The 144179-nt window shown below is 41.4% G+C and overlaps 2 protein-coding genes, 1 non-coding gene and 1 pseudogene across 3 annotated transcripts in view; 1 reads left to right on the forward strand and 3 right to left on the reverse strand.

Annotated features, from left to right (window-relative positions):
- Positions 1-4591: 4591 nt before the first annotated feature.
- On the forward strand, positions 4592-69854 carry Skp2 (S-phase kinase-associated protein 2). The gene is made up of 9 exons (XM_080270149.1): positions 4592-4675; positions 22436-22634; positions 25061-25181; positions 29061-29284; positions 35479-35587; positions 54545-54725; positions 60558-60685; positions 67702-67864; positions 69549-69854. The coding sequence occupies exons 1-9, from the start codon at positions 4653-4655 to the stop codon at positions 69733-69735; spliced, it is 1335 nt and encodes a 444-aa protein (XP_080126275.1). The 5' UTR covers positions 4592-4652; the 3' UTR covers positions 69736-69854.
- Positions 14601-14720, reverse strand: LOC145396922 (5S ribosomal RNA; annotated as a pseudogene).
- A 19678-nt stretch (positions 69855-89532) lies between the features above and the next one.
- The window catches only part of NELF-B (negative elongation factor B), a 162362-nt gene continuing 107715 nt past the window's right edge, over positions 89533-144179 (reverse strand). Inside the window, exons 10-12 of the mRNA XM_080270148.1 lie at positions 111854-112035; positions 91316-91516; positions 89533-90248 (exon numbers count right to left, since the gene is read on the reverse strand). Of these exons, the coding sequence (XP_080126274.1) occupies positions 90111-90248; positions 91316-91516; positions 111854-112035 (521 nt within the window). The 3' untranslated portion in view covers positions 89533-90110. The remainder of the gene's footprint in view (positions 90249-91315; positions 91517-111853; positions 112036-144179) is intronic.
- On the reverse strand, positions 135877-135995 carry LOC145396930 (5S ribosomal RNA). The gene has a single exon (XR_013896879.1). It is a non-coding gene; the product is annotated as a 5S ribosomal RNA (ribosomal RNA).

The following is a 144179-nucleotide window of genomic DNA, read 5'->3' on the forward strand; positions in this document are numbered from 1 at the left end:
CGCTATCAAAAGCCTTTTCAAAATCAACAAAACAAAGACTTAACGGTAGCCTACTCTCATTTCATTAACTTGCTGCATCAAATGCCTAACTATAAAGATCTGATCATTGCAACCACGTCCCTTTCTAAAACCAGCCTGTTCATCCCTCAGAATACCCTCAACCACCGGCTCCAACCTATTTAACAACACTCTACTGAAAACTTTCAAACTATCGGTGACAAAGAGATTCCCCTCCAATTACCACATTCACTCAGGTCTCCCTTCTTCGGAACTTTAACAATTACACCATTCTTCCAAACTGATGGTAGTAACCCCGTCACCCATATCTTATTGAATAGCTTGGTCAAGATCATTATTAATCTATCCCCCTCCACTTTAAACATTTCCGGAAATAAACCATCCTCCCCTGGTGCCTTATTATTCTTTAACTGTTTTACTGCTTTCTCCACTTGTGCAAGCCTCAACTCTCCTGTTTCTATATTTAAATCTTCCTGAGCAGACGGTATATCCTCTTCTGGTGGTATTGGTCTATTAAGAACTGTCTCAAAATGCTCTTTCCATCTATTTTCAATGTCTCCATCTTTGGTCAATAAATTTCCTTCCCTGTCTCTAACTGGTATTTCCTTGCGTTTACCTGCATTACCACTCAGTTCTCTAATCGATTCATATGCTATTCTTTGACTCTGTCCATCATTTTTGTTTATTAAGATTTCAGTCTCTGCAACCTTTTCATCCACACATCTTCTTTTATCTCTCCTAGCTAACCTTCTTACTTCTGAATTCAAACTCCAGTACGCAGCTCTTGCTAATTCAATCTCTCGTTCATCAACGCATTGCATCTCACTCCTCAATTTAGCCTCACCTCTTTTTTATCATATCCCACGTTTCCTCTGATATCCATTTCTTTCTCTCCTGAATCTATGTCTCCTTCCAATCGTACATTCAGCAGTCTCATGCAAAACTTTGTTCACATCCTCCCACATCTAATCTACACTTCTCCCCCCCTCTTCCAACGTTTCCAACATCAAAAACCTATTTCTGCATTCTAATCTGGGTTGCTGGGTTTGTTCGCCTTCCCTTCTAAGCTTAACAATATCGTATCTACCGACACCAGATTTTTCCTTCTTCTGATTTTTAAGTTTAAACCTTATTTTTGCAATGCTGAGTTGATGGTCACTACCAATATCCACCTCGTTTAACATGAACATCTAGCAGAGAACTTCTATGCCTCCCTACTGATAGCGATGTGATCAATCTGATTTTTATATTTTCCACACGGCGACACCCAAGTTGTCTTGTGTATATTGCAATGCTGAAAGAGTGTGCTCCCGATGACTAAGTCATTTGCTAGACAGAAGCTTCCAAACCTCACTTCGTTTTCACTCATCCTACTACCAACTCCCATCTTACCCATACATGCCTCAAATCCCTCATTTGAACAGCCCATTACTGCATTAAAGTCTCCAACGCAGATCAAAATATCATGTCTAGGTACCCTTCCTACTCCTTCTTGCAACTTTTCATAAAATGTGTCTTTCCTTTCATCGAGTGCATCATTAGTAGGTGCATAACACACAAACAGACTGATGTTGCCATGATTTGATTTAAACCGTGCGTATAACAATCGCTCATCTATAGGATCCCACTCACATAAAAGCCTTATTTGCCTTACAACCCAGCAACAATCCTACTCCCTGATAATGCATTCCGTCCTGTCGGCCAGATATCAATAAACGTATACCATCCTCCAAATCCAACTTATCGACTCCAGTTAATCTAGTTTCTGTCAGAGTACAAATATCAAGTCCGTAATTTTGAAAAACCTTCACTAACTCATCGATTTTACCGTCATGATTTAGCGTTCTCACATTCCAGTTACCAATTTTAATTGTATTTTTTGCATTAACAAAGGAATTAGATTGTAATTGAGGCAACCGTGAGATTCTTAGCACCCCTGCCCATTTAAGGGCTGCACGGGACTGGGGGCCATTATTGTTCTTTCAGAGTCCATCAAGGTTTCTTTGGCTAACTTCCTGAACACCTCGCCATTGTGTTGCGGTCGCAGTAGGCAGCTAACTTGCCTGATTGCCCACACCCGAAAGACCCAGCTATGCTGTAGCCAGTCACGTGCCGGCATGCTTCCCAGCCATTTCACTCTCAAGGAGTTCCTCTGCCTGAGAAAGCAACCACCCCCCTGCTCCCGAGGGCTTTTGATCTGTGTAGGTAGAGGGCGATCACTCCCTCACTAGCCATATACAGTGTATATACAGTGTATAGGCTACACTCACCACACTTCTTTTTCCCCTTTCTTTATGCACAAGGGAATAATTGTATATACCTGACTTCCAATCCTCCGGGACGTATACCTCCCTCCCAGGCCAATCTGCACATCTTCCACATCCATTCTAGACTACTATCTCCCCCCAATCTTCAGCATTTCACCACACACTCCATCAATTCCTGGGGCTTTCCCCATTTGGACTTTCTTCATTGCTTCCACGGCTTCCATCCTACTAACTTCTTTCTGTTTTCTCACCTCCCTCCTTCTCCCAGCCATTCCCCAGCCACTTATACTCGCATGACTTTCATTCTCTATGTACAACAATTCCTTAAAGTGTTCTCTCCACCTGCTCACCTTTTCTCCCTTCTCCACTAGTAATCTACCATTTTTATCTTTCACTCCCCTGCTAACTTCATTACCACCCTGTCTGACTCTCTGTACCTCTTTCCAGAACATTTTCTAACATTCCTTCACTTGACACTCAAATTCCTTCCATATTTCTCATCCTGTCATACAGGAAATAATTTGGCTTGTTACTCAGTGTAGAGTCACCCTGCAGTAGCCCTGAGTGAGTGCACGGATGATGGGCGTCCCCATCCACCACTAGAGTGTTTGTGAGAGGTCGTGGGGGGAAGAGGGAGGGGGAGACCAGAGAATAAGATGGAGGGATGGAGTAGGGAGAAATATGAGAGAGGAAGGTGTAAACTGCGGGAGGACAATAAATGGCCGGGGACTGGGAGACATGGAGACGATTGTTTATGGTCACCCCTTACGCCCGTCTTACAGGATTAAAGCGTCTGGCTACAGAAAGGCTGTGCAAGGCTCAGTAAGGAAGATAACCATTATAGCCTACTTCTTATGTGAGCTGAGGAGGGAGGTCTTGTCATCACCATCCCTTCCTGAATTAATTTAGTTAAATGGATATTTACTTGCCGATTGCACAAATGAATCATCAATAGAAACTATTACTATTGAGTTCACGATTTGACAACGGGCCGGAGGACGAATGACGACTGCATGAACATTATGCCCAAATAAACTCTCCCTTCTCCACTAGTAATCTACCATTTTTATCTTTCACTCCCCTGCTAACTTCATTACCACCCTGTCTGACTCTCTGTACCTCTTTCCATTTGTTGTTTCTCTGCACCTCTTTTCATTTGTTGTTTCCCTGACCATCCCACTGGTAGCCTATTCACGTGTTTTGAATGCACGTTGCACATAAAAAGTAAACATGTATTTTATTATCATTAGTGCAGATTGTGAGAGACTATGAGAAAAAGTTGTGTGTGAAAAAGCTTTGTGATATGCTAATATGCGGAACATACAGGTTGTGGTTGGAAGGTTGGTGCGTGGGAACGGAAAAAGCTCATATTCAGTGTATTTTTTATGACCATATCGTCCTTTCATCTACTCTCTCACTCTGCTTCACAAACATTACAGTCCACTTCTGAAAAAAAAAAAAAAAAATCCTCAGCAGCTGTCATTCTCGAAATGCCAGATTCATTCCAGTCCAATACTTCACAGTTTTCCCTTAATGCGGGTAGTATACTAACATACCCTTTGTCCTACAGTTACCTAAAGTGCAATGCCTTACATTCTCGCCTTCATCCTAACTTGGTGTTCATTTCTCCTGTCTGATCAGCCCGAGGATGAGAGTACTTGCATCAACCTTCCATCCTGCTCGCCATTCCAGTCACCTTTCTTCAAGTTCCCGCCCAGTTTAGTCCATACCTTTCTGTCCTAACCTCAAGGACTATTATACATGGACATACCAGTTATGTCAAAGAAATAAACAAACTTTTTAGACGAAGAGGAGAATGCAATCATGCAAGAAGAATGGACAGGAAAGTGACAGATGTGAGGGCAGCTAGTTTTTCCTGCTTCCATTTGTGTGTGTGTGTGTGTGGGTGGGTGGGTGTGTGGGTGTGTGGGTGTGTTGATACAGTTCTCACATTATTCTTGAATTTTTGTTTCAGATTCAGTGAAGTAAAATCTGTGATTCCTGTAAGTAATCATGCTACAATATGGCGCATGCGTGGGTGAGAGCTTTGAATTCGGCGGTGGTCAGAGTACGGACGTGTGATTGGGAGATGAGTGTTGGTCACCTGGAAGATGAAAAGGACGTCTAAAATGGGTGCAGAAATGAAACCCAAAGACGCATCTTCTCATAGATCAAGGTAAGGATTAACGTTTCGCAGTGGATAAAGTTTTATGTTAGAACAAATTGACAGAGCTGAAATATTTCTCTAATGAACACAGCGCCGCCACCCAGCTGATCATGTCAACAAACTTGGCGCCCAAATTATTCTTGAGGGAAGGCGACGCGAGAGGAGAGTTTTCATTTTTTTCCTAGATTTATGCGTTTGTTATGGACTTGGTAACGCAGACAGGGTATGTATGTGAAAGCTTTAGTTATAGTGGCTTAGAGCTGTGGACTTACCTAACAGTAGACGACTCTAAGAGAATTAAAAGCTCTTTAGAACTTGTGACCATCTCAAAACCGTATACCAGTCAGATTGGGATGATTCAAATGTTTGTCTTGTTAATACATTAATTCGGTAGTTTATGGGTTCGGACGTGTATTGGGTTGCATAAGAGGAGCAGACTGATTGATTTATGAGGTGGTGGCTTTATTTTTACTTGTGGTTTTTGTGCGGTAGTTGCTGGACAAAGAGTACGTGGCAGCACAGAAAACCCTTGACAATAGTATACTTTGTTGACGCATTTTGTTAAGTTCTGAGTAATTTATAGAAAGGTATGCATATTAAAGTTCCATTGCTGCAAATGAATTTGATTTTCAAGTTTCTTCCAGTTTGCAGTATCAGTTGATTGGAATAATTTAAATTTGGCACATGATGTGATTGATGATACCAGTATCTGATTATCTATTTATCTGTCTCTCTATAGCCTGACGCCATATTACCGCAAAGGGTGGCCGCAGACAAAATGCCTCCAAGTCACCCACCATTTGACTGCTCTGTAACCCACCATTTGACTGCCCTCCCTCCAACTCACTCCCCCCTCCCTCTTATACCTCCCAACTCCATCCCTTCACCTCATCCTCAGTCTCTCCTTCCCTCCACTTCACCTATACTGTATACACCTTCTCAATTACACCCACATCCACCCCACAATGTTTTTTCACTTCTTCATTCATCAACCTGTCCCTCCATGTCTCTCAACAAGCTTCTCTCAGGTAACCCATTGCCACTGCTCTCACTCTTGACTTGTTCTCCTTGCTTCCATACGTCAGGGTAGGGATCACAATACTGTACTATCATGCAGTGACTTCTTAACTTCCATACTCACCTCCCTGTTTCTCATCACTGCTGTCACTGAACCAACAACCTTCCTTCTCTGCTGTACGGTACTCTTTCAAGCACTTCATCCCCCAAACTTCCATCCTTACTCATCACACTACCCAAGTACTTGAATGCACTCACACTCTCCATATCCTCACCATCCAACCTCACTGTGCATTCTGTGGCTTCATTCCTCTCAAACACCATAACTTTATGCTTGTTTACATTAACTTTCAGATTCCTCTTCTTACACACTGTCCCAAATTCATTCACCAAACCTTGCAACTCCCATCCATCTTCACCCAACAATACAGTATGATCAGCGAACAGCAACACCAGAATCTTTCACACCTCACCCTCATTCATTAGAGCCAACCCCACATCCTGCACCTCTTTTACAACCCCATCCATGTACTATATTAAACAGCCATGGAGACATGACACATCCCTGTTTCAGTCCCACATGTAGATCAAAGAACTCACTCAGCTCGCCATCCACTCCCATTGTAGCCCTAGCTCTCTTGTACATACTCTTCACAGCACTCAACAATTTCCCATCCACTCCATATATTCTTAGTACCTTCCACATACCTTGCTTATCTACTCTGTCATATGCTTTCTCCAAGTCCATGCAGGCAGGATTCACTTTCTTTCCTTTCTCTAGATACTTCTCCACTAAACATCTTAGAACAAATATCTGATCCACACACCTTTTTCCCTTCCTAAATCCCCTTTGTTCTTCTCCAGCTAGCTTCTCTGTTATATGCCTAACCCAGTCAGTTAGTATTCTACCATATATTTTTCCAATCACACTAAGAAGGCAAATACAGGTACCCCAATGGTTACCACATACTTCTCTCCCCCCTTTTCCTTTGTATAACGGAACAGTTATACCTGATTTCCAGTCCTCTAGAACCCTTCCTTCTTCCCAAGCCAATCTACACAACTTCCATACCCACTCCACAACAATCTCACCCCCATACTTCAGCATTTCACCACACATCCCATCAATTCCTGGGGCCTTTCCCATCTTGATCATCTTTATTGCTTCTGCTACTTCTGCCCTACTGATCTATTCCTCCCTCTTCTCATCTCTTCTCTCATCCATTCTCCAGCCACTTATACTCGCACTGCTCTCACACACTACATTCAACAAATCCTTAAAGTGCTCCTTCTGTCTCCTCATTTTCTCTCTCTTCTCCACCAGCAATCTGTTCCCATCTTTCACTCCGCAACTATTTCCCCTGTCATACTGTCCTACTTTCTTAATCTCCATCCAAAACAATTTCTTACTTTTCCTCCATTTCACACTCAGATCCCAAACTCTTCATCCACTCTCTTCTTACTCTCCTTCACGAATCTCTTCATCTTCTCCCCTACTTATACTCGCTAGCCAGTTGCTATATGCCTTCTTCTTTTGTTCCACAGTTTGTTTCACCTCATCATTCCACCATGTTGTCCACTGCACACCCCTGCATCTCCTCCTCACACCACAAACCACCTCGCACTCTGCACCTATCTCTTCTGTGAATATCTTGCATATTTCTTCCACCCTTTCCATCTGCTCTAACTCATACCTTCCCAATCTTTCTTCCACTATGCTCTTATACTCTGCCATTTTCTCACTGTCTTGCAACTTCACTGTTTTCACAGGAGCTATTTCCTCCTGTTTTCCCCTGGTCTGTTCACCCAATTTGTTTTGCAGCCTTACCTTGGCTATCACTAAGTGATGGTCCAAGATTCCATTCCCCCACCCTCGCCACACTCTTGCATCCAACACTTGTCTTCTCATTCACTTATCCACACTCATGTAATCTGTCATTGCCTTTCACTCAACAAGTTCACTGTCCATCCTCCTTATGACTCTCCATGTATACCTGTGGATTGTCATATGCCAGATGAAGGTGTTGGCTGTTGCCAACCCCTTAGTAGCACAGATGTCCACCAAAGCACTACCATTCCCATCTACTTCAGCTGTCACACCCCACTGACTAACCACTCCATCCACTCGTATATTCCTAACTTTGCCATTCATGTCTCCAGTCAAAAACACTCGTTCCTCTCAAACTTGTCCATATGTGCATCTACACTCGCTCAAAACTCATCTTTCATTCTTGTCACTCGGTCCTCTGTTGGGGCATACACACATACTGTCGCCCAAGCTTGTATACCCTGTACCTACTTTCATCCTCACCCATACAATCCTTGCACCCACTGTTCCATACTCTCTTATATTCTCCTTCCACTTCTTGCTTATCATCATACATACTCCTTATCTTGCCCTTTCATTCTCATGAACTCCCACACATATTCCTAAACCATACTACCACCCTTTCACCTTGCCATTTAGTCTAAGTCAGTCCACATACATCCACTGTTGCATCCTCAAGCACCTGAACAATCTCTCTCTCTTTCACTTCATCATTCATTCCTCTCACATTCCACGTGCCCATCTTTAGAATGTCCTTTGTCCGTTCCTTGGTCGTCAACATATGGTTTGTCCTGGTCCGAGGCGGTGATTATGGAAAGTGAAATTCATTCTACTGTGGATTTGGATCTTAATATAATCATGTTAGGCAGTTTAAAAAAAAAAAAGGGAAAAGTACCATGTAACTTATAAGATTTTCATGTAAAGAAGGTGTACAGTACTGTAATATGGTTTGGAAGTAGGGTTTGGTAGTACAGTAGTGTCACTTCATGGCTATGGTGTTTCAGATAAATTATATTTGCTTTTTCATCAGTCTGTAAGACATCTTAAGCAGGAGTGAACCTTCTTATCATAGGGAGAGAAACTCTCAGATTTCATCCATCCCCTTGTGAAGCAGTAGTATTAGTAGTACTGTACTAGTATTAATAATAATAGTTGGAACCCCAGGCTTATCAGAAATTTGAACCCAGTGGACTGTAATGTTAGGTTTAAACTGCCTTTGTCCAACAGTACGGTACTTCATTGTCCTTTGGGGGGATAGAGAAATACTGTAGTTTAGGGGCATTTGTATAACTGCATAATTTAGTTGAACCAATTGGTCATATTGGTGCCACCACATGAAGGTGTCTCCCTCTAGCAGTACACTATCCTCCATTTGGGGGACAGGTAAGTAGTTGAGGGGTATTTGTATTGGTAGTTGAGCCATAAGGTCATATCGATGCCATCACATGAAGGTGTCTCTCCAGTACCCCCGTGGTACAGAATTATAAATAGGTGTGAAGTGAGAACAATGCATGTGAAAGTAGCCATTGTATTTTAGTCACTTTGTGTGTGTGATGGGAAACACTGGCTGAGAACTTAATTATAGTAGCTGTACTGCTTTTACTTTAGCATAGCCTAAAACTGCTATCTCCATCTTGAGTGCTTAGTTGTAAAAAATAGACTGGGAATTCTAAATTAGTGGTAGGTGGTGGCAACCATCATCCATTCACTTGATGAAGTGCTACATACATTACTTCTTCCTTCTCCCTCATCATTCCTTTCCTGTGTCTGCCTTCCACGCTTCCTATTTCTCCCATCCTTCCTGTCACTTTTTATTATTAATCTTTCCTTTTCAGGTGGTTTAACATTGAGTGACAAGCCTAATGGTTTCCTGGAAACCAGGAAGCCATTGACAAGGCTGGGTGGTAACTATACAGTAATCCCTCTGTTATCTGACGTAATAGAGCCAAAGGCGTGTCCGGAAAGTGGGCCCCTGGCTCCTGGACTGGTACTTAAGGACCCTAACCCAGCCTCACTTTGAAAGCCACCTAAATAACTCCCTACCGGACATGCATAGTACCTATTTAAACCTGTTTAAGACCGTATTCACACCAATAATGGACATAAAGCATGAAATAAATGAAAAGGAACCAAAGAATGAGGAATTAGAAGTGACTGTACCTCATCCAGGGTACTTACAGCACGTCTGTGGCTGGCTTTGGGAGTGGTGAAAATGCTCTTGAAGCATGTACAGTAATCCAGTGTTGTGCTGCACTTACAGTAATTCTTTGCTCTGTGAGTTATAATTGTTTAACACTGCACATTTTTAATTGCACCACGCCAGTTACAACTGCCAGTTTGCACTCCACAGTTAATCATTTGCACTCTAAATTCCAATTTCTTAACACTGCACACCACTGTAAATTCCAATGTGGTCTAGTGGTGTGGTATTGCAGTTTATTCACTGTTTATTCACAAAAACGAGCAAGTGGGGCATCCATTGCAATAAGCATCTACTTGTGATCGCAGTTATGTAGTAACTGGTGGTGAAGGCGAAGCAGGGTTACCAGATCACAGCTCAGCCACATTACCAAACTCCTCAATTTTCATTACCAAATTTAACTTTTCATTACCAAATTCGTAAAGCTAGCATTTATTCTTCACTATTTATATATATAAGTGGAAATACATGTAATCGCTCTCCTTATAATTAACAGCATGTTGATTATTTACACACTATGTAGGCTAGCAAAGAGAGTAGACAATCCACCATCTCCATCCTATGTATCCTCATACTGTACATGTGAAAAATCCGTTTGGTAATGCATTATTCTGATTCATTACCAAATGAATTTTTCATTACCAAATTGGCCCACATTTGGTTAAGAAAAATACCAAATGACAACCCTGACAGGGGAGGGGGGAATGGAGAGGAAGGAAGGGGTGAAGGGGCTTTGGTATAAACAGCTGTTCGGCGCTGCGTGGCAATTCCAAATTATGGGTAGGGAAAAAATTGGATTTTTTTTTTTTTTCTATTTTTGGGGCCATTTTTGGGTTCCGAAGGTCCAGGCCTACAATATTCGGAAAGTGGACGTCCGGATAGTATGGGGATTACTGTATAATCAACCCATACATGTTCCCTATGTGTCAGCAAGTGGGAATGTGGAGGGTTAGTGTCCTTCCCCGTAAAACAACAAACACAGATACAGATGGCCACCCTTTATGGGATTGTGGCACTTGGCTATAGATAGATAGAATGCTGAAATATTATGTTAGTCACAAGTGCTGTGGAAAGATGTGGAGTCATAGTATAGATTGAGCTATGGGACAAAACTCTGGGCCAGTTTAAGGTAAAAGAGTCTACCAGAAGCTTATGTGAGGATCTACATACCATTATAACTTGGGTTTTGAGTCCAGATTCTGGGTTGCATGCAAATTGAGAGATCACTGAACCACTGTGATACAGATTTTAAAATGCAGTACCATATAATTAGAGAGGGTGTGTGTGAGCCGGGAGCAGGGCAGTGAAATGGTGGGGGATAGGGCGACATGGAGGCGATCTGTTTGTGGCCACCCCTTATGGGATTAAGGTCTAGCAGTAGATAGATGGAGATCATATAAAATTAATGTATAGAGGTAGAAGTGACAATCTTATACAGATTAATCCAGTAGTAGTGGTGGGGGGGGCACCAATCATCCACCCACTTAGTGTAGCGGTTCTCTGATTTTAGGGTACCTCTACATTGAGTGGCAAGCCAAAGGATTTCCTGTGAACCAGGAAATCATTGACAATGCCGGGTGGTAACCTTATAACTAACTAACGTGTTCCCTACGTGACAACAAGTGGGTTGGCGGAGGGTTAGTGGCCTTCTCCGGAAAACAGCTAACTACAAATAGGCTGTGAACAAGACCTCGAACCAGAACTGACCAACAGATGACGACTAAAGACCAAACAAAGGACATGGTACGGATTGCGACATGGAATATAAGGGGTGCAAATGATGAGGTGAAAGACAGAGATTGTCCAGGTGCTTGAGGGTACAAAAGTGGATGTATGTGGATTAACTGAAACTAAATGGAGAGATGAGAGTGTGAGAGAGTGAGAGTATGGATGGGGTATATGCTCAGGAGTGGGTGAGCATGAGAGGGCAAAAGGAGGATTGTATATCGAGTGCAAGAAATGGAAGGAGAATATAAGAGGGCACGGATCAGTTGGCTCGAGGATTTTGGAGGTAATATTGAAAGTTGGACTTCAAATGTGGGCGATTGTGTGTGTGTATGCGCCAGTGCAAGAGCTTGGAAGCAGAGTGAAAGAAAAGTTTTGGACAAATGTGGAAATGTGCATGGAAAAGTTTGAAAGGAATGAGAGAGTGTTTTTGACTGGAGATATGAATGGAAAAGTAGGGACTGTGAAGGTGGATGGAGTAGTTGGTGAATGGGGTGTGCCGGCAGAAATGGATGAGAATGGTTCTGCTCTAGTGGACATTTGTGCCAGGAGGGGGTAGGTGATAGCCAATACCCTCTTCAGACACAAAATGATCCACAGGTACGTGGCGAGTGATGAGAAGGGTGGGTGGTGGACTGAATTAATGGAAGGCAATGATTGATTGTGTGTGTGTGTGGATGATTGAATGAGAAGGTGTGTATTGGATGCAAGAGCCTATAGAGGTTGGGGTAGTGGACTTTCTGACTGCCACTTGGTGGTGGTGAGAGTCAGTGTTCAAATGAAATGGAGGAATAGAAGAAGAGAAGGACAGGAGGAAGTAGTTCTTATAAGGAGAGTGGAAAGGTTACAAGAGGATGGAAAAAAAAAAGGCAGAATATAAAAGAGAAGTGGACGAGCAATTGGGTAGATATGATTTGAAGCAGATAGGAGACATGGAAGGTGTGTGCAAGATATTCTCAGAAGTGCAAGATGTGAGGTAGGTGTGTGGGTTGAAGAGAAGACAAAAGGGGTGCAAAGAACAGCATGGTGGAATGAAGAGGTGAGACAGGCTGTGGCACAAAAGAAGAAAGCATATAGTGAGTGGATGAGAAACGGGGGTGTGGAGCAAGTTGAGAGATGGAAGAGAGAGTTATATGCAGAGAGGAAGAGAGAGGTGAAAAGATTGGGAAGAGAGTGGATGAGGAATTTGAGTGTAAAGGGGAGGGAATGTGATAAAATGTTCTGGGAAGAGGTAAAGAGAGTTAGACAGGGTGTTAAAGAAGTTAGTCAAGGAGTGAAAGATACAAATGGCAGATTATTAGTGGAGAAGGAAGAAAAAGTGAGCAGATGGAGAGAACATTTTAAGGAATTATTGACATGGAGAATGAAAGTAATTCAAGTATAAGTGGTTGGGGAATGGCTGGGAGAAGGAGGGAGGTGAGAAAACAGGAAGAAATTAGTAGGATGGAAATTGTGGAAGCAATGAAGAAAGTCAAAATGGGGAAGGCCCCAGGAATTCATGGAGTGTGTGATGAAATGCTGAAGCATGGGGGAGAGATAGTAGTAGAATGGATGTGGAAGATGTGCAGATTGGCCTGGGAGGAAGGTAGAGTCCCAGAGGATTGGAAGTCAGGTGTAATTATTCCCCTGTATGAAGGAAAGGGGAAAAAGAAGTGTGTGTGGCAATCATTGGGGCATTTGTCTTCTTAGTGTAATAGGAAAAGTATATGGCAGGATACTTACTGACAGAGTTAGGGAGATAACACAGGAATTAGTTGGAGAAGAACAGGGAGGTTTTAGGAAGGGAAGAGGTTGTGTAGATCAGATATTCTTAGGTCTTTAGTGGAAAAGTTTCAAGAGAAGGGAAAGAAGTTGATTGCGGCCTTCATGGATTTGGAGAAAGCATATGACAGGGTAGATAGACGAGAATTGTGGAAAATATTAAGAATATATGGAGTAAATGGGAAGTTGTTGAATGCTGTGAAGAGTATGTATGAGGGTGCAAAGGCTGCAGTGCATGTTGATAGTGCAACTGAGTGAATTTTTTTATTTAAAGGTTGGATTGACAGAGGGATGTGTCATGTCTCCATAGTTGTTCAATCTGTATATTGATGGGGGTAATAAAAGAGTTACAAGGTAGGGCAGTGGATGTTGGAGCAACCCTAGTAAGAGAGGGCAGTGTGTGGAAACTCCCTGTACTGTTGTTTGCAGATGATACTGTGTTGTTAAGTGAAGGGGAGCTGCAAGGCTTGGTGAATGAGTTTGGGAGTGTGTAAGAAATGGAATCTAAATGTGAATGTAGGGAAGAGTAAATTTATGGTCTTCAAGAGAAATGAAGTCTCTGAATGTACAGTGAAGTTGACGAGGAGGAAATGGAAAATGTGAGTGCATTTATGTACTTGGGTAGTATGATGAGTAAGGATGGAAGTTTAGAGGGTGAAGTGCTTGAAAGGGTACAACAAGGAAGAAAGGTTGCTGGTTCTTCAAAAGCAGTGATAAGAAACAGGGAAATGAGCATGGAAGTGAAAAGGTTACTGCATGACAGTGTTGTGATACCAACTCTAACATATGGATGTGAAGCTTGGACCTTGTTGGAGGGACAGAAGTCAAGAGTGAGAGCAGTGGAAATGAGTTATTTGAGATGAGCATGTTGAGTCGCATGGAGAGACAGGCTGACAAATGAGGAAGTGATGGAGCGTTGTGGTGTGGACGTGGATGTGATAGGAAGCTTTAGGAGAAACACACTGTGTTGGCTTGGCTACGTTGAGAGGATGGAGAGCGAGAGACTGACGAGGAGAATGTATGTGAGTGAGGTGGAGGGGGGAGAGGGAATAGGAGGCCAATGATGAGGTGGAGGGATGGAGTGGAGAGGTATGTGAGAGAGGGGGATGTGAGCTGGGAGCAGGACAGTGAAACAGCATGAGACAGGGTGACATGGAGGTGATTTGTTTGTGGCCACCACTTATGGGATTAAGGTGCCTGGCAATAGATAGATAGATTGGTAGCAGCAACCCCAGGCTCATCTGAATGTGAACATGGCAGGTTACAGGTTGAAGTTGTTTCCCCTTGCAGTCCACCATCCTTCTTTTAACACTTTCTGAGCTGCAGACCTCATATGAGACACAGTGAAGGTCTGCATGGGCTTAGCTGCAAGCCTCATTTGAGACACAGTTTATATTTCTTATAAAACAATGACTCAGGGAGGTAAACTACCTTACAAAGAATCAACCCAGCAGGGGTTAAGGGATAGAGAGGGATTTGAGAGACATTATTAGACTTCCATCCATCCATCCATTGCCAGACGCCATGTATCCCAAATGGGGTGGCCAACGGCTTAGAGTTAATTGTTTTACAGGGAGGGGCACTAATCCTCCACCAACCCCACTTGACACGTAGGGATGCCAACAGCATCTGGTGTTCCCAGGCGGTCACCCATCCAAGTACTAACCAGACCCAACGTTGCTTAACTTCGCTGATCGGACGGGAAGCGGTGTACTCAACGTGGTATGCCTTATTATTAGACTTGACTAGTTATATTGATGTTGCTGTGAGAAGGTGTCCCATATTGTATCACAGTAGTAGTGGCAGTTGATCATAAGTATGGTCATTAAGAACCGGAATCCCTTCAGCCAGAGGTATGGTTTATTCTTTGTACCTCCGGACAGCTTTATGTAAGATAGGAAAGATCATTTATACTGAAGAAGTTAGTGAAGGTTGTATGAATCCCCTCCTGGTCAAAAAGTCTCCCCCTAAGTTAAATGAAGGTTGTATGAATCCCCTCCCGCTAAAAAAGTCCCCTCTAAGATAAACGAAGGTTGTATGAATCCCCTCCTGCTCAGAAAGTCTCCTCCAAGTTAAATGTAAATGTCTGAGGGTAGCAGGTAGTAATTGTTGTAGCCTCAGGTTTGTCTGAAATGTGAACCAGGTGAACTGCAGAATGAAGTTGCCCTTCTTGTGCAGCCAACCACCCTCCTTTGGGGGATATGGTGTGAATCAAAGGATATTTGTATAACCAGGCAGCTCCACTGCCCGGTCATAATTATCAGAGCAGTGTACGGGTGTTCCTCACCAGCACCTGAGGGTAACAAGACTGATATAAACACATCAGAGTGAAGAGGTTATTTAAAAACTATATCAGAGTATTGAGGTTATACAAAAACTACATCAGAATGAAGTGTAGGTTAAATGAAAACTACCTGGACATCAGAATGAAGAGGTTACATAAAAACCACATCAGAATGAAGAGGTTAAATAAAAACTACATCAGAAGAAAGAGGTTAAATGAAAACATCATAAGAATGAAATGGTTAAATGAAAGCTACATCAGAATGAAGAGGTTAAATAAAAACATTATCAGAATGAATAGGTTAAATGAAAACATCATCAGAATGAAGAGGTTAAATGAAAACATCATCAGAATGTAGAGGTTAAATAAAAACATCATCAAAATGAAGAGGTTAAATAAAAACTACATCAGAAGAAAGAGGTTAAATGAAAACTACATCAGAATGAAGGGATTAAACAAACACATCAGATTGAAGATGTTAAACAAACACATCTGAGTGAAGAGGTTAAACACATCATAATGAAGAGACTAAATGCATCAGAATGAAGAGGTTAAATAAACACTACATCAGAGTGAAAAGGTTAAACAAACACATCCGAGTGAAGAGGTTAAATAAACACTACATCAGAGTGAAGAGGTTAAAGAGTGAAGAGGTTAAGTAAACCCAACACCAGAGTGATTATAATAAATAACCACTATGTCAGAGTGCCGAGGTTAGAAGTACAGTACACAGATTAACTTTTTCTTTCACTACTGTCTCCTGGCCATGCAGCCAGTTTACCCAGACTTGATGGCATTGTGTTTAGGCACTGGGAATCGGTATCAGCCTGTCACAGGTGGCTTGGTTGTATGTAAGGAAAATTTTCTTTAACTATTGTGGTAGGTGGTGGCATCCATCATCCTCGCACTTGATGTAGTGCTGCCTCCATCTTCCTTCACATTCATCATTCTTTTTCTCTCCCCCCCCCCTTCCTATTTCTCCCATTTTTCCTATCACATTTTATTACTGTTCTTTCCTTTTCATGTGGCTTTACTTTGAGTGACAAGCCTAATGGTTTCCTGTAAGCCAGGAAACCATTTAGATGCTGAGTCGTAACCTTATAACCCACTCACACGTGCTCCCTACGTGTCAGCAAGTGAGTTGATGGAGGGTTAGTGCCCCTTCCTGTAAAACCACGATCTCAAAGACAAATGGCCACCCCTTATGGGATTGTGGGGTCTGGCAATAGATAGATAGCTATAGCAAGACTGATCGAGATCAAGTGGTGTGGAGAGCCGCCAATAGGTGACGAAGGCCAATGCACGAAAACATGTTGGAAACTTTGTTAATGAAATGAAGTGCATCTAGAATGGGCAGTTTGTAGAAAAAAACAACAACAACAGGCGAAACAGTCATCAGGGTATTCAGTGAAATGGGCATTACATTCATTAGCTATATACTGTAGTAGTACAGTAATCCTTTATAGTATAATTTTTCAATTGCAGATACTGGGTGATGAGTCAGTGTGTAAAAGGAGGGTGCAGGTATCATAGTTCACCCACCTTAACATGACAGAGATTTTTATAATTTTGGAGCTTGCCTCTTGGAGATCAGTGCCAGAATGAGACAATAATGTGGCTGTAAGTGGTAGGTGGTGGCGACCATCATCCACTCACTTGATGTAATGCTGCCTCCTACTTCCTTAGCCTTATCATTCTTTTTCTGTGCCTGCCCTCCTCTCTTCCTATTTCTCCCATCATTCCTGTCACATCTTATTACTTTTATTTCCTTTACAGGTGGCTTTACATTGTGTGACAAGCCAAATGGTTTCCTGTAAGCCAAGAAACCATTCACAACGCTGGGTGGTAACCATATAACCAAACCATACGTGCTCCCTACGTGTCAACAAGTGGGTTGGTGAAGGGTTAGTGCCCCTCCCTGTAAAACAAATAACTCAAAGTCAAATGACCACCCCTTACGGGATTATGTCATATGGCAATAGATAGATAGAGAGATATTGAGGAGGATATGGAAAATGTGAGTGCATTTAAGTACTTTGGTATGGTGATGAGTAAGGATGGAAATTTAGAAGGTGAAGTGCTTGAAAGGGTACAACAAGGAAGAAAGGTTGCTGGTTCTTTGAAAGCACTGATAAGAAACAGGGAAGTGAGCATGGAAGTGAAAAAGTTACTGCATGACAGTATTGTGATACCAACTCAAACGTGTGGCAATGAAGCTTGGACCTTGTTGGAGGGACACAAGTCAATAGTGAGAGCAGTGGAAATGAGTTATTTGAGAGGAGCATGTGGAGTCAAATGGAGAGACAGACTGACAAATAAGGAAGTGAAGGAGCGTTGTGGTGTGGATGTGGATGTGCTAGGAAGTGTTAGGAGAAACACACTGAGGTAGTTTGGCCATGTGGAGAGGATGGAGAGCGAGAGACTGATGCGGAGAGTGTATGTGAGTGAGATGGAGGGGGGGAGAGGGAAGGGGAGGCCAATGATGAGGTGGAGGGATGGAGTGGAGAGGTATATGAGAGAAGGGGATGTGAGATGGGAGCAGGGCAGTGAAATGGCGGGGGACAGGGTGACATTGAGGCGATTTGTTTGTGGCCACCCCTTACAGGATGAAGGTGTCTGACAGTAGATAGATAAACATTGCTTCCATAGCTCTTCTTCATGATTAGCATCATATTTCAGTATTGGTCTCATGTTGCAGTGCAATGTTCATGATGGAAAGATGGAAGTTTTGGCCACGTTACAAAAGTACACTCACTGCAGAAAGTTTTGCATCATTTATCCCTCTGAGATAGGGCCAAAGTTTTGAATATATATATATATATATATATATATATATACATACACACACTGTATATATATATATATATATATATATATATATATATATATATATATATATATATATATATATATACATACACACACTGTATATATATATATATATATATATATATATATGTGTGTGTATACAGTATACCGGTACATAGTTTGTCTTATCTTTGAAATTCTCCAGTGGTAGGTAGGGGCATTCACCATCCACTCACTCGATGTAGTGCTGCTCTTGGGTGACTGCCCTTTCGTCTCTTCCTTCCTTCTTTCCTTCCTTCCTCTTCTGTCTTTTTTTTCCTTCATTCTTTCCCTTTCCTTCTGTCTACAGATAATTACATTGAGTGACAAGCCAAATGGTTTCCTGTACACCGGGAAACCATTTACTATGCTGGGTGGTAACCATATCACCAGAATGGTGCCTGCTGGTTTAGTGGGTAATTAAGGCACTACAACCGAATTTAGCCTGTACAGGTTTATATCCAGGGGATGGTTGGGGTTTCTTGCTCACGTCATGCCACTCAGGGATGAGTGAGGCTGGTCACTCCCATCTTAAATGTCAGGGCCAATTTGCCTAGCCCTGGGCTCCTACGCTTCTCATGGGGCAACACAGGATTATATGATGAATGAATGAATACATGAAATTCTCCAGTTGATGTTTGATTGTACAGTACATGATGACTCCTATTTCCACATTCTACCTGCCACAAGCCTTTAGTGTTATGGAACTCCAATCACAGGAGGATGCATGTGCATTGTTTCCAGCTCTGTCCACTTGGTTTTTAAAGTGTTTTTTGTGGACCCTCTCCCTCCTCTAGATTTTGCCAGTCCTTGCTCAAGATACCTGGGAAGAGCATGTCATGTGAGGAAAAGGTCAGAATCATCACTGCAGACTGAAGGGTTCATTAAATGGCCTGCCAACTGTTCAGTTCTTGCCATTAAATCCATAGTCTAATAGACCACACAAGATGGATACTATTCTGAAGCGAGAAGTACAGTACAGTAATTTCCTAATTATCCGTTGTTGCAATTTCTGGCACTGCTCGCTTGGCTGTATTAAAGCAATATCTGATGCCAAAATGGAACGTAACCGGAGGTTCTATGCAATATCCGGTACTGTATTGACATGTCAACCGGCTTTTAAACGAGTCAACTGGCACTACTGCTGTATCATTATTTTATTGTATTTTATGCTTAATTTTCATCTTTTACTCATGGGAAACTTTTTAAGACTGAGGTTTGAGAGGGATAGTAACATAATATCAACGATGAATACTGTATTGAGCCGATGGGGGGGTATGCAGTATCTGACATTTTGCTTTAACCGGCGTAGGGCATGGCTGAATTGCATTGGGTAATTGAGAGTTTATTGCACACAAGACCCATAGCATGACAGCATCATAGTTACAAAGAAACCACTCTGATATTCTGGGAATGTACAACTTTACATCATTCATTATCATCTCCAAAAAGAGATGAACTGGCCTGTTGCCCTGATGAGAAAAAAATGCGCAGCCTTATCTTAAATTTGCCCACGAATATCGCCCTTGGACACCAGAGCACATCATGTGGTGTGATGAGCTCATTCTAGTGTGTTAGTAAGTGGTGCTAGAGGAAGACATGCACAGGGTTGGTAGGTATGACCATCAGTACACCAGGAAAACTGAAACACCCTAACCATTTCATGATCTAGGGTACTATTAATGGTATTATAAGGAGAAGTCGCTTGCATTTCCTCCCTCAGAATGTTACAATTAATGGTGACTGGTGTTAGAGCAGCATTTACTTGCAATTTATGGCATTCATGGTTGTAGCATCTTTATGCAGGATGGTGCACAGTGTCATTGGTCCAAAAAACTGGTTTAGTGTTCAAATGATAACAATTTTCACAATATGTAATGACAAAAGAACAGCCAAGACCAGATTCCAGTTGAAAATACTGTATTTGGACATACATGTAACAGAACCTTAATTCTCAGGATTCTTTATCTGTGCCCCACCTAACAAAAGCCATCAAGAAGATGTGGATGCAAGACTACAGTGTGGAATACTTTCAGAGTCTGATTCCCTGCCAAATGGATCATGTTTAATAAAGTCTGGACCATCAGATATTACTGAGTGGTTAGCAATACCTCCTCCTTTTTTTTTTTATTGTTATTTTTTTCCATAAAATAATTGTGTCAAAATAATAGGTAGAAATGCAAATCCTTTTGAAGTGAGTATATATTAGGGTAAGATGGAAGTACTGTATATGGTATATGTGAAAGGGAGGTGATGATGGCATGAGTGATGAGAGAAGTGGTGATGGTATAAGTGATGAGATAGGTGGTGATGAGTGATGAGATGTGGGGATGGTATGAGTGATGAAAGAGTTGGTGATAGTATGAGAGAAGTGGTGGTGATAAGTGCTAAGAGAAGTGGTGGTGATGGTGTGAGAGTAATCGTAGTGATGAGGGATGAGAAGTGGTGATGCTATGAGAGAACTGGTGGTGATAATGGGTGAGAAGTGGTGATGGTATGAGAGAAGTGGCTGTGGAGCCAGAGAGCTGGTGGTGATAAGTAATAAGTGGTGGTATTAGTGATGAGGGAAGTGTTGGTATGAGTATGAGAGAAATGATTATGGCATAGTTTTGGGAAAAAAAAAAAAAAACTCATTAAGATGTGACTGGTAATAAGTTTTGACGGAAGCTGTTATTTATAAAACTCTTGTGTGTTATGTAATAAACACTATGACAGTATATGGTGTAAGGAATGGGGTATACAGTAGTTTTGCATTATATCATTTGCCTGTAGACAGTTTATCTGGTCTGTGTTTGTATGAGTGTAGGGACGGGTGGTGTCTGCAGTGGAATCTTGTTTGATTCAGTCTGCTTGGCCATAATGATTGGATTACTTTAGATGTTTGTAGATGGGGATGTTACTCTGAGTAGGGAGTTAGGGCATAGGTTAAGATGTATGGCCAGTAATTTTCTATGATACCTTCAATTTGTATCTGTGTGGTTGTGCATGTAATGGCATGGGTATTGGGTATTACACTGTGTGTGTGTGTGGTAATAGACAATGTTCTATCTTCAGGTAAGCCCCAAATAAGCAGTGAGATACCAGTATATCACCTCATAAATTAATACAGTACAGTGTATAAAAGTAGATGATTGAAAGAGTAAGTGAAATGAATACTGGTATGCCATTTCATGTATTGTACAGTACAGGTATTGAATATGTGGTCAGTTTTACATCAGTACTATACCAGCACCAGATGCAATTCGCAGACAATCCACTGTTACTTCATGGGAGTGCAGCCCCACACACCACAAAACACCCACCTCAGGCGCCACAGTTTTACAGAACAGATAATCCTTCAACTTAGCCTCAACAAAAGATATTTGGGGTCTCTCCTGCAGTCCATCAGGTTAATGTAATGTTATAATAAATGTACATGAGTGTAAGGTGATGTTTGTTCAGAGAAGGTGATTCCCAGTGTGATATTATGGTGAATGGAGAGAGACTGGTGTTGATGGGAGAGTTTAAGTACCTAGGTGCAGTGATAGAAAAGAGAAGTAATTGTGCAAAAGAAGTAGAAACTACAGTGGCACAGGCAGGGAAAGTGGCTGGTGCTATGAAGGCCTTGGTAAGAAACATAGCTCTAAGTGTGGCAGCTGCGAGAGGCTTGCATGAAGGAGCTTTAGTGCCTACTCAAACATTCTGGTTTGACTATGGTGTGGCATGAAAATGAAAAGTCAGGAGTAAGAGCAGTGGAATTGGGGCTGTAGAGGAATATGGATGGAGTGCAGAGAGTGGATAGGATAAGGAACAATTTGATTCGAGATTGATGTGGATTAAAGAAGTTTGTGGACACCAGAGTTGAAGAGAGAGTGCTAGGTGGTATGGGTACAGGGAGAGAATGGCAATGAATGGTTGTGAAAAGGGTATATCTGAGTGAATTTGAAAGTGGGAGAACACATGGTAGGCCTAGAAGAAGTTGGATAGATATGGTAAATGAGTGAGAGGTATAGGGGCAAACGAGGCTAGGGAACTGATGAGTTCGAGCTGGCTGGATTAAAATTGTATGGAAGAATGTACGACCAAGATTTGGCACCCCATTTAACTTGATTGTCAGGTTGGCAAGCTATGTGTGAAATGTTTTTTGACCTATCAGTTGGAGCCAGGATTCCATGGGCTTGAATGATGAGTGAATGGAAGTCTGACTTATTTCATTGGGCAGACCTAGGTTAGTACAGTAATGTATCTCATTTTATTTTTTAATGACTCCCAGGACCCTTTCTCACCCCACTTTGGGATGGGAAAGGAAATCTGAATGATGATGATAGATTGCTGTTGGCAGAAAACGAAGCTATGACAAGGAGAACAGCAAGAACATGAAGTGCAGTCGGTGGAGCTTGGGTGGAGACGTGGGTACTAACCCTCCGTTGCTGGCAGACATGGGGCTTTCCATACTTCAAGACGAGGAGGCTGTAGCAGGGCCCTCACCGACACCACCCACATCACAGACTCACACCACTGACACTTCACATCTGCCTAAGGTACTTTTCGTATTGTACAGTCTTACCTGATATTTTTTTGTTTTTATATATACAGTATATATTTTTTTCCCTGCAATACCTGACCCACCTGAGACTTGCATGACCACAACCCAACATCTCTTAAGGTACACTGGCAAATTGTCAATTCTTTACTAGACTTTATTTTTTATTTTATATAATTGTACAGTCTTTATGTGCTTTATTATCTGTTTTACTTAACCCACCTTACAGTCTTACCACCACCACCGCCTGAGGCACTCAAGTCTCAGTCTTGACCATTTATTCCCAGTTAAAGTCAGCATTGTAATGTTTGTATGACTGACATCCAAGAGAATGTGCCATATGCGACAAATAAAGCAACTTGTAAGGAAGAGACACGAGAATTGATACAAAGCTGACAGAATACAGTATTGGCCTAATTGTATTGCTAGGTTTAATTGTTACTCAACCCATCTGACAGTTGCACTATCACCAGCACTTAATGCTTTCATGCACCATCAAGCTATTTAGTCTATCAGATTTTTCAAACCTAATTTTAGTTCTTGGACTTTTGTGTTTATGGAGCTTAGAAGAATTTACTTATGTATATATATACATAAGTAAATTGGAAGTCAGGTATAATTATTCCCTTGTACAAAGGAAAAGGGGAAAAAGAAGTGTGTGGTAATCATAGGGGCATTTGTCTTCTTAGTATAATAGGAAAAGTGTATGGTAGGATAATTATTGACAGAGTTAGAGAAAGAACAGAGAAATTAGTTGGAGAAGAACAGGGAGGCTTTAGGAAGGGGAGATGTTGTGTAGATCAGATATTCATTCTTAGATCTTTAGTGGAAAAGTTTCTAGAGAAGGGAGAGAATTTGTATGCGGCTTTCATGGATTTGGAGAAAGCATATGACAGGGTGGATAGACAAGGATTGTGGAAAGTGTTAAGAATATATGGAGTAGATAGGAAGTTGTTGAATGCTGTGAAGAGTATGTACGATGGTGCGAAGGCTGCAGTGCGTGTGGATGGTGAACTAAGTGAATTTTTCTCTTTGAAAGTTGGGTTGAAACAGGGGTGTGTCATGTCTCCATGGTTGTTCAATCTGTACATGGATGGGGTAATAAAAGAGGTACAAGGTAGGGTAGTGGATGTTGGAGCGGCCCTGGTGAGAGAGGATAGTGTTTGGAAACTCTCTGTACTGTTGTTTGCAGATGATAATGTGTTGTTGAGTGAAGACGAAGGGAAACCGCAAGGCTTGGTGGATGAGTTTGGGAGAGTGTGTAAGAAACGGAATCTAAAGGTGAATGTAGGGAAGAGTAAAGTGATGGTTTTTGAGAGAGGTGAAGTCAGTGAATGTACAGCGAGGTTGGATGGTGAGGAATTGGAAAATGTGAGTACTTTTAAGTACTTGGGTAGTGTGATGAGTAAGGATGGAGGTTTGGAGGGTGAAGTGCTTGAAAGGGTACAGCAGGGAAGAAAGGTCGCTGGTTCTTTGAAAGCAGTGATAAAAAACGGGGAAGTGAGCATGAAAGTGAAAAAGTTACTACATGACAGTATTGTGATACCAACTCTAACATATGGAAGTGAAGCTTGGACGTTGTTGGAAGGACACAAGTCAAGAGTGAGAGCAGTGGAAATGAGTTATTTAAGAGGAGCCTGTGGAGTCACATGGAGAGAGAGGCTGATGAATGAGGATATAAAGGGGCGTTGTGGTGTGGATGTGGATGTGATAGGAAGCGTTTTGAGGAACACACTGAGGTGGTTTGGCCATGTGGAGAGGATGGAGGGTGAAAGACTGACGAAGAGAGTGTATGTGAGTGAGGTGGAGGGGGGAAGAGGGAGGGGGAGGCCGAGGATGAGATGGAGAGATGGGGTGGAGAGGTATATGAGAGAGGGGGGTGTGAGTTGGGAGCATGGCAGTGAAATGGCGGGGGACAGGGCGACTTGGAGGCGATTTGTTTGTGGCCACCCCAAATGGGATTGAGGTGTCTGGCAATAGATAGATAGATATATATACATAGAGAGAGAGAGAAAGATAGATATAGATAGATAGATAATAGACCACTACCAGACAACTTTATTCAACTTCAGAAGGACCTCAAATAGTGATGAGGTCGGTGAAGGCTGTATCTAAACACTATTTCAGAAGGTCTGTCTGCCCTCAGGTGAATTGTGTCATCTGGTTACAGGAAGAATTTAGGCAAAATGTCCTAGAAATGAAGAAGTGAGTACTAGTAGTAGTTATAGCCCCAGGCTCATCTGGAATGTGAACCCATTGAACTGTAGGCTAAATTTCTGTTTCCCACAGACCACCAAGGCTAAATTTCTGTTTCCCACAGCTCACCATTCTCCTTTTGGGGGATAGGGAGGGAGTTTTGAGGGATGTTTGTATAACCAGGCAGTGAAGTTAGAATGAAGGAGATAATACATATTGTTGTTTCAGGTTCTGCAACACATAAATCAGAACATTGCAAGGAATGCAACTGTGGTCCCTGATGACCCGACAGATGAAGAAGAATTTTTTGTATATAAACGAAGAAGAATAGATTCAATTGCAGGAGATGGTATGTATATACTGTTTGCGTGGATTAGTGGGTGGATGGTTGGGTGGGTAGATGGATGAAGCTGTTAATTTGTGGATGGTTGAGTGGCAAGGTGAATGGGTAGTAGGTAGATTGGTGGATGGGTGAATGGAAGGGTGGGTAAAGTGGGCTGATTAAAGAGTCAAAGATGTGGTTGTTAAATAGTTATGGGACTGATGTGCTGTCTGAGCTGACTCAAGTTAAATTTGTCTGAAGATTAAAATATTGCTAAAGCAAATATAGTAATCCTCCTCAGGATTCACTGGCATGTAATATAATCACTCCTAATATGTACCAGCACGCCAGTCCATAATAACATACTGTTAGCATGTACAGTATTGAGTATGGATGGTGGATGGTAGCACTGAAATGGTGATATGTGAATGTGTATGGTATGTAGGAGGACTGCTAGGCCTCAGGGAATGGATTAGCATCAGTTCCATTTGTACTTTCCCTGTCTGTATAATGTGTCCTTATGAGCTTCATTGTACTACAGTACAGGTACCTCTCAATGTACATGTCCAGAAGACATGTAATCTGAACTTTGCATAAACATAATTTCCCATAAGAATACGCGTTAAGTGAAGGAGTTTGGTTCTGTGAACTTTCTAGACTATTGTATGGTAAATAAAATACAGTTATACTATAATTCCATACTTTAATTACACATGAATTATGTATACACACTGTACAGGTAGAGAGGAGAGGCACACACAGCTCACATCACAATAACTCGTCTTAATCTGTCCTCTGCTTTGATTCTCGTCTGGCAGCAGGCTCTGGCTTCTTCGTCATAAAGAAGTTTAGCATGGTGGTCTTTTTTCCCCCAACATCTCGTTGTAGCATCAAAGCTCTGCCAGCACCTTACGGGAAACTGTAGAACTCTGCACACTGGGGTCATTCTTCTCCAGCAGAGGAAGTCCTGATCTTATATTTTCAAACGCATCAGCAAGTATTTTTGCAGTCAACAAATACTGAAATTCTGGTTTCTGGGCTGATTTTGCTGCCACTTGCAGCAGTGTAAAACACTGGCAAAACAGCACAGTGATGTTGACTTGAAAGTGGTACGACAGTGAATGCATATTTGGTGATGTTTTTCATCCTCTAGCAAGGAAAGACTGAGACCTCTGGAGGTCACAGAATGAAATGCCCCATGGCGTGAATTTTGTTTTATCTTAACCCGTGGATTACGAACCACAGCTCAGGCTGGGTAGTGTCGCATTGCGAGCCACAGCTCAGGCTGTGCTGGCCGTGCATCACCGTGAACAACTCGACCCCTATGCAAACTTACGCATGGCGCTATACGAAGACACAGAGAGAGAGAGAGAGAGATTTTTTTTTCTTTTCACCAGATGATGGCCTGGATATTTATCTTCAAGTTTATAATAAACAAAAACAAAAACTAATTTGATTTTTTGTTTTCTTCACTACTCCCGTACGTAAACTTACGCATAGCCCTACGCAAAGATGGAGAGGGAGAGATTTTTTTTCTTATCACCAGATGATGTCCTGGATGTGTATCTTCAAGTTTATTTAAAAAAAAAAAAATTTCCTTTGTTTTTTGCACACCAAGGGGGGGGGAATAAGAAAAAGGTAATTGCACAATCCATGGGTTAAATCATGTTATCTTAAGAAAACGTGTAATCAGAAGGCAGATTTGTTACCTTGTGTTATTTTTAAAAATGTGTTATGTAAACTTGTGTAAATCAAGAGGTGCCTGTATTTTATATCCTCATCCCGTCCTTAGTTAGGCCGGGAAACAGATCAGAATGATCGTGAAAAATAATGGCTTCGTCACAGAACTCTTTATCAAGTAGATCAGTTTCACATGATGATGGTGATGAGGATGTATAATTTTACGAGATAGATATTGAAAATTCTCTTAATTACTGGTCATGTGGAAGCCAAATTTCTTGAAGTTAATGGAAGGTGGGGGCGCTAACCATCCACCTAGTCGATGTAGTGCTGCTCTCGGGTGTCTGCCCTTTCCTCTCCTCCATCTTTCTTTCCTTCCATCCTCTTTTGTCATTCCTTCATTCTTTACTTGTCCTTCTGCCTACGGGTGACTTTACACTCCCTCTTCTGTCTTTCTTTCCTTCATTCTTTCCTCTCCCTTCTGCCTATGGGTGACCCTACACTGAGTGAAAAGCCAAATGGTTTCCTGTACACCAGGAAAACATTTACTAATCAGGGTGGTAACTATATAACAAAATTTTGGTGCCTGGTTTTTTAGTGGGTAATTACGGCGCTTCAAGCAGATTGAGCTTGTGAAGGTTTATATCCAGGGGGTGGTTGGGGTTTATTGCTCACGTAATGCCACTCAGAGATGAGTGAGGCTGGTCACTCTCATCTTAAATGTCAGGACCAACTTGCCTAGCCTCGGGCTCCTACACTCCTCATGGGGCAGTGGAGGATTGGATGATGGATGTATTAAATATTGTTCAAGAGAATGGTGGCATCCCATACTTTCCTGACAAGAAAAACAGCATATTCGGTCTTGCACAAAATATGTTTCAAGTTCAGTTCCTATTATGGTAATCCTGTTGTGAGTAGGACAACTTTAGTATTTTGTTCCAGCTAATGCCAGATTTTTCGGCAGAGTGATTCATAGGGGCCTGGGAGTGCTAGCAACAGGTTTAGTCTTACAGTGCATATGTTGAATACTCATTTATTTTGTATTATCTGTGCTGTTTTGCCTATGTTTCTCCTGGGTGTCTGCCCTTTCCTGTCCTCCATCCTTCTTTCCTTCCATCCTCTTCTGTCTTTCTTTCCTTCATTCTTTCCTCATCCTTCTGCCTACAGGTGGCTTTACACTCCCTCTTCTGTCTTTCTTTCCTTCATTCTTTCCCCTTCCTTCTGCCTGTGGGTGACTCTATACTGAGTGACAAGCCAAATGGTTTTCTGTACACCAGGAAACCATTTACTATGCTGGGTGGTAACCATATAACCAGATTTTGGCGCCTGGTGGTTTAGTGGGTAATTACGGTGCTTCAGTTGGATTGAGCCGGTGAAGGTTTATATCCAAGGGATGGTTGGGGTTTATTGCTTACATAATGTCACTCGGGGATGAGTGAGGCTAGTCACTCATCTCAAATGTCAGGACCAAGTTGCCCAGCCCTGGGCTCCTATGCTCCTCATGGGGCAACGTAGGATTGGTTGATGGATGGATGAATACTCTTTATTTACTCATTTATGCATTCACTCATCATCTAATCCAGTGTTGTCCCATGAGAAGGTTAGAAGCCTGGAGCTAGGCAAGTTGGTCCTGACATTTAGGATGAGAGTGACCAGCCTCACTCATTCCTGAGTGGCATTACATGAGCAGTAAGCCCCAACCTCCCCTTGGATATAAACCTGCACTGGCTTAATCCCATTGGAGCACCTCAATTACCCACTAAACCACCAGGCACCATAGTTTGGTTATATGGTTACCACCCAGCATAGTAAATGGTTTCCTGGTGTACAGGAAACCATTTGGCTTATCACTCAGTGTAGAGTCACCCATAGACAGAAGGAAGAGGAAAGAATGAAGGAAAGACAGAGAAAGAAGAAAGGAAAGGACAGGCATCGGAGAGCAGCATTATATCGAGTGAGTGGATGGTGAACGCCCCACCTATCACGATTATTTGAAAAATAAATTTGTCCAGTAAAGGTGGAAGTCCATTGGGTGGTGTAGGATGTTTGCCCACATAATGCCACTCAGGGATGAGTGACAGGTCAATTCTGTCTTAAATATCTGGATTGACTCGTATTTTCATGCTTTTATGCTACTGATGGGACAATAAAGGATTGGATAGACAAGAGTACAGTATCAATATTTGTCAACAGTTGTTGCGTCTAATATGTTAACGTGACCCACAGACCGATTTAACCGCCTGTCGGATGAGTTGATATTAGCGGTGTTCCGGTGGCTGCCTAAGTTTATGCTGGCTCGGTGCGCTCAAGTCAGCCGGCGGTGGAAGCGACTGGCATTTGACGAGACCCTGTGGCGGCGTCTGGACCTGGGCAGCAAGACACTCAAGCCAGGGGTGGTTGGCCGTGTTATACTCAGGGGATGCTCTGTCCTCAGGCTGGCAAAGGCAGAGGTGAGATTAAACAAACACTAATGGCAATATTCTCTTTGGCTTTGGAGGCTTGATACCCCCATTCATAGTTATTTATTTTGTATATTACACATTAACATTCTCTAGCCTTTTTATTTATACTATTTGTGGAGGTCTGTCAGGTCATATGATTGTGGTATGCAGGATCAAGCTGAGAGAAGTGAGGTGGACCAGGAGAGGGACGAGCAGTCAGGGAGAAAGAAGGAAAGTCAAGAAGCTGAGGATCAAAGAAATGACAAATGAATACAGGACCAAAATAGGGGAGGAGTTAGAATCAGTGAATTGGAATGAAATAGATCTGGGCAGCCTGTGGAATGCATATAGTGATTGCTTGGTTTAGGAATGGTAAACCAGTGTGTGGTGTGGCAAGAGTAACAACAAAGAAAGCAGCATAGTGAGATGAAGAGGTTAATAGAGCAGTGGAGGAAAAGAGGAAGAAGTTGCTAGAGTGGTTACAGGACAGGAGTTCAACTGAAATAAGAACTGAATATATTGAGAGCAAGAAGCATGTAAAGAGACTAGTAAAGAGGAAAAAGAATGAGGGAAATGATGATCTAGGAAGAAAAATGAATGCAAACTACTCTGAAAAAAAGGAAGTTATTCTGGAAAAAGGTATGGAGATGTAAAAGTGACAGAGGAAAGAAATGTGAAAGTGTGAAGGATTTAGGTGGTAGATTATTAACTCATGGGGATGAATGAAGAGAGAAACCTGTACTGTACACAGGAAAAATCATCTAAGATATTACCAATATGCCGGGAATCGAATCCTGGACTCTCAGGTGAGAGCCAGGCAGCATACCACTACACCACCTGGTCGTGGTATAGTGGTATGCTGCCTGGCTCTCACCTGAGAGTCCCAGGTTAGATTCCCAGCATATTGGTAATATCTTGGAAGGATGGATGGATGGATCATGGAGATGAAATAAGGACCAGATGGAAAGAATATTTTGAAAGCCTGATGAATGAGAATAGAGAGAGCAGAGCCACTGTAAACATGATTGGTTTGGGGGTGTGCAGAGAAGGAATGCAGTGATAGGAAACTTGACACTTGCACAGGTGAAGAATGCTGAACGACTGAAAAATGGGAAAGCAGCTGGAGTTGATGAGGTGTATGCAAAGATGATTAAGTGTAGTGGGGTGAGCGGAATGAAAGGCTCGTTGGAGATATGTAACAAGGCATGGATGAGTGAAACTGTGCCAGCGGGGTGGAAAAATGCTGTGATTGTACCCCTGTACAAAAATAAAGGTGAGCAAAGTGAGTGCAAGAATTATCGTGGCATAAGTTTATTGAGTGTGGTAGGAAGATGTGTGAAGGAATTATTATAGAGAAAGTAACACAGATATCAGAAGTCCTTGTGAGTGATGAACATGGTGGATTTTTTAGGTGTGGGAGAGGATGTGAGGATCAAATATTTGCAGTGAGACAGATAGTGGAGAAGGCTTGTGAGAAGGACTATAAGATGTTTATGGCATTTGTGGATCTGGAAAAAGCATACAATAAAGTAGATAGAGAAAGATTGTGGAAGGTTTTGCGCACGTTTGATGTATATGGTAAGCTGATAGGTGCCATCAAGAGTTTTTGTGATAGCAAAGCATGTGTAAGGGTAAATTGATATCTAAGTAAATGGTTCATGATTATTGTGGGTGTGCGACAAGGTTGTGTGATGTCCCCATGATTGTTCAGTATATATGTATATGTATGAATGGGGTGATGAGAGAAGTAGAAACACAAGTACTGGAGAGAGGGATGGCTGTGGTAATGATTAGTGATGGATGGCATTGGTAATGAATGGTGGTGGATGGAATATCTTAGATTTGTTGTATGCTGATCATGTAGTACTACTTGCAAATACCAGACAAGAACTTGGTAGACTAGTGCCGAGTTTTGCTGATGTCTGTGAGTGTCGTGCCTTGAGAGTAAATATAGAAAATAGTAAAGTGATGGTTATTGAGAGAGAAGGTGACTCCCAGTATGATGTTACAGTGAATGGAGAGAGACTGGAATTGGTGAGAGGATTCAAGTACCTGGGAACAGTGATAAAAAATAGAGGAAAATGTGCAAAAGAAGTGGAAGGTAGAGTGACACAAGGAAGGAAAGTAGCGGGTGCAATGAAGGCCTTGATAAGAAACAGAAGCTTGAGTGTTACAGCTGCATGAGACTTACATGAAGGAGTGTCTGTGCCAACTTTAACGTATGGATGTGAGACTATGGTGTGGCATGAAAATGAAAAGTCAGGATTGAGAGCAGTGGAGATGGGACTGCTGGGGAATGTAAGTGGAGTACAGAGAGTGGATAGGATACGAAATAATGTGATTCGTGAAAGATGTGGAGTGAGGAAGTCTGTGGACACTGGAATTGAAGAGAGTGTACTGAGATGGTATGGTCATGTGGAGAGAATGGATTACAATAGAGTGGTGAAAAAAGTATATCTGAGTGAATTTGAAGGAGGGAGGAGGTGAGGTAGGCCAAGGAGAAGATGGAGGGATTTGGTGGATGAATGTTTGAGGAAGAGAGGTTTGGAAGTCATTGAGGCTCGGAGACTGACGAGATCAAGCTGGCTAGATGAATATTGTGAGAAGCGCATGATCTGGGATTTGGCACCCCATTTTAAGATGACAGCGTCTTGATTGACTCTGTCAGTTATGTTTATGTGAAGCTACAGTACTTGGTGAATGTTTTGGCATATCAGATAGAGCCATTTCAAGGATTGTGTGGGTAAATGTGAAAGGTGGACTACAAATGTGGGCGATTGTGTGTGCGTATGTGCCAATGCAAGATCGTGCAAGCAGGGTGAGAGAAGAGTTCTGGACAAATGTGGAAGTGTGCTTGGAAAAATTCGAAAGGAATGAGAGTGTTTTTGATTGGAGATATGAATGGAAAAGTAGGGAATGTGAAGGTGGATGGAATAGTTAGTGAATGGGGTGTGCCTGCAGAGATGGATGAGAATGGCAGTGCTTTGGTGGACATTTGTGCCGGGAGGGGGTTGGTGATAGCTAATACCCTCTTCAGGCACAAAATGATCCATAGGTATACATGGCGAGTGATGGGAAGGATGGATGGTGAACTGAATGAACGGAAGGCAATGATTGATTATGTGTTTGTGGATGAAAGGATGAAAAGGTGTGTAATGGATGCAAGAGTATATACAGGCTATGGGAGTGGACTTTCTGACCACCACTTGGTGGTGGCCAGAATCAAAGTCCAAATAAAATGGAGAAATAGAAGAAGGGAAGGACAGGAGGAAGTAGTTCTTACAAGGAGGAGAGAAAAGTTACAAGAGGATGGAAAAAAGGCAGAATATAAGAGGGAAGTGGAGGAGCGATTGGGTAAATATAGATTGGAGCAGATGGGGGATGTGGAAGGTATGTGCAAGATATTCACAGAAGAAATCTCTGCAGCATCTGAGGTGGTGTGTGTGGGGTGAAGAGAAGACAAAAGAGGATGCAAGGAACAGCGTGGTGGACTGAAGTGGTGAGACAGGCTGTGGCACAAAAGAAGAAAGCATATAGTGAGTAGATGAGAAACAGGGGTGTCGAAGAAGTTGAGAGACAGAAGAGAGAGTTATATGTAAAGAGGAAGAGAGAGATGAAAAGATTAGTAAGAGAGAGTAAGAAGAGAGTGGATGAGGAATTTGGGAGGAATTTGAGTGTAAAGTGGAGGGAATGTAAGAAAATGTTCTGGAAAGAGGTAAAGAGAGTTAGACAGAGTGCCAAAGAAGTTAACTGGGGAGTGAAAGATAAAAATGGTTAATTAATAATGGAGAAGGAAGAAAAGTGAGCAGATGGAGAGAACACTTTAATGAATTGTTGAACATAGAGATTGAAAGTAATGCAAGTATAAGTGGCTGGGGAATGGCTGGGAGAAGGAGAGAGGTGAGAAGAGAGAAAGAAATCAGTAGGATGGACAATGTGCAGATTGGCCTGGGAGGAAGGTAGAGTCCCGGAGGATTGGAAGTCAGGTATAATTATTCCCCTGTACAAAGGAAAAGGGGAAAAGGAAGTGTGTGGTAATCATAGGGGCATTTGCCTTCTTAGTGTAATAGGAAAAGTATATGGTAAGATACTCATTGACAGAGTTAGAGAAAGAACAGAGGAATTAGTTGGAGAAGAACAGGGAGGTTTTAGGAAGGGAAGAGGTTGTGTAGATCAGATATTCATTTTTAGATCATTTGTGGAAAAGTTTCTAGAGAAGGGAAAGAAGTTGTATGCAGCCTTTATGGATCTGGAGAAAGTATATGACAGGGTGGATAGACAAGGATTGTGGAAAGTATTAAGAATATACGGAGTAGATGGGAAGTTGAAGGCCACGAAGAGTGTGTATGAGGGTGCTAAGGCTGCAGTTGGATAGTGAACTGAGTGAATTTTTGTATTTGAAGGTTGGATTGAAACAAGGATGTGTCATGTCTCCATGGTTGTTCAATCTGTATATGGATGGGGTAATAAAAGAGATACAAGGTAGGGTAGTGGATGTTGGAGCAGTCCTAGTGAGAGAGGGCAGTGTTTGGAAACTCCCTGTAGTTTGCAGATGATACTGTGTTGTTAAGTGAAGATGAAGGGAAGCTGCAAGGCTTGGTGGATGAGTTTTGGGGAGTGTGTAAGAAACGGAATCTAAAGGTGAATGTAGGGAAGAGTAATGTTATGGTCTTCAAGAGAGGTACAGTCAGTGAATGTACAGTGAGATTGGATAGGGAGGAAATGGAGAATGTGAATGCGTTTAAGCACTTGGGTAGCATGATGAGTAAGGATGGAAGTTTAGAGGGTGAAGTGCTTGAAAGGGTGCAGCAGGGAAGAAAGGTTGCTGATTCCTTGAAAGCAGTGGTAATAAACAGGGAAGTGAGCACGGAAGTGAAAAAACTACTACATGACAGTATTGTGATACCATCTGTATTGTATGGAAGTGAAGCTTGGACCTTGTTGGAGGGACAGAAGTCAAGAGTGAGAGCAGTGGAAATGAGTTATTTGAGAGGAGCATGTGAAGTCACATGGAGAGACAGACTGACAAATAAGGATGTGAAGGAGTGTTGTGATGTGGATGTGATAGGAAGAATTAGGAGAAACATGTTGAGGTGGTTTGGCCATGTGGAGAGGATGGAGAGTGACGAGGAGAGTATATGTGAGTGAGGTGGAGGGGGGGAGATTGAGGGGGAGGCCAAGGATGAGATGGATGGATGGAGTGGAGAAGTATATGAGAGAGGGGGTGTGAGCTGGGAGCAGGGCAGTGAAATGATGGGGGACAGAGCAACATGGAGGTGATTTGTTTGTGGCCACCCCTTATGGGATGAAGGCATCTGGCAATAGATAGAGAGTTAGAGCCAGGATTCCGGGGCCTTGAATGGTGAGTGAATGGAAGCGTGGCCCATTGGATTGGGTAAATTTGGGCTGACTGGAAGTTGCTTCTCCTAACCCTGCCCTAGGGTGGGAAAGGAGGTCCAGATGATGATGATGATGTTTTATATATTATTATCTGAGAGAGAGACAGACAGCCAGAGCATATGTGCAGCATCAGAATAAATATGTAAGTATTTTATGCAGGGCTGTGGAGTCGGAGTAGGAAACAGTTATGTTGATGCTGGAGTCGGAGTCTGTAAAGAAAAAGTCTCGACTCCGACTTGACTCCAACCGCCAGTAAAGAAATTTTGAAACACGATTTAGATGTAATGTGAAGCTACTCCCTTTTGAACGACGGCGTCTTCGGTTTTATTTCTGCCGCTGGTGCCATTCTTTTTTTCTCTTCTCATATTTTCCAACTTTTATTTAGGAGTTGTTTGTTCTCCTGTTCTTCATTTATGCTGAATGTACATAAGGTAGGTGCTGCCATCTGTTGACAGAAGGACAAGAACATAATGTAAACAGACACCACGATCAGCAGAGTTAAGAAACTATCATTTTGTCATAATATAACTACATCCACTAAAGTTAAACCCTTAAGGACATGGGTTTTAAAACCAGCCTGACAATTCACATGGTTATGATGGAATGACATCTTGTGTAAGTCATCATGGCAAATTTATTGTAGAGAAACTCTAAGGGGTCGAAGTCGGACACACAAGAAATCAAGGAGTTGGAATCGAGTGTTTTGGGTAGCGACTCCACAGCCCTGATTTTATGTGCACCTTCTGAATAATGTGTCAGTATTTGAATAATGGTGTAATTTGTTTGTTTCTGTGTGTGTGCAGGTGGGATGTCCAATCTTCTCACCACAGCTGCAGCACTTACCCAGTTTGTCCCCAGTCAGGAGTAGACTACAGTATCTGGACCTCAGCATGGCAGCACTACAACCCCAAGGTCAGTCACCACCTTGCATTATAGCCAGTGGTAGGTTATTCACCTGAACTTAACCTTTTTTTTTTTAGCTCAGTGTAAGAAAAAGACTATGGTACAGACTAACTACACCATTTCCATGTCACTTTCTTGTGACTAACACCGCACTTGGGCAATAATCTTTTGTTACAACACAGATTCACACAAGAGTTGGGTCAAGTTTAGGTGGACAGATTCTGAGATCAACTGGATGGGGTGATAGAACGGATGTCCAAGAATTATATTTATGGTGGATGGAATGAACGGGTATTGACTTTGGTCCTGATAATGATGTAATCTGTATGGATCATCAGAGGTGAACAGTGATGGAAGGCAACTAAAGGATGTGTGTAAGGAAAGGAGGTTATTTATGAGTAATTCCAGTTCATATGTCTAGCACAAAGATGCACACAAATACACATGTGAAAGAGGGAAGAAATAGCAAGATTGTGCCAGTAAAATTCATCATTTGATTATAAATGAATGGATTTTGAACTTAGCTTTCTCTCCTTTGTTTTTTTCATGTAAAGAACAGCATTGGCAGGCTCCAGACTTTAGTTCTTCCTTCTTTGATTAAAGAGAAAAAAAGCTAAATATTGGCACTCAAAGAGAAAATGAAACCTGTGTGCGTGAATGTGTGTGTGTGTGTGTGTGTGTGTGTTTTCTTAGTTGTATTTACCTAGTTGTGATACACAGGAAGTGAGCTATGTTCGTGGGGACCCATCTCTGTTTGTCGGAAAGTCAGATTTTGCTTTGAACTTGTTTAAGTTTTTAGACTGGACGATCTCTTTGACCAGGCCATTCCACAGGCCTGTGCATCTATATGGAAAACTATATTTCTTGATATCCTTGAAGCAAATTGGTTTTTACAGTTTCATTCCGTGTCGTCTTGTTAATCTCTCATCCCATACAAGCAGATCTTTTCTGTCAATTTTATTTGCTCTCATTGTGACCCTGAACACTGGTATCATGTCGCCCCTCTCTCTAAGGAAGGCAGATCCAGCTTTTCCAGACTCTCTCTTTATGACAGATCTGCCAGGCTAGGACCCATCTTGGTTGCTGTTTGTATTCTCTCGATCTTTCTTTTTGTGTAGGGACCACACTACTGCTGCATATTCCAACCTGGGGCGGATCATGGCCACTATCAATTTTTTCATCATCTCATCCATGTAATGAAATGCTACTCTTATGTTAGTCAAGAGATTATACATCTCTCTAACTGTCTTGTTAATGTGTTTTTAACCCCTAAAGCGCGGCCATCGACAGCCGATCCCCCCCCTGTGGCGGGGTTGTATCGCGGTCTGAGTACCTGTAGGAAAATATTTGCCAAAAATCAGAGATTAACCCTAGAACATTATAATTTTTATGGCAGATAGTACTTACATTCAGCTTTCTCCTGAGACAGGTGTTGAGCCTTCATGGACTACCCAAGGACTTGTGGAGACTTGCAAAGTTGGGTAACAAAATCTTCACTTTCACACCTCCAGCAACCCGGTTTCCCCTCTACCACAGCCTCAATCTGTCACAGTACACTTTATACTACAGCGTACAGGTAGTTTGGAATCCGTATTTGTACAATAAGCACTGAAAATAAGGCTACAATCAACGGAGCGTATGGTTGACATGCAGCACGGCGGCGGTCTTCCTGTCACTCAACAAACATTTCCCTTTTCACAGCTAAAAACACGTATACTACATTATTTTCCTTCATAGTACTACCCAAAGGCTTGCATGTCACTATTACGGCCATAAAAATCAGTCACTGCCAGTATTGTGAAGCGGGAATGAGAAAGACCACTGCGGCGCGATTTTATTCTGCCTTACGCCAGTCACTTTATTCTCGCTCCTGTCAGCTGCTCGCACTTCATTTCTATCGCTCACTTTCACTCTCGCTGTCAGTTTAGTGCCTTATTCATCAGTGTCACTGTCATTACTTATAAAAATAATATTTTCTACACACCAAACTGTCACTGTCATAACATAGAATAGAAAAATATGCTTTCAACTTCTTACACTGGAGTGACTGTCACTCTCAATACTTATATTATTACTATGTACAATATTTTACACTGAAATCACTGTCACTGTCAGTGCTTTTACAACTACCTACACTAATTTACACTCAACTGACTGTCACTGTCAGTACGTACAAGAAAACTAAACACTAGTATCACTATCACTCTCAGTATTATTTACATATTTTCACCCTTATTTTCAATATCTACTCAGGCTGTGGTAGTCAGAGAAACACGGGTAAGCGCACAGGGGAATCTGACACTCTTTGCATTGCAAGGAGGTGCGTCTAAAAGTTCGTTCTTGCCGGTTTGTGTGGCTGCAAACATAGCACCTCCTCAGCGCTTTCCCCCTCTTGTCAGTGCTAGGCAGTGGCTCCAGGCGGTGTCGCTGAAGGTAGTCCTGGCACTGTAGGCGGTCTGGAGGTGTCTGTGAGTGGCGCCTGGCACCTGATGGCAGTACCTGCCCAAAACGCTGAAACAGCTGGTAGACACAAGTCTTAGAAAACCGCCTGAGAGAGTAGTTAGTTGGCTTCCTGTTTTTGATCTTATACAGGATGAAGGTGTTCAGCATGCACATATCCAGCAAGTGCAAGAACACCTTCCTGTACCAGCGACGGTTCCTCCCCAGGCAGTCAATCTCTCCGATCATCATATCGGACTTGTCCACCAGCCGCATATTGACGTTGTAGTCAATTACAGCATCAGGCTTCATCACAGGATCACCAGTCCTTCTGTCAACCTTCCCTGTGGCTTGCATTTCCCCCTTGTGGACTGTGGTGAGCATATTGTCGATCCTCTTGTCGTGCCAACGTATCGCCAGCAACTTGTCGGATTTCTTCAGGTGCACGTCTCCCCGCTTTGATCTTTCAGCCTCGGGGAAGGCAGGGTAGTGTGCCCTATTGCTCCTGACAGTGCCACAGGATCCGACGCCGTGCTGTGAAAGGTACTTGGCGAGTTTGGGTGCTGTATAATAATTTTCCGTATACAGGACGTGATTCCCGCCAAAGTACTTTTCCAGAAGCACTTTCACCACAGAGCCAGAGAATCCAAGGGGGTCAGTCTTGTCCAAGTTCACATTGCTGGCGGTGTAGATAACGAAGTCTAGGATGAACCCCGTCTTGCAGTCGCACAGCACGAAAAACTTTATTCCAAAGCAGTGGCGTTTGCGTGGAATATACTGCACGAACCGAAGACAGCCCCTGAACAACACCAAGGACTCGTCGATCACTATTTTCTTGAAGGGCCGAAGGAACGTCATAAACTTGTCCTTGATCATATTTAGGATTTCCCTCACTTTCCATAGGGGGTCAGTCTGGGAAGGCTCATTGTTGTTGGCAAAGTGAAGGTACGTCATGAGTTGCCTGAAACGATCCCGAGTCATGTACTTGTTGAAGATGGGTGTGGGGCAAAGATCGTCAGCACTCCAGTACTCCTCGAGCTTGTGCTTCCAGTTATTTGGCATCAGAAGCATCTAGCCGATGAATACAAATAGTTCCCGGATCGTCACAGGAACCCATGCTGCCATCCGTGACGTGGATGGCGTTGCACCTTCACCTTGACAAACTGCAGCACATTGTCCTTCGTACCTGTTTGTCTCAGTACAAATCTGCTCCATGACTTCGTTATCCAGGAAGGCCAACAGGTAGTCCAAGCATTCACCACCCTCGGGGACAGGGAAGTCAGCCTGGATCCCACACCCAGTGGAATCAAAGGGCAGATCCTCTGGCACAAAATCAGAGCCCTCAGACCACACGAAGGCGTCCAGAGTGCCCTGCCTAGGCTGGGAGTGGGTGGGTGCGGCAGGCCGTGTGGCAGTGGGTGAGGCAGGCGTATAATAGGTGCGGGTTGCATACAAAATTTGTCATTCTTGTAGTCACACTCCTGTGAGAGTTGCCTAGCATGGGCCTCCTTGGGCTATTGTAGGCAGGGTTAATTAGTCACACTCTTGTGGGAGCTGTCTAGCATGGGCCTATTGGCCTGCTGCAGTTATCCTCTCTTTTTAATCTTCAAGTTAGGTCCTAAGTCAAGTTAGGTTAGGTTAGGGTGGTTGGATTAGCTTGGTTTTGAATTAAAAAAAAGTAATTTCTGACAAATGAACATCAGATTCAAATTAGTAACACAATAAAACATTAAAAAATGAAAATTTTAAGCTTCAAGGTGAGTTGGGTGTAGTTCTGGAAATTACAAAAAAATTTCTCTCTTTCTTTCCTTCATTCTCTCATATCTTTCTGCCTGTAGGTGACTCTACGCTGAGTGACAAGCTGAATGGTTTCCTGTACACCAGGAAACCGTTTACTCTACTGGGTGGTAACCATATAACCAAATTATGGTGCTTGGTGGTTTGGTGGGTAATTGCAGTGCTCCAGTCGGATTGAGCTGGTGAGGGTTTATATCCAAGGGGTGATTGGGGTTATTGCTCATGTAATGCCATTCAGGGATGAGTGAGGCTGGTCACTCTCATCTTCAATTTCAGAGCCAACTTGCCCAACCCCAGGGTTCTATGCTTCTCATGGGGCAACGTAGGATTGGAAAATGGATTGATGGACCAAAAAATTTACTTACTTTGGAAATTTCAGTAATTATAGGCCTAGATACATACACACAGCCTATATACTGTATGTTTAAAGTAGTTTTACATAAAATGCATAATTGATAGTACAGTAAGACCTCACTATCACGGACTAATTGGGGTCCAAACCATTCCGAAAAATGCAAAATTCCGATAAAAGCGACATCTGGACTTCCTCCTGCTAACTCGGACATTTTCCGATATATCAGACAATAGTCCAGATAGCATGAACGGTTTTTAAACTGGTTTGGGTACCTTTGGGATACTGTACTATGTTATAACTTCACTACATTAATAAAATGTTATAATATATATAATAATACTGTACTGTACACTGATAAACATGTCTTTTATTTACCTTATTATGGTGAACATAGCTGAAGTGGTCAGGCAGTCCGAACTGCTTCTGGCTTTATCGGACTTTTTCCGATATATAGAAATTTAGTCCAGTAGCTCCTCGAGTCCGATAAAAATGAATTCCGGTCTGTTGACATCCGTTATATCGAGATTTTACTGTACAGGTAAGCCCTCAATTCATGCGAACTTTTTTCACGCGAATTCGGTTATCCACGAATTTTTCGTACAATAATTAAAACATAAAATTATAGTATTCAAATAAATAATTTTAATATACAAGAGAAATAAATAAAATATAAAAATGCCTACCTGCTGGCTGTGTGCATACATTTATGTATGTGTGTGTGTGTGTGTGTGTGTGTGGAAGGTCGGTCCACACAGTCAGTTTGAATCCGACGGTTGAACCATGCATGACTCACGAATCGTTATTTGTGACTTATTTTTCTGCCCTCCAGTGATTGCTTGCCTTGTCTGCCAACCTGGGGCCTAAGCCTAGTGCTAGTGATGCATGTGGTAACACACCAAAACTGACTTGTAAAGTGATGTTGCTGACAGAGAAAGTTAAAGTGTTGGACAAACTTAAGGGAGGAATGTCGGCGACAATTCCTCGTCAGGATGATTCCCCGTCATTTATTTACATACCAGTTTATTTAGCAAGTACAGTACACTAGTTTTTACTTATATGAGATATAAAATCTACCTGAAAATTAGTTATTAAAGTATTAATTAATCAATAATAAGTATAATTATAGAATGACGGAATTGTCCATGTTTTGATGGTGAATTGACTTCATGGTGAATTGTCTCTGAACTGTGTGTTTGGGGTGAGTCAACTGTTCTTACAATAAAGAAGACAGAACGTAGCATACGGGAGTCAGTGAGGGCTAGTGCACCAGACTGTGCTAAAGTGTCTTCACCTACGCCTGTGAACTGGCTTGGAACCGTATGTTTGGGGTGAATGAGTCAACTGTTTGGACAATAAAGAAGGCAGAATGTAGCATATGGGAGGCAGTGAGGGTTTGTGCACCAGACTGCTGAAGTGTCTCCACCTACGCTTGTGCTTGTCAGGTTTCAGTGTTAAATTTCTTACATTTTTGTTGTTTTTCATACTTTATGCTAGTTTATAAGGTGTATGTAATGCATAAACAGTATTATTCAGATGTAACATACTTAGTAGACATGCGTAATTATGTGCACACAAGGGCAGAATGTGTACATGAATTTACCACATACGCGAAGGGTCTGGGAACGTAACCCTCACGTGAATTAAGGGCTTACCTGTATATGCCAAAACTGTCAAAATTACCTTTGTTTGACTCTACTTCTTCATTTCTGCAACATTCGCAGCCATTCCTCTAACTTTCTGTTGAACATCACCTCTCCTCCTCTAAACCTCACCTTCTCTTCCTTACTGAGACTCAGCTGTCTGAGACAACTGACAGCAAACCCTTTTTTGTATCCTCCTACTTTCTCTATACTCATTTCAAAGCCAAAGGTGGCTGTTGTGTATATGTACCCAACGACTTAGCGTGCTCTCTTGTTCCTGAGCTTGATTCTTCTGAATTCTCTACTCTCTGGCTTCTGCACTCCTGTCATTCTCTGACTAAATATATCTGAGTTGTTTACTCATCCCCTAATTCTACTATCAAAAATTCTTTGACTATATTACTTCTATGATGGAACAAATTCTATCCAATTCTCTTTTCTCTGAAATCCCCATTCTAGGAGATTTCAATGTTCACCACCACCTTTGGCTCTCCTCTCCTTTGACTGATCCACCTGGTGAACATGCCTACATCTTTTCCATCCTTAATGACCTAGAGCAGCTTGTACAGCACCCTACCCATATCCCTGACCACCTTGGAGAGAGCTCCAACATACTTGACCTCTTCCTTATAGCTAATTCTTCTGCTTACACTGTTAATCTTTCTTCTCCGTTGGGCTCCTCTGATCACAACCTTATTATCTAAACCTGTCCTATCGGTTCGGTACAGCCTGCAGACCCTCCAAAGAAACATCGATTGTGGCATTTCGGAGCTGCGGATTGGGAGGCCCTCAGGCAGTACTTCTTCGATTTTCCCTGGAATGATTATTGCTTCTGTGGCTGGGAGCCATCTGAGTGTGCCTTGCGCATTGTGGAGGTTATTCTTTCGGGCATGGAAGCATACATTCCTTTCTCATATCCTTTGACTAATGCAAGAAATCCTTGGTTTAATCACGCTTGTTCTAATGTGGTCCGCAACAAGGAGAGGGCCTATAAAAGGTACCAGAGCCAACCCACCCCTGAATCATATCTTTTTTATGTTTCTGCCCGGAATCGTGCTAAGTCTGTTTTTCGCTCTACTAAAAATAATTTCATCTGTACTAAATGCTCTCAACTCTCCAACTCGAATTCTTCCCACTTCTTCTGGCACCTTGCCAAAAACCTTCCTGACAACTTTACCTCATTGTCCTTCCCTCCTCTTTTCTACTCTGATGACTCTGTAGCTATTTCTTCTACTGATAAAAGATCTCTTCGTTCAGACTTTCTCCTCCAGTTCCATCTTAGACGATTCCTGTGCTGTTCCTCCATCACTTCCCCCCTCTGACTTCCTTATAGCTGACATTCAAATTTCTTTAGCTGATCTATTTTCTGCCATCACTGGCCTCAATATTAACAAGGCATATGGGCTTGATGGGGTCCATCCTGTTGTTCTCAAGAACTGTGCTTCTGTTCTTACACCCTGCCTAGGTAAACTCTTTTGCCTTTGGCTTTCAACTTGTACCTTTCCTTCTTGCTGGAAGTTTGCTCTCATTCAGCCAGTCCTAAAGAAGGGTGGCCATTCCCAACCCTCTAACTATCATCTAATTGCTTTAACATCCTGTGTCTCAAAAGTTTTCAGGTCTATTCTTAACAGAAAAATTTTAAAGCATCTTTCCTATCACAACCATCTTCCTGATTGTCAGTAGGGGTTCCGTCAGGAACGCTCCACTGGTGATCTTCTCGCCTACTGTTCAGACTCCTGTTCATCTTCCTTTTGGGACTTTGGCGAAAGCTTTGCCATCACACTTGACATCTCAAGGCTCTCGATCGAGTCTGGCATAAATCTTTAATTTCCAAACTGCCCTCTTACGGTTTCTATCCTTCTATCTGTGCCTTCATCTACAGGTTTCCTTCTGGTTGTTCTATAGCCGCTGTTGTAGATGGCCATCGTTTTTCTCCAGGATCTATCAACAGTGTTGTCCCTCAGCACTCTGTCCTTTTATTCATCAATGATCTTCTAAGCTGTACATCTAACCCTGTCCACTTATATGCTGATGGTTCCACCCTTCACCTTTCCATTCGGTTCCCGCAACGTCCATCCTAGCAGTTACTTCAACAAACAAGGGATGAGGAATAATAAACAGCTCAAGCGTGCATCATCCTTGGACATGCTTGTTGTTTCATTCACTCGGGAGTTATCTTGAAAAGATCATATTACATCTCTTGTAAAATCAGCTTCCAAGAGATTACGTGTGCTAAGCCGACTCCGTACCTTCTTTACCTCTGCACAGTTGTTGACTCTATACAGGGGTTTTATCCTCCTCTGTGTGGAGTACAACTCTCGTGTGGGGAGGCTCCCCACATACAGCTCTTCTCAATAGGGTGGAGTCAAAGGCTTTTTGTCTCATTAACTCTCCTCCTCTTACTGGCTCCCTTCAATCTCTGTCTCTTTGCTGCACTGTTGCATCTTTATCTCTTTTCTGTCACTACCTCCATGGTCACTGCTCCTCTGAACTGTCTGCTTGCATCCCCCCACCTCTCCAATGGGCGCGTAGAACCCATCTAGCAACAAACTCTCTGCCCTTTTCTGTCCAGCTCTCTAATGCAAGGGTTAACCTTTACTTCCAGTCCTTCATATATGCAACAGGTCAACTCTGGAACTGTCTCCCTCTGTCTGTATATCCTACTTTCTATGATCTCCAGTCTTTCAAACACAGTGTGTCCATGCATCTCGAAATGAACGGATCTTGAATTTGGCTCACTTTTGTATTATTTTTGTTTTTTTCTTGGAAGGAATTGTTTATGGGCTCCTAGCCTTTGGTTCCTTCATACTCGCATTAAAAAAATAAAAAATACAACTGAAAGCATAACATTGGCACAGTTTCACTTAAGGTCATTTATTTCATGCTGATGGGTACCACAGCATAAAGCTAAGAGACTTCAACAATACAATTTTAATGATTAATGTGGTAGGAGGGGGTGCCCACCATCCGCTCACTCGATATAGTGCTGCTCTTGGGTGTCTCCCTTTCCTCTCCTTCCTCCTTTCCTTCCTTCCTCCTTTCTTTCCTTCCTCTTCTGCCTTTCTTTACTTCATTCTTTCCTCGCCCGTCTGCCTATGGGTGACTTTACAGTCCCTCTTTTGTCTCTTTCATTCTTTCCAGTTCCTTCTTCCAGTTGGTGACTCGACATTGAGTGACAAGCTAAATGGTTTGCTGTACACCAGGAAACCATTTACCATGCTGGGTGGTAACCATATGACCAAATCATTGCACCTGGTGGTATAGTGGGTAATTGCAGTGCTCCAATTGGATTGAGCCGGTGAGGGTGTATATCCAAGGGGTGGTTGGGGTTATTGCTCATGTAATGCCACTCAGGGATGAGTGAGGCTGGTCACTCTCATCTGAGGGGTCAGGACCAACTTGCCTAGTCCTGGGCCTCTATGCTCCTCATTGGGCAACATAGGATTGGATGATGGATGGATGGATGGATGGACATTTTATATTAACCAAAAAATCTTAATAGCCACATACCTGGTAAAAGATAAATATAGGGGACTCGATATAAATACGTTATTCATCCTCTTACTGTTATTAAAGCATTTTTGTACTAAGTGAAAAATGTATATTTAATTGGAGCATGTATTGACAGTTTTGCTTTCTGTGGAGCAACATTCATTTCTGAATAAAATAGGAAATTATAAATAGTAGTACTTCAGTTATAACAAACGTGGTTTAGCACACAGGCTCACAGTGGTATGTAACAGTTTTATACTGAAGTGTTGAACAATCTTCTGTACTGCACTATTATTAAAATCATCCACCATGACACAAATGTCAGTTTCAAATGAATCACACTGAAAAACACTGATAAAATAAAAATATAAGCTTAACCTCACCTAACCTAACCTAACTTTAAGTATGACCTAACCTGTAAATTAATTGGTTTTACTTACGCATCTAACATTCTTGATCATCACCGCTGTGTCTGATTTGGTTTGGGTGAAACTCTGGAATAATAACAAAACAAGGCCTGTGACATGGACCCTTCCTCTCATGGCTGTGTGGGTCTTGTGCTCTGTGACATTAACATAATTAGGATATCCCATGACACCTGCAACTGCTAAGAATGGTAAATATGTCCCGTATCTACTCACACTGAAGTGGTTTGGCCATGTGGAGAGGATGGAGGGTGAAAGACTGACGAAGAGAGTGTATGTGAGTGAGATGGAGGGGGGGGAGAGGGAGGGGGAGGCCGAGAATGAGATGGAGGGATGGGGTGGAGAGCTATATGAGAGAAGGGGGTGTGAGTTGGGAGCGGGGCAGTGAAATGGTGGGGGACAGGGTGACATGGAGGTGATTTGTTTGTGGCCACCCCGAACGAGATTGAGGCGTCTGGCAATAGATAGATAGATAGATCTACTCACAAATCATCGGCTCAGCTGATATGAAATGCTTGCTACAGAGGCAGGAGTGTGCTGTCGGCTACCAATTCTCCCTCTTCACGGCAGCTATCCACTAATGTTGCCTTTCCTCATTGGCTGGAAAAGAGTAGCAGTGTACCCCACTTACAGTTTTCTGCCTTGTCTTACAGCCAAAGGCACAGCAGTGGAATACCAATGTGGATTCTTCAATTCTCTCTCTCTCTCTAGACATTTGACAATTTGCCGTCCAGTGTGACACCTTTTCATAAACGAAGATCACATTACTCGTGATGTCACATGGAAAAGATCTGTAGATGAATAGATAGATCGATAGATATACCACTATGTGTATATATATATATATATATATATATATATATATATATCGTCATCATCATCAGCAGCAGCCGTTTGAGTATCCACTGCAGGACCGGCCTATCCCAACTGAAGTGGGGACGATACAGCCAATGTATCTCTATCGAGTGGCTTAGGCTGTCTGGTAGAGATTGTATGTAGGATGTGAAGTGCTTGTAAGCGTAATTGTTGTGTTGGAGTGACTTTGGATGTGTCTGTAGTCTGTGAACCAAGTGTAATCGCCCCACGCAAGCCGACTGGGTGCAAGCATACTTTATAGTTTGCGACACTGGTTGAACCACAGCACCCCTGATGTCCGCCAAGCAGTACGTGGCCAGGAGAATGCTCCCAAAGTTTTTTACCCTGGCGGGGCGCGAACCCTCGCTCTCCCGTGTATGAAAACGCACACTTTACCACTGTACTACAGAGGCTCCATATACTGTATATATACAGTAACCCCTCCAATATCCGGATCAATAGAGCCATCGGTAGGTTCGGATATTGGTTTCGTCCGGATATTGGGCCCCAGCTTATGGACTTGTACTTACGGACCCTAACACAGAGAAACACCTATACAACTCCCTCCGGACATGCATAGCACCTATTTAACACCCAAATCACACCAATAAGGCACATAAATGACTGAAATAAATGCAATAGAAACATAAAATGTGGGTTTAGAAGTATGTTCATACATTAATAAACATTCTGGTACTTATGGACTCTAACCGAACCTAACCTAACCGAACCTAACCGAACTCTGAAAAACACATTCCTACTGCATATGCAAGAGGTAAGTTTAGTATGGAAGGAAGTACAGTATGACGCTTTCTGGTAAGTATAGTATGGGAAAAAATACAATATGAAACATTCTGGTAAATATAGTATGGAAAATAGTACAACATGAAACATTCTGGCTACTTACAGCAAGTCCCTGGCCACCTCGATGAATAACCGCCTCCTCTTGGACTCTGACAGTAAGAACGATTTCCTGAAGCACTTGCACTACACTCTTCCTGAAGTCTTGCACTGAACTTAGTCACTAACACACAGAAGTCCGTTCTTTTCACAGTGTTCACTTTAGTCCAAATAATGTTCCATTAAATTTAAGTGTTGCACATTAACTTTTCCCAAGTTTTTTTAAGTTTCCAAAGCCAAAACAAAGAAGATTAGTTACGTTAAATTTCTTTTCTACTTAGTCTTTTCTCCCAACTTGAAAACCTTAACACAACACACCGTTTTTTTCACTGCACAACACTCAAAATTCCCGTGTGGTCTAGTGGAGAAGTTCTTGCTGTTTATTCACTGTCAGAGCCCGAGAGTATCACTGGCAGGCGTCCAAGGGGTGCATCGGTGGGTAGTGGTGATGGCGTACCGACTACAGAAGACTCTGAAGACAGCCGCAAACTCACGTCGAGCGGTGACTCTTGTCGCGGTGAGAGACAGGCGGGAAGTGGGGAGGATGCAGCGGCGCTCTATCGGACGTCAGAGGAATGACGAACCAAAACAATGCTCTCACGCGGCGCGCGCGGCAAGTTCAAATTACGGACGGCAAAAAATCGATTTTTTTCCCAATTTTTTTGGATTTTCGGACCATTTTGGGAATGTTTGACCCCAGGACGATAAGGTTCGGTTAGTGGGGATGTTTGGTTATTGGGCGTCCGGATATTAGAGTGATTACTGTATATATATATATATATACTCTGTATATATACAGTGCTCGTCAGAAGTATCGAACGCCTATGGCCGGGCGTGCAATACTTATGGCCAAAAAAGAATCACCCGTTTTTGGTAGTAAAAATTGAGCCAGAAGTTTGCGGCGCTAGTATGACGTCATGGTTCCCTGAGGCCTTCTTACGCGCTGGTTGGTTCCTGCCTCAGTTGCCTACAGGCTGCCTGAGAGAGAGGAACTTCACCGCGTCTCCCTTTCTTTTTGCGCCATTTTTTACCGAGTGTCCCACAGTGTTTTGGCTTTCGCCACTTTGTTATGGCACCTACCTGTGAACTATCGAGTGAAATCATATCCCAGATCATTGCTGTTAAGGAGGCAGGCCACCAAACGAAGGAAATTAGTGAATTGGTTGGTGTGGCTCGATCGACAGTGCGTAGGTGGTGCGCGCGTTTTCGAGTGGAAAACAGTGGTGACGTTCCCACAAAGAAACCGCGGTCTGGTAGGCCTAGGAAAACTTCCCCAAGGTCTGTTAATGCTTTAAAACGTACAGTGGAGTTTAATCCTCGTGTGAGTGCAAGGAAAATAAAGGAGAGCAACCCGGAAGTGTTTGGTGAGGTTTCTGTGCGCGCAGTGTCTCGAAGGGCCCATGAACTTGGTTACACAAGTCACAGGCCTGTGAGAAAGCCTCTTCTCTCTAGCAACCAGCGACTTTGTAGGCTTGCCTTTGCTAACAAATACCTTAATTGGGGTGAGGAGCAATGGTTGTCAGTGTTGTGGGCTGATGAGGCAATGTTTAGTGTAACCTGTAACAGAGGAGCACGTGTGTACCGGCGCAGAGTTAGTGACCCACTTGACCCACGGTATGTTGAAAGCACAGTTAAACATCCTGATTCACTCATGGCATGGGGTTGTTTTTCTGGTAAGGGTTTGGGGAAGCTTGTTGTGCTTCCCAAAAACTGTCGAGTGAATCAGGATGTTTATCTGGAGCTTCTTTGTGATCATTTACCTGAGTCATTTGAGCTAACAGGTGCACGAGTGTTTCAGCAGGACGGTGCACCTGCTCATGAGGCCAAATCGGTCACCAATTGGTTTCGTGACTGCGAGGTATCATTCATGAAAGACTGGCCAGGAAATAGCCCAGACCTCAACCCGATTGAAAACCTCTGGTACCTCGTAAAGAAGAATCTCCAAGGGAAGGACGTGAGCTCTCTGCCTAAGCTGGAAGCTGCCATTCGTGACTCCTGGGACAATATACCCCTCCAGCACCTCAGAAACCTCACCCTTTCACTTCCAAGACATCTCAGGTCCATAAAGAAGCATAAAGGATACCCTACGAAGCACTAAAGGTAAATAAAATGCATTATTTATATGTTTTTTCAGTGTTGAAAGGTTTGTTTCGTAGGAGGGACGCGGGGCGCTCGATACTTGTGATGAGCACTGTACACATACATACATACATATATAGATATTTATGTATATATATACGGAGCCTCTGTGGTACAGGGGTAGAGTGTGCGTTTTTGTATGTGGGAGAACGAGGGTTCATGCCCCGCCAGAGTAATAAACTTTCGGAGCATTCTTCCAGCCACCTACTGCTTTGGTGGACATAAGGGGTGCTGTGTTTGAACCAGTGTCGCATACTGAAAATTATGCTTGCACCCAGTTGCACAGGCCGATTACACTTGGTTTACAGATTACACACGCATCCAAAGCCATTCCAACACCACAATCACACTTACAAGCATTTCCTACCCTACATACAATCTCTGCCAGACAGCCTAAGCCACTGGGTAGAGATACATATGCTGTATTGTCCCCACTTCAGTTGGGATAGGCCGGTCCTGCAGTGGACACTCAGACGGCTGTTGAGATGACATATATATGTATACCAATCCCTCGTTTTTCAAACGATCGTTATTCAACAGTTACCATAGCAGGGAGGGAGAACCCTCTCAATGCCAGGAGGGGCAACACGTCCCTGAACTTCAACCAACCACTCCTCACTTGAGCCACAGAGCTAGCTCAATCCCCACCTCCAGCACATAACATGTCTCCCAAATTACAAAACTCTTCCACACACTCAAGAGACTCACCAGCAGGTTCAGATTCCTCTATGCCTGACAGTCACCACATGCTATCCCCAACACACTGCACACATGAAATCAGCATTATCTCACAGTCTACCTCTAATACCACCACATCTATTATACAACAACGTATCACAAACATTGCATAAGATGGAATTACTTCCCATGCGCTTTTGGCTAATCACACATGGCCACTTTCTCTTGTCTTTGACAGTACCACCACCAGCCGCAGATACCATCGCTTTTGTTTTATCTGCATTTACTCTTAAGCCCTTGTGCCCCATACCATCTCTCCACTTCTTAAATCTTTCCTCTGCCTCCCTTTCATTCTCTGCAATCAGCACCAAATCATCAGCATACATCTTCCACAGGAGTCCATTTCTGAAGTCATGTGAGAGGGCTTCAGGTACCATAATAAACGACAAGGGGCTGAAAACTGATCCCTGATGCACACCAACATTCGCAGAAAACTCATCACTCAAATTTCCATTCACCCTTACCTGGGTGTGAGCACTCACATACATGGCCATAACCACCCTAACCAGCTACTCCTCGAGCCCAAGCTTTCTAATTGCTCACTTCGTCACCTTTCTTGGGACTCTGTCAAAAACCTTTTCCAAATCAGCAAAAACAAAGTATAGTTCCCTTTTCTTTCCCATATATTTTTCCTGAAGCTGTCAAACAATGAATATGGCATCAGTGACCCCTATGCATGGCATAAACCCAAACTGCATCTCATCATTATTCACTCTTTCACTAACCCTTCTCAGGTAGATGTTGGTCCGTGTTGCATAGCAGGTAGACATGGATCTCGCAGACCCAAAAAAATATAAAAATTTGGGAAAAATATTTGTTTCCTTTATTCCAGCACTGAAAATAGAGTAACATTTAATGTTTCTGCAACACAAATATTTAAAAAAAAAATGAACTGTTCTTTTTATGTTTTTAACAAATTTTGAAAAAACGTGTAGGAGAAACAGTAAATAAATGTTGGCCTTCTATAAGAAAATAAAAAAAAAACTGAATGGTTGCTTGAGTGGTGCCAAAGTTTGGTATGGGATGGTGCTTCATGGTGTGAAGAGCGGCAGCCAGACACTGCATTCATATCTGCAGTCAGGGAGAACAAAATATCTCACACACCTCAGGTAGACACGGGTCTCACATACCCAACTTATACTTTTTCTTTTTTTTTTTTATGCGAGGAAGAAGGAACCAAAGGCCATGAGCCCGCAGTAACAGTTCCCTCCAAGAGAAAAACAAAATACAATAGAGAGCCAAATTCAAGATCCGATCATTTTGAGATGCCTGGACACACTGCGTTTGAAAGACTGGAGATCATAGGCAGCAGGAAATACAGATAGAGGGAGACAGTTCCAGAGCTGACCTGCTGCATAAATGAAAGACTGGGAGTAACGGTTAACTCTTGCATTAGAGAGTTGGACAGAAAAGGGATGAGAGTTTGCTGCCAGACGGTTGCTACACGCCCGTCGTAGAGGTGGAGGAATGCAAGCAGACAGTTCAGAGGAGCAGTGACCATTAAAGTAGCGATAGAAAAGAGATAAAGATGCAACAGTGCGGCGAAGAGACAGAGGTTGAAGGGAGTCAGTAAGAGGAGGAGAGTTAATGAGACGAAAAGCCTTTGACTCCACCCTATTGAGAAGAGCTGTATGTGGGGAGCCTCCCCACACATGAGAGTTGTACTCCACACAGGGGCGGATAAAACCCCTGTATAGAGTCAACAATTGTGCAGGGGTAAAGAAAGAGCGGAGTCGGCTAAGCACACCCAATCTCTTGGAAGCAGATTTTACAAGAGATGTAATATGATCTTTCCAAGATAAGTCCCGAGTAAATGAAACCCCAAGCATATTCAAGGATGATGCAGGATTAAGCTGAATATTATTAAACATACATACCCTTATATTGTGGAAACAGAGAGAGAGCTTGAAGTACCGGTAACTCCCTCACTCCTTGCATGGATACACAAAGTTAGGAAGCTACTGAGAAGAGCAGGGCTCCTGGGAATGTAGAAGTTAATGAACTAGAAAATGGGACGGGGGGGGGGGGTCTCAAACCCACCTCTACCTGAGCAGGGCTAATCATACCTTCTAGAATTCTCTCCATTACCTTCATTATCTGATCTTAAAGTTTTGTGCCTCTATAGTTTCCTCTTTCCAGGGCATCACCCTTCCCCTTGTACACATTTACGATTACACTCTTCAGCCAATCATCTAGGACAGCACGCTCAAGTACAGTCATATTTATCAAGTCATTGACCAACCCCACTCCTATATCTCCTGAGGCTTTCAGCATTTCAGCAGTCAAACCAGATGCACTTGCTGCCTTTCCCATCTGCATCCTGCCTATTGTCCTGCTCACAGTAGTGGCTAGAAACTGGATCTGCACTCTCCAAACCTTCCCTGTTCCAATCAAACTCTTCATTCAACACCGATTGTAGTGCTCTCTCCATGTGTCTTTAATATCCCCATTGTTCACCACTACCCATCCTTCATCATTCTTCTCTCACTGCTCACTTATGATGCCTTTGTTCTCCCTCTTCATCTGATTTGCAACCTTAAATATCATATTCTTCCATTCCACACTATTTAGGTTATCAAGTAAAAGTCTCTGAGACTCAGTGTTTGCCCTGTAAGTAATATATATAATAAATATCACTGTGTGGCAAATTCTCAGTTATTGGCCTTTAAATAAAAATGTATGCTGTACATTCGTCTGTCAGCCTACACTTAATTGCAGCTTTGGGAATCTGGTCACTCCCTGTTGTCTGCAAAAGTTGTCACCTATCACAAGCAAGGTCTTTCCTCTTTCCTTTTATGTAAAAGAAAAGATAACATGTTGAATTATTGGTGTTTCTAATATCTCTCTCTTAGTTGTCATACAGGAAGTGATTCCAAGATTTTACGTATAGTTTTGTGGATATGCCCATGTTTTATTTTCACAGGCAGTTCTTGGTATGAACAGCTGAAAAAATACAAGTTTTATATGTATACACCTGTTTTTAGGTAATTTGTTATATTATGGTCACAGTGAATTTTAAAACTTGAAGAATTATTAGGTTCTAGAGTTAAAGTACCATATCCATTTAGTTTCCATCAGACAGTTTTGAATAATACCACGTAAAAGTTAGCATGAATACGCTAGTTAGGTGGCAGATATTTCATCATCATCATCATCCAATCCTACATTGCCCCATGAGGAGCGTAAGAGCCCAGGGCTAGGCGAGTTGGTCCTGACATTTAAGATGAGAGTGACCAACCTCACTTATCTCTGAGTGGCATTACTGTACGTGAGCAATAAACTCCAACCATCCCTTGGATATAAACCTTCACCGGCTCAATCCGACTTGAGCGCCGCAATTACCCACTAAACCACCAGGCGCCATAATTTCGTTATATGGTTACCACCCAGCATAGTAAATGGTTTCATGGTGTACAGGAAGCCATTCGGCTTGTCACTCATTGTAGAGTCACCCATAGGCAGAAGGAAGAGGACAGAATGAAGGAAAGAAAGACTAAAGAGGGAGTGTAAGTCACCCGTAGGCAGAAGGATGAGGAACGAATGAAGTAAAGAAAGACAGAAGAGGATGGAAGGAAAGGAGGGAGGAGAGGAAAGGGCAGATGCCCAAGAGTAGCACTACATTGAGTGCATGGATGGTGAGTGCCCCCACCTACCATTTATCAACAAACTGTAGGTCTAATTGTTATATAGGCATCCTTTGAAGGGGGAAGGTTCTTATAAGGATGTGGACAGTAGAGAAGCTGGTGCAGTACTGCTTCTGTGGGCAGGTACCCCTCTTGAGTTGAAAGTTGATGGACAGCTTGTCTCTGATTTATAACTTGATGATGGTACAGTTTATTGATGGACCACATTGTTTGATCATTGTATCACGGTAATAATAATAATAATAATAATAATAATAATAATAATAATAATAAAAAGGCTAATTTCTGAATTATCTTCCTTCTGAAGTGATGCAGGCTAATTTCTGAATTATCTTCCTTCTGAAGTGATGCAGAAAGACTGTCTAATGAGGTTGTGACAAAAACCTGCAATAGCAGAGACCTCAGCACTGCATTCAGGGTCTTATTGTTTTTAAAACACCTAACTGGTGTTCTAACTTAATGCTTTTTGTGTTCAGTAATTCATTTATTTGTGAACACATGTCTCTTGTAGTGAAATTTAATACTATATTTTCTTTTGCCAGCTCTGGAGGAACTGCTGAGTGTTTGTTATGACCTGAAGAAGCTGAGTCTGGAGCACTGCACCCTAAATGCCAGCATATGTTCTCACCTAGCCAAAAATACAAACCTCGACACACTGAATCTTGCCATGTGTTATGGATTAAATCACGCAATGCTTGTCACTATATTTACCCAGTGTAAAAAGTATGTATCATTCACTGTACTTTTATGATATGGTAGTGAATCTTTTTTTTTAGTGAATGATGCATCTGTTAATAGGTGTTAGGGCCAAGATCCACAAACAAATCAATAATAATTTTTCTCTCATATCTACTGTATATTGTTTTTAGCTTGGTCAAGATTTTTGTCCTTTTGCAGCATACTTCACTGTTCCATGGTGGAAAAAGATAATACTACAGTTCTGCATCCTTTCTACAGTGCTCTTTCTTGACTGGCATCATATCTTGTGTTAATCTATTATTACAACTCAGCATTCAAGGTGGAGATGACAATTTTAGTTCAAGGTAGAGTAAAAAGGGTATAATTTGTTTTCACATGAAGAATGTGGAGATTGTGGTATATTTCCATGTCTCAAGCTCCCTCCAGCAGAAAGAAATCTTAGTACAATAACTAGAGAAAAATATGAGTTATTTTACTGTACGTGAAGGACAAAGGAGAGCACCAAATCTTTCCATATTTTGTTTGGGTGGTGATGTGAATGTGATTGAAAGTATTAAGAGAAAAACTCTGAGAAGTTTTGGCCATGTGGAAAGGATGAACAATGAGAGTTTAACTATAAAAATGTATGTGAGTGAGGGGGAGGGGGAGACTGAGGATGAGATGGCAGGATGAAATAGAGAGATACATGACGGAAGGGGTTGCAAGTTGGAGGGAGGGCAAGCAGAGTAGTAGGGAACAAGGCGACGAGAAGGCAGTTGTTTGTGGATCCCTTATGGGGTTGAGGCATCTGGTTATAGACAGGTAGAGGTGTTATTCCTCCAAAAATAAGTTTTGTAAATCCCAGACCAGCAGTGCTGGTCCTTAGGCTTCTGATGCCCTACGTGGATGTGGTGGTGTGCCCCCCCCATTGAACTTTAATGCTTGTAAGATATGCAGACCTTTTATGGAAGAAGACTTCTATAATTGTTGCACCTAAAGGATGCTTGATCTACATGATTTTACTTGTATATTATCATCATCATCTGGACCTCCTTTCCCACCCTAGGGCTGGGTGAGGAGTAGCAAGTGTCCAGACAGCCCAAGTTTGTCCAGTCCAGTGGGCCACACTTCCATTCATTCATCATTCAAGCCCTTGGAATCGCTGGCTGTATCTGATATGCCAAAAACTTTCACCACATTCTGTAGCTTTGCGTAAACATATCCGATAGAGTCAATCCTTTCTATTTGGCAGAAATTAGTGCCCCCTAGTTCATAATGCCCTGTGTCATTGCCTAGTTTGCCAAGTGGTAGGACTGGCCCTGCAGACCAAGAATAGGGCAGTACAAGCCCCTGTTATGTATCATAGGTGTTTCCATTTTATCACAGACTTTTCATACATCATCATCCAGACCACACTATTCTAAGAATGGGGTGAGGTAGGGCCCAGAAAACTAGGCAGGAGAAAACACAGTTGGGGAAGAATTTTTGATTGCACATTGTTCAGTCTATAAATTCATTTTGCATTACGTAATAGAAAAATTGGTATAACAGGTTTTTTAGGTAGCAGTAGGAGTTGAGAAAAGGAAGAGAGAGTTATATGTAGGGAGGTGAAAAGAGTAAGAAGAGAGTGGATGAGAGCTTTGGAAGGAATTTGAGTGTAAAGTGGAGGGAATTTAAGAAAATGTTCTGGAAAGAGGTAGAGAATTAGACAGGGTGATAAAGAAGTTAGTTGAGGAGTGAAAGATAAAAATGGTAGATTGCTAATGGAGAAGGGAGAAAAAGTGAGCAGATGGAGAGAACACCATAAGGAACTGTCGAACATAAGGAGTGAAAGTAATGTGAGTATGAGTGGCTGGGGAATGGCTGGGAGAAGGAGGGATGTGAGAAGACAGGAAGAAATCAGTAGGATGGAGGTTGTGGAAGCAGTGAAGAAAGTCAAAATGAGGAAAGACCCAGCAATTGATGGTGTGTGTGGTGAAATGCTGAAGCATGGGAGAGAGGTAGTAGTAGAATGGATGTGGAAGATGTGAAGATTGGCCTGGGGGGAAGGTAGAGTCCCAGAGGATTGGAAGTCAGGTATAATTCCCCTGTAGCAAGGAAAGAAGGGTGAAAGAAGTGTGATAATCATAGAGGCATTTTGTTTTCTTAATGTAATAGGAAGAGTATATGGTAGGATACTTATTGACAGAGTTAGGGAAAGAACAGAGGAATTAGTTGGAGAAGAACAGGGAGGTAGGAAGGGAAGAGGTTGCATAGATCTGATATTCATTCTTAGATCTTTAGTGAAAAAGTTTCTAGAGAAGTGATTGAAGTTGTATGTGACCTTCATGGATTTGGAGAAAGCATATGACAGGGTGGATAGACAAAGAATGTGGAAAGTATTAAGAATGTACAGTATGGAGTAAATGGGAAGTTGCTGAATGAAGAGTATGTATGAGGGTGCTAAGGCAGCAGTGCATGTGAACAGTGAACTGTGTGAATTTTCCTATTTGAGGGTTGGACTGAAATAGGGATGTGTCATGTCTCCATGGTTGTTCAATCTGTATATGAATGGTTGTTCATTCCGTATATGGATGGAGTTTTAGAAGAGGTACAAGGTAGGGCAGTGGATGTTGGAGAGGCCCTAATAAGAGACAGCAGTGTTTGGAAACTCCCTTTACTGTTGTTTGCAGATGATACTGTGTTGTTACGTGAAGACAAAGAGGAGCTGCAAGTTTGGGTGAATGAGTTTGTGAGAGTGTGTAAGGAACAGAATCCAAAGGCGAATGTAGGGAAGAGTAAAGTTATGGTCTTCGAGAGAAATTAAGTCACTGTACACAGTGATTTTTGAATGAGGAAATTGAAAATGTGAGTGCATTAAAGTACTTGGGTAGTGTGATGAGTAAGGATGGAAGTTTAAAGAGTGTTATGCTTGAAAGGATACAGCAAGGAAGAAAGGTTGCTGGTTCTTTGAAAGCAGTGATAAGAAACAGGGAAGTGAGCATGAAAGTAAAAAAGTCGCTGCATGACAGTATTGTGATACCAACTCTAACGTATGGAAGTGAATCTTGGACGTTGTTGGAGGGACAGAAGTCAAGAGTGAGAGCAGTGGAAATGAGTTATTTGAAAGGAGCATGTTGAGTCACATGGAGAGACAGACTGACAAATGAGGAAGTGAAGGAACATTGTGGTGTGGACGTGATGGGAAGCGTTAAGGAGAAATACATTGGAGTGGATTGGCAATATGGAGAGGATGGAGAGCGAGAGACTTGACAAGGAGAGTGTACGTGAGTGAGATGGAGAAGGGGGGGAGAGACGGAGAGGCCAAGGATGAGATGGAGGGATGGAGTGGAGAGGTATATGAGAGAGGGGGGTGTTAGCAGGAAGCAGGGCAGTGAAATGACTGGGGACAGGACGACATGGAGGCAATTTATTTGTGGCCACCCCTCACGGGATTAAGACGTCTGGCAATACAGTAGATAGATAGAAACTTTAAAATACATTCTTCTTTATTATCAGTTTTAATTTACCAGTACAGTACCATAAAATGTAAATGCATATTGAGGACTCATCATAATCCAGTGATGGATGCACCACACATGCAGCCATGAGCAAAAGGTGGCCAACACTTCCTTGCTGGCATTGGCAGTGAAAGGTGTTGCATGAACTATTTTCATACGATAGCAGTATGAAGGAATGAGAAATATGGAAGGCAGCACACAACGCTGGCCGAAGATTATTAGATAACTTTTGCTCATAGCTGTACCAAGATTTAATTTTCCAGGAAAAACAGGAATTGTGGAAAGATTTGCTATCCTTCCGTTGGTGGTGATGTAAAAAAAATGTCTCCCTAAAACAAGTCGCAGAGAGACTATATTCCACTTTGTTACAACCTGTAAACCAGTCTTAAAGGAGATACAATATAAAGGATTTAAAGTTTCAAAAGTAGAAAATTGGTCATAAGTTGGCCAGCTTGGACTTTTTCAGAAATTTCGAAAAGACAGGCATCAATCTCCTATATGACCCTACAATCATACAAAACACAGTAAAACCTCTTTAAGTCAGAATAATAGGGACTGAGGCCCGTCCAACTTTACTGACTTTCTAACTTATGGAAAGTGTGAGGCCTCCTGACTAACCAGAAAAAAAATCACCTACCACATTTGCAAAGGGTGTGATAAAAGCATAAGGAGAGCCTTTTGTTAGGATACAGAGGTGTTAGGGGGGCACATGATCGCTTCTGTGCATCATTTCCTAACCATAGTCACAATTGCACTACTGTACATTACACTTTATAAACAGGCCTTAAGAACACTTCTACACTTTATATACACTTTATACACAGGCCTTAATCTTTCCTGTAAAGCACCTTTGTATGCAAAATTAATCACGATTAGAGTCAGTGCAGAAAATTTGTGCAGGCAGCTCTGAGGACATACTGCATAGGAGGCTGGATGTTGGTGGTGGCAGATGCTAGACTGAGGTAGGAAGAGGATGATGTGCCCTCACAGGCTAAAACATGATGAGTCTAGTGTATCATGCCAAAAGTGGGTTTCCATTACACAACATTTTACGACTTAGGGGAATTTTTTCTAGGATTTTTACAATTTTTTCAAAAAATTAAAATAATTTTTATCACCAAATATCTTATGCCATGCTGACTTAAGCATAATCCTGGCAAAGGGTTCCAACTTATGGAGGTTTTACTGTATGAGAAAATTCCAACAAATGGTTTCCGATATACAGCGTGGAACGGACGAAAGGACGGACGTGACCTAACCTAAGATTTCACTTCATGAGAAACAGTGGCTTAAACTGTGCTTATTTCTCTCATCTCCTATATTATGGTAATCTGTTTATGTTTATGTTTCAATAAGATCAGTCATCAGTATTTTTGTCTTGCCACTTTATTTATGGGATTTGGGGTTAGAATAATAATTAGCTTGATACAAAAGTGAACAAACTACTACTACCAGTGATAGATTTTAGCAACTGTTTGGCAAATGCAGTTATAGTTTCTAAGGGGGCAGTAACTCTCATGTTCACAGCAGCTATAATATTCATTTCTAGCTAATTGCAAATGATTTTACTCAGCCGTGGGTGATCCTAGGAACTCCTGGATGCCGTCACCATTAATTTTCATGATAGGAACAGCTCTGTTAGTCTATTCCAGCTAATGCCAGATGATTAGATGTATCTGATAGTTAGTCATAGAAGCCTTAATGTTTGCTTCTTTGTCCATGTACACCTTTGACAGTCAGCTACCTGTATGTACAGCAAACTGTATGGCAGTTTCAACTATGTCATCATCTTCATCTAATTCTGTGTTGCCCCATGAGGAGTGTAGGAGCCTGGGGCATGGCAAGTTGGTCCTGGCATTTTAGATGAGAGTGACCAGCCTTACCCATCCCTGAGTGGCACTACGTGAGCAATAAACCCCAACCATCCCTTGGATATAAACCTGCACAGGTGTAATCTGATTGGAGCACCATAATTACCCACTAAACCACCAGGCACCATAATTTGGATATACGGTTACCACCCAATGTAGTAAATGGTTTCCTGGTGTACAGGAAACCATTTGGCTTGTCACTCAGTGTAGAGTCACCCATAGACAGAAGGAAGAGGAAAGGATGAAGGAAAGAGAGACAGATGAGGAAGGAAGCAAGAGGGGAAAGGGCAGGCACCTGAGAACAACACTACATCAAGGGAGTGGATGGTGAGCGCCCCCACCTACTGCTCTATCAGAAATAGAATAATTGAATAGGTAGTGTGAAGTATGAAAAACCATATTGATTAGCACTCAGCTGAATATAAGTAGCTGCTGTTAGTTGTAACAAGATACCAGAGTTCTCACAACTGTGAGAGGCTTGAAGACTTAATTCATTTCTTCCTCAGATTGCAGAGTTTAAACTTAGCGTGGACAGGTCTAAGTAGTGAGGATCTGCGGATTATCTGTCGCCGCTTCCCCCCATCCCTGGAACGCCTTAACCTCTCTGGTTGCAGGAGTACCCTCACTGATGCACGTGAGTACATCTCAGTTTACATTCATTTGTTCTTTCATTGATCTGTTTCCATCAACAGGCTTTCAGACATATCTAAGCAGCCAAATTTACATTAAATAATTTGTTCATTCATCTGTCTATATATATATCTGGATGCAAGATTGCCCCCTTAGACACACACAGGCACTCCAGTTTACATTCAGTCCTCAGTCATCCACCAATCTACATCCAGGTGTAGGAATACCCTCCCTGATGCGTTTAAACACCTCAGATTTTATTCATTCAACTTCTCCATCTATAGCCAGATGGCTTAATCCTGGAGGGGATGGCCGTGCACAGATCACCTTCATGTCCCCCCATTCTGCACTGTCAGGCAGTCCTCCCTCTATCTCACCATTTGAATCGTTTATAAAAGCTCGAACATGCTTGCAAATGTTGGCCTTGGTCAACCTGATGGCAACTCTCCCCACTGCTTGACCTGTGGAAGCCTTCCTATTCCCTGAGGTCACACACTATCTCCTCGTCCCAGGTCTTTTTTGATCTGCCTCACTCGGCCCTCCCCTTGGTGTTCACACCTCTCACCTTCTGCACCCAGTTTTCATCCTCCATTTTCTCAGCATGTCCAAACCATCTCAATCGACCCCTCTTCATTGTCTTCGTTTTTGTTCATAAAGGCTCCAGCATGCTTTCATGTGTTGGCCATGGTCACTTAATGGCAGCTCTCCTTGCCATTTGATCTTTGGCATTCCAGTTTCATCCATCCTCTCAACTCATCAGTCGTTGTCCTAGCCCCTCCCAGGCCTCGCATTCAAGGACACACTACACATCCATCTATTCATTGTCATTTCTTTACGTTTTACCCTATGAATATCCTCTTCCCCTACTGCTCAGGTTTCACAACCTTACAGCAATACGCTCATAAGACATGTATACAATGATCCCTCAGCATGGAACGAGATCCCACTTAGTGCCAAGAGAGGCAACAGCTTCCTGAACTTCCTTCAGCCATTCCTTACCCTTGCCACAGAGCCACCTCCAGCACATAACATGTCCCCCAGGTAACAAAACTCATCCACACATTCAAGAGACTTTCTGGCAAGATCAGTCCTGTCACTCATAAACTCACCTTCACCCCATCCCTTCATCTCATCATCTCCATCCCAATTCCACCATCTTATCTTCAGTCTCCAAGGCAGAATGTGTGTGGATGAGGTGGAGGAGGAGACCAAGGATAAGAAAGAGGGATGGGATGCAGAGGTATATGAGTGAGGGGATGGCAGGGCTGGAGAGAGGGTAGCCTGAGGAAGACGTAGAGGTATGTTTCTGGCCACATCTTCCAGAATTAAGGAATCTGGTTGTGATGTAGATAGGTAGGTAGATTGCATGATCTGAAGTTCCCATCAGTGGATTTCAGTAGTTGTTACTGTCTTGTATATCTTAAGGATGTTAATGTCCAGTGGGCGGGATGGGGGTGGGGGGGGGAGCGGGTGTGTCTGGGTGGGTTGCCGGGTGTTGGGGGCCTCGGGCGATGTAGGGGTGGGTTTGGTCACTGACATGATTAATAGGATTATTTATGAGTGTGTTGTCCCAGATGATTGGCTGAAGAGTGTAATTGTAAATGTGTATAAAGGGAAGGGTGATGCCCTGGAAAGAGGAAATTATAGAGGTATAAAGCTTTTAGATCAGATAATGAAGGTAATGGAGAGAGTTTTAGAAGGTATGATTAGAGAAAGAGTGAATATTGATGAGATGCAGTTTGGGTTTATGCCAGGTAGGGGGACCACTGATGCTATATTCATTGTTCGACAGCTTCAGGAAAAATATATTGGTAGGAGAAGAGATCTTTATTTTGTTTTTGTTGATTTGGAAAAGGCCTTTGACAGAGTCCCTAGAGAGGTGGTGAAGTGGGCAATGAGAAAGCTTGGCTTGGAGGAGTGGCTGGTTAGGGTGGTTATGGCTATGTATGTGGGTGCTCACACCCAGGTAAGAGTGAATGGAGATTTGAGTGATGAGTTTTCTGTGAATGTTGGTGTGCATCAGGGGTCAGTCTTGAGTCTCATGTTGTTTATCATGGTACTTGAAGCCCTTTCACGTGACTTTAGAAACGGACTCCCTTGGGAGTTGTTGTATGCTGATGATTTGGTATTGATTGCAGAGAACGAAAGGGAGGCAGAGGAAAGGTTTGGGAAGTGGAGAGATAGTATGGGGCACAAGGGTTTAAGGGTAAATGCAGATAAAACAAAAGTGATGATATCTAGGGTTGGTGGCGGTACTGTCAAAGACGAGGGAGAGTGGCCATGTGCAGTTTGCCACAAGGGCATGGGAAGTAATTCCATCTTGTGCGGTGTTTGTGATAAACGGTTGCATAAGAGATTTAGTGGTATCAGAGGTAGACTGCGATATAATGCTGATTTTTTGTGTATGGCGTGTTGGGGTGAGCAGGTGGAGATTGTCAGCCTTGAAAGGATTGAACTTGCTGGTGAATCTCTTGAGTGTGTGGAAGAGTTTTGTTATTTGGGAGACATGTTGTGTGCTGGAGGTGGGGCTAGAGCTAGCTCTGTGGCTAGGGTGAGAAGTGGTTGGAAGAAGTTAAGGGAGCTCTTGCCTCTCCTGACATTGAGAGGACACTTCCTACGTGCTAAGGGGTCTTTGTATGCAGCATGTGTTAGGAGTGTAATGCTGTATGGTAGTGAGACCTGGGCAGTGAAGGAGGAGGATATTCGCCGGCTCAGACGTACAGAAATGACAATGATTAGGTGGATGTGCAGTGCGCCCCTGCGTCCAAGGCCTGGAGGGGCTGGGTTTACGATGGAAGAGTTGAGAGGTAGGATGGGACTGGAGTGTATTGGTGTTGTGATGAGGAGAGGTAGATTGAGATGGTTTGGACATGTGGAGAGGATGGGGGATGATAATTGGGTGAGGAAGGTGAGAAGTGTTAATATTGGGGGTGGGGTTATGAGGGGTAGACCGAGAAAGACATGGGACAAGGTCAATAAGTGTGACCTCAGGGTTAAGGGACTGAACAGGGAGGCTGCAATGGATCGTGCAGCGTGGAGAGCCGCCATTAGGTGACCAAGGCCGACACATGCAAGCATGTTGGAGCCTTTAAAAACGAAACGAAAACGAAAACGAGTGTGCCAAATAGTCAGGGTGTTTGATCAGTATTAGAACAGTATCCTCATCATAAGATTTACAGAAAAAATTGCCAATGAAATTTTTATCAATCATTAAGCTGACCTGCCACTTACCTCCAGTTAACAGTACTGTACATGTTATTAAAGAAAGAAAGAAAGAAAAAAAGAACTAATTCCATACTTATGCTAAGGACTGTTTAGGTTATGAAATGACTCATGGATTGTTGGTTGTGATGCACACAGTAATACATATCTTCATTACATACAAGTACATTACATCTTGCAGTCATCATCAGAGTCATCATCCACTCCTAGGTGCCTCCTGCAGAAGTGTACAAGTATTTGGGACTAGGCTGCTCAACCCTACCTTGAGTAAACCATAATGAGTCTGATCTGTCTGGAATACTGTAACCCACTAAAACACATTACATACAATTACATACATGAATTAAGAGATTATATTAATTCAAAGATAGAGTGGTAGGTGGGGGCGCTCAGCATCCAGTCACTTGACTTAGTGCTGCCCTTGGGTGACTGCTCTTTCCTTTCTTCCTTCCTTCCTCATCTGTTCTTCTTTCCTTCATTCTTTCCTCATCCTTCTGTCTACGGGCAACTGTACTGAATGACAACCCAAATGGTTTCCCATATACCAGGAAACTATTTACTCTGCTGGATGGTAACCATATGACCAAATCATGGTGCCTGGTGGTTTAGTGGGTAATTAAGTTGCACCAATCGGATTAAGCATGTGCAGGTTTATATCCAAGCTGTGGTTGGGGTTTATTGCTCAAGTAATGCCACCTGGGGATGAGTGAGGCTGGTCACTCTCAAATGCCAGTACCAACTTGCCTAGCCCTGTACTCCTACGCTCTTCATGGGGTAACACAGAAATAGATGATTATGATGATAATAGTAATAGCATCACAACCCTATGTACAGAAACTGAAGGCAGGAGGTGGCTTGGCTGTTTGAGAATACTGCATATTGAGTTGCTAGAATGGTAGATGACTCAAAAGTTGTAAGAAATTAGTGAATGAAATGGAGGAATCTTGCTGGGTCAGCATTAAACATTGATGTCTTAGGGTTGTAAACCATAATACTCCAAGTTTTCTTCATACAACCAGTACAGTAAGTTTACTGGTAAATTGGCTGTATGGTTATTAGTTACTGTAAAACCGCCTAACTTTGGACATGAGTTCAACTTCGGACATTTGAGGAAAAAATGTTATGACCCAAAATAATGGGAATATGGCTTTGTATTTTGAAAACCAAAAAATATAGGCAGTTGGGTGAAGCATTGAAGTATATCATAGCAAAACGACATGAACCTGAGATGAATGGAAATATGTGAAAAAAAATTGCAAAACTAGTTGAAAAAAATAATGTTTTCTTGTTCCCCTGAAAACTTTGTCTGTGCAGAAGTTTTAGAAGTAGATGTGTGAACCAAAACAGGCATATTTTAAAGAACATTTATTGTAGATGACATGCACCAAAGGAATTTACAAAATGTTGTCACATAATCCTCTGAGAATGAAAACAATAATTTCACCTCAGGTTCTTGTTTTTACAGACTAACTTTGGACACTATGTTAAAGTAAGGTTCTTAAAGGTTCTTGAAGCATGTAAAGGGGACATGCCACACCTTTTTGATCCCAAAGTTGATGACTTTAGTGATGCAGATAGAGAAGACATCATTAAGGTTTTATTAGAGCCAACACTTGACAGTAAGTGTAGAATGATCTTTGATGTTGATCTCAATCTCTGGCCTAAATAAATTCTTATAGCAGTAATAGTACAGTATAGCTTTAACGGTAAAGCCAAAGCTCGAGGTTTAAGTTTTGAATAGCTTATGTATGGTATACCTCTTTGACATGTTATATTACTAAAACTGTAATGCTCATTATTTTGATGTGAAGGAGCTTGGACATTGTTGGAAGGACACAAGTCAAGAGTGAGAGCAGTGGAAATGAGTTATTTAAGAGGAGCCTGTGGAGTCACGTGGAGAGAGAGGCTGACGAATGAGGATATAAAGGAGCGTTGTGGTGTTGATGTGGATGTGATAGGAAGCGTTATGAGGAACACACTGAGGTGGTTTGGCCATGTGGAGATGATGGAGGGTGAAAGACTGACGAAGAGAGTGTATGTGAGTGAGGTGGAGGGGGGAAGAGGGAGGGGGAGGCCGAGGATGAGATGGAAGGATGGGGTGGAGAGGTATATGAGAGAGGGGGGTGTGAGTTGGGAGCAGGGCAGTGAAATGGCGGGGGACAGGGTGACTTGGAGGCGATTTGTTTGTGGCCACCCCAAACGGGATTGAGGCGTCTGGCAATAGATAGATAGATAGAAGGAGCACAAAGGAATACAGGTACCTTTTTAGTTATTTTTCTTTACCTGGTAGCCTAATATAATAGGCTTAGTCACAGGGTTTAAGTTGTGGTACTGGTAATTTTCTTGTGGCCAGTAATGTAATATACCATTACGTTTATATCTGAAATGTGATATATATGCTACTCAGTATTGTGATGTCAATAAGTACAAAAGAATAGTTTTTTAGTTTCTTTTCGTTACCCAGTATTGAGTACGGTAACCTAAAGTTATAGGCTTAGTCACAGGGTTTCAGTTTAGAAAATTTTCTAATGGTCAGTAATGTACAATATGTTCTCATGTGTTTCATCTCCTAGTTGAAGTTTTTGCATGAATATGGTTAGCATAAAAAACATCAGTAAGGCAAGTACTCGTGAAGTTTTGCAAGAAGAAAAATTTTCATTTCATTAATATTTTTTTTCAGTATATGGAGTGGGTTTGTTGGAGTGTTTGGGGGCAGGAAAAGTTTGTGGATCCTATGTGATTCTTTTCATATGAAAATCACCTGACTGCAATGTGATTCAGTGCCCAATTGAGTGCTTTCAGTTGTAGGGGTAAAAAACAGAATATTTTTGTACTCTGTTATTAAACTTCTCACTCACCACATAAGTGTGCATTTTTTTTTTTTTTTTTTTTTTTTTTTTTTAAAGCCCCAAGTGTCTGAAGTATTGCTTGGTTGTCCAAAAATATCTGCCACTGAAGTCTAAAGGCGTGTATATGGCAAAGCCTATGAGTGTCCGAAATTAGCCACAGCTGTCCAAAGTTAGCCGATATCATTGATAACTTTGGACGCTCGAAAATATTGAATAATACTCACAGTTTTGGCGCTAATTTTTTTTCATTACCTGTTTTCAACTGCCACATCCCTGGAAATATATGGGTACCAACAGGGATTAGATAATGCAACTCTACATGAAGTTATATGCAAAAAACCCTCAAAAATGTACGAAGTTAGGCAGTTTTAAGGTAGGAGTGAACTTTAATAGGTAATCATTTTGTAATTTACTATGGATTTAATAACAAAAAAAGATCATTAAAAAGGTCAAGATGTAATGATTAAGTGTATAGGTATTGGATTACAGTATAGTGTGGTGGATCTTGGGGTCACTGGTATTGAAGATTTTGACCATGTCTTCTGTAGCAAAGTCTTCTGTGCTTTACACCTTAATGGCCTCTTGTATGTTATTAATGCTAGTCATGTCTGTATGAAAATTATATCTTGGTTGTAGAACATACAAAGTATTGCAATATGCAAAATAAATCACTTAGGAAGAGTGACTATGAAGCCTCCTGTGATAAGTAGAATGTTATGTTTGTTTTGACTTCTTTGATGACATTTTTTCATTCTTGGTACGATCAGGCTATTCTGCTTAACTTATGAGAGAAATTTTAAGTGGAGGGGTTGGATATAGTGTTCATTAGCTGAACTCTTTCTCTTCTCAGGCATTGCCTTAAGCTGATTAAAAATATCTTATTGGAAGAAGAAGAAAAAAAAAAAGAAAGTAAAACGGGAGAGGTTAGCAAAGCCATATTTTTCTGCAGATGTGCGTGTGTTGGTGGAGCAGTGCCCGGGTCTGGTGGAGCTGGATGTGAGTGATGGTACACACCTCACGGCTGCTGCTGTATCCACCATCATCAAACAACTCCACCATGCTGAGTACTTAGCATTCTCACGCTGCTATACCATTCAGCCTGATGCATACCTGTAAGTTTCCTGCAGAGTGCATAGTATTCCTCATTCACCTTATCCTGGAGGAAATTTTCATCCTTTTGTAGCTTATTTCCCATAACTTATGGCAGAAGACAGTAATGTGGCCGTACAGAGTATGGTTTCCAGGGTACTTCCTTGTGGCTAGCACTGTATTCTTGTGTTAATCTCTTGTTACAGCAAAGCATTCAAAACTGAGAGGTGTTTGTTTTAGGCCAAGTTAAAGTGAAAGAGTATAGTCATTTTGTTTTTACCAAGCAGAACTGTGCTATTCCACCATCACTTGAATCATGGTTGTCTGAAGTTCTTGAGCTTTAAGGTCTCATTCTCATCAGTTAGGGAGGCTCCCAAGAACCTCTTGCTTACCATTTTTTTTCTGCCCATGTTATTGTATGAGGGAGGCAATGGCTTAGTCGGTAGAGAGGTGGCCTGCAGTCCTACCGGGCCCAGGTTCAAATCCCGGCTGGGGCAGGGAACAATTTAAGGATTTAAATTTCATAACATCAGACTTTACTGATCTACCAGAAGCTAATACCAATACACCAGTCCTGTATGAGACAGCACGTATTCAATATGGACAGTGGGTGTTAGCCCCGAAGTGGTGGCACGTGGAGGTGCATGGTATGTAGGAGGACTACTGGGCCTTGAGTGCAGGCTGTGAAGCCTATGCCCAGAGTTGGGGGGGGGAAAGGGGGGGGGGCAGGGCCAAGGGATGAATGTACTGTAACCATCAATATTGTATTTGTTTTTCTCTTGTATAAGTTGAAGATGATACCTAACCAGCTGTACATGGGTCACCATTAATCCTCTCATGGTTAGAATAACTAGCACTGAATTCAGCTCTCCCCCCCCCCCATGAGGAGCATAGGAGCCTGGGGCTAGGCAAGTTGGTCCTGACATGACATGAGATGAGAATGACCAGCTTCACTCATCCCTGCATGGCATTACGAGAGCAGTAAACCCCAACCACTCCTTGGATATAAACCTGCACCGGCTCAATCCGGTTGGAGTGCCTTAATTGCCCGCGAAAACTAAACCACCAAGTGCCATAATTTGGTTGTACAGTATGGTTACCACCCTTCATAGTAAATGGTTTCCTGGTGTACAGCCCAGAAAGGATTATTTTTCTTTTATTTAAGTTTATAAGAGGATGTCTGATAAAGACTATGAATAGGATTGCCTGTAACAGTTCCTCCTGTTGTAGAGATTTAAAGGTGATGCCCAGCCTGCTATACCTGAGTCACCATTAACTTTCTCACAGTCAGGATATGTTTAGTCTTGTATTTTGTTCCAGCTAATGACAGAGACTTCTTCAGCCAAGTTATAGTTGGTCTCCTACTTACGAACGGTCAACTTGCAATTTTTCGGCTTTACAAATGTAGAAACCGTACTTTGAATTCAATAAATATCATGAGATATTCTACATTTTATTATAGGGTTTATGTTAATGATTTTGCCCAGCTGTAGACTAATGTGAGTGTTCTAAGCACATTGAAGGTAGGCTTGGCTAGGCTGTGATGTTCAGTTGGTTAGGTGTACTAAATGCATTTTTGACATGAAATGCATTTTTGACGCAAAAAAAATTGACTTAGGGGCAGTTGCGCGTAACGTAACCCGTTTGTAAGTAGGGGACCACCTGTAATTGCAAAAGCCTGAGTGTTAATTCTTCTTTTTGTTGCAGAGAGTTGAAGGTGATGCCCAACCTTCTGTACCTCGATGTGTATGGTATCCTGAGTGAGACGGCGGTGAGCACACTGCAGGAGAGTCTGCCTCAAATCAAGATCAACAAATATCTCTTCTCCTCAGTGGCTCGGCCCACTGTTGGGATACGCCGCACCTCAGTCTGGGGGCTAAGAGTGAGGGACTAGTGCCATCACAAGCGAATAATTTTTCTTCAATTCATTGATGTGTTTTATACAGTAATTTGTTCTTGTTACCTCAGGATGATTTTACGCAGTTTGGGAGGACACTTTTTTTCAGAGATAATGAAGGCTATATCTACCACTCCTCCCCCCCCAATTTGAAAAGTCTTTTAAGCTGAATAATTTATTTGTAAGTAGCAGATATCAATTGGAAAAGTATGTTGACAGATTGAAGGGGTTCAGTTTGCCATCATAACTATATGTCTCTGCATTTTTTTTTTTTTTCTTCTTTCAATAGGATATGAAAATTTGAGACAAGAGTCAGTTTATTGGCATTCCTTACAAATTATGAGAGATATCAGGTAGTTAACTGCCACTGATTCTTTTTTGAAGTAACAGGTAAGTGCAGTATGAAGTGTTTTTGCTGTTCTTCTTACATAATTAAGGTTGTTAAATAAGGTGTCATTCCTTGCCAACCCTGCACCTCTAGTCTGAGCATTCATTCATTCATCATCTAATCATGTGTTGTCCCACGAGGAGTGTAGGAGCCCAGGGCTAGGCAAATTGGTTCTGACATTTAAGATGAGAGTGACCAGCCTCACTCATCCCTGAGTGGCATTATGTGAGGGGGGGGGGTTTGGATATATATCTGCTCAGGCTTAATCCAATTGGAGTGCCTTAATTACTCACTAAACCACCAGGCACCATAATTTGGTTATATGGTTACCACCAAGTGTAGTAAATGGTTTCCTGGTGTACAGTAAACCATTTGGCATGTCACTTAGTGTAGAGTCACCTGTAGACAGAAGGAAGAGAGAGGAATGAAGGAAAGAAAGACAGAAGAGGAAGGATGGAAGAGAAAAAAAGGCAGTCGCCCGAAAGCAGCCCTACCTCGAATGAGTCTGATAGATATTGAAAAGAACTTTTAAATATCACATTTTAAATATGTTTACTTTTTTTCTTAAGTGAGAATATTTAGTTTTCATGTTTTCATTTTGAAAGATGTAGGGAATTTTTTCATGAAAATGTGGGGCAGACTCAGATACTCAGTATGAGGTTGCCAGTAGTTCCTTTGCATTTAGCAGCAGTATTATTGATTAAATTAATGCACTGTGTACTTTAGTCATACTGTGGTTGTTACACAAGTGAAACCATAGATCAAATTCTGCTAAAGTCACACAACTCTGGGGAAGATCTCAAAATAAGTTTTATGCTTAATTCTTTTAAGAATTAAATGGTAGAGGAATTATCCCAACAATAACTGCTGATGTTCAGTGGGAATATGAATGAATCAAACAACAAATCCAAGCACATTGTATGTTGCTGTGGTGCATTTTTACTTCCAGCTTATCTGATAATTGCTACTTCTGTATTCATTATCACAGCAGCAAGCAAGAATTTTGACTTCTGGAGTTACTTAACAAGTTGCAATAAATTAGGGTAGCTGAACCAATGAGCTCAGCATTTGGCACACATTTTGGATGATATATTGATGTGTTGATCCCTGGTGTGTTCCAGGCAGCTGGCTGTGAAGTGTTCTAATGCAGTATGTTGTTGAACAGTTGAGCATCTCTAGACCAGATCAGAGTTTGCTGAATCTCAGAATCATGAGATGAGTCTTTGGGCTATAATCATGTCTACTAAGGCTTTCATCACTTCTTCAGCAGATTGTGCGTATTACACCATATTTTTTCTCTTGGTAATAACATACAAAAGATAATTGAAGTGTCATATATATGTGGAGAGAAATGTATGGAAGAGGTGTCAGAAGCCTCCAGACACAACAAGATTATGACCCTAGAGTACAGGCAGTACTATCTCTTTCAAGTTGGACGTCGTGACTTTTTTTGTGTGTGTGTGTGTGTGTGTGTGTCAAGCATTTGTGAGCTTTGAATGAGTGGAAGAGATTAAGATACGTATCTTTCTGACCAAGACATCAAAACAGTTATAAGTTTAAACAAAAAATATTGTACTGCTTAAATTCCTTGAGGCATCTGGTTTAGAGAAGCTCAACTGTGCTCTGTTTTTATGTGTTCAGAATGTTTCTACATGAAATTTACCTGTAAAGTTGAAATTAACAAGGAATGTAGATAAAGAAACATTTTATTGTGTTTAAGTGATACTTATCTGTGAATGAGTAGACCAGTATATTAGTTTCCATATGCCTAATATGGAGGGGATAGAAGCATCCTCACATTGTTTTTTCCAGTAACTGAAACTGAAATTTATACCTGCATTGTAGATGGAGACCTTTTATAAAGGGCCAGCAGGCATGGTCATGTTGCTCAATGCCTTAATTTAGTTTGGTAACAGTGAGACAGTTCAGAATGTGTTGTGAATGTTAAATATCGACGTGTTGCTGAGTTCATGATAATTTATTTTAGCTGAAATAAGCCAGGTGCTTTTGTTCAATGGCTGATTTAATTAAGTCATAATTGTACAATTATAGAAACAATTGTGTTCTGTTACAGTTAAGATATATTTTTGAAATGAATGGAATCTTACCATGAATAAAAGTTTAATGAATACTGTGTTTATTGCCAAAGAACTTTGCTTTTGTATATATTTGCCCTTCAGCACTCACTGTAAATCTTTCTCACCCACTGACCTCTTTCTTTTTCTCCAAGTCTGAACAACACCATCATTCCGTTTGCATCACATAAAGAAGGCATTATTCAAAAATCTTGCCACCTGCATCTCAGTTCATGCCAAAGTGTTACCAGTCCTCATGCCTTACTGGCCGAGATTCATTGCCATCCAACATTACATTTCTCTCATAAACGGCCAACATATACTCCCCTTCGTGTGAAGCAAGCTCTTTCATTGTTAGGAGAGCAGGAAGTTCTCTGAATTCCCTCCATCCAACTCTGATTCTGGGAAAGGTGCTGGCTTCTGCCCTCACCCTCCCATATGATCAATTCATAATCACCCAAATGGCAAATTTCCTTCACATACCAGGCATGTGGAGAGGATAAGGGATGACAACTGGGTGCAGAAAGAGAAGTGAAATTTTGTGTGTGTGTGTGTGTCTGTACGTGCGTGCGTGTGTGTGTTCTTACCTAATTGTATCTTTACAGGAATGAGTCAAACTCGTACTGTCCCGTGTCTTAAACCACATTTATCGTACATATCCTTAAATTTGTGAATTGTTTTGGCACACACTATTTCATTCGGTAGTGCATTCCACTGATCAATTGCTCTGTTTGGGAAACTGAATTTCCTTACGTCTTTATCACCTCTTCTTATGCATTTTTTTGCAGTGTCCTCTTGCTGATGCTTCCCCATAGGTTAAGTAATCATTTATGTCTATTTTCTCCTTCCCTGATATGCATTTATGTAGCATTATAATCATGTCACCTCTTTTCCTTCTCTCCTGTAGTGTTGGTAGATTCAGTTTATTTAGTCTTTCTTCGTAGCTTAGATCCTATAAGCTTGGTACTCATCTTGTAGCGGCCCTTTGAACTTTTTCAATCTTGTCTATATGTTTTTTGAGATGAGGACTCCAGAGTACTGATGCATACTCCAGGATTGGTCTGATGAATGATGATGTTATCTTTCTTAGCATGTCTTCATTTATGTATGTGAACGCTATTCTCATATTTGCAAGCAGTGTATACATGTTCCGTACCTTCTCACTGATGTGGTCAGCCGGAGATAGTCTGTTATTGATAATCACACCTAGGTCTTTCTCTCTCTCTGATGTGTGTAGGGTTTTATTTCCTAATGTATAATCCCAATCAGGTCTTTTTCCACTTTTACCAAACTTGATTACATGACACTTGTCCACATTCAATACCATTTGCCATGTATTACTCCATTCATAAAGTTTACTTAATTCTTCTTGTAGCTCTTTACAACAGTCTGTGTTAGTAATTCTCCTTTGTATTTTTGCATCATCTGCAAACATATTTAGATAGCTTTCATTTCCAGTGTTACTGTCTATATCATTGATATACACTAAAAACATGATTGGTGCTAGCACTGAGCCCTGTGGTACTCCACTAGTCATTTCTTTCCATGATGAGTAATTTCCCCTTAGTACTGTTCTCATTTCTCTTTTTATGAGAAAATCTTGCATCCAACAAAACAGTTTGCCTCGAATTCCTCCTTGATGGTACAGTTTCCATAAAAGTCTTTGGTGTGGTACTGTGTCAAAAGCTTTCTTGAAATCTAAATAGATACTGTCCACCCATCCTTCTCTTTCCTGTATTGTGTCTGTTACTCTGTCATAGTAGCTCAACAGATTAGTAACACATGATTTTCCTTTTCTGAAACCAAACTGTCTTTCTGTTATCATATTGTTTTCTTCTAGATGATTTACCCAAGCTTTTCTTATAAGCTTTTCTAATACCTTCCTTACAATACTGGTCTGTGATACTAGTTGGTAGTTGAGTGGATTTTGTCTTCCCTTTCTTGAATAAGGTAACAATGTTTGCTTTCTTCCAAATATCAGGTAGTTTACCTTGACTCAAGGATTTCTTGAAATTAAAAATAATGGTTTACTTAACTCCTTTGCACATTCTCATAGCACCCAACATGAAATTTCATCAGGACCATTTGCTTTTCCTTTGTCTAATTTACTTAACTCCTCCTGTATTACTTTTTCTGATATTTGTATATCTGGTAGTATGTGTGGGCATGCATGTTCCACATAGTCCCTCTCAAAATTTTTTTCTTCTGTAAAAACTGATTGGAAATTCTTATTTAGTGCTTCACAAATATCCTTCTCTTGTGTATAGGCGATTCCATCGTCCGTAATGGATTGTATTTTATCTTTTACTTTGGTTTTGCTTCTGACGTAGCTGTAAAATAGCTTTGGTTGATGACTACTTTTATTTATGATATCCTCCTCAAACTGTTTTTGGGCTTCCCTCCTTATTCTTGTATAATCGTTTCTTGCCTGTTTGTAATTATTATATGCCCTTTCACTATTGTGTCTTCTGTATCTATTCCACAACAAATCTCTTTTTTCTTTTGATTTTTTACATTCTGTATTGAACCATTTCTTTATTTTCTTTTCTGCTTCTTTGTGCTGTGGGATGTACTTCTGGACTCCTATTTCATAACATTCACAGAATTTTATATATATAGCATATAAATATTGCCCTCTAAGTTCATTTTCCCAATCAATTTCTAAGAAATACTTCTTTAGGTCATGATAATTTCCCTTTTTATAGTTTAGGCTCTTTTTGTAACTTTCATTGCTGTTAACTATGTCACATGCTATCCTGGAGTACTGCATGGTCGCTTTTGCCGAGTGGAGGGTGATACATTAAATTGTCAATATCGTTTTCTTGCCTAGTAAATATAAGATCTAGCACTGAGGGTACATCGAGTCCTCTTTTTCTGGTGGTTTCTGTCACATGTTGCGTTAGGAAAAATTCTTGCACGAGATCCAGGAGCTTTTGGTCCCAACAGCTTTCTTGGCTTATTATATCTAGAGTATTCCAATTTATATTTGTATTAAAATCTCCAGTTAGTATAATTCTTTCCGATTTCTCTTCCATTTTATGTAGTAATGCTCTTAAACTCTGTATTGTACTCTCTGCCAGGTCCTCATATTCGTCTCTTTCCCATGCGTTTGATCTGGGTGGCATGTACAAATTGGCTACAGTTACTTTCCCTTCAGATGTATTGATCTCTACTGCAATCAGTTCTACTTGTGAAGGTATATCTAGTTCTATTTCTTTGACTTTTAGATTTTTCTTAGTTAATATTATAATTCCTCCTCCTTTTTTAAGTTCCTATCTCTTCTCCATATACAGTACCCTCGCGTCCAGCATGCGTTAGTCCAGCACGATTCAAGTCCAGCACGGTGAGCAATTAATTAGTATTATTTAATACGATTTAATTACTGCAACACGAGTGTGTTAGCATAACACGCACAGAGCTCCGAGAAGTGGGCCAAATCCACAGAGTTCACTCTAGCACGATCACCTCTGGTCCAACACGGCCATACTGGACATTCCCATGATGATGATAGCCAATGAAAAACTTCTGATCAAGTAGCCTTACCTGCCCGCTATCGTGAGGTGATCATGATGCCGCCCAATTAAAAACGCTTCTGGTGTCACATGATGTTTTGTTTACATTTCTCCCGCCACAGAGCCACTCAGTCGCATAATTGCATTGGAAGGTGCTTTTTTCTTGCTGCACTTTCTGCCCTTGTTACTGCATTTTACCCTGCTCACGATGCCTAGGAAACCTTCTGAGAACCCCAAGAAGCGTCGGCACCTCCCTCAGGCCACCAAGCTAGAAAGCATCGAGAGGAAGAAGAAAGGGGAGAGGAAAGTTGACATTGCCAAGGCCTACGACATGAATGAAGCCAATGTGATCATAATAAAAACCTAAGACAAGATCCTGGCAGCCGAAGGCTATCACACGGCACTTCATACCAGGTTTGCCGAGGATACGATGGTAAATCGGAACAGTAACGTGGTAAAATTGCCGACAATACCACGGGCATTTGGAATTCATCTGGATGGATTCCTGCCGAGATACGACGGGCAAAACAGTGTGACCAAAACCCAGGCGACTCGACAGAGAATGTATCGTACTACAGCATTGAACATTTAGCCTGACACTGAATACATATTAATACTTTAGAATAAATATCAATCGTTTTGAAACCCTTCTCATCGGCGTGTGTACCAGTTTATAAACAAAGTTGCTTTTCCTTATTCTCTACCGAGTCAGCGACAGCGATCACTTTCCACAGTCACGAGACGGAGCTCTGGCAACAGTGTGAGAAGCATGCACTTTCCCGAGGATTACAGTGCTAGGACAGGCAGAAGCAGGACCTTCCATGGCTGTGGACGAAGATAGTGATTCTGAGTGTGATTTCGAAGGATTTATGAGGGAGGTTGAGGAGGAGCAGCAGCCATTACCCGCTAGTGACGCCAGCAGCCATCCTCTGGGGACCCAGTAGGACTAACTACAGCCTTGGATACCACCTTCCATTCCCAGCAAGCCCACCAACACTATCCTAAAAGGTTAGTTATCATTCATAGCACAGTACCATTTATTATAATTACAATAGTACCAATATATGTATAGGTATATGGTAGGTATTTAGGGTGACTTTTCCGAGGGTTGCTGACATAATTCATTTTTCCCCATAAGCTCTCTTGTTAATCCAACACGTTTTTGGTCCAACACGTGACCCATGCATGACAATATTACCGTGCTGGACGCGAGGGTACTGTATTATATTCCTCTCAGTTTAGTATGTCATTTGATATCCTTGGTGTTAATTTTGTTTCAGTTAGGCATATTGTATGTGGTTCATTTTTTAGTTACCATTCCATCCACATTTGAGTACATCAACTTAATCATTTTGTTTATATACTTGTCATGATTTGGTTCTACTACCTTCCTCCTTTTTATTCCCTCCTGTTTATGTACCACTTTCGTACCTGCAATCCAATTACTTTGTAAACAAAATGTATTCTTCTCCTCTTCTGATCTTCCCTCATTTTTTGTTTTTGCTTCCTCCCTCTTCTCTTTCAGTGATTCCAGTTCCTCTTGTGTTAGGCATCTTTTTATCCATACATTTTTGAACTCCTCTTTTTCCATAAGATTCTTTGCATTTTTTAGTATCTCCTCCACGGTGTTTATACTCTGGAAAGTTACCTTTAGAGGTCTTGGCTTGCTTTTCTCATATTTCCCTAACCTTTTGTGTTCCTCTGTGTCTTTACTACAGATTTCCTCTGCTACTTCTTTCAATAAGCTCATTACATTTGCCATCTCCTTTTTGTCTCTTGAGATCTTGTTTTTTACTTCTTCCTCTTCTATACCAGTGATTACTATAGATTTGTTGATATCTACTGAATATCTGACTAACATTGGATTGTTTTGGATTATTCTTTTCACTTCCTTTTTAATGCTTTTTTCTTCCACCCTTGTTTCTAAGTCTTTCTTTACTTTCACCATTTCAGCATACGTGGTTTCCGCATCATTTTTGTAGCTTTGCACAGCTTCATTCACCTGTGTTATCTTCTCCTCAATACCACTGCTCTGGTCTATCTGACTGCTTACTTGCCTAATTGTATCTGTATCATTTTTGAACTCTTCCATAATACTCTCGTGGTTGACTACTGTACTTGCCATTTCACTCATTTTCCTCTTAAGTGTACTCACTTCCACTGTTAGTTCATCTATGGTTGTGTCTTTCTTGTTGACCTCCCTTCCTAGCTTTTCTATTTCTTCCTTTTGCAAGTGCATCTGCTTCTTTATTTCATCAATCTCATTCTGAAAAGCCATCTGCAGTCTGTGTACACACTCCACCAGTTTACTGTGAGTCTCCTTTCAACCAGTTCTTGGTAGAAATCATCATTCTGCTTTCTACCTTTATCCCTTTTCTTTTCCAAATTTGCTTTACTAAAATATGTGGCCATTTTGCAATACTAAAAGCACAGAGTACCGTAAAACACCCTAACTTTGGACAGCGCCCAAACTTCGGACATTTCGCGAAAAAATGTAATAATTCAAGTTCATTGGAAGAGAGTGTGATATTTGCAAAAAAGTAATGATGTGGGTAAGTAGGGTAATCTTCTAAGACTATTATGTATAAATCCTATTAAATTAGCTTGATTATGTGTGGGTGAAAAAAATTTATGAATTCAATGGAAAAAGAATTTGCATTTTTTAATCCTGCAAAACTTTGTTCACACAGAACAAACAGCTTCAATTGTAACAACGTGAATAGTACGATTATATGTGGAAAAGTGCTGTAAATACTGGGCAGTAAACTATTTTAAAATATATGCATGCATAATGTTGCTATGACTGTTCTAATGAATATTTCTTTATTTCACTAAATAAATTCCTAACTTCAGACAGACAAATTACTTAAGTCAAATAAATTCCAAACTTCGGAAAGACAATATATATTAATGGTAAAGTGATGCTAATCATACGAACAGAATAACATGGCTAAAACAGCGAAATCTCCTACAAAGTGGAAAAGAGACTACACAAGTGAAGTGTCAAAAAGTGCCCTTGACACGGCTCAAGATGACATAAATAACAGGAACTTGAGTGTGCGCAATGCAGCTGAAAAATATAAATTAAAAAAGAGCACACTGCATGATTACCTGAAACAAAAACATAGCAAACCAGTGGGACGTGAAACCGCACTGAGGCATGATGAAGAGTTACAGCTGTCAGAGAATCCCCACATTGGCAGAATGGGGATTCCCACTTGACATATTGGATTTGAGGATGTTAGTGAAAGCATATTAAGACAAACGAGGGGTTGTTGTGTCACGGTTCAGTAACAATGTGCCTGGTACGAAATGGGTCCATTCCTTCCTCAAGCGCCACAAACAAGCCCTTAGTAGACGAGTGTCCCAGAATATAAAGACTGACAGAGCCAAAGTTACAAGAGCCATGCTAACCGAGTTCTACAGTAACTTGAAAGAATCCCTAGAAGGTGTGCCTCCAGAGAACATAATAAATTTTGACGAGACCAATCTTACTGATGATCCAGGCAAAAAGAAAGTCATAGTGAGGCGGGGCACTGTATCCACAGAGTCATGAACTCAACAAAATCCTCAATATCTATTATGTTCTCTGGAACTGCATGTGGTGTGTTACTCCCTCAATATGTGGTGTATAAAGCTATCCATCTTTACGATACCTGGACTGAGGGGGGCCCTCCTGGAACACGATACAATAGGTCCCCCAGTGGATGGTTCGACTCGTGTTCATTCGATGACTGGTTCCACAAAATAATCCTGCCCTATGCTAAAGACAGGACAGGTAGAGTTGTCATTATAGGAGACAACTTGGCAAGCCATGTATCACCCAGTGTTACCGAGTCATGTGAGAAGCATAAAATCTCCTTTCTTCTCTTACCACCTAACTCCACGCACTTGACCCAACCTCTCGATGTTGCTGTGTTCCGGAAAGTGCACTGGCGTAAGATCCTCGAGAACTTCAAGAAATCTACTGTAGGTAGGCTGAGTGCTTCCTTACCTAAAGACTGCTTCCCAGCACTAATGACCGAACTGATAGATAAAGTTAAAGGGAACATTGCTGACAACCTACGTAGTGGGTTTAGGAAGTGCGGAATTTATCCTCCTGATCCACAGCAATCCATCTCAAGACTTCCAGAAGAATCAAACCAAGATATAGCTGATACCGGTACACCAGGACCATCTACTGCCTTAGACAGCTCAGTGGTGGCATTGTTGAAGGAAATGAGGCATGGAACCAGTCAGTCAAGCTCAAGTCCAGCTATAACGAAACCAAAGCGAAAGAAATGGTTGATTGTGTCACCAGGCATGAGTATTACTACAAGGGCACTACAAAATGAAACAGAGAGCCAGCATGAAGAAAGTGAAGTTGATGATCCACAACCCCAGCCACTGCAGCCACGAGAGGATACAGCAGAGATAGCACCACAGCCTTCCACGTCCACATCAGCACCCAACCATGAAGCACAAGCATCTCCCCAGACAGTCATCTCTATCCAAACTATTGGGGATAAAGTTGTTCCCTCAGATTGGGTAGTTGTGAGGGTTCCCCTTGATACCAAAGACAGATATAGGCATTATATTGCTACCATTGTTAGGGTAAAACCAGAAATACATGTCAGGTTTCTCAAACACGTTCACGTTACACCTCACACATTTGTATTCCCAGTGGTTGATGACAGCAGTGACATAGACAAAGACGATATACTGAAGGTGTTACCAGAACCAACATTTGACCGCAAGCAAAGGATGATTTTTGATGTAGATGTGAACCTTTGGCCTAAGTAATGATAATAATATTTGATATAGATCTGTAAGATAGTACTACCAGTGCCAAAGTTATTGTCAGTATGGTGCCTTAACCAGTAATGAGTTTTATTTTGAAGAAGTATTTTATACTGGTAGTCAAGGAATAGTTTTTGTACTGATGTACTATCCTTATGTGAAACTTCATTCATATATCTAATTATTGTCTGTATATTTCTAGCTTATGGTATATTGCAATATCCCAATTTTATATATGGTACTAAGCTTTCATGAATAGCATATTATGAAGTGAAATATATTGTTAATTATAAGAAATTCATATCTCTATGATGCAGAAACAATTTTTTTCTATTTCCCATTATTCTGATATTAAGGAATCTTCTGTTCAGTTAATACATTCCATGGTGCCTTCATAACGTGCCTGTGTGTGCATGTGTCTGTTGATTTGTGTGTGTGTGTTAGTGGGTGTGTGGGTGTCCTTAGAACCAGTAAGAAGGGTTCAACATTATATTATGTTATTTCGTATGCATTTGTTGAGTCAGTGAGGTAGCTACTTGATAATTAAGTGAAGTTTTGTTTAGGAATAAGAGGCCAGTTCCTCTTACAGTTTTGGGTATATGCAATGCATTTTTATATTTTTTTTCGTCTGAAAAAATTTCTGAATAGTTCTTAGTTATATTTATGGCCAGAATACCTCACTGCAATGAGATATGATGCAATTTAATGTGATCTCAATTTATGAGCTCAAAAAAGAAGATATTTTTGGATATTTCTCTCTATATATGTATAACTCGGGACACGAGTGCCCAATATTTTTTTTTACATTTTTTAAAAACTTCTCAAGTGTCCGAAGTTTAGCCAGTGTGTCCAGAGATAGATGCTATTAACCATTCTCATGTTTAAAGGGCAAATACATGGATGTCCGAAGTTTGGAAGAGCTGTCCGAAGATAGGAAATTTGTTCCTAACTTCGGACACTTGAAAATGAAAAAAAAATGCACGAGTTTAACGTGGCTAATTTTTTTTTATTATATGGATTCAGTAGGTACTCTCCCTGGCTACCACATGGCACCAACAGGAATAAAATTGCACCATTTTACACAGAATTACTCATTAAAACACATAAAAAATGTCCGAAGTTAGGGTGTTTTACGGTACTTACATTCCCTGGGGCAGTTGTAATCTAAACAATCAACTGATTGAGCGCATTCTTTCGCTACTTGGTTCTCTTTTCTGTTTGAACAAGTCTTGCTTAAACTTCTTATTTTTTATTTTTTTTTTTAAATAATAGAAAGCCATTTAGTCTAACCTGGTACACAGCTTGACTCATATAAAGATACTAATTTAGGTAATGCCACTGGCCGTGATGGCTCGGTATGGAGCGCTGTCGGCCTGCGTCCGCTCTCCTTGGTCTCTTGTGTGTGTGTGTGTGTGTGTGTGTGTGTTCTGCCTTTTGTGTGTGTGTGTGTTCATACCTAATTGTATCTTTACAGCAATGAGTCAAGCTCATACTGTCCCATGTCATAAACCATTTTTATCATACATCTTAAATTTATGAATTGTTTTGGCACACACTATTTCATTTGGTAATGCATTCCACTGATCAATTGCACTATTTGGGAAACTAAATTTCCTTACGTCTATTGCCTCTCTTTTTATGCAGTTTTTTGCAGTGTCCTCTTGCTGATGCTTCCCCATAGGTTATATATTCATTTATGTCTATTTTCTCCTTCCCTGATATGCATTTATTTAGCATAATCGTGTCTCCTCTTTTCCTTCTCTCCTGTAGTGTTGGCAGATTCAGTTTTTCTAGTCTTTCTTCATAGCTTAGAACCTTTAAGTTTGGTACCCATCTTGTAGCGGCCCTCTGAACTTTTTCGATCTCATCTATGTGTTTCTTGAGATGAGGATTCCAGACTAGTGATGCATACTCCAGGGTCGGTCTGATGAAAGATGTTATCTTCCTCAGCATGTCTTCATTTATGTATGTGAATGCTATTCTCATATTTACAAGCAGTGTATACATGTTCCACACCTTCTCACTGATGTGGTCAGCCCGAGATAGTCTGTTATTGATAATCACACCTAAGTCCTTCTCTCTTTCTGATATGTGTAGGATTTTACTTCCCGACATATAATCCCAATCTGGTCTTTTTCCACTTTTACCAAACTTGATTACATGACACTTGTCCACCTTGAATTCCATTTGCCATGTATTACTCCATTCTTGTAGCTCTTTACAAGAGTCTGTGTTAGTAATTCTCCTTTGTATTTTTGCATCATCAGGAAACATAATTAAATAGCTTTCATTTCCAATGTTACTATCTATATCATTTATATACACTAAAAACATAATTGGTGCCAGCGCTGATCCCTGTGGAACTCTGCTAGTCACTTCACTCCATGATGAGTAATTTCCTCTTAGTACTGTTCTCATTTCCCTTTTTTGAGAAAATCTTGCATCCAACAGTACAGTTTGCCTCGGATTCCTCCTTGATGGTACAGGTTCCATAAGAGAGTTTGGTGCAGTACTCTGTCAAATGCTTTCTTGAAATCTAGATAGATACTGTCCACCCATCCTTCTCTTTTCTGTAATGTTTCTGCAACTCTGTCATAATAGCTCAATAGATTAGCAACACATGATTTTCCCTTTCTGAAACCAAACTGCCTTTCTGTTATCATATTGTGTTTTTCTAGATGGTTTACCCAAACTTTTCTTACCAGCTTTTCTAGTATCTTACTTACAACACTGGTTAGTGATACTGGTCTGTAGCAGAGTGGATTTTGTCTATTCCCTTTCTTAAATAAGGGAACAATGTTTGCTTTCTTCCAGCTATCAGGCAGTTTAACTTGGCCCAAGGATTCCTTGAATATTAAGCATAATGGTCTACTTAACTCCTTTGCACATTCATGTAGCACCCAACATGAAATATCGTCTGGACCATTTGCTTTTCCTTTGTCTAATTTACTTAACTCCTCTTGTATTTCTTTTTCTGATATTTGTACAGTATATCTGGTAATATGTTTGGGCATGCATGTTCCATATCGTTCCTCTCAAAATTATTTTCTTCCTTAAAAACTGATTGGAAGTTCTTTAATGCTTCACAAATATCTTTCTCTTGTGTATAGAGGATCCCTTCATCCATAATGGATTGTATTTTATCTTTTACTTTGGTTTTGTTTCGGATGTAGCTGTGAAATAGCTTTGGTTGATCACTACTTTCGTTTATGATGTCCTCCTCAAACTGTTTCTGGGCTTCTCTCTTTATTCTTGTGTATTCGTTTCTTGCCTGTTTATAGTTGTTATGTGCCCTCTCAATATTGTGTCTTCTGTATCTATTCCACAACAAGTCTGTTTTTTTCTTTTGATCTTTTACATTCTTTATTAAACCATTTCCTTATTTTCATTTCTTCTTCTTTGTGCTGAGGGATGTAATTTTGGACTCATATTTCATAAAGTTCACAGAATTTTCTATATATAACATTTAAATCTTGTCCTCCAAGGTCTTTTTCCCAATCTATTTCTAAGAAGTATTTCTTTAGGTCATGATAGTTGCCCTTTATGAAGTTAAGGTTCTTTTTGTAACTTTCATTACTATTAACTATGTCATATGCAATCCTGAAGTTGTAATTTAACACTGCATGGTCACTTTTGCCGAATAGAGGGTGATACATAATACTGTCAGTATCATTTTCTTGCCTAGTAAATATGAGATCTAGTACTGATGGTACATCGTCCTCTTTTTCTGGTGCTATCTTTTACATGTTGTGTTAGGAAAAACTCCTGTACAAGGTCCAGGAGCTTTTGGTCCCAACAGCTTTCTTGGCTTATTATATCTAGAGTATTCCAATTTATATTTGTATTGAAATCTCCAGTTAATATAATTCTTTCAGATTTCTCCTCCATTCTATGTAGTAATGCTCTTAAACTCTGAACTGTTTTCTCTGCCAGGTCAACTCTGAAACAGCTGATTTGCTTGTTCGGCACTTCTGCTTACTTCGTTGTATTGTGATATTGGAACAACACTTTTACGTAAACTTCCTATTTTATATTAGAACACTATTTAGTTGGAAAGAGGTAGAGTCAGACAGGATGGCAAAAGTTATTTGGGGAGTAAAAGATAAAAATGGTAGATTACAAGTGGAGAAGGAAGAAAAAGTGAGCAGATGGAGAGAACACTTTAATGAACTGCTGAACAGAGTTAGGGAAATAACAGAGGAATTAGTTGGAGAAGAACACGGAGGCTTCAGGAAGGGAAGAGGTTGTGTGGATCAGATATTCATTCTTAGATCTTTAATGGAAAAGCTTTTAGAGAAGGGAAAGAAGTTGTATGCGGCCTTCATGGATTTGGAGAAAGCATATGACAGGGTGGATAGACAAGGATTGTGGAACATATTATGAATATATCGAGTAGCTGGGAAGTTGCTGAATGCCATGAAAAGTATGTATGGGGGTGCTAAGGCTGCAGTGCGTGTGAATAGTGAATTGAGTGAGCTTTTCTATTTGAAGGTAGGGTTGAAACGGATGTGTCATGTCTCCATGGTTGTTCAGTCTGTATATGGATGGGGTTATAAAAGAGATACAAGATAGGGCAGTGGATGCTGGAGTGGCACTAATGAGGGAGGGCAGTGTTTGGAAACTCCCTGTGCTGTTGTTTGCAGATGATACTGTGCTGTTAAGTGAAGTCGAAGGGGAGCTGCAAGGCTTGGTGGATGAGTCTGGGAGAGTGTGTAAGAAATGGAATCTAAAGGTGAATGTAGGGGAGTGTAAAGTTATGGTCTTCGAGAGAGGTGAAGTCAGTGAATGTACAGTGAGGCTGGATGATGAGGAAATGGAAAATGTGAGTATGTTTAAATACTTGGGTAGTGTGATGAGTAAGGCTGGAAGTTTGGAGGGTGAAGTGCATGAAAGGGTACAACAAGGAAGAAAGGTTGCTGGTTCCTTGAAGGAGTGATCAGAAACATGGAAGAGAAAATGTTATTACATGACAGTATTGTGATACCAACTTTAACGTATGGAAGTGTCGCTTGGACACTGTTGGAGAGACACAAGTCAAGAGTGAGAGCAGTGGAAATGAGTTGAGAGGAGCCTGTGAAGTTACATGGAGAGACAGGCTGACACACGAGGATGTGAGGAGTGTTGTGGTGTGGATGTGGATGTGATAGGAAGCGTTAGGAGAAACACACTGAGGTGGTTTGGCCATGTGGAGAGGATGGAGAGTGAGAGACTGACGAGGAGAGTGTATGTGATTGAGGTGGAGGGGGAGAGAGGGAGGGGAAGGCCAAGGATGAGATGGAGGGATGGAGTGGAGAGGTATATGAGAGAGAGAGGTGTGAATTGGGAGCAGGGCAGTGAAATGCCAGGGGACAGGGTGACATGGAGGAGATTTGTTTGTGGCCACCCCATATAAGGTATTATCGCATCTGGCAATAGACAGATAGATAGATAGAGAGATATTTAGTTGGACCTAGTATAGATCTTGACAAATATAAAGATACTTTTTAGGTATAGCCATTTGAGGGCCAAGATTGGCCCGGTGCAGAGTGATGCGCAGGCACGTCCTCCCACTCTCGCATCTAGTGTGTGCGTGCACACCTTCATTTTCCGATGATGATTGAAAAAATCCATTGCATAATAATTTACCATTCATCAAGTCAGTTGTAACATGGGTTCAATGTACAGTAGATATGTTCGTGACCAAGGATCACCCACCCACCAAACCCTAAAATGTTTCCAGCTCAATGAAACTGGTTGTTATTTCACTTCACTTGCTGGTTACCACCAATATAAAGCCTAAAAACAAGTTTCTAAATTACCTAAACTGCTGGTCATTTCATTTGGGGGAGGTGGAGGTTGAATCGTGGAGAGGCGGCCTGCAGTCCTAATAGACCCCGGCTGGGGGAAAGAACATTTTAAGGTTTTGAATTTCATAAAGCAGACTTACTGGTCTACCAGAAGGCCCACCAACATGTTGTAAATTACTTCTGCTAAAGTTCCATCCACATGAGCGGGCAGTGCCCAACAGGCAAACGTTATTAAATCACGTTCCACACAACGCCATACATTTAGCTTTAACTGTTCTGCGACGGTTCTTACTGTAGCCCATGTTGTAGTACTGCACTCAGTTCTGCCAAGCACCTACTCTGGCTGCTGCCTGGACTGCCCAACCACCGCCCGGTCTGCCGTGTGGACAAAGCAGGTGTGCCCAGTAGTGGACACAGTCTGCCAGGAACTGCTCGATCTGGTAACACTGCTAAAGAAGCGAGGGATATATGCTCAGTGGGTAGAGTCCGCCAGGACACTGCCACTCGTGTGGACGAGGCATAATACCCAATACACCAGTCCGGTATGAGACAGCCCAAGCATATGGACAGTTGGTGTTTGCACTGAAGTGGTGATATGTGGAGGTGTATGGCATGAAACACGACTACTGAGCCTTGAAAACAAGCTGTGAAGCCCATGTCCAGAGTTGGTACCCAATAGTGACGAGAGCAAATGCCATCTTAGAACAAATAAAAAATTGTAGACTTGCATGTGAGTGATTACTTAAGGCTTTGTATGGGATCATAATCATTTTACAAGTGAAAATTCCATCATGTCAAAAAAAGGTCCTAACTTTTTTGTCATCATATAATGATTCATCACATACTGGTCCATCATATAACAGGGGTATGCTGTACACACACTACCCTGTTCTACAATGGAGCAGTGGACTTCAGGAAACCTTTAAGACAGCAATTTCTGCATCATCTTTACTTCTTGTCAAGAGTGCAACCACTCTAACCAAGCATCTTCATTTTTTTGCTCTTATTCAAAATGCAAAAAATGAGATCTAAGTCATCCTACGGAAAGAGAGGGAGGCCAGCTATGGTTATCTTTGGCATCATTTTCCTTGGCTCGAATACAAAGTACACAGCAATAAAGCCAAAATAAAACAATGCCTCATCTGCTTGCTCTTAGGCTCCTCAGATGGAAATATCATTACGAGTCAACCAGCTTCAGTCTTTGTACAGCTATCAACCAGTACTGAGTCAAGAATGTCTCTGATGTTGTCTGAACTAAACATGACTCATCCATGCATTCACATTATCCTTTAATTTTTATAACTAGTACCTGCTGGTTACAAAGTTTTCTTTTCACCATGATTACTTATCTCTATGATGTTTTTTGTTAAGAGTTTCTTGCCATCTTTAAGGCTCTTTCTGAGCACCTCAGCAAATATTTCTGAAACTGGGTGGTGATCTTTAATGAAGAGACCTTTGTCTCCAGCGCCTCTAATCTGCACAAGATGCCCTTTATTGCCTCAAAGATCGGCACTGTCACCTCCTCGACCAGATCCTTTTTAATGTCAGAGCGATTTCCCCCACTGGTTAGGATTTCAACTGTCCTAGTGTTACACACTGGCTGCAGAGCCAACAAAAGCCCAGCCAGTGACTCCATTTCATAAACAGGCAATCACTTGAGTCATGATTTTCACAGGGGAGGTGAAACCATTTGCTACAGTATGCACACTTCAGTGCATGTGCAGTTTTAGCTACAGACTTACCATAACATGGGCATTGGTGATTTTGGCTCATGCCTAGTTAGAAAAAAAAAAAAAGTTTACTGCTCCCATTGGTCCTAACCTCCTTTAGGAGAAAAAATATAAAATGAATCCAGACAAGAAAAAAGAACAGAAGAAAACAAAGAAAAACTGCTGGATGTTAAGCAGCACTCCCCCCATTGGTTCCACTGGTACGGATGCTATGCACTGGGGATGGACTAGCCTAACTATTACAAAAATAGATCGACCTAGTTGCTAATACAATGACTTTTCCCAATAACAAATGGCAAAACAGGTGGTCGTGCCTTGAGCAACAGCACATCTCGAATAAACCTTATTGGTTATGCTACTCCAAGTGCATTCAACAGTTGCTGTTGATCAATCCTGGTCTGTCTGGCTGAACAAACCTGTTAACTGTAGGTAAGCAACTGCCCCTGCAGGGCTGTCAGGGTGTCCCATGCAGTGAAACCAATGTTCCCTTGCAGCAGATAGCACCTCACCACAGCGAGGGGCAGGGAGGAACATAAAGGTTTGGTTCCTGGAAGGATGCCACATTTGCATCTCTCCACCCATTTACCAGGGACATCATTATAGGCCCCATAGCGGGAAATAGCAAGGCCCCTGCATCATACCATGACAACACACAACACATCACTGCAGTTTCCCCAATAATGACTACACTCCACTATGAACATGATTGGAACAGTCCTGTACAACTGATACTTGCTTTCCAGACAACTCAGTCTTGCACAATCTGGGCAAATCCATTAACCCTGAGTTCCTTTCTCTGGATCTCACCCTATGTTTCCCTCGATCTGCCTACAGTGGCTCTCCCTTCCACATGCATCAGTTTACTAACTGCCCAAATACCCTTGTAAATCTGCACAGGTAGTTCTGCCTCTTCGTGTGGCTTTACACATCCATCTGATCTGTCTCATTTCAGTGTGCTTACATTTGCAACCATCCTCCTCTTTTTTTTTTCTTTTTTTTTTTTAACCATACAACATAACATTTCACACACATGAAACATACCAAACAGTTTTCCTTCCATATGCAAACACTTCATTTCAGGTGGGCCAAAAGAGCTCTGAAATTCTTCCAGCTACTGACTAGTACACCACCACCTACACTGACCATATCCCCAAAATAAAAAAACTAGCCAACACACTGAGGAATCACATCCCTTACTGTATCAGTCTCCTCCAGGGTTGGCTATATCTAAGTCTCTTATATACATGTACCCCACACTCAAAAACTAGTTTTATCACTGCTGTATCTCTTATTGTAGCTATGTGGCGATGCCCATCATCCACTTGATGTTGCGTCGTCTACACGAGCTCTACAGTAAGTGACAAGCCAAACTGTTCCCCAAAAATCATGCTGGCCAGTAACCTAATACCCATCCCCCAGATGAGGGAGAAAGAATTTACCCTTGTATTCCCTTGTTTTCTGAACCCTACCTGTTATGCAGTAGAAAAGTTAATTATGTATTAATTTTATACACAGCTACTTTATTTTAACAATACAATACTAAACTTATCAATAATAAACTGTCTTACAGCTCTGTATTGATCAAATAGATACTTCTTTGGTGAGCATATCTGGTGACTTAGTATGCTCCAAAAATTGTGTAAAAAATTAAATATAAACTCTGGTAAGAATGCAGTTACTTCAGAGCCAAGCTTCTTTCATATATGAAGTAGGGAAAGGATAATCAATGGATTTTTCACTTCTGAAAATGGTAACAGTGACAGTATGTGTCCAGTACAATAATGGCTAGCTATAAATTATGGTAAATTAAGGAACGGATTTATGATGGTGTGGGTAGTGATATATGACAGCTACTACAAAAGTTAATGATAAGGTAGTGATGAGTGATGAGTGATGATGTAGTCTGGGCCAAAACTTTGACTATTATTCCCCTCTTCTACTGTACTTCTCACTTTCCTCTCCTGGCTACCATCCCAAAGCAGAGAGAGGCCTGCAGTGTTGCTTTATCTACATGTGATGCACCAGAAAGGAAGTGTTGGTACCCCTTAGTGTAAAGCAGACACGGGAGAATAGTACTGCACCAGGTGAGCATTGTGAGTGGGTTATTGTATGGGTGCAGGAGTGGGTACAGCCATAAGGGGTGAGTCCATCTCATTCATGGGTGTGGGCTGGTTCTGGGCATCTTGGAACTCCTGCACACGGGCTTGGAATTTCTCATACAGTGCCTGGATTGCCTCACCCTGTCCATAAGATGCGGAGGGAGGTGGAATTAGTTTATGATACAGACTGAACTTCTTCACTGAACAGGGAAATGCTTAATAAGTTTAATCCTGTGATATGTTATATATTTTATTCTTGCTACGTCAGACAGTTTCATATACGGCAAATTAAGAAGAGAGACAGGGAGATACAGCCTTTGTTAACCCCTTCACAGCAAGATGATTTTGGCAATAAGCTGGATAAAGTCGTCTTAACAAGATAAAATTGACTAAAGTAGTTAAAAATCACAAACAGCATCAAGAACAAGAAGAGGTTGTACAAATACCACAAATATACTGTAGATTCCTTATTCCATAACACAAAAAAACCTCCAGTGATCACATACACATGAGAGGTATACAGCTTCACTGTTCAGCACAGGATCCATCTCTACCTTGTAACTTTGTTGCAACAGATCCAACACAAAGAAACAAAACTGAACAACTTCCTACAACCACATAGAATGCCTTAATAACCTCCCTCCACCTTCTCCACCCAACAAAACATTTCAGTCACGCACAAAACCATCTAATGTTTAGAGACAAAAAGCATCCTTCACAGATTTTCATCAGACAATCAACCCTCAAAAATTATCATCCCTGAGAGACATAACTTCATCTTGACAGATTACAATGTGGCCATCACCCTTCTCTGCTTCAGTATCAACAGAGAATGCAAGTCATAGACCAATCCAATGTGCTGTCACTGTAATGCAACTCTTCAAAAGACAACACACTTATTCACTACTAGGACCACATGCACAACTGACAATCCTTTCACATAACCTCAACATAAGATACATGAAAGTGGATGGCTGAAATAGCTAGTTTCCTGCAGTCCACTGAATTCATGTATAGATGAGCTACAACCACAACAAAAACAACAAGGCTATGAAGGGGCTAGTTAAGGCTATACCTAACACTATAGTTGAAAAAGTCTTTCCCACACTAAATACATGGCTGGTGGTAGCAAGAATTAGATAAAAATTGTGTCCCCAGACGGAAGGTGGTTAAACAAGAACTACTTGTATGGTAACAGTAGAGTGTACCTGGAGAGGGCCTGGCTGTAGAGCTTTCTGGAGTGTGTCAAGCCTGGCAGGTGGCAATTTAGGGTGAATGTACCACACCAGTTTCATCACGTGACGCATTACATTCTCACGGCTAATGTTGGTGAAGAAGAACTCGTCAAATACCACGGTGCAGAAATCCTCTGTTGCAAAGTCATCTGCCATGGGAATCAATGCTGCAACCTGACAACACACAAAAAAGTACAATGTATGGTAACAATATTGCTGAAACATCTAACCCAAGTACCTGTATTTAATTCCTTCAATCTGAAGAAGAAGAAGAAGGAGGAGGAGGAGGAGGAAAGCAAACAGCAACAGACCTTATGGTCCTTTCGAGGCTGCTTGTTACAGAGAAAACTATGACTACAAGATCTAACTCTACATGCTGAAGGATAAGGATAGTAAAGCAAGAAGGCTCCCACAGCCACCAAACCCTCCAGGAAAAAGTGAGAAAAACCACGATACAGCACGGAAAAACTGACATGGAAATTTTATAGCAAACACTGGAAAGGAAAAGTCACATTCTATAATACTTTATCTATAAGCTACCTGATTGAGTAACCTGAAAGAGAAAGTAAACAAATAAAATAATAGTTACAGCATGACATTATAAACTGGTACATTGAATTAATGTGAAGTCTGTGGACATAACGCAGAAGCTACACACTGCATAGTGTGGATGTTTAGGGATGGTGCGGCAGCCTTGCCTGGCGCTTTTAAGGTAGGCAGCAGTCAATCAGGCCCTAGCTCCGTTCGCTCCACTGAGAAATGGAACTCTCCCATGTGGGACAAGTACAGAAGTTTCATCCTGAAGCAGTGACCCCTGGTACATTAAAAAAATCCCAATGGTGGTCACTTGACTAACAGGGACACTCAGTGATCCACATCCCATCATAGGTCGAAAGTAGTGACCATTAACTCAGGGTTATCTGTGCAGATCCTAATCTGTGCTTATATTGCTTTCTTTGCATTGGGGAGATTGAAAAATATATACGACAGGTGTCTTAGATAAAAGAGGGCTGCACAGTGCACAGTGTGGATGTGCAATGCACAGAGTGGATGTTTAGGGGTGGTGCGGCAGCCTTACCTGGTGCTTTTTAGGTAGGCAGCAGTCAATCAGGCCCTAGCTCCATTCACTCCACTGAGACAAGGAACTCTCCCATGTGGCACAAGTACACAAGTTTCATCCTGAAGCAGTGACCCCTGGTACGTTAAAAAAATCCCGATGGCGGTCGCTTGACTAACAGGGACCCTCAATGATCCACAGCCCATCACAGGTCTTAAGTAAGAGTGGTGACCGTTAACTCAGGGCTATCTGTGCAGATCCTAATCTGTGCTTACTGCATGTTACCTCATTTGCACTGAGTAAACTGAAAAATGTATAATGACGTGATGTGACGCTATGTTAAGTTTACGGGGTGTCCTGTAGACACGAGGAGACTGCACAGTGTGGATGTTTAGGGGTGGTGCGGCAGCCTTGCCTGGCGCTTTTAAGGTAGGCAGCAGTCAATCAGGCCTTAGCTCCGTTCACTCAACTGAGACAAGGAACTCTCCCATATGGGACAAGTACACAAGTTTCATCCTGAAGCAGTGACCCCTGGTACATTAACCCCTACACCGCGGGCTTGTTTACCAATGACTTGCGTGTGCCGCGGGGTTATTTGGGCTCCGACAGACTCTCAAAAAATATTTGCCAAAAATCAGTTATTAGTCCTAAAATAATAAAATTACATATGCTTATGGCACATACCTTCAGCTTTCTCCTGGAATGATTGTTGAGCCTTCGTCAGTTACCGTAGGACTTGTGGAGACCTCTGAAGTAGGGTAACGAAGTCTCCACTTTACACTTCCCGACAACCCGTAATATGATTACCACAGCCAGATACAAACACTATAAACACTATTCTACAATTTTCAAGTAGTTTGGGATCCATACTAAAAAAAAAAAAAAACACTGTGAAAGCAATGGAAATTACGAGCGCGTCTGATCGTCGCACTGGCACTAGTTCGCTCTTAGTAGTCTGTCATTTATTATTCATAAAACCCCTCACACTTTATATTTCTATTACTATATAACACATATATATCTACAGTCTTTATTCATAAGTTTCCTTCAGTAGTATTAGTTTATTGTCACTGTAGGGATTCAATTTCTTTCAGTAAAATACGTAGCATTCACTTTCTCGTCCTGTATACTGGCATTGAGAGTGAATGTCACTTTCATCTTCACTCTCATAACTCATAGCATTCAGACATGCTAGAGTGAAACTTTCACTTTCATTACTCCTAGGGTATATACTCGTATTCTTATAATACTACTCATTTACATTTCTATTTACGTTCTCTATTTTATTTACGTTATTTACATTTCTATTTTATTTACACTGTGTTGTGCACTGTCACTTGAAATAACTTATAAAACTATTTTCCATTGTTCACGTATATTTACATTCATTACTTTCACTTGCTGTTTACAGATTATTTACACATTATTTACAATTCCGCTTGCACTGTTTTACTCAATAGAAAGATCGTAGTCACTCTTTTATCAATTGTCAGCCCTTTACCTCTTTCCACACGAGGTTTAGTAGGGGGTAAAGGTCACAGGGCCATTTGCATGGGGGTGAAAAAAGGCCTTGAAGTCAGCAAGAAGAAACATACGTACTCTCGCTTCGGAAGTTGAGAGTAACCTGATAACGGAGGGCCAGCTGGAGGCCTGCTAAGGGGTTATTCAGAGTTACCAATATTACTTCTTGAAACAGCTAAGTCTAGCACTGATATGATTGGCAGGAAATCTAGACAATACATTATAAATTTGGTAGTTCCAGGTGAATGTAAATATCACTTAGGCTTCTCCCTTCCCTCCTTACATGTATATTTATTTCGAAAATAGATTAGAGGCCTACTTGGGAGATATATATTCAGAGCTACCAATGTTAGATCTTGAAACATCTTTGTTTAGCACTGATATGATTGACAGGAAATCTAGACAATATATTATAAATTAGGTAGTTCCAGGTGAATGTAAATATCACTTAGGCTTCTCCCTTCCCTCCTTACATGTATATTTATTACGAAAATAGATTATAGGGCATATTTCAAGGGGAAAAAAAACAGCAAAAATTAGCGAACGAGTGCACGTGAGGTGTTGTCAGGTGATAATTAGCCAATTCCAGGTGTTTGGCACTCTCACTTACCTTATTTCTTTCTTGTATATATTATTTGGTATAAGAATAGGACATAGGGCTTATTTCAATGGATGAAATCAGTGAAAAATTCCAGGGAAGATTTACTTAGCGTAGCACGGCAGGCGAGAGGATAGGGTAATGGAGGGGGGGTAGGGAGGGGAGTCAAGAATGGGGAGAAATGGCTAAATTGTCAACAATGGATGGGAGTACAGATGAGATTAGGAGTGCTGACTATTGTTGGACATTGGCAGTACTGATAGATGATACAAGCCCCCACTTGGAAGCCCGGGTGAATTCAAAATAACACAGAATCACAAAAGCGATGCCCCGCGGTATGATCCCTTGCTCCCAAGCGTCACGAAAGTGATGCCCCGCGGTTAAGGGGTTAAAAAAATCCCGATGGTGGTCGCTTGACTAACAGGGACCCTCAGTGATCCACAGTCCATCACATGTCGAAAGTAAGAGTAGTGACCGTTAACTCAGGGTTATCCGTGCTGATCCTAATCTGTGCTTATATTGCTTTGTTTGCACTGAATACATTGAAAAATGTATAATAACGTGACGCAACACTATGTACGGGTACGTTGTTTACGGGGTGCCTTGTAGACAACAGGAGCATGAACTTACACGTAGCTATAAAAGCAAGTTATTCGGACAGAAAAAGAGTCAGCTGAGGATTCTCGTGCAAATACTTGTCTAATTTGTTTTTGAATGTCTCAATTGAGATACTGTTCACGGTAACTGAAGGTAATCTGTTCCAGATATTTACAACTCTGTTAAAGAAGAAGTGTTTTGCTTCGTGGGATTGGAATCGCTTTCCCATAATTTTGCAGCCATTACTTCTGGTTTGACTCGACCGGTCTGTATCAAAATATTTATTCATGTCTAAGTTGTCATATCCCTTCATGATTTTGAAAACTTCAGTAAGGTCCCGTCTTAACCTGCGCTTCGTTAGGCTAAATAATTTAAGTTCTTCAAGGCGTTCCTCATATGGTTTGTTTCTAAGTCGTGGTATCATTTTTGTGATTCTTCGCTGAATTTTCTCTAATTTTTCAATGTCCTTTCTGTAGTACGGAGACCAGAATTGCACACAATACTCAAGATGGGGGTGCACTAGCGAGTTGTACAAGGCAAGTATGACTTTTTCCGATTTAAACTCGAAAGTTCTTCCACTAAAACCCACCAGCTTGTTTGCAATTTTAACCGCCTCGGTACACTGCTTGCTTGGTTTTAGGTCATTTGATATTATCACACCAAGATCCTTTTCATTGTCCGTACTTGATAACTGAATATTATTCATTTTGTAATTCGCATGGACGTTGTTACTTCCAATATGAAGTACAGTACTTTACATTTTTCTGTGTTGAATTTCATTTGCCATTTTCCTGCCCAGCTTGCTAAAGTATTAAGGTCATTTTGTAACTGCTGCCACTGTAATTTTGAAGTGACTTTACTGGTTATTTTAGTATCATCTGCAAATTTGCATACTTTACAATTTAGACCCACATCAATATCATTTATATAGATAATAAAAAGTATCGGTCCAAGTACTGAGCCTTGGGGAACGCCGCTGATCACATTACGCCATTTGGATTCCTTTCCGATTATCACAACTCGCTGTTTTCGGTCTGAAAGCCAGTCTTGTAACCAATTTTGCGTATTTCCTTTTATTCCATGTGCTTCTATTTTTCTCATGAAATGCTTGTGAGGGACAGTGTCAAATGCTTTCTGAAAGTTGAGGTAAATTATATCTACTAATCAAGTCATCATATGATTTGTAAACATCATGGAAGAAGTCCAGTAAGTTAATTAAGCATGAACGACGATGTCTGAATCCATGCTATGAGTTTTTAATTATATTATTTTCTTCTAGATAATTAACTATTTTATCTCTTATGATTTTTTCCATTAACTTGCACACTACTGATGTTAAGCTGATTGGTCTGTAATTTCCTGGGTTCGACTCACTTCCCTTTTTGAAAATTGGTGTTACATTTGCTAGTTTCCATTTGCATGGAACTTTCCCAGTACTTAATGATTTATTGAATAAGACAGAGAGTGGCAGCAGTAACTCATGTTTTGCTTCTTTGAGAATTCTCGGTGATATTTTATCTGGGCCAGGGGTTTTGTTTATATTCGTACTATTTATGGCTGAAAGGATATCGTTATTATGGATAGCATAGTTACTAAGGACTGTGCTGTTTGCTTGGTTTGTGGGTAGCAGTAGGTTTCTGGTGGTGTTTTCTACTATAAAAACAGACGCAAAGGAATTGTTAAGAATGTTTGCCATTTTGACCTCATTTTCAGTGTGTTTGCCACTGTTTGTTTCTAGAGGACCTATTGATGTAGTCATAACCTTTTTCTTTCTAATGTAACTGTAAAATTCTTTAGGATTTGATTTGCATGTATTAGCAATGTGGATCCCCAGTGCACTTTTGCTTTGTTTAATAAGTCTTTTCGATATGCGGCGTAGATTATCGTACTGTAATTTATCATCATTATTTTGTGTAGCTTTATATTTATGGTATGCCTGTTTTTTGGGTATTAAGTTACTTTTAATTTCACTGGACCACCACTTGGGTTTACTATTTCCAGCTGGACGTCTGTTACGTAGTGGCACACATGACTTTACCACTTCATTAAATTTTCTGGTGAATATTTCCCATGCTTGGTTTAAGTCATCGGTTTCAGACATTTGATTCCAATCTGCAGTTGCAATTAGCGCTCTGAGCCTGCTGAAATTAGCTCTACGATAATCTGGGACCTTTTCTTTGCTCTCTGTTTCTTTTACTTTTTCAGTAGTAATATTAAACTGTATAATTTGATGATCAATGGAACTAAACTCAGGTCCTATTTCAACGTTGTTGACTAGGTTATCATTTGTAGTCAAGATGATGTCTAGTATATTGTTTCCTCTCGTTGGGTATTCTACGTGTTGGGAAAGGGCGCCTTCTTGAAGATTCGTATAAAGCTCTTGTCCTGAGTGTGCCGTCAGTGGTTCACCCCACTTTGTTACCGGTAGATTAAAGTCTCCAAAAATTACACTATCCTCTTGACAACAAATTTCCGCAATTGGATCATAAAGTTTTTCATCTGTCTCAGTTGACTGTGCTGGAGGACGATAGACGAGACATATATTTATTTTGTGTGACTTAATACTTAGCTGAACATAACTGGCATCTATGTTGGTAATACTGGGTTTGGATAGCACAAGGGGGTGGAGACTAGTTTTTTATCTACCTATCTATCTATCTATAGCCCGACGCCCTAATCCTGCAAAGGGTGGCTGCAGACAAAACGCCTCCAAGTCGCTCTGTCACCCACCATTTGATTACCCTTCCCCCAACTCACCCCCCCCTCCCTCATATACCTCTCAACTCCATCCCTCCACCTCATCCTCGGTCTACCTCTCCCTCTCCCTCCCTCCACCTCACCTACATACACCCTTTTAGTCAGTCTTTCATTCTCCATTCTCTTCACATGTCCAAACCACCTCAGTGTATTTCTCCTAATCTTCTCAACCACATCCACATCCACCCCACATCGTTCCTTCACTTCTTCATTCGTCAACCTGTCCCTCCACGTCACTCCACATGCTTCTCTCAAGTAACTCATTGCCACTGCTCTCACTCTTGACTTTTTCCCCTCTTGCAAGGTCCATGCCTCGCTTCCATACGTCAGGGTAGGGATCACAATACTATCATGCAGTGACTTCTTAACTTCCATACTCACCTCCTTGTTTCTCATCACTGCTTTCAGTGTACCAACAACCTTCCTTCCCTGCTGTACCCTTTCACGCACTTCATCCCCCAAAGTTCCATCCTTACTCATCACACTACCCAAGTACCTGAATGCACTCACATTCTCCATATCCTCACCATCCAACCTCACTGCACACTCTGTGACTTCATTCCTCTCAAACACCATAACTTTACTTTTGTTTACATTAACTTTCAGATTCCTCCTCCTACACACTGTCCCAAATTCATTCACCAAACCTTGCAACTCCCATTCATCTTCACTCAACAGTACTGTATCATCAGCAAACAGCAACACTGGAAGCTTCCAAATCTCACCCTCATTCATTAGAGCCACCCCCACATCCACTGCCCTACCCTGCAACTCCTTTACAACCCCATCCATGTATATATTAAACAGCCATGGAGACATCACACAACCCTGTTTCAGTCTCACATTGAGATCAAAGAACTCACTCAGCTCACCATTCACTCGCACCGTAGCCCTAGCTCCCGCGTACATACTCTTCACAGCACTCAACAATTTCCCCTCCACTCCATATATTCTTAATACCTTCCACATACCTTGCCTATCTATTCTGTCATAAGCTTTCTCCAAGTCCATGAAGGCAGCATACACTTGCCTTCCCTTCTCTAGATGCTTCTCCACTAAACATCTTAGAACAAATATCTGATCTACACACCCTGTTCCCTTCCTAAATCCCCCTTGTTCTTCTCCAACTAGCTCCTCTGTCATATGCCTAACCCTATCAATGAGTATTCTACCATATATTTTACCAGTCACACTAAGTAGGCAAATACCCCTATGGTTACCACATACTTCTCTCTCCCCTTTTCCTTTGTATAAAGGAACAATTATACCTGATTTCCAGTCCTCTGGAACCCTTCCCTCTTCCCAAGCCAATCTACACAACTTCCATATCCACTCCACTACAATCTCACCCCCATACCTAAGCATTTTACCACACACTCCATCAATTCCTGGGGCCTTTCCCAACTTAATCTTCTTCATCGCTTCCACTACTTCCGCCCTACTGATCTCTTCCTCCCTCCTCTCATCTCTTCTTCTCCCAGCCATTCCCCAACCACTTATACTCGCACTGCTCTCACTCTCTACATTCAACAAATCCTCAAAGTGCTCCTTCCATCTCCTCAATTTCTCTCTCTTCTCCACCAACAATCTATTATTTCTATCTTTCACTCCCCTACTATTACCCCTTTCACACTGCCCATTCCTCCCAAACTCTTCATCCACTTTCTTTTTACTCTCCTTCACCAGTCTCTTAACCTCCCTTCTCCTGCTCACATATACCTCTCTCTTCTCTCTCTCATCTTCTCCTCTACCTCTACTTGCTAACCATTCACTATATGCCTTCTTCTTTTGTTCCACAGCTCGTTTCACCTTATCATTCCACCATGCTGTCCCTTGCACACCCTTGCATCTCCTCCTCACTCCACAAACCGCCTCACACGCTGCGCCTATCTCTTCCGTGAATATCTTACATACGTCTTCCACCCCTTCCATCTGCTCTAGCTCATACCTTCCCAATCTTTCTTCCACTATGCTCTTATACTCTGTCATTTTCTCACTATCTTGCAATTTCTCCACTCTTCTCACAGGAGTTGCTTCCTCCTGTCTTCCCCTTCGTCTCCTCAACCACTTTCTTTGCAGCTCTACCTTGGCCATCACTAAGTGATGGTCCAAGACTCCATTCCCCCACCCTCTCCACACTCTTGCATCCAACACTTGTCTTCTCATTCGCTCATCCACACACACGTAGTCTATCATTGCCTTTTGTTCAACAAGTTCACCATCCATCCTCCTCATTACTCTCCATGTATACCGGTGGATCATCTTATGCCGAAAGTAGGTGTTGGCTATTGCCAACCCCTTACAAGCACAGATGTCCACCAAAGCACTTCCATTCCCATCTACGTCAGCTGGCACACCCCACTGACCAACCACTCCATCCACTCGTACATTCCCAACTTTGCCATTCATGTCTCCAATCAACAGCACTCTTTCACTCCTCTCAAACTTGTCCATACATGCTTCTACACTCACCCAAAACTCATCTTTCACTCTTGCCACTCGATCCTCTGTCAGGACATACACGAATACAATCGCCCACGCTTGTATACCTACTTTCATCCTCACCCATACAATCCTTGCACCCACTGTTCCATACTCTCTTATATTCTCCTTCCACTTCTTGCTTATCATCAGACATACTCCCTCTCTTGCCCTCTCATTTTCATTGACTCCCGCACATATACCTAAACCATATTCCCATTCTCTCACCCTTTCACCCCTACCATTTAGTTTTAGTCAATCCACATATATCCACTTTTGCATCCTCAAGCACCTGAACAATCTCTCTCTCTTTCACTTCATCATTCACTCCTCTCACATTCCACGTTCCTACCCTAAGAATGTCCTTTGTCCGTTCCTTAGTCGTCAACGTATGGTCCGTCCTGGTCCGAGGCGCTTTATTCGCTTTTTTAGTTAGTTCTTCTTACGGGGTGGGGCACTAACCCACCACCAACCCGTTTAGTCGCCTCGTACGACAAGCAGGGATACTGGGGGAGTAATCTTGAAACCCCCCCTACCCCCAGGGGATAGTAAAACACCGCCACCAGCTCGATGTGGTCGCTCACAGCTGAAAATATTGTACCCTGCTAATGAGTATTCCGCTAGAAAGTCACGGTCAGATGTGTTAATCCAAGACTCTGTGATGCCAACGATGTCATAATTTTCTAGGCAAATTAGAGATTCTAAATCCTCAAACTTGTTACGTACACTACGTGTGTTAACATAGCAGACTCTAATTCTGTTCCAAACAGTTGGTGATCTGGCTTTGTGGGTATTTATGTTAAGGTTACCATTCCTGGACGTGCCGCGTTTTTTTATCTGAAGAGGGCGACTTTATTGTGTAAAAGTCTACCTAGCCGTGCCGCTCCTACTGAGTTCAAATGGAGACCATCTTTCTGGAATAGAGTATGTGTTGCTCATAAAACTGGTCCCACAGATTGACAAAGTCGACTCCCTCTTGCGTGCAGAGAGATTTGAGCTGGTTATTTGTGCTGAAGGCCTTATCATAGAAACTATTCTCTGCCTTGATCCTTGGGAGTATACCAGATATTATCACATTGGTGGACTTAGTTTTGAATCGTTTGATCATTTCATGATACTTTGCTAGCAATTCCTCTGATCTATTGCGCTTCAGATCATTTGTACCAACATGGATAACGTACAGAGTTTGATCATTTGCGTCTTTTGTGATCTCATCGCAGGCTTCTGTGATATCACATAGTCCACCTCCTGGAAAACAGTACCTCTTTCTGCTGCTGGGGGCACGTCCACAAAATTCCTCCAGCTGACTGCGTACAATAGAGTCCCCAATAAGCCTTGTTTCTTCTGTCTCATCAACCGCTTCGGCAAGGATCTGGTAGCGATTGTATGTAGTTATGGGAAGGTGCTTCCTCGTACCTTTTCCAGGTTTTGCGCCATTTCTTACCATAATAAAGGGGACTTCGCTTGGCGAGGAACGTACTGAATCGCTGGGTGTGGAAGATACTGGTATACTATTATTTGTAACTGCCTGATGGGCGGGGGCTTGTACGAGCTCAGTTTGTACACCTCTTCCTTCTTGAGTGCTGTTGCTGACTCCTACGTTTGCCGCTACAAACTCTTTCAGTGTCTCAAACTCTGCCTTGAGTTCCCTGTAATTTCTCTGCGATTCAGCTAAACCATTTTCTAGATTTCTTCTCAAGATGCATAGTTTGCACACAGGCATCGTAAAGTAATTCGAATAATACTGAGCCGCAAAACGACCAGTACACTCCTGGCAGACCTTCAGGTTAGATGGCATTTTGCAGCAATATTTCCACAATCTCACACAAATAAAAAATAATATACAACTGGTTAATGGATGTTACAAATGGTCAATTTATATATGGAATATTGAATTTCTAGGGAGATTCACTTACTTTTTATATACTATCTTCCTTTACCAGTATAAATAGAAAATCTACCTGCCATGGCACAATCCAACCTTATGAATTCGTTTACCAGTGTAAAAAGAATAGAAAATCTGCTTGCTAAGGTACAACCTAACTTACCATGAACTGTGTAAAATGAAAAGAGAATCTACTTGCTATGGTATGATCTAACTTACCATGAATTGTGGAGGAGGAGGAGGAGGATTACACAGGAAAGCAAACAGCAACAGACCTTATGGTCCTTTCGAGGCTGCTTGTTACAGAGAAAACTATGACTACAAGATCTAACTCAACATGCTGAAGAATAAGGATAGTAAAGCAAGAAGGCTCCCCCAGCCACCAAACCCTCCAGGAAAAAGTGAGAAAAACCACCATGCAGCATGGAAAAACTGACATGGAAATTTCATAGGAAATACTGGAGAGGAAAAGTCAAAGTCACATTCTGTAATACTTTGTCTATAAGCTACACGATTGAGTAACCTGAAAGAGAAAGTAATCAAATCAACTAATAGTTATGGCATGACATTATAAACCGGTACATTGAGTTAATGGGAAGTCTGTGGACATAACGTAGAAGCTACACACTGCACAGTGTGGATGTTTAGGGGTGGTGTGGCAGCCTTGCCTGGCGCTTTTAAGGTAGGCAGCAGTCAATCAGGCCCTAGCTCCGTTCACTCCACTGAGACAAGGAACTCTCCCCTGTGGGACAAGTACACAAGTTTCATCCTGAAGCAGTGACCCCTGGTACATTAAAAAAAATCCCGATGGTAGTCACTTGACTAACAGGGATCCTCAGTGATCCACACCCCATCACAGGTCGAAAGTAAGAGTAATGAGGCGAGAGAGGAGGAGAAGAAGGAGGAAGAGGAGGTGAGAGAAGAAGAAGAGAAGAAGAAGAGAAGGTGATAGAGGAGGAGAAGAAGGCGAGAGAGGAGGAGAAGAAGGAGGAAGAGTAGGCAAGAGAGGAGGATTACATAGGATTACATAGAAAAGCAAACAGCAACAGACCTTATGGTCCTTTCGAGGCTGCTTGTTACAGAGAGAACTATGACTACATGATCTAACTCTACATGCTGAAGGATAAGGATAGTAAAGGAAGAAGGCTCCCCCAGCCACCAAACCCTCCAGGAAAAAGTGAGAAAAACCACCATGCAGCATGGAAAAACTGACATGGAAATTTCATAGGAAAAACTAGAAAGGAAAAGTCACATTCTATAATACTTTATCTATAAGCTACCCGATTGAGTAACCTGAAATGGAAAATAATCAAATAAAATAATAGTTACGGCATGACATTATAAACCAGTACATTGAATTTATGGGAAGTCTGTGGACATAACATGGATACTACACACTGCATAGTGTGGATGTTTGGGGGTGGTGCGGCAGCCTTGCCTGGCGCTTTTAAGGTAGGCAGCAGTCAATCAGGCCTTAGCTCCGTTTGCTCCACTGAGACAAGGAACTCTCCCATATGGGACGAGTACAGAAGTTTCATCTTGATGCAGTGACCCCTGGTACATTAAAAAAATCCCAATGGTGGTCACTTGACTAACAGGGACCCTCAGTGATCCACAGCCCAACACAGGTCGAAAGTGAGAGTAGTGACCATTAACTCAGGGTTATCTGTACAGATCCTAATCTGGCCTTATATTACTTTCTTTGCACTGGCGAGATTGAAATATTTATGACAGGTGTCTTAAATAAAAGGGGGCTGCACAGTGCACAGTGTGGGTGTGCAATGCACAGAGTGGATGTTTAGGGGTGGTGCGGCAGCCTTGCCTAGCGCTTTTTAGGTAGGCAGCAGTCAATCAGGCCCTAGCTCTGTTCACTCCACTGAGACAAGGAATTCTCCCATGTGGGATAAGTACACTAGTTTCATCCTGAAGCAGTGACCCCTGGTACATTAACCCGCACCGTCCCGGCGACGTGAATTAACGTCCGCACATGATGTGCACTCATGTCCCGGCGACATGAATTAACGCGGCAACATTGCAAGGCCCCTAATTTGCACAATTTTCAATTTTCGCAAGTGATTTTTGGCACGTATACATGGGACACCTTCCTCTATTCCTCTACACGATGCCAAGCATGGCCAATGCCTTGCACCACATAACCTCTCCCCCCCCCTGCACGCCATTGTCTCGGCAATTCACCTGTTACCAGTGACCTGGCCAATAAAGACATTCAGGGCCAGAGTGATTCCCCAATCGATGACAATGTGGAGGACAAAGTTTACATAGCATTAGAGGAAGAAACAGTCAGAAATGATGATCAGGTAATGTGGAAAAAGGTCATGAATGGTGATGAGTTAGTGAGTGAAACAACGCTTATAATGCCTATATTACTGTTTGAAAACTACGTGTCAAGTGGGGTTGGTGGAGGATTAGTGCCCTTCCCTGTAAAACAATTAACTCTAAGCCCTTGGCCACCCCATTTGGGATACATGGCGTCTGGCAATGAATGAAAAAAAAAAAACAATATACTGTTGTACTACATATAAATTCGTACCAAGTAAATAAATAAATACTGTTTATGAGTGGATAAAATAGTTACCCTCCCATAGAACTCGTTTTCTTTGGTGCCAGCCTGTTAGAAAACCCAGTCAGGTAAGGAAGTACTCGTACCTAAATCGAGTATTTTAAACCTCAGGTGAGCAATTTCTCTATGAATTTTCGATGTTTCTCACCAAAAGCGGACGTTTGAGCCCCCCCCCCAAAAAAAAAGGTCCAAAAATGTCGGGACTGGGGCGTACCACTGCCCAGAAAACGTTGGGATGGGGCAGGTTAAAAAAATCCCGATGGTGGTCACTTGACTAACAAGAACCCAGTGTTCAGATTCGTCGTAATCGTCTCCTTTTTGTTCCGTTTCGTGAGTGCAAGACCACTGAAATGCCAAACCTACTGCTAAAAAACAGTGCAGGCGCACAACAAATAGTGCTGTATGCGATATTAAATGGACAGAGAACTTTCTCTATGTGAGATATTGAAATCTGTGACTTGGAAACCATACCTGGCAAGGATACTACTCCAAGTGGAAAGCTTGGTGCTACTAAAGGTATGCCTAAGGTTAAGTTTTGTTTTTTATTTTAGCTTATGTGATCCATGGCCCATTCCCTAAACCCACTGAACTCATGATATATCGACCTCGGTACACAATAAATAATTTTGCAATGAGTTTTCACCTGATGTAACCCCAATGCATACTGAGGCGTGACTGTACTGAGGCACTTCATAAACACCTGTGAGACAGAGTACAGCAATTCCATCAATTGCATTGGGCTCGCACAGTATGCATGATCACAGTGCGTGAATTGAATAGTACACGAGTGACCAAAAAACATAACCATAAAACACTGAATGTGTAAGTTTAGCCCACAATACGCGAGGCAGAGGCAATGCGTGGCCCAAAACCACTATTTTCCCAGACTACTTGCCCCCCCCCCCCCCCCCGGCATGACGTGCCCATCATGATGTTAGAGGCTCGTGGGGAAGGTGCTCAAGAGGAGTCTACAGTAAGATCTCGCCAATAATGACTTCAACAATAACGTTTTTGGCAATAATGGTAAGTTAGAACAGATACCCAGTTTCTAAAATAACGTTTGGATTCACCTGAATAAGGGTTATTTTGTGAATACCAAGTTGTTATGCTGTAAATATGTCCATAACAAGATGAGGAATGAAACAGACAAACAAGAAGTGATGAAGGAAATTGCCGAAAATGTGAGCAGTAGTGAGGAGGAGGATCCTCCCCTCACCATCTCCTCTGACTCGCCCTCCGCCATCCCCTCCACCTCAACAGCCCCACCTGACTCACCTGCTCCACATGGCATACCTGCAACCACCATCATAATGACCGTTGCTGCATTCTGGAAGAAATATAACATTTGACAGGCTGTAAATTTCTTCGTCAAAGCCTGGAATAATACAACACTGACAACCGTTAAACACATGTGATGCGATGGCCGGTGTGGTGGGGGCACTTTAAGTGTGCCGACATGTCTCGGAACCCCTGCTATTTAAGTCCTTCAGGGCTGTCATCTACTATTTTTAAGGTGACTGACAACATTTTTGTTATTTTAGCTATATCTGTAGTATATGTCTTAAAAATTTTCCCTTTATTATGTCTCTACGGTTAAAAAAAAAATATCTGAGTTTGAGGGGGTCCCACTCATATGTTATTTTTCCCCATAAGATTATGTACTCATAGTATGCAAAATCACAGTGCGCGAGGTTGCGGACCACCCATCCACTCGCGTACTGTGTGAGCCCACTGTACCAAGTTAGACATCCATCCATTCATCCATCGTCCAATCCTATGCTGTCCCATGAGCAGCATAGAAGCCCGGGGCTAGGCAAGTTGGCCCTGATATTTAAGATGAGAGTGACTGGCCTCACTCATTCCAGAGTGGCATTACGTAAGCAATAAACCCCAACCATCCCTTGGATACAAACCTCCACCGGCTCAATCCGATTGGAGCGTCTAAATTACCCACTAAATCACCAGACACCACAATCTGGTAATATGGTTACCACCCACAGAAGTAAATGGTTTCTTGGTGTACAGGAAACCATTTGGCTTGTCAATCAGTGTAGAGTCACCCGTTGGCAGAAGGAAAAGGAAAGAATGAAGGAAAGAATGGCAGAAGAGGGAGTGTAAAGTCACCCACAGGCAGAAGGAAAAGGAAAGAATGAAGGAAAGAATGACAGAAGAGGAAGAAAAGAAGAGAGGAAAGGGCAGACACTCAATGCAGCACTACATCGAGTGAGTGGATGGTGAGCATCTGCACCTACCACAACCACGTTAGAAATATGGATGCAAAAAAATTGTCCTGTGCTCCCCTGTGCATACTGTATCTGTTCATTTTGGTATGTTATTAGTTCCTTTGCTTCCTCAATTTCAATACCTCACTTCTCAAACATCAATTTACCACATCTAATGCACCTACTTTTTGGTCTTTCATACCTCCACCTATTTTCAAGCTCATCACATACAGTGCAGCCTTGTTATGCGACAGGGCTGTGTCAAGTGATGGCCTATTGCATAATGAATTATCGCATAATGAGGTCGATATAACATGGGATCAATAAGGTTAGGGAGGGTGACTGTGACCACAAAGCCTAGAATGACCTAAAAAACCTCTGGCACCCACCTGAAGTTCATCCTATGCCAGTACGAGTTGTCACCAAGGGTCATCTCCCCCCAAGACAGTGGACAGTTGGAGAGCCTGGATGACCACTCCACAAAAAACATATAGTATCATTTCACTTAACCCCTTAACAGCGGGGCGTCACTTTTGTGATGCTTGGGAGCAAGGGATCATACCGCGGGGCGTCGCTTTTGTGATTCTGTGTTATTTTGAATTCACCCGGGCTCCCAAGTGGGGGCTTGTATCATCTATCAGTACTGCCAATGTCCAACACTAGTCAGCACTCCTAATCTCATCTGTACTCCCATCCATTGTTGACAATTTAGCCATTTCTCCCCGTTCTTGACTCCCCTCCCTACCCCCCCTCCATTACCCTATCCTCTCGCCTGCCCGGCCGTGCTACGCTAAGTAAATCTTCCCTGGAATTTTTCACTGATTTCATCCATTGAAATAAGCCCTATGCCCTATTCTTATACCAAATAATATATACAAGAAAGAAATAAGGTAAGTGAGAGTGCCATACACCTGGAATTGGCTAATTATCACCTGACAACACCTCATGTGCACTCGTTCGCTAATTTTCGCTGTTTTTTTCCCCTTGAAATATGCCGTATAATCTATTTTCGTAATAAATATACATATAAGGAGGGAAGGGAGAAGCCTAAGTGATATTTACATTCACCTGGAACTACCAAATTTATAATGTATTGTCTAGATTTCCTGCCAATCATTTCAGTGAAATACATAGCTGTTTCAAGAGCTACGTTGGTAGTACTGAATATCCCCTAAGTAGGCCTCTACTCTGGCCCTCCCTTATCAGTTCTCTCTCATCTTCCGAAGAGGAGGTACGTCTGTTCCTCTTGCTGACTTCAGGGCCTTTTTCACCCCCATGCAAAGGGCCCTGTGACTTTTACCCCCTACTAAACCTCGTGTGGAAAGAGGTAAAGGGCTGACAATTGATAAAAGAGTGACTACGATCTTTCTATTGAGTAAAACAGTGCAAGTGGAATTGTAAATAATGTGTAAATAATGTGTAAACAGCAAGTGAAAGTAATGAATGTAAATATACGTGAACAATGGAAAATAGTTTTATAAGTTATTTCAAGTGACAGTGCACAACACAGTGTAAATAAAATAGAAATGTAAATAACGTAAATAAAATAGAGAACGTAAATAGAAATGTAAATGAGTAGTATTATAAGAATACGAGTATATACCCTAGGAGTAATAAAAGTGAAAGTTTCACTCTAGCATGTCTGAATACTATGAGTTATGAGAGTGAAGATGAAAGTGACATTCACTCTCAATGCTAGTATACAGGATGAGAAAGTGAATGCTACGTATTTTACTGAAAGAAATTGAATCCCTACAGTGACAATAAACTAATACTACTGAAGGAAACTTATGGATAAAGACTGTAGATATATATAAGTGTTATATAGTAATAGAAATATAAAGTGTGAGGGGTTTTATGAATAATAAATGACAGAGTACCAAGAGCGAACTAGAGCAAGTGCGGCGGTCAGATGCGCTCATAATTTTCATTGCTTTCACAGTGTTTTTTTTTTTGGAGTATGGATCCCAAACTACTTGAAAATCATAGAGTAGTGTTTATAGTGTTAATATCTGGTTGTGGTAATCATATTACGGGTTGTCGGGAAGTGTAAAGTGGAGACTTCGTTACCCAACTTCAGAGGTCTCCACAAGTCCTACGGTAACTGACGAAGGCTCAACAAACATTCCAGGAGAAAGCTGAAGGTATGTGCTGTAAGCATATATAATTTTAATATTCTAGGACTAATAACTGATTTTTGGCAAAATATTTTTTGAGAGTCTGTCGGAGCCCGAATAACCCCGCGGCACACGCAAAACATCGGTAAACATGCCCGCGGTGTAGGGGTTAATATTGCACACCGCACTATTTGTCAAGTTCCTGCACTGTTATTTGGCAATAGCAATTGTGTTTCAGTGGTATTTCATGCACAAAATAAAATGAAAGGCAATGATCACAGCCAGTGTAAACACTCGGTGGGCATCTTGGCTCAGTCAGCTGAGAATAGACCAAAAAGGGGCTGACAGTTACTTAACCCCCATCCACCAGGTAATGTCTATACACGTCACAATCTGGCTTCCACAGGGCCGCCGGGTAGTGGCTTACACGCAAGTGTCTTTCTCCCACCATCTGAACCAGCCGCCATTTCATCTCGGCACCAATGGGTAGGGTAGGAGTCCCTCAATAGAACATAGGCAAGAGTCAATCTGTCCCGTGCCTTTGCCAGGTGTACAATGATGTCTTAAGGTTCCTAATTGTCTGATTCTGTCCGCACTGCCTGTAGCCAACTGCATCATCCACCCCTGCCAAGCCTCTTTCCAAGGATACTAGAAAAGGGCTCAGTGACAGTGCCATAATGTATGCCTTGGATGCAACAGTATCTTGTTTATCTAGCAGTGGAAAAGTTATCACACTGAGAGCAAAGCCACAGTCAGCGGCAGGGGCAGACGCATGAACACATCCTACTCGTGCCAAAAATTAGTTCTTTTCCTCACATCATTACTCATCAACACAATGACCTACAGACCTGGGCATACTTTCATTTGCAAGAGAAAGAGTTCTTGAGTAATATGGTCTTTAACTTGTTTCCCCTACTTGTTATGCATTCTGAATACAAGCAATTTCCAGGAAACTGCCCATACTGAGGTGATGACTGCAGTAAAAATGGCCCCGGCATGGAGGGGTTAAGGCTGACTCAATTTCCAAGTCACAAGTTTCAGTAGTTCACACACAAAAAAGTACTGCTTCACTTAAAAATTGCACACTGGACTATTTGTTAAGCACTTGCACTGTTATTTGGCATGGATGAACAATAGCGTTTAGTGGCCTTTCAAGCAAGAGCATAGGCCCAGAAAGAGGATGATGGTTACGTAAGGCTGACACGATTTCCAGGTAGCAAGTTTCTGTACAGCATTTCACACACAAAAAAGTATCACTTCACTTAATACTGCACACTGCACTGTTTGTTAAGCACTTGCACTGTTATCTGGTGATAACAATGGTGCTTTAGTGGCCTTTCATGCACAAAATAGAATGAAAGGCAACAATCACAGCCAATGTAAACACTGGGCAGCCATTTTAGCTTGCGTGCAACACCGCATCCGCACGAGATTCTTGGAGGTAGTTGTCGAAAATATCTTTGTTACGAAATTGTGATAATTTTTTAACACTGTACCAAGACAGGGTATAACTTTTTAATTATCATTATGGCAATTTATCTAACAAGCCATCATATAATGAAGCTGCACTGTAGCTAGGAGATACCCCCCCCCCCTCCTTTTAAATTTCCCTATCTATACCTTCTCTCTCCACACTGGCCATACAATCTATGCACAATAAATTCTAACATATTATCAACTGTTTTCCTAACCCCATACTTTTCACAAATACAGGCAGAACCCAAGATATGATACCTCTATATGTGATACCCAGGCATAGTGATGGGGGTAGAAATACCACCATACCCCAGTGAACGATGGCCAAACCCTGGTATAACAATGTTTTTTTTTTAAGACGATTTTGATATTTTTATATTAAATTTTGTTTAGGTTGATTTATAAACTGTTTTTGGATTTAGATTAATTTGCTGTAGTCATAGGTAGGGTGAACAGTGTCATCTTAGGGTACAGTGTAGTAAGTTTGATTTTTCCAGATGGATTTTTGATGATTTTTAATTTTATTTTTGGGTCTAGGTGAGTTATAAACTACTTTCAGGCTTAGTTTTGTTTGTTTTAAAGCCATTTGGGGGTTTAGGTTAGCTAGAAACTTGTTTTTGGACTCATTTGGGTGGGTTTAAGACTTGGCCGGGGGAGGGGGAACCCAAGGCTCAAAAACACATTCCTGTACTTTACATGTTAAATCTACCCCAAGATACGATACTCCGCCTAGTGATGGGTTTTTACTTGATCAATTGCATAGTTAAACTGGGGTATGCCTGTATTTCTTATCCTACCCACCCTGCACTCCACAGACATTCCTCAGTTATCCAGCTCCACTACCGGTACTCTTATTCTTTACTCTGTTCTCATGACATAGCAAAGTGTCAATGTACATAAACAAGGCACTAACACATCATACAATCCTCCTGCAGCTAGCACACTTACACCTCTATTTAGTATGTAAGTCTTTGAAGTATCAACTATCATCCTTCCTTGTGCCATCCTGCTTTCCACTTCCTTTGCACATTTACCTACCTTTTCTATTATTACAATGAAGAACTTAAACTTACCAATTCAAGTTGTTCTCCATTCACCAGCACATCACATTCTGTCAACAACCAACACTTTACGCTTATTTACCCTCAAAATAAAACTTACAGACAATCACAAAGGAAATTTAAGAAACAACTACTTTAAGCAAATACCAGTAACATACCAGTGAGTGAAGGAATGTGTCCTGGAAGGCTCTGTCCTGGTGGCAGGTAGCCAGAGTACCCAAGACACGCATAAGGGCAGTTTTGTCCTTGCGTGTGGCTGTGTGTAGGGTGTAGTACATGGCCAGTATGCATGCTACACTGCTCTCTTGTAAGTATGCCTGGTATGCATCTGGTGGGGGACCTGTGGATACATGCCAGACTTCAGTGCCAAAAAAAAAAAAAAAAGGCAGACAATATCTATCCATCTATCTACTATATAAACAAATATTTAAATCTATGAGGGGGTAGGTACAAACTGTCTTCATATCACCCTGTCCTCTGCCATCAGGCAGTCCTTCCTCCAACCCACACCACTCACATAACTAATTCTCCTTTCCTGTCCCTCCACCTTACCCTCAATATCTCCCTCCCTCCACCTTACCCTCAGTATCTTCCTCCCTCCACCTCACTCATATACCTCTCCTATTCACTTTCTCACTCCATATTCTCTTCAAATGGTCAATCATTTCAGGTATGAGTACTTATAACACCTGTCACAATATTCACATCAACACCATAAAACTTCCAAACTTCCTTATTTGCCTGTATGTCTCTCAACATATGCTACATGCTGCTCTCAGACAGATCATTTCCCAAAACACCCTTTGCAAGGCTACTTTAGTCCATAACATCTAAAAATTGGAGGCTGACCAATGAACTTGTGTTATAACAAAACTAAGAAACCTCTAGTCAACTCTTAGGAACCTGAAGCAATGGGATGAACTTTAAAATTCAACCTGTACCATCCCAGGCATTTTTGCAATTTTATACCCACCCAAGCCAGGACCAAAAATGGAAAAAAATGTTATTGCATGAAACACTCCAAAAGGACATATAAATCAAGGAAAAGCAAAAAAAAATTACTCCTTATAGGAGAAATAAGAGCAGGACGGCCATCCGTCGTGTTTTTAGCACAGTTTCCCAAGCCATGAGCAACATTTTCCCACCCAGCTGGGAGGGATGAGAGAGAATGGGCGACGTGACTGAGGGATTCCCTGTTCTCAATATCCTCCTCCACTGGCTCATATTCCTCACAAGAGTCATCTAGGTCTTCCTCTTCTGAAGAATCACTAAATGAAGGGACAGAAGGTCCGTGTGACCATTTCAACAGCCTCCTCCAGCCCAATGAGGCGGAAAAATGGCGTGATTTTCGCGACATTCTGACGCTAGGACGCACAGTGGCACATTGATGTTACCCAGCCATGCAGAACCAAACTCAGTGCTACAAATGCTTGGGTATAGTTTTGCTAATACGTTAAGCTACTCCTCAGCAAAAAATTAGGTAGACTGAAGCAGTTTGAGACTCACTATAGTGCTCGAATTTAGCCGTCGCCACCATCATGTCAGTGGGATTAATTGAGATGTTTTGTACTGTCTGCAACATGCTGACGGCAGGATTATAAGGGTTAAATCCATATAGCATTCACTGACCACTAAACCAGACATTTAAAACTGAGGAAAATGCATACATACCATTAATACATACAGTATAACTGGTTACATTATTTACCGTACAATGATTTCTTTGTGACTTGGGAGAAATCTGCCTACCCTGTGATGGGTAAATCCAGTTATTACTGCCATTTCCTGAATTATCTTTGTACAGTCCATAAACAGGTCAAATATCACTTCCATCTGGTGGTGATGCTGGAGAAGGAGTGGCAAGGGTAGTGGAGAAGTTGGAGGAAGTTCAGGGAGTTGCTGATTCTCCTAACATGGAGAAGGCTTTCCCTCCTAGCTAAGGAATCCTTGTCTGTGGCATGTGTTAGGAGTGCAATGCAGTATGGTCGTGAGACCTTGGCAGTAAAGGAAGAGGATAATCATAGGCTCAAACATATGGAAATGACAATGCTTAGATGGCTGTGTAGTGCGTCCTTGAATAAGAGGCTTGGGAGGGCTAGGAATGTGACTGAAAAGTAGATGAATGTTGGAACTCGAATGCACTGGGTGTTGTGATGAGCAGGGGTAAATTGAGATGTTCTGAGTATGTTAAGAGGATGGAGGTTGACAACTGGGTGGTGTACGGTGAGAGGTGTGAACCTAAAGCGTAGTGTGTCCTTGAATGTGAGGCCTGGGGGAGCTAGGATTGTGAATGACAAGTTGAGAAATAACAGAACTTGAATGCACTGGGTGTTGTAATGAGGAGGGGCAAACTGGGAAGTTTGGGGCATGTCGAAAGGATGGAGGTTGACAAATGGGTGCAGAAGGTAAGAGGGTAAATGTCAGGGGTAGAGTTGCAAGATGCAGACCAAAAAAAGACCTGGGATGAGGTGAGTGTGCTTTCGGGGATGAGGGACTGAAGAGGGAGGCTGCCAGAGATCGTGCAGCATGGAGAGCTGCCATTACGTCACCAAGCCCAACACATGCAAGCACGCTGGAGCTTTTATAAATGACACAATATACGCTTGCGGTTTAGTGGGTAATTAAGGTGCTCCAATCGGACTTAGCATGTGTAGGTTTATATCCAAGGGATGGTTGGGGTTGCTCACATAATGCCACTCAGGGATGAGTGAGGTTGGTCACTCTCATCTTAAATGTCAGGACCAATTTGCCTAGCCCTGGGTTCCTATGCTCCCCATGGGGCGACACAGGATTGGATGTGGCTGGATGGATGGATGTATACAGTGCTCGTCAGAAGTATGGGGCGCCCTGCGTCCCTCCTGAGAAACAAACCTTTCAACATTGAAAAAACATATAAATAATGCATTTTATTTACCTTTAGTGCTTCGTAGGGTAGCCTTTACGTTTCTTCACGGACCTGAGACGTCTTGGAAGTGAAAGGGCGAGGCTCCTGAGGTGCTGGAGGGGTATTTTGTCCCAGGAGTCACGAATGGCGGCTTCCAGCTTAGGCAGAGAGCTCACGTCCTTCCCTTGGAGACTCTTCTTTACGAGGTACCAGAGGTTTTCAATCGGGTTGAGGTCTGGGCTATTTCCTGGCCAGTCTGTCATGAATGATACCTCGCAGTCACGAAGCCAATTGGTGACCGATTTGGCCTTGTGAGCAGGTGCACCATCCTGCTGAAACACTCGTGCACCTGTTAGCTCGAAGGAGTCTGGTAAATGATCACACAGACGCTCCAGGTAAACATCCTGATTCACTCTGAGGTTCTTGGGAAGTACAACAAGCTTCCCCAAACCCTTCCCTGAAAAACAACCCCATACCATGAGTGAATCAGGATGTTTAACTGTGCTTTCTACATACCGTGGGTCAAGTGGGTCACTACCTTTGCATGCTCCTCTGTTACAGGTAACACTAAACGTTGCCTCATCAGACCACAACACTGACAACCATTGCTCCTCACCCCAATTTAGATATTTATTAGCAAAGGCAAGCCTACGAATTCTCTGGCTGCTAGAGAGAAGAGGCTTTTTCACAGGCCTGTGACTTGTGTAACCAAGCTCATGCACCCTACGAGACACTGTTCTCACTGACACCTCACCAAACACTTCTGGGTTGCTCTCCTTAATTTTCCTTGCACTCACACAAGGATTAAACTCCACTGCACGTTTTAAAACATTAACAGACCTTGGGGAAGTTTTCCTAGGCCTACCAGACCTCGGTTTCTTTGTGGGAACTTCACCACTGTTTTCCTCCCGAAACCGCGCACACCAACGACGCACTGTCGATCGTCCCACACCAACCAATTCACTAATTTCCTTTGTCTGGTGGCCTGCCTCCTTTAGAGCAATGATCTGGGATATGATTTCACTCGATAGTTCACGGATAGGTGCCATAACAAAGTTTTGAAGGCCAAAACACTGCGGGACACTCGGTAAAAAATGGCGCAATTTGAGAGGGACACTCGGCGGAGTTCCTCTCTCTCAGGCAGCCCGTGGGCAACTGAGGCGGGAACCAACCAGCGCGTCAGAAGGCCTCAGGCTACCGTGACGTCATGCTCGGAGCTCAAACTTGTGGCTCAATTCTTACCCCCAAAAATGGGGTGATTCTTTTTGGGCCATAAGTATTGCGCGCCCGGCGGACATCGCTGAATACTTCTGACGAGCACTGTACATACATATGTAGATACATATATAAATATATATGCAGATATACCCCAGTTTAATGATGCAATTGCTTAAGTAAAAACCCATCGCCAGGTGGGGCATCCTATCACGTGGTAGACTGAACATGTAAAGTATAGGGATGAGTTTTTGAGCCTTGGGTTTCCCCCCCAACCAAGTTCTATACCCACCCAAACGAGTCCAAAAATAAGTTTCAAGCTAACCTAAACTCCCTAAATTCTTTAAAACAAGCTAAACTAAGCCTAAAAGCAGTTTATAACTCACCTAAACCCAAAAATAAAATCTGAAAATCATCAAATATAAATGTCTGAAAAAAATCAAACTTAGTAACCAGAATGACAATGTTCACCCCACCAATGACTAAAACACATTAACATAAGTCTAAAAACATTTATAAATCAACCTAAACACAAAATTTAAGTCTAAAATATAATCAAAATTGGTAAAAATAAAAAATAAAAACCCATAGTTAAACCAGGGTTTGGCTATCGTTAGGCAGGGTATGGTGGTATCTCTACCCCCATCGCTAAGCCAGGGTATTGCATTTGGGGTATCGTATCTCAGGGTATACATATATACAGTGCGTAAGTCCTGTAATCCGACCACCAATAATCTGAAAATCCCAATACTCTGACAATGAATTAAGTGAAAATTAACATGAAAATTTACTCGAGCGAAAATTAACATGCAGATCAAGTGGATTATTTTTTCTCTGCTCTTTATTTATGGATTTCTCTGGCATTAACTTGCTTTTCAGCTATACTTCTATGCATTTCCGGTGAGTAAAACAATAACCCATAACATTTTATGTTTATTTAATGATCATGTACATTTTTCTTATGTTTTCAGAGGTCCCTCCCAATAGTCCGAAAAATCCAATATAATTTGAAAGACTCTTGGTCCCCTGTCACTCAGATTACTCTATCTATCTATCCATTGCCAGACGCCTCACTCCCATATGGGGTAGCCACAAACAAATCGCCTCTATGTAGCCATCCCCCGCCAGTTCACTGCCCTGCTCCCAACTCACACCCCCCCTCTCTCATATACCTCTCCACTACATCCCTCCATCTCATCCTCGGCCTCCCCCTCCCTCTCCCCCTTCCACCTCACTCACATACACTCTCCTCGTCAGTCTCTCACCCTCCATCCTCTCCACATGGCCAAGCCACCTCAGTGTGTTCCTCCTAATGTTTCCTATCACACCCACATCCATACCACAACACTCCTTTATATCCTCATTTGTCAGCCTGTCTTTCCATGTATCTCCACAGGCTCCTCTTAAATAACTCATTTCCACTGCTCTCACTCTTGACTTGTGTCCTTCCAGCAACGTCCAAGCTTCACTTCCATATGTCAGAGTTGGTATCACAATACTGTCATGTACACTCAATCCTCATAAATTGCGTGTTCATAAAGCACGGATTCGTAAATCGCGGCTAGGTGGCCGTCAGACTGCCGCCAACCTTAAATCACTGTTAAGTCACAAAAATCGCGGACCTAGGCACCCAAGTGGACCTTTTCTGAGGAGAACCATAAACCGTGGCATTCAAACTGAAAATCGCGACCCAACAACCAGTCACCGTGCGTCCCTGGTGGTAAGTGTGCATACTAATGCCGCTATGTTGTTGTTGTTCTTGTCCCGCCAGTCCGCACACTACAGACCGTCGCTGTGGAGTACGAGAGCTACCTGCCTTTCTTGCGCAACTTCCCCCCACCTCCTACCTGCCACGGCCCCTCCCGACCCCCCGATGAAGCGCTCTTTAGCAGTATGGCATCAAGAAGCTGCCGCCGTTGTCGTACAGTCAACGTTTGGAGCTCATTCGTCGTGTTGAGAAGGGAGAGAAGTTTTCAAAGCTGGCGAAAGAGTTTGGGAAGAACGAGTGCTGAGAGGTTCTAAGTTCTTCCCAACACCACCCCACTCCATTCACTTAAGCAACTTCGTCATAGGATTAAGGTGAGATCCCTTAACACTGCTTATTTCTATTTAATACATGCACTGAATATTCCTAAATTAGTATGTTTGTGTTTGATGGTGCCTAGATGGGCATAGGTAAGGTGCTGTGGGGGCATGTTGGCCGAAGTCCTGACCAAAATTAATTTTTCACATAAGAGTTTTTCATTCATTCATTCATTGCCAGACGCCATGTATCCCAGACGGGGTGGCCAATGGCTTAGAGTTAATTGTTTTACAGGGAGGGGCACTAAATCCTCCACCAACCCCACTTGACACGTAGGGATGCCAACAGCATCTGGTGTTCCCAGGCGGTCACCCATCCAAGTACTAACCAGACCCAACGTTATTATTCATAAATCACGGAATACGTAAATCACGGCAGATTCAAACTGACTGTGTGGTGCGTGGTAGACCGACGTCCCACACACACACATATGTATGCACACGAGCAGCAAGTACACATTTTTATATTTTATTTATTTCTCTTGTATATTAAAATTATTTATTTGAATACTATAATTTTATGTTTTAATTATTGTACGAAAAATTCATGGATAACCGAAATCGCGTGAAAAAAGTTCGCATGAATTAAGGGCTTACCCCTATATATATAGTATATACGGATAGATATCATCATCATCATCCGAAACTCCTTTCCCACCCTAGGACAGGATGAGTAGCAACATCCAGACAGACTAAATTTGCCCAGTCCAATGGGCCATGCTTCCATTCACTCATCATTCAAGCCCATGGAATCCTGGCTCTATCTGATATGCCAAAAACTTTCACCACATTCTGTAGCTTCACATAAACATGCTCGACACAGTCAATCCGATAGATAGATACCTCTTCTGTCTTCCATCCTTCCTCTTCTGTCTCTCTTTCCTTCATTCTTTCCTTTTTCTTCTACCTACAGGTGACTACAATCCCTCTTCTGTCTTTTTTTCCTTTATTATTTTCTCTTCCTTCTGCCTATGGGTGACTCTACTGTACACTGAGTGACAAGCCAAATGGTTTCCTGTACACCAGGAAACCATTTACTACACTGGGTGGTAACCATATAACCAAACTATGGATCCTGGTGGTTTAGTGCGCAATTAAGGTGCTCCAATTGGACTGAGCCTGTGTAGGTTTATATCCAAGGGATGGTTGGGGTTTATTGCTCACATAATGCCACTCATGGATGAGTGAGGATGGTCACTCTCATCTTAAATGTTAGGACTAACTTGCCTAGTCCCCGGTTCCTACGCTCCTTATGGGGCGACATAGGATTGGATGATGGATGGATGGATGGATGGATGGATATATATATATATATATATATATATATATATATATATATATACATACATATATATATAGTAAAAGCTTGATATAAGAAATGCAGGATAAAATGGAAGCTTGAGAAAATGGAACAACTTTTTTCCCTAAGGTACTCGCATCCAATACTAACACACCAGTCCTGTATGAGACAGCCCTAGCATGTATTCAGTATGGACGGTGGGTGTTAGCACTGAAGTGGTGAATTTGGAGGTGTCGGAGGACTACTGGGCCTTGCGATAGGCAACTGCCCCCGAGATATAGGCCCTGAAGCTTTTGTCCAGAGCTGGACACACACACACACACACACACACACACACACACACACACACACACACAAAAAAAGGAAGTTTTCCATTCTGTCGCGAAGCATTGGGTTTCTGTAACGGAAACAAGCCTGTTAGTCCATGGCTATGGAAAAATCACGATGCACAAGTCATATCCTCCCCATCTGGAGGTGAGTTTTTTACTGTTTTATTTATTATTATTACAGTATTACTACAGTATTATTATTGTGGGTTCTGACTGCTCTGTGTGTATCATTATGACTGGCATAGGCAGCATGTGTGTATGTAGCAAAGCAGCTATTTAGTAGCAACTGTGTATAGGCTTCAGGTCACGAGTTAGGGAAGAAATATGGGAAAAATCGCAAATTTCCGGAAAATTCCGTTCCATCTATGGTTTTGGAACGGCTTGAAAAGGTGGAATATTTGATAAAACAGAATAGGGGTTGGCTGAATTATTCCATTATATCAAGCTTTTACTGTGTATATATACACACAGTCACTGCTCGCAGAACGCGCAATCAGAGAGGGTGAAACTAGTCATAACACGGTATTTTTTTTTTTTTTGTCCAAGAAATGGTCAAAAGGCAATTTTGACAAATATTACAAGGGTGGAGAAATCGCCCATTTCAAAAAAGAACATACTACGCTGCAACGATAGTGAAAATGCGGCCTGTGGCCAAAAATTATGGAATTTTTAGTCATTATGCAAGAAAACTCATCAAAACACAGTAAAAAACAGACAAAATGCAGGCAGATTTAGTCAAAGCGCGTGTTACATCTGCCTGTGACGTATGCATGTCACATGTCCATGCAGGGTGTCGTCATGGTCTACTGAGCATTCCTGGGCCACTCCAGTCAACCCCCTCCGCGCACTGCCTCCACACGTGCTGTGTGTTAACTTTGCTCTTTTTTTTTTTTTTGGCCACCTGACTCCACCTAACCGTGCCGGCCTACCATGACTCAGCAAGACAGCGGAAAAGTTTGACCCAGGAGCAGAAGCTTGACGTGATCAAGCAGATGGAGAAAGGAGAACGTAATTGTGTCATTGCCAAAAAGTGCCAAGTCAACGGATCAACTATTCGTCTTACCCAGTGCTTGTTATGATGGAAAGGTACCTGGTCATGTACTGCAACCAACGGGAGAGGGAAGGAGTTCCAATTGACTCTATAAATGTACCAAGGACTCTGTGGAACCGGCGCGGCCAGAGGACCGTGCTGGGGACCAGTAAGAGTCCTGCTTCGCCTTGGAACTCCACTCCCTCTCCCCCCAAGAAGCCCACAAACTCTTCAATTCAAGGTTAGGAATCCTCCAGAATTTGTATGTACTGAAGTCATTTTTAGGTAGGTAAATGTCCTGAGAAAATCCCGGAAAACTGCCCCAAAAGGTGAAGTTGGGGCTGGCTTGGGTACCATGAAACCCTTTAACATGCAAACATATAGCAGCATAATGCGGAATTCTCATACAGCAGGACCTGCCAGGAACAATATTTGCACATTATGCAAACAGTGACTGTATGTAAATATATACAGTACTGTGTATATATATATATACAGTAACCCCTCCAATATCCGGATCAATAGAGCCATCGGTAGGTTCGGATATTGGTTTTGTCCGGATATTGGGCCCCAGCTTATGGACTTGTACTTACGGACCCTAACACAGAGAAACACCTATACAACTCCCTCCGGACATGCATAGCACCTATTTAACACCCAAATCACACCAATAAGGCACATAAATGACTGAAATAAATGCAATAGACACATAAAATGTGGGTTTAGGAGTATGTTCATACATTAATAAACATTCTGGTACTTATGGACTCTAACCGAACCTAACCTAACCGAACCTAACCGAACTCTGAAAAACACATTCCTACTGCACATGCATGAGGTAAGTTTAGTATGGAAAGAAGTACAGTATGACACTTTCTGGTAAGTATAGTATGGGAAAAAATACAATATGAAACATTCTGGTAAATATAGTATGGGAAATAGTACAACATGAAACATTTTGGCTACTTACAGCAAGTCCCTGGCCACCTCGATGAATAACCGCCTCCTCTCGGACTCTGACAGTAAGAACGATTTCCTGAAGCACTTGCACTACACTCTTCCTGAAGTCTTGCACTGAACTTAGTCACTAACACACAGAAGTCCGTTCTTTTCACAGTGTTCACTTTAGTCCAAATAATGTTCCATTAAATTTAAGTGTTGCACATAAACTTTTCCCAAGTTTTTTTAAGTTTCCAAAGCCAAAACAAAGAAGGTTAGTTACGTTAAATTTCTTTTCTACTTAGTCTTTTCTCCCAACTTGAAAACCTTAACACAACACACCGTTTTTTTCACTGCACAACACTCAAAATTCCCGTGTGGTCTAGTGGAGAAGTTCTTGCTGTTTATTCACTGTCAGAGCCCGAGAGTATCACTGGCAGGCGTCCAAGGGGTGCATCGGTGGGTAGTGGTGATGGCGTACCGACTACAGAAGACTCTGAAGACAGCCGCAAACTCACGTCGAGCGGTGACTCTTGTCGCGGTGAGAGACAGGCGGGAAGTGGGGAGGATGCAGCGGCGCTCTATCGGACGTCGGAGGAATGACGAACCAAAACAATGCTCTCACGCGGCGCGCGCGGCAAGTTCAAATTACGGACGGCAAAAAATCGATTTTTTTTCCAATTTTTTTGGATTTTCGGACCATTTTGGGAATGTTTGATCCCAGGACGATAAGGTTCGGTTAGTGGGGATGTTCGGTTATTGGGCGTCCGGATATTAGAGTGATTACTGTATATATATATACACACACATACATGCACCACTTCAACATGCTGAGTAAAGCACAAATACACTTGCGCGTACTCTAGGTGGTAGGTGTTGGTGGTGGTGGTGACGATCATCTATTCACTTGATGTAGTGCTGCCTACTTTTTCCCCTCACTTTTATCGTTCTTTTTCAGTCTGCCCTCCTCTCTTCCTATTTATCCCAACTTTCCTGTCACTTTTTATTACCCTTCTTTCCAATTCAGGCACCTTTACACTGAGTGACAAGCCTACTGTTTCCTGTAAGCCAGGAAACCATTAACCATATAACCAACCCATTTGCGTTCCCTACATGTCAAGAAGTGGGTTGGCCGAGGGTTAGTGTCCCTCTCTGTAAAACAACTGACTCAAAGTTAAATGGCCACCCCTTACAGGATTGTGACATCTGGCTATAGACTGACTGACAGATAGCACTCTGGACAAAAGCCTCCAAATATCAGCATTATTTCCGATACTCAATGTATTTCAGACTAGGGGATGATGCACTTCAAGTCATTGACAGAGGACACAGTATAACATGACAGAAGGTGTTGTAAACTGAACGAGGAGTGAAGAAAGTGAGAAGGGGTAACTAGAGAAGTAAGCAGATGAGCAACTCAGGGTAACAATTTATGCATCAGATAATAAAATACAGCAGTAACATTGCTACAAAAGTGCCAGAAAGAACTCTTGATGCTTAGCATGGCAAGCTGCAAACAGATCTGGTGCTCCTGTGAGCAAAAGTTTGCTGATAATTCCCTACCAGTATTATGTTTATGAACACTTCTCATTCTTCCCCAAACATCTGAGAGTTCCCTTTTCATTTCTTACTTATCTCAGTCCCATATACCAATTCTTCATGTAAATACAGTAAACTCTCTCATATTACTGGTGCATTACCCAGCATGCATCATTATCCACTGCAGCAGGTAGATGAATTTAATAAAATTCCCTGAGAAGTCCCAAAATCAAAATCTGTGCCATTTATCTCGTCACACAAAAACAATTCCTCACAGCTTTACCTATAATTTTAATTCTGGCCCACAACCGATGGCTTCATTTCGTTCTAATTACCATACGAGCAGAGTCAGACAGATGCAAGTAGATGTGTTGAACTTAGACTGCACAAAACTGATTTTATTTCCTCGCGTGTGTGTGTGTGTGTGTTCTTACCTAACTGTATCTCTACAGGAATGAGTCAAGCTCGTACTATACCGTGTCTTAAACCATATTTATTGTGTATATCCTTAAATTTGTGAATTGTTTTGGCACACACTGTTTTATTAGGTAGTGCATTTCACTGATCAATTACTATATTTGGGAAACTAAATTTCCTTACATCTTTATCACCTCTCTTTTTATGCAGTTTTTTGCAGTGTCCTCTTGCTGATGCTTCCCCATACGTTGAGTAATCATTTATGTCTATTTTCTCCTGCCCTGATATGCATTTATATAGCACAATCATATCACCTCTTTTCCTTCTCTCCTGTAGTGTTGGTAGATTTAGTTTATTTAGTCTTTCTTCGTAGCTTAGATCCCTTAACCTTGGTACCCATCTTGTAGTGGCCTTTTGAACTTTTTCAATCTTTTCTATGTGTTTTTTGAGATGAGGACTCCAGACTACTGATGCATACTCCAGGGTTGGTCTGATGAATGATGTTATTATCTTTCTTAGCATGTCTTCATTTATGTATGTAAACGCTATTCTCATATTGGCAAGCAGTGTATACATGTTCCGTACCTTCTCACTGATGTGGTCAGCCGGAGATAGTCTGTTATTGACAATCACACCTAGGTCCTTCTCTCTCTCTGATGTGTGTAGGGTTTTATTTCCTAATGTATAATCCCAATCAGGTCTTTTTCCACTTTTACTAAACTTGATTACATGACACTTGTCCACAATGAATACCATTTGCCATGTATTACTCCATTCATAAAGTTTATCTAATTCTTCTTGTAGCTCTTTACAAGAGTCTATGTTAGTAATTCTCCTTTGTATTTTTGCATCATCTGCAAACATATTTAGATAGCTTTCATTTCCAGTGTTACTGTCTATATCATTTATATACACTAAAAACATGATTGGTGCCAGCACTGAGCCCTGTGGTACTCCACTAGTCACTTCTTTCCATGATGAGTAATTTCCCCTTAGTACTGTTCTCATTTTCCTTTTCATGGGAAAATCTTGCATCCAACAATACAGTTTGCCTCGAATTCCTCCTTGATGGTACAGTTTCCATAAAAGTCTTTGGTGTGGTACTGTGTCAAATGCTTTCTTGAAATCTAAATAGATACTGTCCACTCATCCTTCTCTTTCCTGTAATGTGTTTGTTACTCTGTCATAGTAGCTCAACAGATAAGTAACACATGATTTTCCTTTTCTGAAACCAAACTGTCTTTCCATTATCATACTGTGTTCTTCTAGGTGATTTACCCAAGCTTTTCTTATAAGCTTTTCTAATACCTTGCTTACAACACTGGTTAGTGATACTGGTCGGTAGTTAAGTGGATTTTGTCTATTCCCTTTCTTGAATAAGGTAACAATGTTTGCTTTCTTCCAAATATCAGGTAGTTTACCTTGACTCAAGGATTTCTTGAAAATTAAAAATAATGGTTTACTTAACTCCTTTGCACATTCACGTAGCACCCAACATGAAATTTCATCAGGACCATTTGCTTTTCCTTTGTCTAATTTACTTAGCTCCTCCTGTATTACTTTTTCTGATGTTTGTATATCTGGTAGTATGTGTGGGCATGCATGTTGCACATAATCCTTCTCAAAAATTTTTTCCTCTGTAAAAACTGATTGGAAATTATTGTTTAGTGCTTCACAAATATCTTTCTCTTGTGTATAAGTGATTCCCTCGTCCGTAATGGATTGTATTATATCTTTTACTTTGGTTTTGCTTCTGATATAGCTGTAAAATAGCTTAGGTTGATCACTACTTTTATTTATGATATCCTCCTCAAACTGTTTTTGGGTTTCCCTTCTTATTCTTGTATAATCGTTTCTTGCCTGTTTGTAATTATTATATGCCCTTTCACTATTGTGTCTTCTGTATCTATTCCACAACAAATCTCTTTTTTCTTTTGATTTTTTACATTCTGTATTGAACCATTTCTTTATTTTCTTTTCTGCTCTTCGTGCTGTGGGATGTACTTCTGGACTCCTATTTCATAAAGTTCACAGAATTTTCCATATATAGCATTTAAATCTTGTTCTCTAAGCTCCTTTTCCCAAGCAATTTCTAAGAAATACTTCTTTAGGTCATGATATTTTCCCTTTTTATAGTTTAGGCTCTTTTTGTAACTTTCATTGCTATTATCTATGTCATATACAATCCTGAAATTGCAATTTAGTACTGCATGGTCACTTTGGCTGAGTGGAGGGTGATATATTAAATTATCAATATCGTTTTCTTGCCTAGTAAATATGAGCTCTAGCATTGAGGGCACATCGAGTCCTCTTTTTCTGGTACTTTCCCTTACATATTGCGTTAGGAAAAACTCTTGCACAAGATCCAGGAGCTTTTGGTTCCAACAGCTTTCTTGGCTTATTATATCTACAGTATTCCAATTTATATTTGTATTAAAATCTCCAGTTAGTATAATTCTTTTTGATTTCTCTTCCATTTTATGTAGTAATGCTCTTAAACTCTGATTGTACTCTCCACCAGGTCCTCATATTCATCTCTTTCCCATGTGTTTGATCTGGGTGGCATGTACAAATTAGCTACAATTACTTTCCCTTCAGATTTATTTATCTCTACTGCAATCAGTTCTACTTGTGAGGGTATATCTAATTCTATTTCTTTGACTTTTAGATTTTTCTTAGTTAATATTATAATTCCTCCTCCTTTTTTTAAGTTCCTATCTCTTCTTCATTTATTATATTCCTCTAAGATTAGGATGTCATTCGATATCCTTGGTGTTAATTTTGTTTCAGTTAGGCATATTATATGTGGTTCATTATCTCTGACATAATCATTCATCTCTAATAATTTAGATACCATTCCATCCACATTTGAGTACATCAACTTAATCATCTTGTTTATATACTTGTCATAATTTGGTTCTACTACCTTCCTCCTTTTTATTCCCTCCTGTTTATGTACCACTTTCGTACCTGCAATCCAATTACAGTAACCCCTCCAATATCCGGATCAATAGAGCCATAGGCAGGTCCGGATAGTGGTCCTGTCCGGATATTGGGCCCCAGCTTATGGACTAGTACTTACGGACCCTAACTCTGAAAAACACCTATACAACTCCCTCTGGACATGCATAGCACCTATTTAAGACCCAAATCACACCAATAAGGGACATAAAAGACTGAAATAAATGCAAAAGAACCATAAAATGAGGTTTTAGAGGTGAGTTTATACAATATTAAACATTCTGGGTACTTACAAGTCCCTTGGTCTTGGACTGGTTTGAACCGCCAGTTTGCAGTCCACAGTTAATCCTCTGCACTCTAAATTCTAATTTCTTAACACTGCACAACACTGTAAATTCCTGTGTGTTCTAGTGGCAAGGTATTGCAGTTTATTCACTGTTTATTCACAAAAAACAAGCACCTGTGGCTTGCACTGTTATGAGTATCTGCTCTCCATCGGAGTTAAGCTGTGACTGTTGATGTTGGTGGGGTAACAGAGTTGCCAGATCGCAACAGCCACATTACCAATCTCCTCAACTTTCATTGTCAAATATAACTTTTCATTACCAAATTCGTAAAGCTAGCATATATTCTTCACTAATTATATATACAAGTGGAAATACATGTAATCACTCTCCTTATAACTAACACCATGTTGATTATTTTCACACTATGTAGGGTAGCAGATTAATCAGAGAGAGCAAACAATCCACCATCTCCATCCTGTGTATCCTCATACATGTGAAAAATCCATTTGGTAATGCATTATTCTAATGCATTACCAAACGAATTTTTCATTACCAAATTGGCCCACACTTGGTAATGAAAAATACCAAATGGCAACCTGACAGGGGAGGGGGGAGGGGGAGGAAGGAAGGGGTGAAGGGACCATGGTGTAACAGCTGTTTGGCGCCAGGCGGGAATTTCAAATTATGGGAGGGAAAAAAGTCAGATTTTTTTTGAATTTTTTGCAGTTTTTGGCCCATTTTGGGAATATTGGATCCCAGGAGGATTATGTCCGGTTAGTGGGGATGTTCGGATATTGGGCGTTCGGATATTAGAGGGATTACTGTACTTTGTAAAAAAACGTATTCTTCTCCTCCTCTGATCTTCCCTCATTTTTTGTTTTTGCTTCCTCCCTTTTCTCTTTCAGTAATTCCAGTTCCTCTTGTGTTAGACATCTTTTTATCCATACATTTTTGAACTCCTTTTTCCATAAGATTCTTTGTATTTTTTAGCATCTCCTCCACGGTGTTTACACTCTGGAAGGTTACCTTCAGGGGTCTTGACTTGCTTTTATCGTATTTCCCTAACCTTTTGTGTTCCTCTATGTCTTTACTACAGATTTCCTCCGATACTTCTTTCAATATGCCCATTACATTTGCCATCTCCTTTTGTCTCTTGAGATCTTGTTTTTTACTTTTTCCTCTTCTATACCAGTGATTACTATAGATTTGTTGATATCTACTGAATCTCTGACTAAATTAGGATTGTTTTGGATTACTCTTTTCACTTCCTTTTTAATGCTTTTTTCTTCCACCCTTGTTTCCAAGTCTTTTTTTACTTTCACCATTTCAGCATAAGTGGTTTCCACATCATTTTTGTAGCTTTGCACAGCTTCATTCACCTGTGTTATCTTCTCCTCAATATCACTGTTCTGGTCTATCAGACTGCATACTTGCCTAATTGTCTCTGTATCATTTTTGAACTCTTCCATAATACTCTCGTGGTTGACTACTGTACCTGCCATTTCACTAATTTTCCTCCTAAGTGTACCCACTTCAACTGTTAGCTCATTTATGGTTGTGTCTTTCTTGTTGACTTCCTTTCCTAATTTTTCTATTTCTTCCTTTTGCAAGTGCATCTGTTTCTTAATTTCATCAATCTCATTTTGAAAAGTCGTCTCTAACCTGTGTACTCGCTCAGCCAGTTTGTTGTGAGTCTCCACTTCAACCAGTTCTTGGTAGAAATCATCATCCTGCTTTCTACCTTTATCCCTTTTCTTTTCCAAATTTGCATTACTAAAGTATGTGGTCATATTGCAGTACTAAAAGCATATATAGTACTTACTTCCTGGGACACAGATTGTATACTAAGCAACGATCAGCTGATTGTGCGCATTCTTGCGCTACTTTTTTACTTTTCTGTTTGACCAAGTCTTACTTAATACTTCTTCTTTTTTATTAGAACACCATTTAGTCTAACCTTGTACTGAGCTTCACTCACATAAAGATACTTATTTAGGTAGTGCCGCTGACTAAGTTGGCCAGGTATAGAGCGTTGTTGACGTGAGTCTGCTCTCTCTCGGTGTCTCGGTGTGTGTGTATTTACCTATTTGTATTTAGCTATTTGTAGTATACAGGAATTGAGCAATGCTCGTGTTGTCCTGTCTCCATATCCACATTTATCAAGTCTACCTTTACACACATGAATGTTTTTCTCATGCACCATCTCTTTGTCTAAGTTGTTCCAAATATTTAAGTATTTACCTAATATACCTAATTATGATATACACGGAATGTGCTATGCTCGTGGGTTCCCATCGCTGTTTCTCAGTAAGTCAAATTTGGCTTTAAACTCGTTTAAGTTTTTAGACTGGACAATCTCTTTGTCCAGGCTATTCCATAAGTCTATACTTCTGTCAGGAAAGTTATATTTCTTGATATCCTTCAAGCAGCTTGACTTTTTCAACTTCATTCCGTGTCCTCTTTTTGCTCTCTTATCCCATAAAAACAGATATTCTTTGTCAATTTGATCTACTCCCACCATGGTCCTGAACACTGCAATCATGTCTCCCCTCTTTCTCTTTTCCTCTAAGGAAGGCAAATCCAGCTTTTCCAGCCTCTCTCTGTATGACAGGTCTGCCAGACTGGGGACCATCTTGGTTGCTGTTCTTTGTATTCTCTCAATCTTGTTTATATCTTTCTTTCAGTATGGGGACCACACTACCGCTGCATATTCTAACCTGGGGCGGATCATGGCCACTATCAATTTTTTCATCATCTCCTCATCCATATAATGAAATGCTACTCTTATGTTAGTCAAGAGTTTATACGTCTCTCTAACTATCTTGTTAAATGTGTTTTTCAGGTGACAAACTATCTTGGACCAGCACTCCCAAATCTTTCTCTTCTCTCATTTTTGTGATTAATTCATTACCTAACAAATAATTCAGTGATGGCCTCCTGGTACTTTTACACATTTCCAATATTTTACATTTCTTGACATTAAATTTCATTTCCCACGTCCGGCTCCAATCGTGTATAATACTGTACCCAGATCCTCCTGCAGCATTTTACAATCCTCCTCAACCTCTACCTTCCTCAAGATCTTTACATCATCAGCAAATAGACTTGCATAACTGTTCACTCCATCTACCATATCATTTACCTTAATCAGGAACATTACTGGCGCCAACACCGAGCCTTGAGGGACTCCACTTGTTACCTCCCTCCATCCAGACATCTTATCCTTTATTACTGTCCTCATTTGTCTGTCTCTGAAAAAGTCTCTCATCCATTCCAGGAGTTTCCCCTTCAGTCCTCCTATATATTCTAGTTTCCACATTAGTCTCTTATGAGGTACCTTGTCAAAGGCCTTTTCTAAGTACACACAATCCACTCAACCATCTGTCTCTTGTACCGCGTCAATCGCTCTTGAGTAAAAGCTCAACATGACCTTCCACTTCTGAATCCAAATTGACATTCAGCCAAAATATTCATCTCTTCTAGATATGTTATCCATCTGTCTTTCAAGATTTTCTCGCACAATTTTGCGACCATGCTGGTTAGAGACACTGGTCTATAATTCAGGGGTTCTGCCCTGTTTCCTCCCTTATAAATTGGTACCACATTTGCCCTCTTCCATTCTTGTGGCACTTTCCCCTCTTCCAGAGATCACGCGATTAAACTGTGAATTTTATCCACCAGTTGTTCTCTGCATTCCTTCAGTACCCAGTTAGAAATTTCATCAGGCCCTGGGGCTTTCCTTACATCTTGAGTTTCCAATAATTTATACACTTCCTGTACCTCCACTTTTATATCTTTTATTACTGGTACATTTCTATATATATGCAGGAGTAGGTGAGAATGAGAGGGCAAAGGAAAGAGTATGCATAGTTGTGAGTAAAGATGGAAGAAGAGCATAAGACAGTATGGATCAGTTGGGTCAAGGATTGTGTGGGTAAAGTTGAAAGTTGGAATACAAATGTGGGTGATTGTGTGTGTGTATGCGCCAACACAAGATCGTGCTAGCAGAGTGAGAGAAGAGTTCTGGACAAATGTGGAAGTGTGCATGGAAAAGTTTGGAAGGAATGAGAGAGTGTTTTTGATCGGTGATATGAATGGTAAAGTAGGGAATGTGAAGGTGGATGGAATAGTTGGTGAGTGGGGTGTGCCTACTGAGACAGATGAGAATGGCAGTGCGTTAGTGGACATTTGTCCTGGGAGGGGGTTGGTGATAGCCAATACCCTCTTCAGGCATAAAATGATCCACAGATATACATGGCGAGTGATGAGAAGGGTGGGTGGTGAACTGAATGAAAGGAGGGGGATGATTGATTAAGTGTGTGTGGATGAAAGGATGTGAAGATGTGTAATGGATGGAAGAGCTTATAGAGGCTGGGGGAGTGGACTTTCTGACCACTACTTGGTGGTGGCTAGAATTAGGATCCAAGTAAGATGGAGGAATAGAAGAAGGGAAAGACGAGAGGAAGGAGTAGTTGCAAGGAGAGTTGAAAGGTTACAAGAGGATGAGAAAAAGGCAGAGTATAAGAGAGAAGTGGAGGAACGATTGGGCAAATATGAATTGGAGCAGATGGGGGACGTGGAAGGTGTGTGCAGGTTATTTACAGAAGAAATATGTGCAGCATGTGATGTGGTGTGTGGGAGGAAGAGAAGACGGAGGGGGGTGCAAGGAACAGCGTGGTGGAATGAAGAGGTGAGACAGGCTGTGGCACAAAAGAAGAAAGCATACAATGAATGGATGAGAAATAGGGGCGTGGAAAAAGTTGAGAGGCGGAAGAGAGAGTTATATGTAGAAAGAAAGAGCAGGTGAAAAGATTAGTAAGAGAGAGTAAGAAGAGAGTGGATGAGGAATTTGGAAGGAATTTGAGTGTAAAGTGGAGGGACTGTAAGAAAATGTTCTGGAAAGAGGTGAAGAGAGTAAGACAGGGTGGAAGTGAGGTTAGCAGGGGAGTGAAAGATAAAAATGGTAGATTACTAGTGGAGAAGGGAGAAAAAGTGAGCAGATGGAGAGAACACTATAAGGAATTGTTGAACATAGGCGATGGAAGTAATGCGAGTATAAGTGGCTGGGGAATGGCTGGGAGAAGGAGGGAGGTGAGAAGACAGGAAGAAATCAGTAGGATAGAAGTTGTGGAAGCAATAAAGAAAGTTAAATTGGAGAAAGCCCCAGGAATTGATGGAGTGTGTGGTGCAATGATGAAGCATGGGTGAGAGATAGTAGTAGAATGGATGTGGAAGATGTGCAGATTGGCCTGGGAGGAAGGTAGAGTCCCGGAGGATTGGAAGTCAGGTATAATTATTCCCTTGTACAAAGGAAAAGGGGAAAAAGAAGTGTGTGGTAATCATAGGGGCATTTGTCTTCTTAGTATAATAGGAAAAGTGTATGGTAGGAAACTTATTGACAGAGTTAGAGAAAGAACAGAGGAATTAGTTGGAGAAGAACAGGGAGGCTTTAGGAAGGGAAGAGGTTGTGTAGATCAGATATTCATTCTTAGATCTTTAGTGGAAAAGTTTCTAGAGAAGGGAAAGAAGTTGTATGCGGATTTCATGGATTTGGAGAAAGCATATGACAGGGTGGATAGACAAGGATTGTGGAAAGTATTAAGAATATATGGAGCAGATGGGAAGTTGTTGAATGCTGTGAAGAGTATGTATGATGGTGCTAAGGCTGCAGTGCATGTGGATGGTGAACTAAGTGAATTTTTCTCTTTGAATCTTTGAAGGTTGGGTTGAAACAGGGATGTGTCATGTCTCCATGGTTGTTCAATCTGTATATGGATGGGGTAATAAAAGAGGTACAAGGTAGGGTAGTGGATGTTGGAGTAGCCCTGGTGAGAGAGGGTAGTGTCTGGAAACTCCCTGTACTGTTGCTTGCAGATGATACTGTGTTGTTGAGTGAAGACAAAGTGGAGCTGCAAGGCTTGGTGGATGAGTTTGGGTGTGTGTGTAAGAAACGGAATCTAAAGGTGAATGTAGGGAAGAGTAAAGTGATGGTCTTTGAGAGAGGTGAAGTCAGTGGATGTACAGCGAGGTTGGATGGTGAGGAATTGGAAAATGTGAGTACGTTTAAGTACTTGGGTAGTGTGATGGGTAAGGATGGAGGTTTGGAGGGTGAAGTGCTTGAAAGGGTACGGCAGGGAAGAAAGGTTGCTGGTTCTCTGAAAGCAGTGATAGGAAACAGGGAAGTGAGCATGGAAGTGAAAAAGTTACTACATGACAGTATTGTGATACCAACTCTAACGTATGGAAGTGAAGCTTGGACATTGTTGGAAGGACACAAGTCAAGAGTGAGAGCAGTGGAAATGAGTTATTTAAGAGGAGCCTGTGGAGTCACATGGAGAGACAGGCTGATGAATGAGGATATAAAGGAGCATTGTGGTGTGGATGTGGATGTGATAGGAAGCGTTATGAGGAACACACTGAGGTGGTTTGGCCATGTGGAGAGGATGGAGGGTGAAAGGCTGACGAAGAGAGTGTATGTAAGTGAGGTGGAGGAGGGAAGAGGGAGGGGGAGGCCGAGGATGAGATGGAGGGATGGAGTGGAGAGGTATATGAGAGAGGGGGGTGTGAGTTGGAAGCAGGGCAGTGAAATGTCGGGGGACAGGGCGACGTGGAGGCGATTTGTTTGTGGTCACCCCAAATGGGATTGAGGCGTCTGGCAATAGATAGATAGATAGACATTTCTAAGCACTCCCTCCCCTTCCACAAACTCTTTTTCATTAGTGAAAACCGACTGGAAACATTTGTTCATTATTTCAGCTTGCATTGCTTCATGTTTATAGACTTCACCTTTTACTTTCAGTTTGGTGATTCCTTCCTTTTGTTTCAGTTTGCCATTGACAAATCTATAAAACAGTTTGGGTTCATCCTTACATTTGTCTATTGTACCTTTTTCAAAATTCCTCTCTTCTTCTCTATGTACTCTTGTGTATTCATTTCTAGTTCTTTTATATTCTTCCTTTGTTCTGTTGTTACCTCTCTTTCTCCAATTGTTCCACGCCTTATCTCTCTCTTTTTTTGCTATCATACACCTTCTATTAAACCACTCCTTTTTCCTGTTTTCTTTCCCTCTTACTCTTGGTACAAATTTTTCCACTCCCAAATTATAGAGGTCTAGAAAGATATCCCACTTCTTCTGTATCTCTCTTGTTTCTCTGAATTTTCTCCAATCTGCATTTTCAAAAAAATATCTATCTATCTATCTATCTATAGCCCGACGCCCTAATCCCGCAAAGGGTGGCCGCAGACAAAACGCCTCCAAGTCACTCTGTCACCCACCATTTGACTTCCCTCCCCCCAACTCACCCCCCCCTCCCTCATATACCTCTTAACTCCATCCCTCCACCTCATCCTTGGTCTCAATCCTGTAAAATTAGCTTTCCCAAAGTTGTATCTTCTCTGTCTATGAAGCTCGTCTCTTGGCTCGACGTTCCCTATTATCATCTGGAACTCAATGACCACATGATCACTTTTTCCTATACGACAGAAAATATTTCAATGATTCTATTACATCAGGTTCTTTAGTAAACAGTAAATCTAACCTTGCTGGTGTGTCCTCACCTCAGAACCATGTCTCTTCTTTGACCCATTGCGTCATCACATTATTCATTATTATATTTAATATTATAGTGCCCCACGAATCCTCGCTGCCTCCTGAGTCCCATTCCTCCCAGTTCACCTCTTTACAGTTAAAGTCACCCACCAAAATTAAATTGTTGCTTTTCTCAATTATTTTTTGCGAATAACTAGCCATATCTGACAACATCTGCTGGTATTCGTCATCATTCCATGCTCTCGTCTTAGGGGGAACATACACTACCGCCATATCACTCTTAACATTCTCTCCAGTTTCTAATTTCATATATATCACTTTAGCCCTGCCTTCTCCCATTTCCACGGTATCTACATTTATATTGTTCTTCACTGCTATCATCACGCCTCCTCCTGTTTTTTCTTTTCTGTCTTTTCTCCACAGTTTGTATTTACCATCTCCCAAATGAACATCAATATCTTCTCTTAATTTGGTCTCTACAAAGCACATGACATCAGGTTCATGTTCTCTCAAGAAATTGTTAATTTCGATCCTTGTCGATATGAAACCATCAACATTAGTATATACCACCTTCAAATTATTCTTGATGTTTTTTATACCATCTTCTCTCCTTCTCTCTGTCGGTACCACTTCCTCAATTTCTGATGTTTCATAGCCATCCCCCTTAGTTTCCTTCATCTATTTCCTTACATACCATTTCCTTACTTTCATATCCATCACTCTCCAAATAAAAGTATTACATTCTTCCTCTGTCCTCTTATCATTTTTTTCCTTTACTTGTTCCTTCAATGATTTTAAAACTTCCCTTTCTTCTTCATTCAAATCTTTTCTTATTGTAGTATTTTCCATCCCTGCCTCTTTGCTTAATTTCCAGGACACTTTAGGTATATCATTTACTACACTTGCTGATGACAGCTTGACTCTCATTGGTCTTGTTTCCCATTTCTTATAAGGCCCTATCCTCCTTACTTCCTCAATTTTTTTTACCCACTAGTCTCCTTTGGGATCAATCCTGCCTAATATTCCTCTCACCAGGTTCGTGTCTCTCTCGAGTCTCACGGATCTAACCTTTTCTTCCTCCTCCTCCCTGTTTCCAAATATTACCACACATCTGTTCCTTTCTACAGTTTCTCTCACTATTTTCTCTTTTTTCTTCAGTACAGTATTTTCATTACATTTTCTTCCAATTTTTTTCTTGTTCATTTCCCTTTCTTCCTGGATGATTTCTCTTAAGCTGACCACTTCTTTCTGTTCTTCTTCTACGTGTGCCCACTTTGCCTTATGCTCTTCTAATACACTGCTCACCTTCTCCGTTTTATTAGTACTCTCTTCTAGTTTTCTCCTCAATTCGATATTTTCACGCTTCAAATTTCTGATCTCATTCGCCGTCTCATTGGACTGGATCAGATTCTGTATAGTAATCTCCATGTTTTCAGACACATCCTTTAGCACTAGATTCTCCACTTTCTTTTCAAGTTCACTAATCCTCATAATCAATGTTTTAACCAGATCCATGACATTAGTTCATTCATTCATTCATTGCCAGACGCCACGTATCCCAAACGGGGTGGCCAAGGGCTTAGAGTTAATTGTTTTACAAGGAGGGGCACTAATCCTCCACCAACCCCACTTCACACGTAGGGAGAACGAGCCAACAGCATCTGGTGTTCCCAGGCGGTCACCCATCCAAGTACTAACCAGACCCAACGTTGCTTAACTTCGCTGATCGCACGGGAAGCGGTGTACTCAACGTGGTATGGCCGTTGGCTATTTCTATCAAATCCTGGAAATTCGAGTCCCTCAATGTATACATTATCGGCCATGTTTGACGTTGGTTACAGTGTGTGTATGTGTATGTGTGTGTGTGTGTATGTGTGTGTGTGTGTATGTGTGTGTGTGTGTATGTGTGTATTTACCTATTTGTAGTATACAGGAACTGAGGTAAGCTCGTATTGTCTTGTCTCCATATCTACATTTATCTAATCTAGTTTTAAACACATGAATGTTCTTTGCCTGCACCACTTCTTCGTCTAAGTCACTCCAAATGCTTATGCTTCTATTCGGGAAACTGAACCTTTTAAGATTATTAGGACATCTACTTTTCCTCTACTTGAAGTCATGACCTCTTGTTCTTCCATCATCCAACACAAAAAGATCCTCTCTATCCACCCTTTCCAATTCTCTTACATTTCTAAGTATCGTGATCAAGTCACCTCTTTCCCTTCTCTCACGCAGTGCTGGTAACACTGCGTGGCGTGGCTCAATTGGTAGAGAGGTGGGCTGCCGTTCTAACGGACCCAGGTTCAAATCCCCGCTGGGGCAGGGAACAGTTTAAGGATTTGAATTTCATTAAATCAGGCTTTACTGATCTACCAGAAGACCCGCTGACATGTCGTAAAAATACCCCCACTAATACCACTACACCAGTCCTGTATTAGACAGCCTTAGCATGTATTCAAGATGGACGGTGGGTGTTAGCGCCGAAGTGGTGACATGTAGAGGTGTATGGTGAGTAGGAGGACTGCTGGACCTTGATAGCAGGCTGTGAAGCCTCTGCCCAGAGTCGAACACATTAAAAAAAAAATAAAAAAAAAAATAAAAAAATATAAAAAAAAAGTTTTTCCAATCTCTCCTTGTAGGTGAGTTCCCTTAAGCATGGTATCATCCTCGCTGCCATCCGTTGAACCCTCTCTAGTTTATCAATATGCTTCTATGAGGTGACCATACCACAGCACCATACTCTAGCCTTGGTCTTATCATGGTCACTATCAACTCCCTCAGCATTTCCTCGTCCATATAATCAAAAGCCACTCTCATGTTGGTCAGTAATCCATAAGTTCCTCGTATGATTTTGTTTATAGGCTGTTCTGGTGACAAGTCATCCTGATTAATCACTCCCAAGTCTTTCTCATCTTAATTATCTCATTGCTCATTTTATATGTCCAGTGCAGTCTTTTTTCACTCATTCCCATTTCTAATACATGACACTTCTTGGCATTAAAATCCATTTTCCAAGTCTGGCTCCAGCTGTGGAGTTTGTCCATGTCCTCCTGCAGTTTTTTAAAACTATCAGTACCTTTACTATGTTTCATGATTTTAGAATCATCTGCGAACATACTCATGTAACTATTTAAACCCTCTGGCAAATCATTTACATAGAAACATTACTGGGGCTAAGACAGAGCCCTGGGGTACTCCATTAGTCACATTTCTCCACTGTGAAACCTTATCTCTCATAACTGTTCTCATCCGCCTTCCTATCAAGTAATCTCCCATCCACTTTAATAGTTTCCCATGCACCCCTCCAAAGGTCTTCAACTTCCACAGCAGTCTCCTATAAGGCACTCTATCAAATGCTTTCTTGAGATCAAGATAGACACAATCTGCCCAACCCTCTCTCTCTTGTATGACATCTATTACCCTACTGTAGAAACTTAATAGGTTAGTAACAGATGATCTTCTTTCCCTAAAACCAAACTGTCTTGGTGTTATCACTTCATTTTCTTCCAAATACTTTATCCATCTTCTAATAATTTTCTCACAAATTTTACAAACAATATTAGTAAGTGATACAGGTCTATAACTGGGTGGATCTTCCCTGTCTCCTCCCTTGAAGATTGGCACAATACTTGCCCTTTTCCAATCTTTAGGTAACTGTCCATTTTCCGGCGAAGTCTTGATGAAGACATAAACAGGCCACACTAACTGGTCAGCACATTCCTTCAGGATCCATTCAGCCACACCATCTGGTCCCATTGCTTTTCTTACATCCAAATCCCTCATCAGCTGCAGCACCTCATTCACGTCAACAGTAATTTCTGCCATTCCCATCATCATGGGTTCTATTTCAGGTTCCCTAAATTCCTCTTCCAACACAAAGACTGACTGCAGCTTGATATTCATTATTTCACACAATTCTTCTTTTTCGTAAGTTTCATCTCCATCCCTCAATTGTATTATACTGTCCTTAACTTTCATTTTACCATTTACAAACCTATTAAATAATTTTGGCTCTTTTTTTTACATTTAGTTACAATATCTTTTTCATCTTTCCTTTCTTTTTCTCTCCGCATCCTTGCATATTCATTTCTTACCTACTTGTACTCCTCCCAAGCCCTTTCACTATACCTTCTTCTCACTTTGTTGTTAAACCATTCATTCTGCCTTTCCATAGCTGAGAAAAATTTTGGAACATATTTACTAACTCCTGTTTTATACACTTCTATCAGAAACTCATATTTCTCGTCAACATTTGTGATCATATTCATTTTACTCCAGTCTACATTTTGGAAAAAGTTCCTCAGGGATGCAAAGTCTGCCTTCCCATAATTGTATCTATTTTCTCTGTGGTTTTCATCTCTCTCTACATCCCTTACTCTCACCATTCCATCTCAATAACCAGATGATCACTTTTACCAAAGGGGCATTGGTAGATTATGTTCCTCACATAATTCGGGTCCTTTGTGAATACTAAGTCAAGCCTTGATGGTTCATCATCATCCCTGATTCTTGTATTTTATTTAATTACTTGGGTTAACATGTTCTCCATCACCAATTCCATTAATTTATTTCCCCATGATTCCTCATTGCTCCCAGCATCCATACTTTTCCAGTCAACTTCTCTACAATTGAAATCTCCCATTATTATTATTATATTTCTTTGTTCAATTATCATCTTTAGTTTAATAATGGATTCTCTTATTAACTGTGTGTGTGTTCTTACCTAATTGTATCTTTAAAGGAATGAGTCAAGCTCATACTGTCCCGTGTCTTAAACCATATTTATCGTACATATCCTTAAATTTGTGAATTGTTTTGGCACACACTATTTCATTCGGTAGTGCATTCCACTGATCAATTGCTCTGTTTGGGAAACTGAATTTCCTTACGTCTTTATCACCTCTCTTCTTATGCAGTTTTTTGCAGTGTCCTCTTGCTGATGCTTCCCCATATGTTAAGTAATCATTTATGTCTATTTTCTCCTTCCCTGATATGCATTTATATAGCATTATCATGTCACCTCTTTTCCTTCTCTCTTGTAGTGTTGGTAGATTCAGTTTATTTAGTCCTTCTTCACAGCTTAGATCCCTTAAGCTTGGTATCCATCTTGTAGCGGCCCTCTGAACTTTTTCAATCTTGTCTATGTGTTTTTTGAGATGAGGACTCCAGACTACTGATGCATACTCCAGGGTTGGTCTGATGAATGATGTTATTATCCTTCTCAGCATGTCTTCATTTATGCATATGAATGCTATTCTCATATTTGCAAGCAGTGTATACATGTTCCGTACCTTCTCACTGATGTGGTCAGCCAGAGAGAGTCTGTTATTGATAATCACTCCTAGGTCCTTCTCTCTTTCTGATGTGTGTAGGGTTTTACTCGTATTTCCTAACGTATAATCCCAATCAGGTCTGTTTCCACTTTTACCAAACTTGATTACATGACACTTGTCCACATTGAATTCCATTTGCTATGTACTGGGGCTAAGATGCGAATGACTGTGTTTGAATGGATGAGTAAATGGGGAGTGTGTCGTCCTGTTTCAGCTACCTCCCTTTCCATGGGGGAAGCAGCCTAGGTATATAGATAGATAGATGTATTACTCCATTCATGAAGTTTATTTAAATTCTTCTTGTAGCTCTTTACAAGAGTCTGTGTTAGTAATTCTCCTTTGTATTTTTGCATTATCTGCAAACATATTTAGATAGCTTTCACTTCCAGTGTTACCATCTATATCATTTATATACATTAAAAACATGATTGGAGCCAGCACTGAGCCCTGTGGTACTCCACTAGTCACTTCTTTCCATGATGAGTAGTTTCCCCTTAGTACTGTTCTCATTTCTCTTTTTATGAGAAAATCTTGCATCCAACAAAACAGTTTGCCTCGAATTCCTCCTTGATGGTACAGTTGCCATAAAAGTCTTTGGTGTGGTACTGTGTCAAATGCTTTCTTGAAATCTAAATAGATACTGTCCACCCATCCTTCCCTTTCCTGTATTGTGTTTGTTACTCTGTCATAGTAGCTCAACAGATTAGTAACACATGATTTTCCTTTTCTGAAGCCAAACTGTCTTTCTGTTATCATATTGTGTTCTTCTAGGTGATTTACCCAAGCTTTTCTTATAAGCTTTTCTAATACCTTGCTTACAACACTAGTCAGTGATACTGGTTGGTAGTTGAGTGGATTTTGCCTATTCCCTTTCTTGAATAAGGGGACAATGTTTTCTTTCTTCCAAATATCAGGTAGTTTACCTTGACTCAAGGATTTCTTGAAATCAAAAATAATGGTTTACTTAACTCCTTTGCACATTCACACCCAACATGAAATTTCATCAGGACCATTTGCTTTTCCTCTGTCTAATTTACTTAACTCCTCCTATATTACTTTTTCTGATATTTGTATATCTGGTAGTATGTGTGGGCATGCATGTTCCACAGAGTCCCTCTCAAAATTTTTTTCTTCTGTAAAAACTAATTGGAAATTCTTATTTAGTGCTTCACAAATATCTTTCTCTTGTGTATAGGTGATTCCCTCGTCCGTAATGGATTGTATTATATCTTTTACTTTAGTTTTGCTTCTGATGTAGCTGTAAAATAGCTTCGGTTGATCACTACTTTTATTTATGATGTCCTCCTCAAACTGTTTCTGGGCTTCCCTCCTTATTCTTGTATAATTGTTTCTTGCCTGTTTGTAATTATTATATACCCTTTCACTATTGTGTCTTCTATATCTATTCCACAACAAATCTCTTCTTTCTTTTGATTTTTTACATTCTGTATTGAACCATTTCTGTATTTTCTTATCTGCTTCTTTGTGCTGTGGGATGTACTTCTGGACTCCTATTACATAACATTCACAGAATTTTTTATATACAGCATTTAAATCTTGTCCTCTAAGCTCATTTTCCCAATCAACTTCTAAGAAAAACTTCTTTAAGTCATGATAATTTCCCTTTTTATAGTTTAGGCTCTTTTTGTAACTTTCATTGCGGTTAACTATGTCATATGCTATCTTGAAGTTGCAATTTAGTACTGCATGGTCGCTTTTGCCGAGTGGAGGGTGATACATTAAACTGTCAATATCATTTTCTTGCCTAGTAAATATGAGATCTAGCATTGAAGGTACATCAAGTCCTCTTTTTCTGGTGGTTTCCCTCACATGTTGCATTAGGAAAAATTCTTGCATGAGATCCAGGAGCTTTTGGTCCCAACAGCTCTCTTGGCTTATTATATCTGGAGTATTCCAATTTATATTTGTATTAAAATCTCCAGTTAGTATAATTCTTTCTGATTTCTCTTCCATTTTATGTAGTAATGCTCTTAAACTCTGAATTGTACTCTCTGCCAGGTCCTCATATTCGTCTCTTTCCCATGTGTTTGATCTGGGTGGCATGTACAAATTGGCTACAATTACTTTCCCTTCAGATGTGTCGATCTCTACTGCAATAAGTTTTACTTGTGAGGGTATATCTAGTTTTATTTCATTGACTTTTAGATTTTTCTTAGTTAATATTATAATTCCTCCTCTTTTTTTTAAGTCTCTATCTCTTCTCCATATATTATATTCCTCTAAGTTTAGTATGTCATTTGATATCCTTGGTGTTAATTTTGTTTCAGTTAGGCATATTATATGTGGTTCATTTTCTCTGACATAATCATTCATCTCTAATAATTTAGATACCATTCCATCCACATTTGAGTACATCAACTTTATCATCTTGTTTATATACTTGTCATGACATGGTTCTACTACCTTCCTCCTTTTTATTCCCTCCTGTTTATGTACCACTTTCATACCTACAATCCTATTACTTTGTAAAAAAATGTGTTCTTCTCTTTTGATCTTCCCTCATTTTTTGTTTTTGCTTCCTCCCTCTTCTCTTTCAGTACTTCCAGTTCCTCCTGTGTTAGGCATCTTTTTATCCATACATTTTTGAACTCCTCTTTTTCCATAAGATTCTTTGCATTTTTTAGTATCTCCTCCAGTGTGTGTGTGTGTGTGTGTGTGTGTGTGTGTGTGTGTGTGTATTTACCTATTTGTATTTACCTATTTGTAGTATACAGGAATTGAGCAATGCTCGTGTTGTCCTGTCTCCATATCCACATTTATCAAGTCTACCTTTACACACATGAATGTTTTTCTCATGCACCACCTCTTTGTCTAAGTCGTTCCAAATATTTAAGAATATACCTAATTGTGATATACACGGAATGTACTATGCTCGTGGGTTTCCGTCGCTGTTCCTCAATAAGTCGAATTTAACTTTAAACTCGTTTATGTTTTTAGACTGGACGATCTCTTTGTCCAGGCTATTCCATAAGTCTATACTTCTGTAAGGAAAGCTATATTTCTTGATATCCTTCAAGCAGCTTGACTTTTTCAATTTCATTCCATGTCCTCTTGTTGCTCTCTTATCCCATACAAACAGATCTTCTTTGTCAATTTTATCTACTCCCACCATGGTCCTGAACACCGCAATCATGTCTCCCCTCTTTCTCCTTTCCTCTAACGAAGGCAAATCCAGTTTTTCCAGCCTCTCTCTGTATGACAGGTCTGTCAGACTGGGGACCATCTTGGTTGCTGTTCTTTGTATTCTCTCAATCTTGTTTATATCTTTCTTTTTGTGTGGGGACCACACTACCGCTGCATATTCTAACCTGGGGCGGATCATGGCCACTATCAATTTTTTCATCATTTCCTCATCCATATAATGAAATGCTACTCTTATGTTAGTCAAGAGCTTATAAGTCTCTCCAACTATCTTGTTAATGTGCTTTTCTGGTGACAAACTATCTTGGACCAGCACTCCCAAATCTTTCTCTTCTCTCCTTTTTGTGATTAATTCATTACCCAAAAAATAATTCAGTGATGGTCTCCTGGTACTTTTACCCATTTCCAATATTTTACATTTCTTTACATTAAATTTCATTTCCCACGTCCGGCTCCAATTGTGTATCCTATCCAAATCCTCCTGCAGTATTTTACAATCCTCCTCAACCTCTATCTTCCTCAAGATCTTTACATCATCAGCAAACAGACTCGCATAACTGTTCACTCCATCTACCATATCATTTACATAAATCAGGAACATTACTGGCGCCAACACTGAGCCTTGAGGGACTCCACTTGTTACTTCCCTCCATCCAGACATCTTTTCCTTTATTACTGTCCTCATTTGTCTGTCTCTCAAAAAGTCTCTCATCCATTCCAGAAGTTTCCCCTTTAGTCCTCCTATATATTCTAGTTTCCACATTAGTCTCTTATGAGGTACCTTGTCAAAGGCCTTCTCTAAGTCTAAGTACACACAATCCACCCAACCATCTCTCTCCTGTACCACATCAATCGCTCTTGAGTAAAAGCTCAACAAGTTTGAAACACATGACCTTCCACTTCTGAATCCAAACTGACATTCAGCCAAAATATTCATCTCTTCCAGATATTTTATCCATCTGTCTTTCAGGATTCTCTCACACAATTTTGCGACCATGCTGGTTAGAGACACTGGTCTATAATTCAGGGGTTCTTCCCTGTTTCCTCCCTTGTAAATTGGTACCACATTTGCCCTCTTCCATTCTTTTGGCACTTTCCCCTCTTCCAGTGAGCATACAATTAAGCTGTGAATTTTATCCGCCAGTTGTTCTCTGCATTCCTTCAGTACCCAATTAGAAATTCCATCAGGTCCTGGGGCTTTCCTTACATCTTGAGTTTCCAGTAATTTATACACTTCCTGCACCTCCACTTTTATATCTTTCATCACCGGAACATTTCTAATCACTCCCTCCCCTTCCACAAGCTCCTTTTCTTTAGTGAAAACTGACTGGAAACGTTTGTTCATTATTTCTGCTTGCATTGCCGCATCATTAAAGACCTCTCCATCTACTTTCAGCTTGGTGATTCCTTCCTTTTGTTTCAGTTTGCCATTAACAAATCTATAAAACAGTTTGGGT

The sequence above is a fragment of the Coenobita brevimanus genome, chromosome 39 (genome assembly GCF_032717465.1).
Source record: "Coenobita brevimanus isolate Jiangsu-jjx chromosome 39, ASM3271746v2, whole genome shotgun sequence".
NCBI classification, from domain to species: Eukaryota; Metazoa; Arthropoda; class Malacostraca; order Decapoda; family Coenobitidae; genus Coenobita; species Coenobita brevimanus.

Excerpts from the sequence above, each read along its gene's own strand:
- Skp2 (XM_080270149.1), top strand. The coding sequence starts at position 4,653 with ATGGACTTGGTAACGCAGACAGG. Across the intron at positions 4,676-22,435 it reads GACTTGGTAACGCAGACAGG|AAAACGAAGCTATGACAAGG; the intron begins GTATGTATGTGA and ends TGCTGTTGGCAG. Across the intron at positions 22,635-25,060 it reads ACACTTCACATCTGCCTAAG|GTTCTGCAACACATAAATCA; the intron begins GTACTTTTCGTA and ends TTGTTGTTTCAG.